At 48.8% G+C, this 101,877-nt stretch overlaps 2 protein-coding genes and 1 long non-coding RNA gene across 4 annotated transcripts; 1 reads left to right on the forward strand and 2 right to left on the reverse strand.

Annotated features, from left to right (window-relative positions):
- Positions 1-42,219: 42,219 nt before the first annotated feature.
- LOC150063898 (uncharacterized) lies at positions 42,220-58,783 on the reverse strand. The gene is made up of 3 exons (XR_016535191.1): positions 56,934-58,783; positions 44,751-45,019; positions 42,220-42,863 (listed from the first exon to the last, which is right to left on the reverse strand). It is a non-coding gene; the product is annotated as an uncharacterized LOC150063898 (long non-coding RNA).
- Positions 58,784-80,042: 21,259 nt separating this feature from the next.
- Positions 80,043-84,053, forward strand: Il17b (interleukin 17B). Its single transcript, XM_090331077.1, has 3 exons — positions 80,043-80,332; positions 82,224-82,513; positions 83,704-84,053. Exons 1-3 carry the CDS (start codon positions 80,312-80,314, stop codon positions 83,933-83,935), a joined length of 543 nt encoding a protein of 180 aa, XP_090187203.1. The 5' UTR covers positions 80,043-80,311; the 3' UTR covers positions 83,936-84,053.
- A 6,238-nt stretch (positions 84,054-90,291) lies between these two features.
- Pcyox1l (prenylcysteine oxidase 1 like) lies at positions 90,292-99,832 on the reverse strand. 2 transcript variants are annotated; one of them, XM_090331244.1, is made up of 6 exons: positions 99,714-99,832; positions 95,222-95,428; positions 94,192-94,366; positions 92,932-93,143; positions 91,676-91,816; positions 90,292-91,240 (listed from the first exon to the last, which is right to left on the reverse strand). In XM_090331244.1, exons 1-6 carry the CDS (start codon positions 99,826-99,828, stop codon positions 90,579-90,581), a joined length of 1,512 nt encoding a protein of 503 aa, XP_090187370.1. In that variant the 5' UTR covers positions 99,829-99,832; the 3' UTR covers positions 90,292-90,578. The 2 variants fall into 2 exon arrangements, with proteins under 2 accessions (XP_090187370.1, XP_090187371.1); XM_090331245.1 differs by lacking the exon at positions 99,714-99,832 and having other exon boundaries at positions 94,192-95,102; positions 95,222-95,269.
- Between the last annotated feature and the right edge of the window lie 2,045 nt (positions 99,833-101,877).

Consider the following 101,877-nt stretch of genomic DNA (forward strand, 5'->3'; position numbering starts at 1 on the left):
ACAGCGCCACTTCCGGTTTTCTAGTGGTTAATTGGAAATAAGTCTCATGTTTTCTGGTTCCTGGGCTGGCTTTGAAATGCAATCTTCAGATCTCAGCCTCCAGATCCAGAGTAGCTAAGAGATCTGGCATGAGTCACACCGTACTGGGCAGCTCTAGCCTTAATGGAAAAAGCTAAGTGAGAGGAATGCTAGGCCCAGAGTTCTCGCCCCAGTACTGACAGGTGCACATACATGAAGAGTTGTCCTAGACAACTACTGAAGACAACGTGGCTCCTGGCAAAAGGATCTCATTTCAGGCGTAGAGCAGGGAAAGGAAACTGAACCTGGAATAGTATTTTAAAATAGTATTTTAAGAATGCTAGACAAATGAACATGCTGAAATAGAAGGTATGTGTTGCTGGGCTTTATTTTTATATTTTAGGGTTTTGCTACTGGAGTGTTGAGCCTCCCTTCACCTCCCAGTGCTGATTGGTGAAGGATAGTACTACAACTGGCTTTAAGACCATTTTTGAACTCAGTTGTCTCTTTAGACTCACCCAGAATGTAAAGAGCAGTCTTAAAGGGGAGGTGTATTCATGTGTGCATGTGTACACAAATGCAAGCAGTGGCGTTTGAACCTGGGTCTGGACATTCTCCTTTACCTTTTCACTGAAGCATTACCACATGAGCTGGAGTTCCACTCCAACTGTTCAATGGGTAATTGGAGACAGGAGTGAGACTTCTCCCTGAGCAGGCTTTGAACCATGATCCTCACACCCACAGTAGCTGGAATTATAGGAGTGGCCATCTGTGCCCAGTTTGACAAAGTAACTTGATGTGCATCTGATTAGTGAATATTTGCTGGCACTTAACCTTACTTTCTAGCCATGAATTCATACTACAAGATGTAAACTGAGTTTTTTTTTTTTTTTTTTTTTTTTTTTTTTTGCCAGTCTTGAGCTTGAGCTCAGGGCCTGAGCACTGTCCTTGGACTTTTTCAAGGCTAGAGCTCTACCACTTGAGCCTCAGCTCCACTTCCGGCTTTTTTGTATGTATGTGGTACCAAGGAATCGAACCCGGGTCTCTGTGCATGCTAGGCAAGCACTTTAACCACTAAGCCAAACTCCCGGCCGTAAACTGAGTTCTGTTTACGAAGTTCCCTTGTACTGGGGCTGGAGGTAGAGATGAAACAAAGAAGTAATACCACAAGGCAATGTTCTAGAGGAAGTCAGGATGTGGGGTAGTGTACTTTACATATACTAATTTACTAGTTTCATGTGTCTACAAGATCATACTGTGTCTTGATCCTTGAGACAGCTGTTCTAAGACGTCTACACATTGTTCACACCAAGTTCAGTTGGGCTTTTTATGAATTTGCCAAGTGACCTATTTGGTCCTCTCCCACTTCATTAAGAGCCCACATTTATGGGCTGGGAATGTGGCCAAGTGGTGGAGTGTTTGCCCAGCATGTATGAAGCCTTGTGTTCCATTCCTCAGTCCCACATACACAAGAAAAATGAAGTGATGCTGTGGTTCAAGTAGTAGGACACTAATCTTTGGCAAAAGAAGCTCAGGGACAGTGCTTAGATCCTGAGTTCAAGCCCCAGGACTGGCCAAAAAAAAAAAAAAATTCCACATTAAGAACTGAGTGCTTGGCTGGGAGTTTGGCCTAGTGGTAGAGTGCTTGCCTGGCATGCACGAAGACCTGGGTTCAATTCCTTGGTGCCTCACATACATAGCAAAAAGCCAGAAGTGGTGCTGAGGCTCAAGTGGTAGAGCTCTAGCCTTGAGAAAGTCCAAGGACAGTGCTCAGGCCCTGAGCTTAAGCCCAACACTGGCAAAAAAACAAAACAAAACTGAGTGCTTCAGTTTCTTCAGTCACTGTGGTCCGTTGAAAATAAGTCCAGGAAGATATGCTCACGTGCTGTAGTGAGCACTGTAATCAAGACGTTTACTGAGCTATCAGCCAGTCTATCTGCTAATAGAAAACTAATAACTGCTTTTGCTTTGTAGCTGTCAAGAACTTTACTGTTGCTTGTGTCTAATAACCAGGAATGGAACATTTAAATATTTTTAAGGGCCAGGAGTTTGGCCTACTGGTTAAAGTGCTTGCCTAGCATGCACAAAGACCCGGGTTCGATTCCTTGGTACCACATACATAGAAAAAAGCTGGAAGTGGTACTGAGGCTCAAGTGGTAGAGCTCTGGCCTTGAGAAAGTCCAAGGACAGTGCTCAGGCCCTGAGCTCAAGCCCAGGACTGGCAAAAAAAATATTTTTGAACCAGGTGCTGGTAACTCATACCCATAACCCTAGCTACTCAGAAAACTTAAGAACTGAGGATCACAGTTCAAAGCCAGCCCCACTAGGAAAGACCCAAAAACTTAACCTCCAGTAAACAGGCAACAGGAGGTAGAGGGTGGCTTAAGTTGGTAGATAAAGCTTAGGGGCAGCACCTAGGCCCTGCGTTCAAGCTCCAGTACTGGCAACACCCCCCCCCACACACACACAATGAGTTATACTACAGGAAACAATTCGATTGTGATTATGAATATTTGCCTTTTGGGAGCATTTTCACACACCCAGATTTGTACCAGTGTATTCAACAGACTTTCTCCCCCTTAATTTTAGAATACAGTGCCTTCTTAGCTTGTCATTTATGGAGCAGAATGTCTTGGGTGGGTGCAAAAATACAGCCTTTTGTCAACATTACCATATTAAGGCTGCAGTGTTAGTGGTTCAGACAAAGAAAATGGTTTAAATAACTGCTGGGAACAATGTGTGTGGGATTCAGGCAGGCGGCCATTTGTCCTCTGCTATTGGACAGGAGCACCCAACTTGATAAAGTGCTGTGTTACATATTTAGGACTGGAAAAAAAAGGGGGGGGGAGAGAAGCAGTCATTATTTTTAGAAACTGTTCTGACAGTTGCTAAGTAAATGTTTTTCATTGCAAAGCTGACTTGCACTGTACAAGCAAATGGCTCTATTAAGTGTAATGTTTTAGGTTTAGTTCAGATTTAGTAAAACTGCACATATATTTGCACAACTCACCATCATCCCCTTGGATGATTTTTTTAATCATTCTCCACTCTGCCTCCTGGAAAGTGGTAACTGTAAGCTCTTCTTCAGTTTGATAGGCTCATATGTGGGGTTTGCTGAATTGAGGTTTATATGTGCGTGTGCACATGCGTGAACCAGTACTGGAGCTTGAATTCAAGGCCTCGGACTTTCACTTAGCCTTTCCACTTGATTTGTATCATTAGAGGCAGCCATACCTCCAGTTCTGGCATGGAAACTGGAGGGTGCCACTGGCACCCAGCTTGGTTTGAGTTTGTTGTAGGCTCTGTTTTAGATGAGGTCTTGGCTGTGTTGCCTAGACTATCCTCAGACCCTTGGGCTCACCTATCCTCTTACCTCACCCTTCTGAGTAGCTAGGCCTACAAGTTCTCATTATGGAGTCCATCTTTTTTCGGCCTGTGTACAAGATTGCAGATTCTATACAATTAGCAATTAAGGAGCATTTACCAGATCTTGGGCAGGCACTGCAGTGCTCCCTTCGAATTCAAAGATGGCGTTTCTTGAGACTGCAACATGGGGTTGATAAAATGCATGTGAAGCCTAGCACCAGTAGCTCATGCCTATAATCCCAGCTACTCAGGAGGTGGAGATCTGGGATCGCAGTTCAAAGTCAGCCCAGGCAAGAAAGTCCCGGAGACTTCAATTAATGACCAGAAAACTGGAAATGGTATTGTGACGCATAGTAGAGTGCCAGCCTTGAACAGAAAAGCTCAGGAACTGCACCCAGGCCCTGAGTTCCAGCCCTGTAACCACCACCAACAACAAGATGTATGTGGTACTAACATATCCTATCGAGACCAGAAAAAGTCCCTATGGGATTGTATCTGGAGAGACAAGAATTCATCAGACCCTGGAGACTTGAGAAACCAGTCTTGGAAGAATGATAGCAGAACACAACTACCTACCTGAGTAGTTTCTTCTGTTCCTTACTTCAGCTAGGAACCAAATGAAGGCCCCCTACCCCATGTTAGAGTAAAATGCACACCAAGAAGTGAAATATAGACCTACTTAGACTAAAAGGCAAAGTCCCAACCTCCTATGTCTCCTAGCTTGTAGCAGTTTTATTAGCCTGAAAGTCACCACTCTCAAGGTCATAGGAACATTAAAATTGATGGTAATTGACCCCGTAGAGAAGATTGGTAACAAGCATAAACCCAATGTTGGGGGGAATATTTTTCCAAGCAGTAGAAATCCTAAGGATGGAAAATTAATGAGTCCGTTTCCTGATCACTGGTAGGGAGCCAGGAAACAAGTTCTCTTCTTCTCCCACCTTGTCCGGCCTCTACAAAGTGTCACCTGAAAAACAGATGAGAGTTCTATATTATAGAGGAAAGTGTTAGGTTTTAAGGGTTCTCATCTGTCCATATTAGATAAATCTGTTTTAATGTCTTCAGGCAACATTTGATTATTTTTTCTTCATTGTTTAAGATCAAACTTGGCCTCATGTTTATGGTGCAAACTGGGTGTGGACAATGTGTAGACGTCTTATAACAGCTGTTTTATGGTCACTGGATCAAGACCCAGTATGATCTTGTAGACACATGAAACTAGTATATGTAAAGCACACTACCCCACATCCTGACTTCCTCTAGAACATTATTTGCATCTTCCCCAATGGCCTTACCCTTTGCCTTGTAGTATTACTTCTCTGTTTCATCTCTACCACCAGCCCCAGTACAAGGCAACTTTTTTTTTTTTGCCAGTCCTGGGCTTGAGCTCAGGGCCTGGGCACTGTCCTTGGACTTTCTCAAGGCTTGAGCTCTACCACTTGAGCCTCAGCACCACTTCCGGCTTTTTTCTACGTATGTGGTACCGAGGAATCGAACTCGGGTCTTCATGCATGCTAGGCAAACACTTTAACCACTAGGCCAAACTCCCGGCCCCAAGGCAACTTTTTGTAAACAGAACTCATCCATCCATCTTGGATTTATAACAAGACATTAGGAAGTAAGAACATTAATTTTAAGTGACAACTGGAGCCACATTTAAATGTTTATCGTCACCTAGGAAAATGTTAAACCTACTAGGGGACCTTTGCTGCTTGCAAAATCTGGAGACATGACACCCTATAGTATTTCTATAGCTATTGGTATGAAAATGTGGATGCATGGAAAAGTAAACAAGACCACCGATGGGATGGGAGTGTGGCCTAGTTGTAGAGTGCTTGCCTAGAATACATGAGGCCTGAGTTCAAGCACCATGACTGATCAAAAATAAAAAGGGAAAAAAGAAAAATTAAAAAAAAAACATCATCACAAGGCCATTTAGCAAGTTAGCAGTTCCAGAGGAAAAGGTCAAAGAGGAGACCATATTATTTATTTTGCCGAGGTACTTAGTGCTAATTACTGCAAGGACTATGCTCTTAAATAATTGCAAAATGACTTTCTCCTTAATTCAAGGCAAGTAGCATGCCATCCATCTATGACAGCTTGTGGAAAGCCTCTCAGGTCAACGCATGAAGAAAAGATGGTGGAGGCTTAGAAGTATTGAATTGTTCTGACTGACTGAGGTATGGGGGGGAGAGGGGAGGCACAGACCACTTCACAATACACCATCAGCCAGAATAAACTGTTCCCCATTTACAAACAAAATCGAGATATTTAGTTGGTTCTAGTGTACACACACACACACACACATTTGTGCATGTACTAGGGTAGGGGAAGTTGGGAGAGTGGCAATCTCCCTGTAACTTCAAGATTCAAGCTTGGTCTTTCAGGAAGTCAGAGCCTGGGGCTGGTATACTCAGATGGCTCTGGTACTGGATCCTCACCTCTTTCTGGACTTATCACGTAAGAAAACAACTCATGCCATCCCTTTTTGTTGCTAGGCAATGTATAAACACAGCAAGAAATAATCCTCCGATCTATTGAGGGTTTAGCAATGTAACTTTTCCATAAATGGCCACCAGCTGTTCACCCTTTTCAGGGCTGTATCTCTCTGTGTTGAGAGCTTAGGAAGAAGGAAGGAAAGAGAATGTCCCTACTAGAACATTTTCCCTTGTGTTTTTGTAGTTTGTGACATGTAGGAGATCTACTGCTGAAGATCAGAATAGTATTAGTTTTCCTTTGGCAGTATTATGCTGTTGATTCATTGGGTTTTTGATCTATTAAAAAAATAAAACAGGTTGTGTGTATATGTGTGTGTGTGTATATGTGTGTGTGTGTGTATGTGTGTGTGTGTAGGTGTGTTTTGGTGCTGGTCCTAGCTCTTGAACTCAGAGCCTGGGTACTGTCCTTGAGTTTTTGTGTACAGGGCAAAGGATCTTCCACTTGAGCCACAGCTCCACTTTGGTTTTTTATGAGTAGTTTATTGGAGATAAGAGTCTCATGAACTTACATACCCAGGCTGAACTGTGATCCTCAGATCTTAGCCTCTTGAGTAGCTAGGGTTCCAGATGTGAGCTGCTGGCGCACAAAGGTTCACGTTCTTGAAGCTATAACTGACTTCTTTCTATTGTAAAATGAACATTATCGACATTTGATCCAGGACTTTTCGTGTCGGCCTGTGCTGGTGGCCCACATCTGTAATCCTAGCTAATCAAGAGGCTGAGATCTGAGGATCATGGTTCAAAGCCAGCTTGGGTACAAAAGTCTGTGAGACTCTTATCTACAGTTAACCACCAGAAAACTGAAAGTGGATCTGTGGCTTAAAGTGGTAGAGCATTTGCCTTGAGCTGAATAGCTCAGGGGCAGTGCCCAGGCCCAGAGTTCAAACCCCACTACTAACAACAACAACAACAAAAAGAGTATGCATTCAGAAGACATGTTGCAGACATGAATATGACACCTTTAATATTTTGTCAATACTGGGAATTGAACGCAGGGCCTGGACACTGTTCCTTGGTTTTTGTGCCTAAGACTAGTACTGCTCTACCACTTGACCCATAGCTCACTTCTGATTTTGGTGGTTAACTGGAGATCAGAGTCCTATAGACTTTCCTCCTTGGGTTGGTTTCAAACCATGATCTTCAGCTCTCAGCCTCCTGAGTAGCTGGAATTGCAGCTGTGAGCCACCGGTACTCAAGCAGATTTTAAAACAAATGTTTTCTTATGCTTGCTTATTGCTCAAAGACTTACCAAAAGACCATGCTATCTAAAAGGCCAAGGACAGAATGAAAACCGATCCTGCATGTCTAAAAGTAAACCTAACATCGAGCCCTCTGTTCCTTCTTTCCCTGTAATCAGTCTCTCAATGTAGGTCTAGATTTTCACTGCTTCCCTAACTTTAGCCCCCCATCATTTGTGAAATCTCAGAAAAGGCTTCTCCTACCTAGGCTCCACTTCCCATGCTCTGGAATGTACCTACCCCCACTTGCTTCTGCTTCAGAGTGAGGCCCGCAGAACCTCATCTCTTGGCTTCTGTCCCAGCCCTGGTTTCCATCCCAACACCCACCTTCCAGCCACACTCCCCGCACTAGGACTGATGGATGATATCCATCCTTCAAACATTTCCCCCTCCACACTAGAAATGCTTTCCATTTTCTCCCGCAGACTGCCTGTGTGTTCAAACCCCAAGTTGAACATTTCTAGGAAGTTTCTCCATGCCCAACAGGTTCAAAGCTCATAATACTATCCTCACCAAGCATGTTCCTGTGTTTGGGATTACACTTCTGCAATTGTTCAGATACAATTCCCCTGTCTCGATCAGTCATGGGGCTTGAACTCAAGGCCTGGATGCTATCTTTGAGCTCTTTTTCTCAAGGCGAGCACTCAACCACTTTGAGCTCCAGACCTACTTCTGGTTTTCTAGTGGTTAATTAGAAATGCGTCTCAAGGACTTTCTTGCCCAGGCTGGCTTTAAACAGTGATCCTCAGATCTTCAGATCTCAGCCTCCGAAATAGCTAAGATTATAGGCATGCAGGAGCCTTGTGCCCAGGTGTTGTTCGCTTTTGATACAGTCTTGTTAGATAGTCCAGGCTGCTCTCAAATTCTGGCTACTTCATACTCCCCCCCAGCCACCATGCATATACTCATCTTGTGATTGTGTGTGTGTGTGTGTGTTTAATGGACATTTTAAAATAGAAACTGGCCCAGGAAGGAGCTACTGACCACCAAAGCCACAAAGAATTTGTAGCACAAAAGTTTCTTCATTCACACTGCTCTTCCACACTATAGAGCAATGTTCACTAGGGTTTAGGCCAGAAAAAAAAGGATAGAAAAATGCTGCTTCTCAGTTCTCCCAAGATAAGGGGTTGGAGCATGTGCACATTTTTTGTTAGTCACCTCTGTCCGATTCAGATCTTTGTCTTCAAAGCCTCTGGTCTACCTGCACATAAAGGATGTTGCAAAATGTATAAACTGACATCTATTTTGGCTGATCTATCATAACTGAGGTGATTGCAACGATTATAGTTGGAGGCTTTCTACAGAGAGTCTTTTTCTGTCCTTCATTAGAATTCAATTTTGAAATTTGTCTTCAGTGATGTCCCAAGAAGGAGGTCAAGAAAGAACATCGTCTGGTGGCTGCCACTCAGGTGATATTATCTTGGGTTGGTACCTTTCTTAACCCTGTGCTCTGTGGGCAGATCTTCTTTTTCTATGTATGTGGCACCAAGGAATTGAACAACTAGGCCAAACTCCTGGCCCTCTTCTTATCACCTGAAAGCATGGGAACTTTTGCTTCCCTTTTGATTCATATGGAGTAGGTTTTTGTTTGGTTGGTTGGTGGTTAGTTGTTTTCTTTCTTTCTTTCTTTCTTTCTTTTTTTTGCCAGTCTTGGGCTTTAGCTCAGGGCTGAGCACTGTCCTTGGACTTTCTCAAGGTTAGAGCTCTACCACTTGAGCCTCAGCACCACTTCCAGCTTTTTTCTATGCATGTGGTACCAAGGAATCGAACCCGGGTCTTCGTGAATGCTAGCCAAGCACTCTACCACTAGGCCAAACTCCCAGCTTTTTTTTGGGGGGGGGAGATGTTTTGTTTTGTGCCAAGACCTTGGCTTGAACTTAACACTACTTTATTTAATGAAGGGGATTTTTTTCAAATTACTATATTATGCATCAATAATATTATTTATTCCTAGTTTAGGACAAATAAATACTCCTGTTATTCATTTTAATTCATGGATGAATGAGCTGTCATTCCTATGAGGCCTTGTGTATATAACATAATTGCATAGAACTGGAAAGAGCTTTACTTATTATGGTGTCTTTAATTCTTTGGATTCAAGAGAATTCTGCAATGTCCTAAATGACAGGTGGAGAACAGCTGCAGGGAAACCCATAAAAAAAAAATCTGCTTTATGTTGAAACCTTGGAGTTTATTAATCCCAACGAATCCAGATGTGGCAAGTACTTTTGTTTGTTTGTTTTGGTGACAGTACGAGGGCTTGAATGCAGGGCCTGGGTACTGTCGCTCAGAGCTGGCACTCTACCACTTACAGCCTCCCTCCACATCTGGATTTTAGCTGGTTAATTGAGGATAAGAGTCTCACAGACTTTCTTGCCTGGGCAAGACTATGGTCCTGAGATCTCAACTTCCTGAGTAGTTAGGATTAAAGGCAGCACCCAGTTAATTACCTTTGACTTTTTATCCCTTTTGCCTTACCTCACCCCTCTTATCTATAGCCACTTTAGGCTATAGTTATAAAGCTATAGGCTATAAATATAGTATTCTCCATGGTCCTGGGCTGGGAGTTATAGGATCTTGTTCCAGAAGTTGGTCCTTTGTTCTGTTTGGCATCTGACTCAGTAGATCCTTCACTGAAGAGATCCCTTTGTGTCTACCATTTTGCCTTACTATATATAGAAAGTCACTTGGAGATCTTTTATGGGAAATCAGTGAACAATCCTACCAGACCCTTCTTGTAGCAGCTTCTTTTCTCCAGGGGTGAGTCCTGAAGAAAGATGGAACACAACAGAGCAAGTGTGCCATCTGCTCGCTGGTGGGATCATAAGAGGGTTTTTTGCTCATGAACCTGGGCTGATCTCAGGCTACTGGCCCCAAGCAAGAGGCTAACACAGTTACCCCTCTCTCCTTTCCCTCTCCAAGTTTGACATTCTGAATCTGATTCCTGACATTTCCTTTTTATTTTTATTTATTAATATTATTTTTTGCCAGTCCTGTGGCTTGAACTCAGGCCTGACACTGTCCTTGGGCTTTTCTCAAGGTTAGTGCTCTACCACTTGAGCCATAACACCATGTCTGGCTTTTTCTGTGTATGTGGTACTGAGTAATTGAACCTGGGTCTTCGTGCATGCTAGGCAAGCACTCTACCACTAGGTCACTCTCCCAGGCCCTCCTTTTTATTTTTATTCTTTTTTTTTTTTTTTTTTTTTTTTTGCCAGTCCTGGGCTTGAGCTCAGGGCCTGAGCACCGTCCTTGGACTTTCTCAAGGCTAGAGCTCTACCACTTGAGGTTCAGCACCACTTCTGGCTTTTTTTCTATGTATGTGGTACCAAGGAATCGAACCCGGGCCTTCAAGCATGCTAGGCAAGCACTTTAACCACTAGGCCAAACTCCCAGCCCCTTTATTTTTATTCTTTATGTTGTATCAGTTGTGGGCTTGAACTGTGGGCCTGGGTGTTGTCCCTAAGCTCTTCAGCTCAAGACTAGAGCTCTAGCCGGGTGAGGTGGTTCTAGCTACTCAGGACGCTGAGATCTGAGGATCAAGGTTCAAAGCCAAAAGGACCTGAGACTCTTATCTCCAGTAGCCTTGAGCTGAAGAGCTCAGGGACAGCTCCCAGGCCTAGTTCAAGCCCCCACAACCCACCAAAAAAAAAAAAAAAGGATTAGATCTCTGCTACATGAAGCCACAGCGCCACTTCTGGTTTTCCAGTTGTTAACTGGAGATAAGACTTCTGTGCCCAGGCTGGCTTTGAACCACAATCCTCAGGTCTCAGCCTCCTGAATAGCTAGATTACAGGCATAAACCACCAGCACTTGGCTTCCTGACATTCTTTGAGCTAAAAATCAGGATTGTTCCATGCCTCCCACTCCTCTGATTCCTCTGGGAGACTCTCTAGACCAAAAGAGAGGGGGGGGGGGGGAGAAGGAAGAGAGGAAGGGAAGAAGGGAGGAAGGGAGGGAGGGAGACTCAAGCCTGAATGATTAACAAATCAATCCAGTGATCTGAAATCTGCTCTTAAAGCATTATCCATGGCTGAGGAGCCTGGGAAAGCTAGCCACCACATTCCCTGCTCCTCCCCAGTGACCAGCTGTACATAAAGACCAGTTTGCTGAAAGCTGACCGAGTCAGCTGGCAGCACCCTTTACAGAACCAAAAGACTCAACCAATCCTCTAAACCACTCTGGAAAATTGCCCAGCGTTGGCTGGCCCCTAATGCACCGCCAGCATCAGCATTTTAGTTCAGGTCATTAACTTTGCTCTTGTATCTGGATCTGCTCTGATTCTTCTTTTCCGACCACATTCATTGGCTCAGGTTTCATGAGGACTCTGCAAGGCGTGTTCCCATTTTTAGTCAAGGTGAAGCCACCATAACAGAGACACTTACAGTGGCAACTTTCTTAAAATTTATTTTATTTCAGTTTTGGTTGGTTGTGGGGCTTGAACTCTAGGCCTGGATGCTGTCCTTGAGTTCTTCAGCTCAAAGCTAATGCTCTACCACTTGAGTGTACCACAGCACCACTTCTGGTTTTCTGGCAGTTGAATTGGAGATAAGAGTCTCATAGATACCCTGGCTGGCTTTGTACCATGATCTTCAGATCTCAGCCTCCGGAGTGGCTAGGATTACAGGCATGGCCTCACGCATTAATCTTTATATGATACTGCTGCGGTGCAATGCAGTGCTCTCAATTGCATGTGGATAGTAGTGGATTCAGTGAACCAGTTACCATACTGAACTTTTTTTCTTTTTTATTGTGTGTGTTTCCGCCAGTCCTAGGGCTCGAACTCAGGGCCTGGGTACTGTGTGCTCAAGTTTGGTCCTCTACTACTTTGATCCACAGCTCCATTTCTGGCTTTTTTTTTTGGTAGTTAACTGGATACAAGAGGCTTTTCTCCCAGGGCTGGCTTTAAACTGTGATTCTCATATCTCAGCTAGGATTATAGGCGCGAGCCTCCATGCCTGGCAGAATGCCTTTTTTTCATTTTTTTAACTTAATAATTTTCCTTTCTTTCCTTCTTTTCTATTTTAAATTTTTATTTATTTATTATGTTAGTTATTTTGTACCAGTACAGGAGCTTGAATTCAGGGCCTGGGTGCTCTTTCTTAGCTTTTTCACTCAAGCCTGGCATTCTGCCACTTGAACCATACCTCCACTTCCAGCTCTTTGGCAGTTAATTGGAGATAAAAACCTCACTGTGCCAGTGGTTCAATTCCTTGGTACCACATACATAGGAAAAGCCGGAACTGGTGCTGTGACCAATACTGGCTTCAAAATATGTTCTTCAGATCTTAGCCTTTTGCATTAGCTATGATTGAGGATGTGAGCCACCTGTGCCCAGCTTTTTTGTTTATGCTTTGTTTTGAGGGAGGGGTTTGAATTTAGGGCCCCATGAATGTATGCAGGCCTCTATATACTATTTCACCCTTGCCTACCTCCAAGACGTTACTTTCTACTCTGGCATTGTTCTTAGGTCTAAACAACTGTGCAAAAAATGTTCACTTTCAGCTACAGATGTAAAGTGCATGTCTAGTGCATGTCTACAACAACAACAAAAAAATCAAAGTCTTCTTTCTTGTTGGGCACTGGTGGCCCATGCCTGTAATCCTAGCTACTCAAGAGGCTAAGATCTGAGAATTACAGTTCAAAGCCATCTAGGGTAGAGACACTTAGCCCAAACTGAAGGTTTGGCTTCAGCAGTAGGGCACTAGATTTTCATGGAAAAATCTAAGCCAAGAGGGTGAGGCCTTGAGTTCAAACCCTTCTACTGCCACCAATAAACACATCTTCATTCTGTTTTCTACTTAGGACCACATTGTGTTTGAAACAGATAACATCATGGATGGGGTTTCAGGTTCCTTGATACAGGGTCTGACAGTGTAGCCCAGGCTACTCTCAATTGTCCAATCTTTCTGCCTCAGCCTTCTGAGTTCTGGGATTACAGGCCTATGTCACCATACCCACAAAAAAAAGTGGCTTTAAATGAAGTTGTGTCTCAGACTGGTGACCCACATTAGAAGGTTAAAGCCTTATCTCTTTTGGTCCTTGATCCAAGTGAGAAAAACAAGCGCTACACTGAGGAAGGCCTGGCTGGCAGGGAAAAGGGATTGAACAAAGCTGTGTTCCAGGTCAGAGCCATCTAGCTGGTTTGCACAGTTTCCTTCTTTTCCAGGCAAGTGGGTGGTAGCCAGGCTGCCTTGTGTGAATCAGAGCAGCTGCCTCTGCCCAACAAGCCATCCCTACCTGCCAGCCCAGGAAGTGCCCGGCGGACCCAGGAAGTACTAGGTTGACCCAGGAAGTACCTGCCCTGCCCCACAACTCTGATAGACAAAGAGCAGCCCACTTGGAGACAGCAGTAGTCTGGGGTTTCTTTGGGGGTGGGGGGAGGAGAGCAAACCCACCTCACAGGATGTTTGAGAAGCCAATGTTTAGAATCCACATAAACAAAAAGGTCCCTGTCAAGCTGGCAGAACGTCAGGGAGGAGAGAGCGTGCCAGGAAGAGATGGATCAAAGGCCAGGGCCCACAAGTGATGTAGAGGGGGGGTTGAGAAGTCTCTGTAGCCCCTGGGGCCAGAGCACAGGCTGAGAAGGGAGAATGGAGAGGGAAAAACGCGAATGGTCTCAGAACCCCACACCTACAGACAGGGAGAATTTGAAGATGCCAGAAAGGAGGAAATAATTTACAGGTGTCCATCCTTTCATCTCTCTCTCTCTCTCTCTTTCTCTCTCTCTCTCTCTCTCTCTCTCTCTCTCTCTCTCTCTCTCTCTCTCTCTCTCTCTCTCTCTCTCTCTCTCTCTCCCCCTCCCTCTCCCTCTCCCCTCCCTCTGTTTCCCCCTTACCCCCTCCCTCTCTTTCTCTCTCTCTCGCCTCTTTCTCTCTCCTTCCCTCTCCCTCTTCCCTTCCTTTCTTCCTTCCAGTCCTGGAGTTTAAATTCAGGGCCTGGGTACTATTTCTGAGTTTTCTGCTCAAGGCTAGCATTCTACCATTTGAACCACAGTTCCACTTACAGCCTTTCCTGGTGTCAAACTGCAATCCTCAGATCTCAGCCTCCTGAGTAGCTAGGGTTACAAGCATGAGTCACCAGTGCTCAGCCTTCTTTTGTTGTTGTTTGTTTTGTTTTTTAATTTGCTAGTGCTAGGGCTTGAATGCCGGGCTGTAGCTGGCTTGCTTGGCTTATGCTCTGTTATTTGAGCAATGCCTCAACTTTTTGCTGATTATTTTGGAGCTCAAATCTCATGGACCTTGCTGCCTAGATCTCAGACTCCCAAGTAGCTAGGATGACAAATTTGAACCATCAGTGCTGGCTCAGGCTGTGTTTTCAAATACTAAGTTTGATGTGTATCTTTGGAAGGTGGCATGTATACTGAGAACAAGGGAACGTGTGGGTGCACCCACAAGCAGATAACACCCTCATTTTCTCCTGGAAGCCAAGGCTGCCAGGTAGAGAGCAGATGTGCCATGGATTCTCTAGGCACGGATGGAGGAGAGTCTATAGAGGAAGAGTCTGTAGCTGAGTTTCATGTATTCCAGGGTGGAGAAAGTCCGGCATCGAGCTTGCCATGTACAAGCCACACCGCTGGTGGACACAGAGGCTCCCTTACTCCAACTTGTCCTCTTGACAGACCTCAACAGCCCGCACCAGGGATGGCTTAGTCCTGCCAAAGCCAGGCTCTCTGAAGCTGTTCCAGGCCCAAGAGCCCTTCCCTAGGGAACAGCTCCTCCCTCCAAGAGAGGGAGGTAGGGAGGGTGGCCCCACCCAGAGGTGATCTGTACCTCCCCCTCCCCCTCTCTGTCTGGGCAACCTCAGCCTCCCTGCTACTCCTCCACTTAAATTGCTCAGAGCAGAGGAGAGCTGGGCACAGTGACTCACACCTGTAATCCTAGCTTCTTTGGAGCATGAGATCTGTGGATTGCAGCTTAAAGCAAACCTGGACAGGAAAGTCTGTTTCCAATTAACCAGCAAAAAAGCAGGAAGGAGGGCTATGAGTATGGTCTAATGGTAGAGAGCTTGCCTAGCATGCACAAAGACCCAAAGTTCAATTCCTCCACACAGAAAAAGCTGGAAGTGGTGCTCTGACTCAGGTGCTAGAGCTCTAGCCTTGGGAAAGCCCAAGGACAGTGCTGAAGTCCAGAGTTCAAGCCCCAGGACAGGCAAAAAAGGAAAAAAGAAAGGAGAAAAGCAGAAGAGTAGAGTTTGTGGCACAGGCCACACATAGCAAAAGCAAGGTGGTGAGAGCCAGGTACCAGGCAGAGTGAATGTGGGCACATTCTGATCTCTGCCATCCTGTCATCACACTCCCAGAGGCAGCAGCACACTGCTGTTTTACAAATACTCCCCCATGTCATGCCAGCCCTTATGGAAACTCTTCTTGGCCCAAAGAAGGGAAGGCCTGCATTCTCTAGCCTGCTGTTGCTCTTCAGAGCTCATCTCCATCTCTGTCCCTCAACTACCATACCTCCTTCTGTGCATCCTCCAATAGTCCAGGCTCCTCTCAGAGTAGTTGGCCAGAATCATCCTTTCCATCTTGGCTGACTTGCTATCTTCTCAGTGAGGCCTTCCCAGACATCCCTATGTAAAGATACAACCTTCATGTCTCATCTTTATTGTCTAGCACATGTACTGTTTGCTTGTTTGTTTAGTACTGGTACTGGGGCTTGAACTCAGGGCTTGGGCTCTGTCTCTTAGGGTTTTTGTTGTTGTTTTGTTTTTTTTGTTCAGTGCTCTACCACTTGAACCCCAGATCCACCTCTGGCTTTTGGGTGATAAACACTCTCAAGGACTTTTTTGGTTGGGGAGGAATCGCAACCCAAGATCCTCAGATCTCCTTCTGAATGGTTAAAATTACAGGCCTGAGTCACTTTTGCCTGATTTTTTTTTTTTTTTTTTTTGCCAGTCCTGGGCTTGAGCTGAGGGCCTGAGCACTGTCCTTGGACTTTCTCAAGGCTAGAGCTCTACCACTTGAGCCTCAGCACCACTTCCGGCTTTTTTCTATGTATGTGGTACCGAGGAATCGAACCCGGGTCTTCATGCATGCTAGGCAAGCACTTTAACCACTAGGCCAAACTCCCGGCCCCTTGCCTGATATTATTATGTTAAAGTAACGATTACTGAGGTTGGGGATATAACTTGGGAAAAGCCCTGGACCCAACCCTTAACATTGCAAAACTAAATATATGAAATACAAGAGCAATCTCAACCCCTGTGTGAACCTCAAAAAGAGGGCAGGTCTCTTGGAGGGTCTGTTTGATTGACAGGGTACCTGGCAAACAGCAAGCCTGCTGTGTCTGTCTCTGAGCACTGGAGAGGGAATGGAGTGATCAGAAGGAAAGCCTAGCTGAGTTCACAGAGTGGTGAGGAGCACTTTAGCTCTTGGAGCAGAAGCAGAAGTGGGGCTATAGCTCAAGTGGTAGAGCTCTAGTTTGAAAAGAAAGAGCTCAGAGCCCAGGCTCTGAGTTTAAGCTGTAGGCTGTATGTACCCTACACACACAGAAACATTTCAAAGGGGACATTGCTAAACTTGTATACAATGTATTCTAATCACCTTCAAATCGCTTTATAAAGGAGGAGCAAATACAAGGAAGCATGTCTGTATGTAGATCATTTCACAAACAGAATAATGAGAGCTTTGTGTCCTCCTTGGGTCAGATTCATTATCAGGCCTTTCATCCAGGACTTTGAACTGCAGCTTACCAAAGTGCTGAGCGAGGAAGCAGCTTAAGTGCACAAAGCAGGCAGCAATTTCAGATTCAATCTGGTTCTTCCAGATGATTAGTCTGAGTCAGCTGACACCCACTCAGGACCCACTGCTGCCTCCCTGGAGGAAGCTGCTGCCGGAAGACGCAAACACGGCCACAAACAGGACACAGCCCAACCAGGGCCCTGGAAAACCGGGCCCTGGAAAAACGGGAGCAGAGGCTCATGTTCACAATCCAAGATACACTGGAAGCTGAGATCTGAGAATCCTGGTTCAAAACCAGCCTGAGCAGACATATGTGAGAGACTTATCTCCGATTACTGAGCAAAAATCTGGAAGAGCTGTGTTCTAGTGATAGAGCTCCAGCTTTGAGTGAAAAAAGTCTATGGAAAATAATGCCTAGGGCTTGAGTTCATACCAGCATAAAACATAAATTAAGTTGGGTATGGTGGCTTATGCCTGTAATCCTAGCTACTCAGGAGGCTGAGATCTGAGGATTGAGGTTCAAAGCCAGCCTGGGCACTAAAGTCCATGAGACTCTTATCTCCAATTAACCACTAGAAAATCAGAAGTGGTATGCTGTGGCTCGAGGGTAGGGAGGTAGCCTTGAGCTGAAGAGCGCAGGGACAGCGCCCAGGCCCAGAGTTCAAGCCCCACGACTGACAAAAAACAAACAAACAAAAACAGTGACATAAAACAAAGGAGGCATTTCTGTCAGCTCCCCTGTCTCATGCTTCCAGCCTCCAGACTTAGGGGATACAGAACATCTTTGTTATTTAAGCCCCTGGTTTGTGGAAGCCACAGCAAACATACAAGTGGATCTGTTTAGCGAAAAATATACTCTTCTGTTTATGTGTCTGGATGTGCATGTGTGTGCACACCAATACTCAGACTTGAATTCAGGGCCTGGGTGTTTGTTCCTTAGCTTTTTTTTGTTCAAGGCTGCCTCTCTATGACTTGAACCACAGTTTCCCCTTTAGCTTTTCACTGGTTAATTTGAGATAAGAGTCTTACGTACTTTTGGCCTTGGCTGGCTTTGAACCGTGATCTTTGGATCTCAGCCTCCTGAGTGGCATGAGCCATTGGGGTCTGGCATATAAACATACTCTTTATAGATAAGGTGTCTGAAGCTAGAGTCATGGTGAGAGTGGGGTGAGGGGGAGAGAACGATGGAGGGACTGAAATGGAATGGAGAAAGTCATGGAGGCGCTGTCTATCTCAGCAGCTCCTGCTCGGCTGTGTATTTTGTCAGCCCTATGTCCACGCTGGACTTCTCCCTATCCCCTACCCCAACTCTTGAAACCCCAGAAAAGGAAGAGCTGAGTGTGTGGTTAGGAGAGAAGCACTGTGAATTTTTTTTTGCTCAAGGAATGGAATGCTATTACACAAAATGTAATAGCAGAGACCCAGGCAAGAAAGGGCAGCCATTATGGAGGGCAAGGGCTGGAATCAGGCACAGCAGGATTCAGACGCTGCTTCCTTGACTAGGCCCTGTGGCCCTGGCAGCCTAGAGCAGCTTAGGGTAGCTCTTGAAATTCTGGCCTCAATTTAGCGCTCTGAAAGGCAAGCACGAGCATCATTGGAACCATGGCTGGGCATAAAAACTGCTTGAGAGGGCCGAGAGCATGGCCTAGTGGTAGAGTGCTTGCCTAGCATGCACCAAGACGGGTTCGATTCCTCAGTACCACATATATAGAAAAAGCCGGAAGTGGTTCTGTGGCTCAAGTGGTAGAGCACTAGCCTTGAGAAAGCCCAAAGATAGTGCCCAGGCCCTGTGTTCAAGCCCTAGGACTGGCCAAAAAAAAAAAAAAATGTTTTTATTAGCCAGGCACTGGTGGCTCACACCTATAATTTAACTATTCAGGAGGCTGAGATCTGAGGATCAGGGTTCAAAGCCAGTCCGGTCACAAAAGTGAGACTTATCTGCAATTCCAGAAAACTGGAAGTGGTGCTGTGGCTGAAAGTGGTAGAATGCTAGCCTTGAGCAGAAGAGCTCAGGAACAGCGCTCAGGCCTAGAGTTCAAGCCCTACAATTTACAAAAAAAAAAAATGTTACTCACTCTCTCCTCATTATGAGATATATATATATATATATATATATATATATATTATTGTTTGGGTGATGTATAGAGGAGTTACAGTTACAGGCAGTGGGTGTATTACTTCTTGAACATAGATACCCTTTCTCATGCGTTTGTCCCCTTTCCCTCCCCCCTATTGTGATTATTTTTTAGTCATTTGTGGAACTTGAACTCAGGGCCTGAACTGTGCTCCTGAGCTCCTGTTAGCTCAAGGCTAGCACTCTACCACTTGAGCCACAGCACCACTTCCAGCTTTCTCTGTTTATGTGGTACTGGGCAATCGAACCTAGAGCTTCATACATGCTGGACAAGCATTTGCCACCAAGCCACATTCCCAGCCTATCATTGTGATATTATTTACAATGTATTCAAATCAATATCACCCCTTCTATTACTTCTGTTAGGAGAATGAATGGAGGAGAAAGAAAAGAATCAGGCCGACTGTCCCAGACAGGACAGGAGAGGACTGTTTATCGAGGCACAGCGAGGGTCCACAAACCTTTCCCAGGGTGTGGAGGCTGTGTCAGGTGGCAGGGTTGGAGTTAGGCTTTTATGGGGACTGAGCAAGGAGACAGAGGTTACTTTAGTTCAGTACAGGAGAGGTGACTGCAGATGTGGGCAGAAAAGTATGCATAGTGATCATTGACTCCCTTATCCCTTATCCAAGGTCTCAAGCTTTTTATGTTCAAATAACTCTAAGCCTTGCCTTGACTATTTGACCTTCTCAGAGTTTAGTTCCCAGCCTGTGGCTCTCCAACCTTTTAACCCTTTCCTGGTCTCACAGCTCAGTCTCAGAGGGATACAGGTTAGGTTGGATTGTCCTGGCTACCTGGGGTTTTGCCTGAGGTCTGTATGTACCTGGCATGATAGAGTGGGGCCAATGCTTCAACTTGACCAATTTTTTTTTCTTTTTCTTTTTTTCTGGTCCAAACACAGTTTATTTCACACAAAGTAATGAATCACAATATGAAAATATGAGCATTTGCGCATCTATTGAGAAAATATTTATGGACAAAAGTACCTTGAAAGAAGTCTCTGGAAAATTTTTTGCAAAATGTTTCAGAAGAGTGCTGTACTTTTTAGCACCATGAGACGTGGAGAATTACAGTGGGGAGTGATACAACACCTGAAATAAAATCTCCACACTACTAGTCAACAATTTATATTTTCCAATTGCTAAAGGGGCATATTTAAAATATAAATAAGTAAAAAGAAACGTTTTCTCTAGTCTTGTGAAGACTAAAAAAATTGCAAAGGATGTTAATTTCGTAAGTTATCATGTTAAGAACACAGGATGGAAACCAGACAGATAATTGGAAAATTACTTACAAATTATCAAGATGTCTTTATCCTCAAAGGGTCATTAGGACATTCATGGTACATATTTCGCTTTAGATACATACTTTCACAAGATGTGCTCTCAACGTCCCCATGGGAGCCCCCGACACCCGTGCCATGGCCCTTTCCAGGTGGCGGTGGGAGGGGCTCCAGGATCTTTTCTTTTTTTTTTTTCTGTGTAAACTAGGCTGATCTTGAACTCAAGATTCTCCTGCCTCAGCCTTCCTAGCGCTAGGATTACAGGTATATACCATTGCACTGCATTCAACTAAAGTTCTTTTGTGGGATGGGGTGGTGATATTAGGTTTAAACATAGGGCTGGGCCGGGAGTTTGGCCTAGTGGTTAAAGTGCTTGCTTGCATGCATGAAGACCCGGGTTTGATTCCTCGGTACCACATACATAGAAAAAGCCAGAAGTGGTGCTGAGGCTCAAGTGGTAGAGCTCTAGCCTTGAGAAAGTCCAAGGACAGTGCTCAGGCCCTGAGCTCAAGCCCAGGACTGGCAAAAAAAATAAAAAATAAAAAAAATAAAGTGCTTGCCTAGCATGCATGAAGACCGGGTTCAATTCCTCGGTACCACATACATAGAAAAAAGGCGGAAATGGTGCTGAGGCTCAAGTGGTAGAGCTCTAGCCTTGAGAAAGTCCAAGGACAGTGCTCAGGCCCTGAGTTCAAGCCCAGGACTGGTAAAAAAAAAATAGGACTTATGCTTGCTCAGCTGGCACTCTACCATTGGAGCCATGTCTCCAGCTCAGCTTAAAAAATTATTTTGGAGATGAATTTTTGTAGACTTTTCTGCCCATTGTGACCTCTAGATCTCACGCTTCTAAATAACTGATTATAGGGATGAGCTCCTGGCACCTTCTTTGACTCACATTTTGTTGCACTGAAAATGCTAGGGGCTGGGGCAGAGCTCAGTAGCATATGTGAGATTCTGATTTAGATCCCTAGCACACATATGTTAGGGGTGGCCTCTGATTTTCAGGCCGTTAAACATTACCAAGGGAGCCACACACTCAGAGGTGGGCGAAGCACCGATATCACCTTCAGACAGCACCATGACCCTTAGCCCTCGCCAAAGATGTAGTGCTTAGAAAACAGCAATGCCGGTGGGATTCTTCCTATAAGCAAAGAGTACATATAAATAAGACGTCTCAAGTGAAAATGCCAATGGTATTTGTGCTCAAACTCAGGGCCTTGTCCTCTTCCTTAGCTTTGCCTTGCTCCTCCCCCTCCTCCTCCTCCTCCTCCTCCTCTTCCTCCTCCTCTTCTTCTTCTTCTTCTTCTTCTTCTTCTTCTTCTTCTTCTTCTTCTTCTTCTTCTTCCTCCTCCTCCTCCCCCTCCCCCTCCTCCCCCTCCTCTTTTTCTTCTTCTTCTTCTCCTTCCTCTTCCTCTTCCTCCTCCTCCTCCTCCTCCTCTTCTTCTTCTTCTTCTTCTTCTTCTTCTTCTTCTTCTTCTTCTTCTCCTTCTCCTTCTTCTTCTCCTTCCTTTGGCTAGTCCTCCACTTGAGCCACAGTGGTGCTTTCCACTTCTGACTTTTTCTTTTTGGGGTCCCGAGGCTTGATCTTGGCATAGGTGCTATCCCTGAGCTCTTCAGATCAAGTCTACTGCCCTATCCTTGAGCCAAGCCCCACTTCCTGTTTTATAGAGGTTAATTGGAGATAAGAGGCGCAGGTTCTTGCTTGAACTTTAATCTTCAGATCTCAGCCTCCTGAGTAGCTAGGATTACAGGCATGAGCCACCTTGCCCGGCTTACTTCTGACTTTTTGCTTAGTTCACTGGAGATAAAAGACTCATGGATTTTTCTGCTCAGGCTGATTTCAAACTGTGATCCTCAGACTTCAGCATCTTGTGTATCTAGGAGAAAAAGTACAAGTCACCATAGCCTGGCTTTACTTGCCAAATTTGAGAATGAAACTATTTTACATAAAAATATGAATTTTTGTTCACACTTGTAATCCTGAGATCTGAGGATCACAGTTCAAAGCCAGCCCAGGCACAGAAGTCTGTAAGACTGTTATCTCCAATTAACTACCAGAAAACCAGAAGTGGTGCTGTGACTGAAAGTGGTAGAGCACTAGTCTTGAGCTGAAGAATTCAGGGACAGCACCCAAGCCCAGAGTTCAAGCCCCACGACTCCCTCCACCACCAAAAAAAAAAAAAAAGAATTTTTGTCTCTATGGGAAATCTGGCAACACCAGGCCTCCTATTGGCCTGTGTGGTAAAATTTGGCTAGAACAGAGAATTCTGTTCCTTTCTTAGTCTTTTGCTCTTCATTCAGAACCCTTTACACTCTAGCCTCTTCCCTCATCGTGTCCTTTCCTTCCACAGGCAGTTAAGTATCTCATTCTTACGTAGTTTAGAAATCAAAGCAAGCGACTAACATTTGTTCTCTATTTGGTGACTTGCACAGGCCACGTGGATATCTCAAAGTTCTGAGAAGGCCTGTTGCTTCTCAAAGCATAATGTCCAGCCTGTGTCTTCCCAGACAGACATGCTGTGGCCTGTGTGTCTTTGGAGCTCATGCCTTCATGTCTTCTCCAAAGCCCAGGGCAAGCCTCAGGTGGCTGCCTGCTTGGCTCCCAGAGACAAAGGGAGGAAGCTGATGAATTGCAATTCCTGAACTTGAGTCAGCTGCTATTCTTGCCCAGGTGTTCCTGCACCAAGCTGGCAGAGGTCAAGAGTCTTAGGTTCCCAGGTAACCAGAATTTCTCCCCTGGGACACTACCCACTGGCCTCAGCCTCTCCCTGGCTGTATGACCTGTTCAGGTGAGGAATTCTGACTCACTCCTGCCATGCCAGCACTCAGAGCAACCAGGGACTTGGCTCATCCTGTCAAGTTCTTTTATATCAGCCGATGGCTTCGCCAGAGCTTCCTGGAGAATTCTCATGCATTGGAGAATGAGTCTGTGCTCAGCCAGTGAGACAGAGAGATGATTGGTTGACTGATTGATTGGTCATGTCTGCCATGGGTAACGCAGAAAGGAGTGGTGAGTTAGGCCTCTGTTTTGAAGTCTAGGCCTACTCTGTGAGCCAGATGCTCTTCATAGGGTTGGTAAAGACCACAAGAAAGAAGTAGGCTGTATAAATGTGGGTATGTGCGTGTTCCCATCCAAAGGCTTGAACCCAGGGTCTGGGTGCTCCTAAGCTTTTGTGCTCTACCTCTGAAACCACAGCTCCACTTTCCAGCTTTCTGGTAATTAGGAGATCACAGTTTTAAGACTTTCCTGCCTGAGCAAGTTTTGAATCTTAATCCTCAGATCTCAGCGTCCTGAGTAGCTAGCATGAACCACTGGCACGTGGCTGGTGGTTGAGGCATGAAAAAGACACATTGTTCAGGCTGCAAGCCTCCATGTGTATTTAGGAGCAGTGTCTCTTGCCAGCTCCATTTCTGGGGCTTGAACTCAGGGCCTGAGCACTGCCCTTGAGCTTTCTCCAGGCTAGGGCTCTACTACTTGAGCCACAGCAACACACTTTTTCTGTGTATATGGTACCAAGGAATTGAACCCGAGGGCTTTGTGCATGCTAGACAAGCACTCTACCACTAGGCCACACTCCTGGCCCCATTTCTGGCTTTTTGCAGGTTAATTGAAGATAAAACATCTCAGACTTTCTTGTCTAGGCTGCTTCAAACTGGGATCCTCAGATCTCGGCCTCCTGAGTAGCTAGGATTCCAGGCATGAGCCACTGGTGCCCAGCTGCTTTTCTGTTTAAAACAAAATTTTCAGACAACCCTTAGCTAATGTGAAATCACCTTAACGATATATGCAAAGATGTGTGTGTGTGTGTGTGTGTGTGTGTGTGTGTGTGTGTGTGTGTGTGTATGTGTGTGTATGTGCCGGTTGGCACTGGGATCATTCTATCACTTGGGTCATGCTTCCAGTTTGGCATTTTGCTGGTCAAATTGGAAATGGGAGTCTTTGGGACTTTCCTGTCTAGTCTGGCTTTGAATCTCAATCCTTCATGCCTTCGTCTCCTGAGTAGCTAGAATTAAAGGCATGAATGGCTTCCCCCCCCCCAGATATTACAGTACCTGACTTATAGAACTGTAATTCCTCTGTACATCACCTTTTTAATAACAAAAACAAAAAAAATTGGAAAGGTATTACAGGTTCTAGTGACCATGAGGTGTTTTGTTTGATTTGGTTTGGGCATTGGGATTTGAACTCAAAAGTTTGTGTCTGATAGCTTGTTTGTTTGGCTGATGCTCTGTCATTTGAGCTTGGCCTTTTATTGGTTGTTTTGGTGTTGGAGTTTCACAGATTTTTCTGTCCAGCCTGGCTTTGAACCATCATTTAATAGATCTCAGTCTCCAGAGTAGCTAAGATTATAGGGATGAGTCACAGCCACCAAACAGGTTATGAATTTTTTCATCAGGATGAATTCATTACTGTTTAAAATTTCGATGTTACAGATGAGAAACTGAGGCAGGCTCTGGGTACTACAAAGGACTCAGAGTTCTTCACCATGATCAGATGGTCTGTGGCTGGGTGTAAGAAACACTGAGGGAGGGGCCGGGAGTTTTGCCTAGTGGTTAAAGTGCTTGCCTAGCATGCATGAAGACCCGGGTTCGATTCCTCGGTACCACATACATAGCAAAAAGCTGGAAGTGGTGCTGAGGCTCAAGTGGTGGAGGTCTATCCTTGAGAAAGTCCAAGGACAGTGCTCAGGCCCTGAGCTCAAGCCCAGGACTGGCAAAAAAAAAAAGAAAAAGAAAAAGAAAAAGAAAGAAGCACTCAGGGAGAAGGAAGTAGCAGCAGGAAATTCCTTCTCAGGTCAATGTCCAAGGCTGCTTATCACTGTGGAGGCTGCCCTTGAGCCTTCCCGGCCTCCTCCCCTTTCTCCAGCCTGTTGACTGCCCTTTTCACCCAGGAAGAAAGCAGCTTAGTGCAATACCAGCCCAGGCCTGGTATTACAAGCCAGCAGTAGCTCTGGCACATAGCAGTGGCAGATTGGCTGGAAAAAGAATGTTTTACTCAGACCATCCGGAAGGGAAAGAGAGCCTGTGGCCAAATGCCCACTTGCCAGGAAAGGACCTTAATCTGCTCCCAGAGGCTGGGCAGAGGGGCTCAGTCTGTATCCCTCAGCCAAAGGCCTTCCTTGAGTTAGAGAGCTGCTGCTAAAGCAAACAAACAAACAAAAAACCAAAAACCCCTCTCTCTCTCCCTTCCCCCCCCCACTTTTTGGGGGTTTTGGTACTGGGGATCAACTCAGGACATTGCACTTGCTAGCAAGCACTTTGCCACTGAGCTACATGGCCACCTGGAGCTGCTGATTTTGATCTCAGAGATTCATTCCTCAGGGCAAGAGAGGACCCAAAGAGTCAAGGCAACCCTGATGTGTTGAGTAAATGGTCACACTGCCATGACACGTCCTTCCCCCTCATCAGTACAGGTTTCCAGATGGCAGCATCTGTCAGCTGGAGCTGACACAGGGTAGTAGAAATTGCCCTGTGACTCTAGCTCCAGATCCAGGAATCCAAGGCTTAGTGACATTTCCTAGGGGGACAGAGGCCAAAGAAGAGTGGCAGGTTGGGTCTTGCAGTCAGATCCCAGGCACTTTTTCCTGACACTGGGTTTTTTTTACATGGGCCAACACCCAGACCTTGCTCTTGCCCACTCCCTATGAATCACTCCTGGCTGTTAGGGCAGGTTCCCAGCTGCTGCTATGGCAGCCTTGGCATTGGCATCTGAGGGCAGCTGTTGTCACAACGCGCCCTATCTCAGATTGCATGTGTCTGAATGGTGGAGTCACTCAAAATGGGTTTGAAGTACAGTCATCCAGCAGTAGTCACAGCTGACTGGTTCTAGGACTCATAGAATATCAAAACCTGGGACGCGTAAGTCCCTTATATAAAATGAGAGAATAGTTGCGTGTGACCTACACACAGACTTCTGCACGGGTCACGCCCTAGGATCCAGCATTGGTTTAGTGGCTCCTCAGGCCAGTCTTTGCTCTCTGGGTTTTGTAAAGTACAGTAGGAAGGCAGGGCTGGGGGTTCACTGTAGGCCACTTCTGCTTTGTTAAGGTCTCCACTGGTTCACTCCCCTGGTTGGTGGAGGGACTCTAATGCTGACTTCCAGAGAGGTCCATACTGGCTTGGCAGCTAGCACAATGCTGCATAGCCCAACCATGGAGTGGCATATGGGGACAGATGACACTAAGGCCCCTCTCTCTGTGCCTTGGGTCAAGAGGCAGCCTGTGAGTCATCAACTGCCCTGTCATCTTGGTGACTCAGGCCCCATCTTTGGCCCCTGCCACCCTGCCTAGTGCAGCTGGTAGCTGCAAATGTATGGAGCATCTTCCTGCATTCAAAGCATCTTAGAAGCTGGGTGTAGTGGTACATGCCTGTAATACCCTGAAGGCAGAGGCCAGATGACTGAGGATTTAAAGTCAATCACAAAACAATAAACACACACACACAAATTTCTGATTGCCTTAATATGCACACAAATCTCCAGCTCACCTATATCCAAGGAGCTGTCTGGACAGTGGTTATTTTATCCTCTGCAGCTTTAGGAACTGGTATGCATGATGAGCTAAGCTCAGGTAGATCTCATTGTGATTAAAGGCTGAAGCTATGGGAAGGCAAGTCTAGGAAAGTGCTTTCGATAAACTGAACGAACATGAAAAAGCATGGGGTAACATTTTTTTGGTTGTGTCATTGGTTGTAAGGCTTGCACTCAGGACCTGGATGCTGTCCCTGAACTCTTTTGCTCGAAGTTAGAGCTCTACCACTTTGGGCCATAGGCCTACTTCCTGTTTGGGGGTGGTTAACTGGAAATAAAGAATCTCACAGACTTCCCTGCCCAGGCTGGCTTTGAACTGTGCTGCTCAGATCTCAGCCTCCTGAGGAGCGAGGCGTACAGACACCGGTGCCAGGCACCTGTTCCTTCCAGGAACAGATTCACAGTTTGATTTTCATGTGTGCATATAATGTACTTTGATAATTTTCATTCACTGTCTCCCTCCTGCTGGTATCAGGCCCTTAACAGAATCTAGTTCCACTCACTTTCATTATTATTATTATTATTATTATTATTATTATTATTGTATAATAACTATGCCTTAGTTTTCAAAGGTGGTGTTTCACTCCAGCAAGCGCCTGTCGCCGGCTGTAAACTGCACAGCTCCCTTTCACAGCGGCTGGGGGGAGGGGAGAGAGGGAGAGGGAAGGCGGCAGGGAAGTCAGAAGACTCCGGGATGTCGCAAGCATCCATCAGGATCCCACCTGACGACAGGACGCAGAAGCCGAGCCCACAGCGAGGGAAGCCAAGTCCACGACGACGGAGCTAGCGCGAGTCTCCTCCGGGAACCTGAAGGTGGGTGGAGCCGGGCTGGTGGAGGGGCCGCAGCCCCTCCCCTGTCGCATCCACCTTCCCCTCCGCGCGGCCCTCACCCCGACAGTCCAAAATGGCGCAAGATCAAAGAAAGGACAGTGGGTAGGACAAAAGTGTAAAGATGGGAAGAGCTGGGGACCAGGCTCGGAGGCTGCCGCAGGATGTTTAGCCCTTCGTTTCATTGGCCAGCGCGCGTCACGTGCCTCGGTCGCAAAGGTGGATGGGAAATGTAGTTTTTATTCTGGGGGGCCATGATTTCAGTTAAATCCCTCTTTGGAAGGAAAGAATGAATAACGAGGGGGCAATTCTTCGGATCTCTTTCTGCTGTAAAAGTTCGTTAAGATTGGGATTCTTAGGCCTCTGTCACTCCAGGGAGGCCTGAGCATGTGCCCGTGATCTAGTATGGGTGGCTGGCTGGGAGGAGTCAGTGAGAGGAGGCGAGGAAGGCTGGAAAGAGCCAACAAAGAAATGGCTTTCACAGGTGGGCAATTTAGGAAATCTCTATCTGAAGGCTGTTTGGATGCACGTAAAAATAGAGGTTAAAAAAAATAGAGGTGAAGTTGTTGCTCATGATGTCAAGAAATGCCCTGGAGTAAACTGCTTGTGCGAGGGGATTCATTCTGCCATTGAGAACCTATGATTTTCTTTGCTGCCAACACACCAGATAGTGCAGCTACAGAGTCCCTCTACTGGACTGCCTTTCTTCCTATTGGTAATATACTTGCCTTGCTTCTGAGGATCTGCCCCCCTTCGCCACCTGTGTACATGGCTCTGATGGCTCTACCTTTGGTTTTCCTCCAGTTGATTAGTTGCATAGACCCAGCTAATCAGAGTCATAGTGATTAATTCTAGGACTGGATTATGTTATCATCCAGGCCAGGAAGATAGCCCTGGGACATTTAGTGAGGTTGCTGGGCTATAAGGAGAAGCAGATCTTTCTCACTGGGGATGGGAAGCAGAGGAAATGCACATGTGGAATTGCTGGTGACTGATATCTTGCAGAAAATGAGGGAACAAGCTAACAGAGAGGACAGAACGATGAAGGAAGAGTGTGATACATTCCCAATGACATTACTCGGCTCTTAGAAGTCAGTCCTTGAATTTTCCAGTGTATGAGTCAACCATTCTTTTCCATTTAAGTCTGTTGAGCTTCAGTTCCATCATTCACAGATGAAAAAGTCCTCAATGAGACACCAGCCAAGAGGCAGATCTGCCTGGAAGGGGAAATAAGGATTTCTATGATTAAGAATGCTGACATGCCAGGTGTCTGTGATGCCTGCTGCTCAGCTTCCTCCTCAGGAGGCCCACAGAGAGCCTAATGCGCCTGCCCATGGCAGTGAGAGCCTGAGCGCATGCTCACTATGCAAGAGAGTCTGCAGTGTAGCCAATCTCCATTTTATCTCTGGGCTGTGCTTCCCAAAGGGAGTGAAAGTTCGTTCATCTCCCCTTCAATCTTGCATGGGAAAGTTTAGGCTTTGCTTAGTAAGGACTCTCAGAAGACTGGGTGCTGGAGGAGCTAGGCTTGTGTTTACAAAGCTTCTACTCTCCTCTATGGAAATACTCGTTATCTAGGTAAGAAGATAACATAAGGAAACTTACTACAAGCTATTGAACAGTAAGGGAATGGGGGAAGAATAAAAACAAGATTATTAATTTGTCTAAATTATGGTATATACATGTTTGAATTACTATGGTTAATCTTCTTTGTACAATTATTACACACTGAACAGACAGGAAACTGAAGCAACCTATATTGGGAGTACAGGGAGGCCAAAGCAAAAGGTGATATAGTCAGAATCTGTTATATCAGTTATACACGCTTACACTTGTAAACAATTCACCTCCTCTATCACCCTCCCCGATTCTCCCCATCCTAAAACAATTTCAACAGGTTCCATTGTATTAAATATATTCACAGACATGCACTACTTCCACCATACTCACTGTTATTTATCCTCTTCATAAGTCACCTCCTGTCCTGCCAGTGCCTGCATCTGAGCCTGTTTTACATTTCAGTAATTTATTTTTCTTTAGTGTATTAATTACATGAAGGAATTTCACTAGATTGAAGTACTCTATATATGTATATGAAAATACAACAATAAAACCCATAGAAATCATTTTAAGAAGGGGGAGGTGGAAGACAAGGCACCAGGCTCTGACTGCAGGGAACAGTTTATTGGACCGGCAAGGCCACACCTAGTGGGCTCAGGCCCCAAAACTGAGTGTTTAGAACAAAGGGCTTGTATCTTTTATATCCCCCTTTCTCTTATCTACTATGTGTTTACATAGGGCTTTATTGGCTAACTTTCAAGGATGCAAACTTTTAGCCAACATGGCCTACGGCTGATTTGCCTGCTGGGCTCAGCCTTCCCTCATGCAGTTGGTTCAGCCCAGCTCCTTTTTATTCCCAGATCATGTGGAGGGGCTGAGGTTGATGGTGTCTGTTGTATGCATATATAAGAATGTCACAATGGGGGCCGGGAGCTTGGCCTAGTGGTAGAGCGCTTGCCTAGCATGAGGAAGACCCAGGTTCAATTCCTCAGTACCACATACATAGAGAAAAGCTGGAAGTGGTGCTGTGGCTCAAGTGGTAGAGCAATAGCCTGGAGAAAAGTCCAAGGATAGTGCTCATGTCCTGAGTTCAAGCCCCATGACTGGCAAAAAAAAAAAAAAAAAAAGTTAAAAAAAATGTCACGGTGAAACTCCTCCTGAACAACAATAAAACCTCATGAAAAGAAAAAGCGTCTACCCTTCTCAGTCTCATTTTTTTTAATGATCCTGTTTCATTTTAAACTTCACCTTCTGCTGGGCACCAGTGGCTCACACTTATAATCCTATCTACTTAGATATATCCTATCTGAGGGTTGAGGTCAAATCCAGCTTGGGCAAGAGAGTTCATGTGACTTATCTCCAATTAATCACCAAAAGGCTGGAAGTGGAACTGTGACTCGTGTGGTGGACTGTTAGCCTTGAATGAAAAAGCTAAAGGACAGTGCCTAGGTCTTGAGTTCAAGCCCCCAGGACCAACACACACACACACACACACACACACACACACACACACAATTTACTTTTGAGATAGGTTTATCTCAAGTCCTTTATTTTTTTGTGACTTGGCCATTTCTTCTCTTAAAAATTATTACTTTATTGTTGTTTTAGAGGTGATATACCACAGGGTTGCCTTTACATATATCAAGTGATAAATACATTTCTTTCCCTTTGTTTAGTATTATCTATTCCCTTATTCCTCTCATTCCCTCCTCAAATCACTCTTGGAAGTGTGCGTGTGGGGGTGGGGTGAGGTGGGGATCACATTTGTCTGAGAGCTGGGATTAGGGGACCTTACTGGGTGGGCCCAGAGCTGAGTGCACTTAGGTTGGCTTCAAGAAGCCTCAGGTCAGTGTGTACACAAAAGGTGTGTGTGAGATAATGGGGAAGCCTACTGCATGTGGTTGTGGGAATATATGGAAGTGTATGTGAGACATCTAAATTCCTGCTTCCTAGAATGATCTAATTTCTAATGGAAAAAAAAAAAAGGTTTTCTAGCACCTATTACTTTTTGAAATAAAATGTACAGATATTGAAAAAACAAAACCCACCCAGGGCAATGTAATTCTTTAGAAAGGGTAATCGAAAGGCCATTAAATAATGGGAAATGAGTAAGGTGTGGACCAAAGTCAGTGAGACTCTTATCTTCCATTAACTACCAGAAAACCGGAGGTGGTGCGGTGGCTCAAGGGGTGGGGCAGTAAGGAGCTCAGGGACAACGCCCAGGCCCAGGGTTCAAGTCCCATGACCACCACCACCACCACCACCACCAAAATCAATGCATATACTACAAAATTAAGGAAAGGAATGGGGGCGCTAGGGGAGATGATCGAAACGCTACCTTAATCAAGACGCCTGGATTTGTAGACTGCATTGTTGAATGGCAGCTCCTTTGAACAACCACCTAAAAACAAGTCTTGTTCTATGAAGTGTATGAAAGTGTGAACGCGTTGGGGGCTGAATGGCTGCCGGTTCGCGGTGCGGGTGGACGGTGGGGAGGGTGGCAGGTGAGCGGGAGCCGTGTGTCGGGGCCTGCAGGGCACCCGTGGGGAGGGCGGCCTGGCCACGGCAGGCCCTGGGGAGGGGGCCGTCCCTGGGACTCAGCGTCGCCCGGGGTGGGGTGGCTCCTTGACCTTCATCTGTCCTCGTCTCCGCTCCCTTCCCTGGCCCGCTGTCACCGCCAGCTGCGGGCGGGCCGAGGCGGCGGGGCGGCGGGGCAGCGTCCGCCGTGCCCGGCCCCAGACCCCGGGGACGGGGCGGGCGGGGCAGGGGTGTGGGCTCGGGGGTCCTCGTCCGCGCGGCCTCACTTTCGGGACGGCCAAGGTCATGGGCGTCCTGGGGCTGGGACGCCGCCCAGGGAGGGGGACGCCGAGGGGAGGGGCCGCGGGGGGGGGGGGAGACACCGCGGGGGAGGGGCCGCCGTGGGGGTGGGGACGCCGCCGGGGGGAGGGTGGACGCCGCGGGGAGGGGGCGCGCTCTGCTGCCCCCTGCCGGGCTCCTTCGGCCCCGCGGCTGCGGTGGGAAGCGCCGCCCCCGCCGGGATGGGTTCTGGGGACGCCGGCCGGGGCCCCAGGCTTCGGGCTCTGCCCCTCTCCCGCGTGCCCCCGCGAGGGGCGAGGCGGCCGGGCGCGCGGCCCGCGGAGCCGCGGGGCCTGGGGTGCCGGACGGTCTGCCGGCATCGTCCCCCCACCCCTCCCGCGTGCCTGCCCCAGCCCATTTCTAGAGGGGAGGGCAGGAGGGCTGCCCCCGAGTGTGCGCACCTCCAGAGCGGCCCACGGGGCGGCCGGGCCCCATCGGCCAGAAGGCCCCAAGTGCCCGCCGGTGGCCACTGCCAACGCCCCGTTTTCCAGATGAGGAGCCCGGATCCAGAGATAAAGTGATCCGATCGAGGCAGAAGGGCTACCGCAAGTGGTGGGGGAGATGAAAAGAGACGAGGGGCAGGGAAGAAGGCGGGGGATTAGACAGGTCGACGGGTCTGAAGCCTCAGCCTCCAGAAATGAGCTCGCACACAGGCCTGGAGCCATCCGCCCGGCTCTGGGACCCTGCACATCTGAATCGTGCACATGTGCACAAAGGGGATGAGACTGGTGCCTGGCAACGGGGGGGGGGCTTATACACAAGAAGGATGAGAAGGCACCCCCCAAACTGCAAAGCTGATGATGACGGGTGAGACCTGGCGTGGCCTGGTCCAGAGCTGAGAGGAGGGTGGAGGAACAGACACACCTGGCCCCCATGCAGGTTTTTCTGGTTTGGGTGGAGGGAAGGATCGTGGTAGGGAGCTGGCACCTCTGCCAGGAGTTCCGGAAGAATCACAGAAAGACCCGATGACTCACTGTCTTCCTCCGCCTCGCCTTTCTCCTCCTCTCCTCCTCCTCTTCTCTCCCAGCTTAATTGCTTTTTTTTCTTTTTGCTGACAAAAGCAGAAAACAGTGCATACTCAACATATAAAGGTTGAACCACCCTAGAAAAGATATATGGTGTTAAAAATTTTCCACAGTTCCTGTCCCGCTGACGATCTTGTATATTTTTTTTCCCTAGATTTTTCTTCTTTTGGGTATGCCAGTCCTGGGGCTTGAACTTTGGGCCTCAGAGCTGTCCCTGATCTTCTTTTTGCTCAAGGCTAGCACTCTTATCACTTGAGTGACAGCACCACTTCTAGCTTTTTTTTTTTTTTTTTTGTAGTTTAGTAGAGATGAAAATCTTTTAGACTTTCTTGCTTAGACTGGCTTGGAACCACCACAATCTTGAGATTTCAGCCTCTTGAATAGCTAGGATTACAAGAGCACTGATGCCCAATCCAGATTTTTCTTTGGATAAAGAAATGTCTACATCTGTGTGTGTGTGTGTGTGTCCACCCTGGGGCTTATATTTAGGGCCTGGGAGCTTTGTTGGCTTTAGGCTAGCATTCTACCATTTAAGCCACAGCTCCAGCTCTACTTCTGGCTTTTTGGTGGTTAACTGGGCTGGCTTTAAGCCATGATCCTCAGATCCCAGCCTCCTAAGTAACTAGAATTATAGGTGTGATCTACTGACTCGAGATATCTATTTCTTTCTTTTGCTTTCTTCTTCTTTTGCCAGTCTTGGAGCTTGGACTCAGGGCCTGAGCACTGTCCTTGGACTTTCTCAAAGGTAGAGCTCTACCACTTGAGCCACAGCACCACTTCTGCCTTTTCTATGTATGTGGTACCAAGAAATTGAACCTGGATCTTTGTGCTAGGTAAACACTACCACTAGGTCAAACTCCTCCCCTGTTGTGGGACTGGAACTCTGGGCCTGGGTGTTGCCCCTGAGCTCTTCAGCTCAAGGCTACCTACCACCCTACCCCTTGAACCACAGCCCCACTTCCTGTTTTCTAGTGGTTAATTGGAGATAAGAGTCTCACACTCTTTAGTACCCAGGTTGGCTTTGAACCACGATCCTCAGATCTCAGCCTCCTGAATAGCGAGGATTACAGGCATGAGCCACCATGCCCGGCTTTTAGATGTCTGTTTCTTAAGAAGAGAAGCCCCAGGCCTGGCGCTGATGGCTCATGCCTGTAATCCTAACTGCACAGGAGGCTGAGATCTGCAGATTGAGGTTTGAAGCCAGTTGGGGCAGGAATATCTTTAAGACTCTTATTTTCAATTAATCACCAAAAAGCAGGAAGTACAGCTGTGGCTCGAACGGTAGAGCATCAGTCCTGTGCAAAAAATGCTAAAGGACAATAGTCCATGCCCTGAGTTCAAGCCACAGTTCTGTCACTGTCTCTCTCTCTTTCTCTCTCTCTCACACACACACATGCACGCGCACGCACGCACGCACGCACACACAGAGAAGTATATTCCCAGAGCCCCAGTGAAAGAAACCTAGGGGAGCTGAAAGTGCACTTCCTCTCACAAGGCCCTCAGAACTGATTGGTGCTCATCCGAGGCCTGTAGGAATGCAGAGACATATTCTCTGCACTGTCTGTCTACAAATAGGCCGGAGTGAGGGATCCCAATGATGACAAACAGCACCAAGATTGCTGAGGGCCAAATCCCAGCCTCAGTGATGACTGGTTGGGTGGCGGGGTAAGTGGGTCTCTGGAGCCTCTTTTTTCCTTCTCTGCAGATGGGAATCAAGATGGCACTCTGCAAGGCGTAGTGTGCTGAGTTTAGCATAATGTCTGGCTCACCCACACACAGTGTCCCACCCCAGGGATCTTACCAGGCATATTATCCTGTTTGGCTGGGAGGCAGAATTAGGTGGAAAGATGAGTCATAGGAATCCCGAAACTCTCCCCAGAGAAGAGAAGTCTTAACATCTAGAGTCACGGATCTGGCTGCACAAGTGTGAGAGGAACCAAGCTTCCTCAAGTTGGAGTACAGTTACCTCGGTGCTGGATGCAGCCAGACCTGCTGCTGAATTTGCTGAGCTTCTCCCATAGGCTCCTCAGTCAGTCTGAGACTGCCTTACCTTTATCCAGCCACTGACATGGAACATGGAGCTTTCCACATCTTTGTGTGTGTGTGGTGTGGAGGGGGGCGCGTTGTGGGAGAGCAAGAGCCAGGGGATTAAACCTAGGGCCTTAAGCATGCAAGGCAAGCTACACTTCCAGCCCTGGAACCGTCGCCTCTGTCTGAAACATCTCCCTTCAAATTTCACTCCTCACCTTCCAAGCCTTTGTCACTCAATCCCTCTAGCCTCAAGACAGGTCTTTGAATCCAGCATTTGCTTAAATAAGTCTGGCCTGGGGAAGGGACTCTCCCTCCTACTTCCCACCCTCCCACAGCAAGTCTGCCCTACATCCTCCTCCCTCTCCCTGTAGTCTCCATCTGCCCCCTACTGGCCACAGCTGCAACAAATGCTTTAAGTTTACTTTGCCTTTTTTTCTTTTGTAGCTATTAGTTTTGAAGACAGAACTCCACATTCTCTAGGCTTGCTTGCTCACAGCTGGCGCACCACCATCTATATCACACCTCCAGTCAGCATTTGTGCTAGTTAATTAGACATACAGACTTTTCTGCTTGAACTGTCTTTGAACCTCTATCCTCTGCATCTCAGCCTCCTGAATAGCTAAAATTACAGGTGTGGGTCATTCATGCCCAGAAATGAGGGCAAAAAAATATGCCCACATTTTATTTCCTGGAATCTGTAAGTTTGACCTAATTGGGAAAAGGGCCTTTGGAGATTTAATTAAGGATCTTGAAATGCAGAGGTTGTTCTGGAGAGTTTTATTTATTTATTTTTGGTTTTTATTTGGTTTGTTTGGGGGCTTGAACTTGTGGTCTGGATGCTGTCCCTGAGCTCTTTTTGCTCAAGACTAGCATTCTAGCACACTTTGAGCTGCAGCTCAAACACTTCCAGTTTTCTGGTGGCTACTCAGAGATAATGAAATAAGGACACCGGGTCTAAGGAACAATGTCTTATTCTCACTGCCTTGCTTGCGTCTTGCTGAGGGGCAGGAGGGCTTTTCACCCAGCTCTAAAAAGCCTAGAAGTGAGAGAGGCCGTTCTTTGAATTGCAGGTGTCATGGTGGTTATCCCAGGAAAGCTTCGCTACAGAGAATACCCACCCTTGATCATTCTCTTTGATTTGCTCAACCCTGACTGCTTCCCTATGTGGGAAGTCTTGCTCACCTCTGAATCTTCCCCTATATGCTTTTCTGCTGGGCTTGGGTTTTTGGGCAGCATTTTGGGCTGCAACATTTGAGACAGGCGATCACTTGCAGTCGCTGATTCTGTAATAAAAATGTCTAATTCAGCCTCTCAAAATGTAGCATCCAGAGGATGAAGAGACAAGGATGAGATGGGTCCCTTAGCCCTCAGCTGGGCCAGGCTGACCTAGTCTGGGCTTACTTTTCCAGCCTCCAGGACTGTGAGAGGACACATCTGTTGTTTTAAGCCACTTTTTTGTGGTCATTTGTTATAGTGGCCACAAGAAGCAAATGCAGATTATAGACCCATGATGTCCGAATGTAAAAGAAATGTAAAATGTGAATGTTGAGAAGTCTTTCTTTTAGAGGCAATCACTTTTACAAGGTTCCTTTGCATTGTTTTTCCAGAAGTTCTTTACATGGATATAAAATAAGAGAGAAACACATTTTACTAGTCTTCTATCTAGTTTAGGAATTACTCTTCCCTCCCTCCCTTCCTTCCCTCCCTCCTTCATTTCTTTCTTTCCTCTCTCTTCCTCTCTTCTTCTCTTTTTTGCCAGTACTGGGATTCAAACTGAATCCTTGAGCTCTCGTTGGAATTTTCCAATTACTAACACACTTTGCCAGTTAAACCGCACTCCTTTTCTAGCTTTTTGCTGGTTAATTGGAAATAAGATTTTTTTTTTCAGTTTTGTCTACCTGGGCTGGCTTTGAACCTTGATCCTCAGATGTCAGCCTGCTGAGTAGCTAGGATTCCAGGTATGAGTAACCAGTGCCCAGTCTGAATGATCTTTTAAGATGTGTATCTGACCGAACCACTCACTACTATCCTTGGGTAAAATTCACTTTCAAGTGGCTGGGAAGCATCCTGGAGGACTTGCATCGAGGCTCTTAGTTCAATCTGACCCCACCCAATGACTCCTATCTTCCTCTGAGCTTCTGCCCCCAGTTCCCTTTGCCTGAAAAGCTCTTTCTTCTATAGGTCTGGAAACTATCCAGACTGTCCATCTGCCTCCCTGGAGGGGCAGAGACCAGGAAAAGGATGACCTGATGGTCAAAGTAGATTGTGGAGGAGTGAGGTTCTTGTCACGGGAGGAATGCAAACAGATTACGCAAGCTCTTGGCCAGAATCTGTGGGATTTGTGCCTTTCCAGGAAGAATGGAGCTCCATGCTGGAGGAGGACTAGATGACTTAGGTCAGAGAGGACATTAATGGAGCTGCAGTTCCACCCCCAGGCCATGCAATTGGCATGTGTGCCGTGCGTGCGAGGTCACTTGGTATCATCACCAGACTCTCCCTAAAGGCGGTAAATCCAGATCTTTCCAGTTCTTGCTGGGTTGGTTTTTAGAGGTGCAAAGTAAAGGCTCAGCAACCATGGGGATCAATCTGATGATGATGATGATGATGACAATACTTTTCATAAGCAGTAATGTTGAAACCTCTTGGGACCTACCCCCCTCTTTTCCCTCTTTCTCCCCCCACTTACTTTTTTTGTGTATGTCAGTCCTGGGACTTGAACTCAGGGTCTGGGCACTGTCCCTTGGCTTTTTCACTCAAGACCAATGCTCTACCACTTGAGTTCAACTCCACTTCTGTTTTTTTTTCTTTACTAGTTAGTTGGAGATTGAATCAAATTATGATTTTCACATTTCAGCCATTTGAATGGTTAGGATTACAGGCGCGAACCACCAGTGCCTGGTTTTCTAGATTTTCCTAACAACCTGATGACAACACTTTTCATTAGTAAAGATGAATGAAGCCAACAAGGAGATGTATTTTGTTTAAACAATTTCTTGGGGGTACTCAGCTTTCCTAGGCAGGTACTCTACCACCTAAACCATGCCCCATTTCTGCTTCAGTTAATTTTTTATTTTGTGTCAAATCTAGGGCTTGAATTCAGGGCCTGGGTGTTATCCCTGAGCTTTTGGTTTAAGCCTAGTACTCTCACACTTTGAGTCACAGCTCTGTTTCTGGCTTTTTGGTAGTTAGAGATAAGAGCCTGTCTGGGCTGGCTTTGAACTGTGATTCTCAGATCACATCTTCCTGAGTAGCTAAGATTATAGGCTTGAGTCACCAGTGCCCAGCGGTACTAGAGTTTGGACTCAAATTTCCTAGCCAGGCACTTTCCCATTTGGACCATGCCCTTTCTTTACTCTCACTAATTTTGAAGTCGGCGTTCATGTTTTTATTTTGAGCCTCAAGATCTCTGCTTCCCCAGTAGCTGGGGATTATAGGTCTGAGCCACCACACTCATACTTAGCCCTAAAAGTGTTGTTTTGAACTTGTAGCCCTCCTATCTCATCCTCCTCCTTGATCATTGAAGGTGCACCACTAAAAATGAAATTTGAAGTACAAATTCCTTCAAGGATGTGTTGGACAGTGGTCACAGATGACATCCATATGAGGAAAACCCTTATGAGCAGGGAAGCTGTGTGCTCAGGGTAGGCCACAAGAGGGCACCCTGTCCCCCTTCTCCTATGACTTGTGGGGCATTCAGATTCCCTTCCCAGGAACAAGGCCTTGGTGTGGGCTTTAGACTGTCCTTATTAACTGGCTGAGCCTATAAAATGTCAGCACCCCCGCTCTGGGAGTGTGGGCTTTGCTGTCCTCACAGCAGGCATTCTCTGGAGTCTGGTACACCCTTGTACCCCCAAAATGCCTGCTGGCAGGCACTGAGGTGAATGACAGTGATGCCTTTGGTGTGTGGGGGGGGTATAACTGCTATTATTCCTGGCCACACCCCCTCTTCATCCTAAGGGCAGGCCAGAGTTGGGCTAATGGCCCGAGGTCCCTAGGGATGTTTATCCACAAGAACTGAATTGACCTCACTCCTTTTAGACTCAGTTTCCCATTTGACCTGGTTAACGACAACTTTGGGACAGAAGGAAATGAGTTACCGTGTTGTTATGCTTAGACGCCTTGCAAAGCCTTGAGACACTGTCCCTCTCCCCACTCTGCCCTGGAGTGCTCCTCAAAACACAGCTGGCAAGGTGGGCACACCTGGAGATGTGTGTGTGTGTGTGTGTGTGTGTGTGTGTGTGTGTGTGTGTGTGGTGTGCTGCATGTCTACTTTAGATCTCAGCCTACTGCCCAGCTAGGATTACAGGCATGAACTGCCCAGCTCTTGGAATTATCTTAGCCAGGGATTCTGGAAGTTTCTTCCCTGGTCTTCTCTTTTCCCCCCGCCTCTATGTTCCATAGCGGGGGAAACACCCCAAAACAAAACAGAAGAGAACACAAAGCAAGGGTCAAACACTTTATTACAGTCACAGGGTAGAGGAGAGTTGGATATTAGCAAAGGGGTGGTTTTTCTTCTCTTCTGGAGAGACAATTAGTCAGATCAAATGGGGGCCAGGGTTACAACACGATGCTTAAAGAACATAAACGTTGGCTTGATTCTATCCCAGGTCCCTAAATCCTTGGCTGTGGGACTTTAGTCTTTGTAGCCTTGGCCATGGCTACCTTGGCTGTGACATGGAGTGCCATGTAGTACCTGCTTCACTTGGTTCTGAGGACAGAGACCATGGTCGCCGCATGTGTAGTACAGTGCAGAAAACAGCCAGTGAGCAGAAGCAACTGTTTACTACCATTAGCACGTTTTTGTCTTCATGGTCAGGCCTCCAGCCTCAGCTGTGTGAGCCAGCAAGGGTCTCATTTCAAAGATACTTTCAAAGTGCCTGAGAGAAGCAGTTGGGGGTACCACGGGAGCCCCCCAGTTTCTAGGAAGTAAGGACTTGAGCTCAAACTGAGCATTCGAGGATCCTGGGGCCATGGCAGGAAGAGTGTAGGGAATGTTCTAGTGTGGCAGCTGGATCTCAACAGAGCTTTGGGCATGTGGTCGCTCTGTACTCCCTACATATACGGAGCCATTCTTTATCTCTCCCTTTCCTTCCTTCCTTCCTTCCTTCCTTCCCTCCCTCCTTCCTTCTTTCCTTCTTTTTTCTTTTTTTCTTCCTTTTTGTAGTTTTTGCCTTTGGCTGAGACGTTGCCAGAGGCCACAGAACTTAAATTCCCTCCTGGCTCTGTCTTTGGCTGTCTGGGTGACCATGGGCCTTAGTAGAGGATGACAGCAGGTTTTGGGAGGAAACATGAACTGTAGGGATTGGGGTGTTACTGGTGGTAAGATGATGTGAAATGAATCAAAATGATCATATGTGTGTGTGTGTGTGTGTGTGTGTGTGTGTGTGTGTGTGTGTGTAGGGGTAGTGGTGGTGGTGTCAGAGAGTTCTTGTAGTGGAAAGAATCACAAAAGGGCATCTCTTCTACCTAGTAAATCTCCCCCCTGCTCTCCCCCCTCACCACTTTCTCTTTCCTGCCCTGGGGCTTGAACTTGGTACCTGAGAAATGTCTCTAAGCTTTAGAGGTTGGTCAAGGCTAGTTCTCTACCATTTGAGCCCCAGCTCCACTTCTGGCTTTTTTTTGCTGGCTAATTGGAGATAAGGCCTTTCCTGCCTGGATTGGCTTCAAATCACAATCTTCAGATCTTAGCCTCCTGAATATCAAGGATTACAAGTGTCAGCCACCAACGCCTGGCAAAACTCCTCATTTTTATGTGACCACATTCCAAACTCAATTCAGATGTACACTTTTTAGTTTATCTGATCTAACAAACTTAAAAAAAATAAGCCCTTGTGTGCATGTACTGGTACCTAGGCCATGTGGGTACAATCCTGTGACCCCCCCATCACAGGCCCGGCAGGGAAGGGTTCGGTGAAGCAGGCCAGCCGGAAGGAAGGCGTAGCCCCACCCCTTCATAGGCTCGGCTGTGCAACTCAGGACAAGTGTCCCAAGAGTGGGAGAGCACTGATGTTCCCACGGAGGGATGTTACGAAAGGGATGCAGTGGAAAGAAAAGCAACTTAAAGGTCAAGAATGTGGTTGGCAAGCCCTCTTACCTCCAGGGGCCGGCCTTCTCCTTGCTCCTCATCCTCCCTGGGAGTGTTGGGAGCAATGCTGGAGTGGGAAGGAGGTGGATCCAGCGGTTAATCCATGACCTCAAGAACAGTATTTCCAGGAATCCCCATCTTAGCATCCAAGGGATTCCTGGGAAAACTGGACCGTGAGGACAAGGTGGGAGAGTGGCCTTCCGTACCAGGCCCGACCATGTAGGTCCCTAGGGACCAGCTGGCATCATCATCATCATCATCATCATCATCATCATCATCACCACCACCACCACCATCATCATCTTCTACATCCAGTCCCAGCCAGAGGCGCTAGCAGGGGACGCCATACTTTGCAAGATGCAGCTCAGTGCTCTGGGAAGACAGACTGGAAATTGGAGAGCCTGGGGAAAGTACCTTCCTAGAGGTCAAGGGTCAGATTGTGACCATCTGGAACCTTCTCTTCTCTCCCCCTCCCCAAGGTCATGTGTGTTCCTGGTCTCTGGCTGGGGGAGTGAATTTAAGTCAAGGGGACAGAGCCAGTTCCCAGGCTCTGCTTGGCAACTTTCCCACTGACAATTGCTATCAAGTTCCTTAACCTCTGAACGTCTGTGGTTCTTGATTGTAAAATGGCGTTGGATAGGACCTTCTAGAGGGACAACATAGAAGAGACTGGGGGTGGAGAAAGGCTGTTCATTGGGTTAATGGGAAAGTCTGAGTCTGCCTTTGCTTTAAGTGACCCAGGGCATAAAAATGAGACCACATGGGATGTATTCTGTTCTCTTCCTGTCCTCCCACCCCGATCCCACAGCAGTGGTAAGAACGTGGCTCTGAATATGGACAGGTCAGTGTTGGCCCTACCTCATCACAATCCACCTGTGACTTTGGGTGAGTTGCTTCATTGAGCCTTAGTTTGCTCCTCTGTTAAATGGGTCAGTATCACTGGGAGGGTAAATAAAACGGGCTCAGCTCAGTAACCCTCTTCTGTTGCTCTGAATCCTCTGGATAGTTTTAGATAAGAACCCAGAGCCAAGGTCAGGACTCAGAAAGGGAAAAACCTGACTCACGGTACAGGACTTTAGTCTCTAGGGCTGAATGAGTTTGTTTTAGGAATTGTCTGATCAGTTGGGTTGTAGCACTGAATCACGAGTAGTGGCATTCAGGACTTAGTGAGAAGTGTTGAAAAGGACTCTGAATGCTGCTAGAATCATGGATGCCATACCAGGTATGGTAGTACCTACCTGTAACCTCAGCACTCAGGAAGCTGAGGCATGAAGGATTACAAATTTGAAGCCAGTGTGGGTTATTTCATACAACACTGTTTCCAAATACAAAACCAAACCCCCAGACCAATGCTTTGATTGATTAGCAGGATCTGTGGAGGGGCTCAGAAGAAGAGAGAAGAGGAACTGGGTGCTGGCCAATCACCTCATGCTCCAGGTAGGCAATCTAGGAATACAAGAGTCAAGATTCACACAGATCCCAAAGCCAGGACTGGTAAACCGGAGCCCAGGAACTTTGGCAGAACTGTAAGCTGGTGATGGTATAGAGTCTTGGTCACCCCACTACCACCACTTACCAGGTCCAGCTGATGACAGACTGCAGAGCAACTTCTCCCTTCCCGAGCTACAGTGCTTCATCTCAGACTCCCAACTGACCAGAGATGCAGCACTGCACCTCAGGCTGGAAGACAGGGGTACAGCGGGGCTCGGCTCGGGTGACCGTGGCAGGCTTGCATTCTTCCTGGGCAGGAGACAGGCCATTGAAGTGGGCTTCAGTTCCTCTCTCCCAAGGGCAGCCCAGAGACCACTGTAGCTACTCCAGCACTGTTTTCTGTCCTCAATCTGCCATCACAGTCCCCTGGGACCAAACTTTTCATTCATAGCTTGAGATAGGATCTCAGAGGCTGCTGGAGATCAAGGTTCAAAGCCAGCCTGGGCACACACTTAGCTGGAGAAGAGTCCAATACTGTCTGAGACAGCCTGTCCACTCCACTCCCTGTGGCTCCCACTGGCCCTGAGTGACAGGGGACCAGGACCATTTCAGGAAGTAGACAAGGAGAGCTGATGTAGCAAAACTCTGAGGACAGTCCCTGCCTTGACTTGGGCAGACACAGCTGGTTCCAGAATCCCTTTCTTCCTCCAGGTTTGGCTTCCAAGGACAGCCAGAGGCATGGATGGCCTGTAGGCCAGAGCACCGACTTCCTTGGGAATTAGGTGACTCAGTGTTTCCCTGCTGGTTCTCCAGAGTTCTGTAGCCTATGGGGACAGCCGTGGCTCACCTTTGTCCTGCCTGTGACTCCTGCTTGTCAGACCTCAGACCCAGGACCTGGCAGGCCACAGTGTTTAGCTCACATGCACCAGCCTTGTTTCCTTTCATGGTATAAACACTGTGATGGTTTTCTCTTTTATAATAACTAATTCTGCTTGTAAAGTTAAAAGGGCGGAGCTTACATTTTAAAATATTATGATTTCATAAAACGTTATATGGGAGATGACATCCCATCCTCATGAATCTTCAGGACAAGTGGAGAGAGGGCAGGGATTCTATCACCTCAGAGGAGGATGGGGAAGGTGAGGCGCCATTCCAGCTCCACAGGGCCTCTGGGGCCACAAGGCCTGACCTCTGCCAGGGCATGGAGGCTCAGGCTGTGCCAACCCTGGGATAAAGAATCCTGGGAAAGGCTGGGAGTTTGGCTTAGTGGTAGAGTGCTTGCCTAGCATGCACGAAGACCCGGGTTTGATTCCTCGGTACCACATACATAGAAAAAAGCTGGAAGTGGTGCTGAGGTTCAAGTGGTAGAGCTCTAGCCTTGAGAAAATCCAAGGACAGTGCTCAGGCCCTGAGTGCAAGCTCCAAGACTGGAGGGAAAAAAAAAAAAAAGACTCCTGGGCGAAGCACAGGAAGTAGGAGGTAACTTGATTCTCTAGGGAAACAGGCTGGATCCAGGCTGTGGCCTTTGGCTTTTGACCCTTACCTGGCTCGAGGCTGCCTAGTCTGTCCCTTTGAATCTAGAACAATCTTGTGAATGGTGAGGGCAGTGAAAGAAGTGCAGTCATTTATTGAACTTTTTAATTTTGAGAATCTCCATACACCCCTAGGCTTCCTGGGCATGGAACTTTCACAAAGGACACAGGGCTGGGATGGCTAACTTAGAAAGGCTGACCCCAGGACAGCATCGCTGGGTGCGGTGCCCACACGTCACCCTCCAGGTTCCCTTGTCCTCAGGGCTTGAGACAAGATCTCATCGCTGCAGTTGGTATGTGTCTAGGGAGAGAGGGCAGGCATGACGCAGCCCTTGCTGAAGTACAGTACAGTCAGGCTGAAGAGGAAGGAAGGCCTGTCTGCTGGAGCCTGGGGAGCTGATCCAAGTAGACACAGACACCCCTGTCCTGGAGGAGGCTAAGAAGGCTTCCTTGGAGGAAGGGGAGGTGGTGGCTGGGCTGGGAGGGATACAAGTACAGGATGGTGGTCCAGAAGTGTTCTTGGGCTCTTGGATCTGGGAACACTTCCTCCTAAGTCTTTTCTATTTGATAACTAGGTTTGTCTCACACAATCCCTCCCCCTCCCCCCCCCCCCCGCAATCCCCTTCAGTGAGAAGGGGGTCTATGGTACCTCTATTTCACTTACCCATGAAAGGCTGCTTCCCGTGTGAGATTCCTGGTCAGAAGATGAGGGAGGCCTTTGCGAGCCCGAGGTCAAGGGTCAGTCAGTGTGGGCTGTTTTTCCTTCTGTTGGAGGAGGTGGTGAAAGTAGGCCCAGTGCAGGCTTTCACCTGGTGGTCATGGTGCTGGCTGTCTGGGCCTGCTCCAAGGAAGAGGGACTGCTTCCCCACGTCTTCAGGAAATGTCCCAGGGCCCAGGAAGGGGGGGGGGAACCCTCTGTCTCCTCAGGAAGCTCTGGGGAGGGAGGCGGGGAAGGAGAGAATAAACAGTGGCTGTCTGGGTTTTCTCTCTTGCCAGGCCCAGGCAGGGAGCCTCCCTGGTTCCTTCCCTTATATGGCTGGGCTGCTCCAGGCTAGGAGCCGGCCATGCTCCCCCCAACGCCACTCAGAGCGCCGGGGCCACCGCTGGCGCTGCCACCCCTGGTATATTCCAGACGTGTACCAGTACGAACTTTCCACTGCTGTGGCCTCTGGCTGTTCTGGGATGGGTTTATGCTGGCCAGGGCTGTGGGACAGGAGCCCTAGAGAGGCGGGGGTCGCCTGGTCCTGACTGCACTCCTGACTCTCACGTGACCTTGACTAAAGCCTGCTCCTTCTCGGGGCCTCCGTATCTCTCTGTTGTCAAGTGAGAGTATAGAGAAGAATGAACCCCCAGCTATGCTATGATGTGGGAACTTTGGCACTGGATTTCCATCAAGGAAAACAGACTAGGAGAAGTTCCGGGATCCAAGCACAACTATCGGCTAAGAAGGAAAGTGAGGTGGGATTTGAACTTAGGGCTGTTTGACATGAAAGTCTGGTTCTGTATAGGCTGAATGCTCAGCTGCGGCTGGTGAAGGTTTGCAGCCATTATCCACACTCTACAAAAGAGATTGCTCTGGAGCCGCTGTCCTGGAAAACCAGAGAGGCCTACTGCCTGTTGACTCAGTTCTTTAAACAATGGTACTAAGGGCAGCGTTCACTCATCTGGGTGCCTGATGTGCAGGCCTTACACAGGCCTGGCACAGACTTGGGGCTCAGGGGAGGGGTGTTGTGAAGTCACAGAATAAACTAGCCTCTGTGGGCACATCTGTGCCCTGGGTATAACCCTCTCCACGTGCAGGCACCGTGTAAGGGTTGAACAAAAGATTACATCAGTGCAGCACTAGTAACTCATATCCAAACCTAGCTACTCAGGAGGCAGAGATCTGAGGATCAGGGTTAGGAGTCAACCCAGGCAAGAAAATCTGTGAGACTCTTCTCTCCAGTTAACCACCAAAAGCCAGAAGTGGAGCTGTGACTTCAGTAGTAGAGTGTCAGCCTTGAGTGAAAAAGTTAAAGGGCAGCATCAAGGCTCTGAGTTCAAGCCACAGTATTGGCGCTCGCGCATGCGCGCGCACGCGCACACAGACACACACACACACACACACGCATCACAGAAGTGGTGCTGTGGCTCAAAATGGTAGAGCACTAGCCTTGAGCAAAAAAGAGCTCAGGGACAGTGCCCAGGTCCTGAGTTCAAGCCTGACAACCTATTTAAAAAAAAAATACCTGGAGAAAGTGACGAAAGGGGAGATGTGGTTCCAAAAGAATTGTACTCATTACTCAATACCTGATTTACGTAACTATAACCCCTCTATATATCAACTCGACCATACCAATTTAAAATAGTAAATGTTATCAGTGGTGCCTGCCACATCATCCTGTGCCAGTGTCTCTGCGCTAACCACTCCCCATCAGCCCAGCTGTGTGGCCTCTGGAGCGGAGGGGTGGAAGCTCTTGGGGTCTAGGATCTGGTTGGAGCTTCAGGCTGGGCCTGGGTCCCCGGCCAGCAGCTGTAACTGTGTGTGGGAGAGGATGTGGAAGGAGGGGGCGGGAGGGGAGGTGGAGGGGATTTTGCTGCTGGGAACAGCTCAGACATGGGCCTCACACAAGCACTAACATCCTGTGTGCTCTTCTGCAGCCCCGGAACCTCCCTGACCCCATCTGTCATCCTGGTATCCTCAGACCTTGGGCCTCTTCCGGGGGGCTGGGCTGTCACCACAGGGAGAGGCCACAGCTGGCCTCTCCGAGGCACAGGCCTGCTTAGTGTCAGGCAGACTGACAAGGAGGCGCCTGCAGCCCTCCTAATGCAATTTATTTAGCCCCGTGTGTGTGACACAGTGCCTAGTGAGTGAGCAGGGGGCTATGCGATGCTGGTGTGCACATTCACACACACGTGCGGGCCACGCAGGGGTCAACAGGTGGGTTGTGTTAGACAGGCCCGGGCCACGGCCCACATTTCCAGAGCTGGATCCCTGTCTGCTTTTTTCCCTTTGCTCACTTTCAAAACTTCCTTTGAGTTCTGCAGACTCCCTTCAGCCACTGCCTGTCCACCTAACTCCCTTTTTTTCCCCCTGGGCCTCAGTTTCCCCATCTGTCTTTGTGTATTTGTGCTTTCCTCCCTGAGCTGGTTTCCAATCCCAATATACTCAAAGATCAGGCTTGCCTTGCCCATGGGTTCCTTATCTAGAGGTGATCCTGTTGGTTTCCCACTGGACATTCGCTGTCCTACAGAGAGGGAGGGTGGAGGAGGCTTGGCTCCTGCCACCTGGGCTACCATTGCTTTTCACCGAATCCCAGGGCCCTCTCGGCCCTGAATTGTCCTTCACTTCACCTGCAGCTTTCCTTTGGCTAGGTCCTCATGGTTCTGTGTTTCCAAGGCTCCAGATTCCCTGAATAGTTGTGAGGTCAGGATGTGGAGTTTATCTGAGGGCCACTCTGAAGGGTAGGGGGTGTGTGGGCAAGATCTGTACCCAGGGCTGCCACCAGCTGCCTGCCTCCTCCTCTGCTCCTGTCTAAGGTTCTTTTTTTTTTTTTGCCAGTCCTAGGGCTTAAACTCAGGGCCTGGGCACTGTCCTTGGATATTTTTTGCTCTACCACTTGAACAACATCACCACTTCTGGCTTTTTCTGTGTATGTGGTAATGAAGAATGGAACCCAGGGCTTTGTGCATGCTAGGAGAGCACTCTACAATTAGGCTATGCTCCCGGCCCCATCTAGGGCTCTTGCTTGTTCTCCCATGCTCGGGTGGGATATCACCAAGCCAATGTCCTTGCCTGAAAGGAACAAAGGTTCCACCCGTCAGAAGCATGGTAGGCTGCCTGTGGCTGAAGTCTTGGCCTCTGAGGCCCCACTTGGGCTGCCCAGGCACTAGGGAATGGAGGAAGGACTGGCTAAACTGCTGCGAGTTTCTGGGCCCCATGGAATCAGTGGTTTGCAGGTGACATCTGCCCAGTGGTGTCAGAAGCAGCTGTGGATCTGAGCTCTGCAGGGCCAATCCAGCTGTGCCCAGAGTCTGGGCTGTGGCCTGCTAGCCTACCACAGAATAAATGTCACCTCATTAGTCCTTGTCAAGTCTTGGCGCCCTGTTCTGATCTTGCTAACTTCCAATAAAGAGCCCAGAAGCAAGTGGGAGTCCCGTTCCAGGCGTGGGGTAAATTCATAGCAAACCAGTACTATTCCATCTTATGATGGGCGCCAGGAAGGGCGGGGCTGGGGGCAGGAAGCACGGAGAAAGGGACTAAAGGGCATAGAAGCGTCTAGAAGAAATGAACATGTTGGCAGTGGAGGACAGCCATGGAGGGCCTCTCCTTGTGTCTCCTCTGTGCGATTTCCCTTGGCTTCTGTTCCCAGGGTGGCCCCCCCCCCCGCCCCCTCCGCCTCCAGCACCCGGTGGAGCTCACCAGCCTCACACGCTCTGGACTTCCTCCCCAGGGAAGGGGCCCCTGGACACTTGGACAAGCTTGGGAATGCAGGAAAAGGAAAAGGAAAATGAAGGGAAGAAAAGATGGCTTTGGGCTTTCTTGGCCTGGAACGCCACATCTGGCCAGCAGTAGCTCAGGTTCTTAGCAGGAGAGTGGGAGGGTTTAGAGAGCAGGTTCTTTGTGGTTCTTCTGACTCTGGCCAAAAATTTGGGAAGAATGTTAATATAGGATCTTGCTGACTTTTTTATCCTGGCTGAACTTGAACCTGGATCCTCCCTTTGTCTACCTCTTGAGGGTCTGGGATTTATAAGGAGGAGGGAATATGTTTAGCCCTACATGTTTTGTTTTTGTTTTTTAAGTGCTGATCCTTAGGGATTGAACCCAGGGCTTGGGTGCTATCCTAGAGCTTTTTCTGCTCAAGGCTAGTGCTCTACCACCTTGAGCTACCGATCCATTTCTGGTTTTTTAGTAGTTAGTTGGGCATTAATGTCTCATGGACTCTTCGACTTTGTCTGGCTTTGAACATGATCCCCAGATTTCAGCCTTCTGGGTAGCTTTGATTATAGGTGTGAGCCACTGATGCCTAGCTGTTTAGTTGTTTCTTTAAATGCAAAAAATCAAATCCCTGTGGGCCGGGAGTTTGGCCTACTGGTAGAGTGCTTGCCTAGCATGCATGAAGACCCAGGTTCAATTCCTTGGTACCATATAGATAGAAAGAGCTGGAAGTGGCGCTGTGGTTCAAGTGGTAGAGCTCTAGCCTTGAGAAAAGCCAAGGGCAGTGCTCAGGCCCTGAGCTCAAGCCCAGGGCTGGCAAAAAAAAAAAAAATCCCAGGTCATCATAAAGGTGTTTGTTGGTTCTGTCTCTGTCTTGTCTGACTGGGAAGAAGAGTGGGTAGAGCACTGTGTCTCTTGAAGGTATGTGTGCTGTGTGATCATACTCAGGCACATAATGTGGGGAGAAGACTGGACATTTTGGTGTCCAGGGACCTCACAGGTAACATCCAAGCCCCAGTGAGAGGCACAGGAGGGTGTCAACACAGAAACCCGAAGTCTTGAGCTTTAGCAGACCTGTATGTTAGTCTCACATCCATTGTTCAGAGGAGCAAACAAGAGGCTTAGAGAGGCAGACTCAAAGAGATGCAGGCAGTTAGAGACCCAGCTGTTACCCAGCAACTGCCCTGACCGCCACTAGTCCCAGAGAGATCATTATCATCAGATAGTTGAGGGGCCCTAGGGGGAAGGTGGGAGAATAGAGAGCCATTAAACTCCCTTGGCTTTGAAGATGGAATAATCGTGACTTCCTTCTCCAAATAGCTTTTGGCCCTTCCAAGAACCAGATGGCGGATGTTTGGAATGTATGCTGTAAACAGTGTTTTCAAAGTGTGTGGGGAGGCAGAGTGCACATTCTCCAATCATCAGAAAGCAGATCTGAGGTGAGCAGTGGCTGGGGAGAGAGGAGAGGTGCCTTTGAAAAGATTTGAGGAGCATGGAGAAGGGAGGAGGAAGAGGGGGAAAGAGATGAGAGGTGCTAAGAAAGAGAGAGCCAAAGGGAAGGGATGTAGGGAGATTGAGCAGGAGAGTAGGGCAGAGAGGGAGGTGGGGGGGGGGGAAGGAGGAGAATGTATGAGCCAGGGAGGGGGCTCTGGGGTGCAGGCGGGACAGCCATCTTGAGATCAGGAGCAAGCCCTTCAGTTTTCTAAAAATAGCTCAGCCTTTCCCCCACAGCAGGGATGAGAGAGGCATGCTTGCCCTTTTATGGTAAGAAATGTTCAGATCCTTCAGGGGAAGCCTACAGTCTGGATACAGCCCAACGATGGGGTCTTGGTAGGACAGAGATGATAGGGTGTGACTTGGTAGGATTTTTCTGGTCTGGTACCTAGCCATCTGTGAAGAAAGGGCTGAGGGTGAGGTGTAGGAGGGAATGCCCAAGGAAATGTTAAGATACTAAAAAAGTGTGTTGTATTAGAGAAGATAGGCTCCTACAGACATCTGGTCTACCAGTCTCCCGGTTTGACCTAATAGGAAACAGATCCGCATGGAAGGAATTGATGGGTTCTCCCCCTTTTTGGGAATTTGAGTTGCCAAGGTAAATTGGTGGTGGGTCTATAGGATGTCAGTAAGGTCCATGGAAAAAGCACTGATTTGGGAGTCAAGAGACCAGGTCTACTTCCAGTTGGCACAGGACTTGTCATGTGGCCTTGAGCCATCTGCTGACCCTTTCTGGTCTTAACTTTCTTGTCAGCTTTTTATCTTCCTGAGACTTTCATCGTTGGAAGGTGGGATGGGACATAGAACATGCACAGTGTACTTTCTTCCCAAGACTGGCCCACTTCTGATGCAATGCCTGGGAGGGCACAGACAGAGAAAATGCCCCCTGAGACCCTCCAGGCAGACTATGGATAGAACCTTGACTTCTCTGGCTAGCTGAACATACTAAGGTCATGAGAACCTCACTAATGATCATGTGGACAGCAGAGCCAGAGCAGGAGCAGAACTTAGGACCCTGTCCCCTAGTCCCAGGTGCTTCTCCCAACTGCAGCAGCCAACACACTACTGACAGCTGGCCCCATGAAGGGATTCTCTGGGCACAGTAGCCAGATGTGTCTTCTTGTTAGGCTGTCATCTTCTGAATGCCTCTAAGGCATGAGGGATCTTGGCTGGCCCCTGACTTTCTTTGTCCTCATGTATATATAATACCATCTCTGATTTTGGCTGGAAAGCTCAAAGGAAGCTCAGGAAGCAGTGATCACTTTGGCAGGATGGATGATCCTGGGCCTATACTTTCTATATCTGGGACATCGGGGCAGCAGCTCTGGTGGGCTTTGTTTCTTTTGTGCTGGTATTAGAGCTTGAAATTCAGGCCCTTGATTTCTTGCTTAGCTTTTTCACTTAGATACTGTCTCACTTGAGCCATGCCTCCTGTCCAACTTTTTGCGGGCTAATTGGAAATAAAGTTTCATAGGCTATTCTGCTTAAGCTGGCTTTGAATCTTGATCTATCAGGTGTCAGCCCTTTTAATATCTAGGTTTAAAGAGTTGAGCCCTTGACACCTGGCTCTGATGGGCTTCAAGGTCCATTTAACTTTGAAAGGACAAGTTCAGGTTTTGAACTGAAAACCAGGACTTTTTTTTTTTTTTTGCCAGTCCTGGGCTTGGGCTCAGGGCCTGAGCACTGTCCTTGGACTTTCTCAAGGCTAGCACTCTACTAATTGAGCCTCAGCACCACTTCCGGCTTTTTGCTATGTATGTGGTACTAAGGAATCGAACCCGGGTTTTTGTGCATGCTAGACAAGCACTCTACCACTAGGCCAAACTCCCGGCCCCAAAACCAGGACTTTTTAAAAAAAGCAACTTCTGGTTCTGGACCTTCTTTCCTTCTTTCCTTCCTTCCTTCCTTCCTTCCTTCCTTCCTTCCTTCCTTCCTTCCTTCCTTCTTTCCTTCCTTTCTTCTTTCCTCTCTCCCTCTCTCTCTCTCCCCTCTCTCTTTCTCTCTCTCTTTCTTCTTCCTTGCTTTCATGCTACCAATGGAGTCACAGCTCTACTTCTGGCTTTTTCTGCAATTAATTAGAGATAAATGTCTCCTGTACTTTTCTGTCCAGAATGGCTTCACACTATGATCCTCAGCTCTCTGCCTCCTGAGAAGCTAGAGTTACTGTGTGAGCCACTGGCTCCATACTTGCTTTCCTTTGGGATCTCCTGTGACACCCTGCTTAGCACTGGGGGAAAGGATGGAAAAGAAAAGAGAAGGGGGGGAGGACATCTTGGTTCTGAATTAGCAGCTTCCTTAGGATGCTACTGGAATTTCCAGGAAGCCTCTCTGGAGCATGTGAATGGGGCTTCCAGAGGCCTTGTCCCCTCCATCTTGCTGCTTAAAGGTCCCCAGGGACCTTGTTCTCACAGTTAGACTCCTGATCTCTGCTTAAGCCTGGGGGCCCTCAGGAAGGGCAGAAGGCAGCAGTGGAGTATAAAAGGAAGTGGGGGGGTCAGTGAGCATGGGGGTGTTAGGGAGTCTCAAGGGGCACTGGGTAGTTAGAGCAGAAATGATATCACATCTGGTTGGAATGTGACACTCAGCCTGGGGGTTTCAGCTTCCTGCTTACCCTGGCAGCCAGGCTGGTGGTGGGAAAGACCTGTGAGGTCTCTGATGCTTGACTCTGCTCTGTGACAGCCCTGTAAGTTTGCATGCCTCTGGTTACAGGAAGCTCACCACTTCCAAATCCTCTCATCTCTCTCTTGGCAAACTATAATCCCAATATCTCACTGACATCTCCCTCTCTGGACTCCCAGCCCTGTCCTCTGGGTTGCAACAGAAGTGCTGGTTTAGCTGCGCCCTTAGTTTAGCACACACTTAGAATCCTAGCTACTCAGGAGGCTTAGATCTGAGGATCATGCTTTAAAGCCAATCTGGGCAGAAAAGTCCAGGAGACTGGAGTTTTGGTTTCTGACTAGCAAAACAATCCTGCAACCCAACCTTCCCCCTTTCAATCTCTAGCCTCACAGGTCTTCAGTTCCAGCCCTGAGGGTTGCCTCATGTTCTCCTTACAGACTCGTCTTTCCCACTCTGTTCCAGGCAAGTGGAGGGGTTTCTCTGGCCCAGCCTGGTGTGTCTGCATCACACACTGGATGGACTGGGCTGTCCCCATGCAGTGACAGCGGCTGGAAAGGTTTACAGGCTTTGCAGGTGTACTGGCTGCAGAGCCAGGGCCGGGTCTCAGTGCTGTTATCTTAGGGCTACATGGGTAGTGAGTCACAAGCCTGTGGCCTGCAGGCTTCGGGAAGGCAGCTCGTGCAGGCCTGGTGTCAAAGCCTCAACTCCAGACCAGTAGCCTTTCTCTGTATGTGTCTATCTATCCTTTTTCCCCAGAAGAGACTGGGGAGATGCTAGTTGGGATCGGTGAGGAGGGTTGCAGAATGCTTATGGTTTGGTGCTCCCTGTAGTTAAGGAGTGACTCTTGGTCTCCGCTGGTGGACTGGGGTGGGACAAGGGCTAATGAGATCCCCAAGAGGACTCTGTCCCCATGGGGCAGAGGTTTGGTTGGGGTCTCCAGTTTCAGCCCTGAGTGGGATTGGGGGTGGGGGACTCTATTATCTCACTGTAGAGACTAATGCTCCATCTAGAAGGCAGCTTCTGGCTTCACACCCACTCCTCCCCAAGTGATCTCATAGGGCAGGTAAAAGGCAGAGCTGCTGTGATTCACACACCTGCTGGGATGAGTCTAGAAGCAGCACTTTTCAGTCCATGGTTCTTGAATCAGCCAGGCTTGGAACAGAGTCAGCTTAGACTTTTATAAACTCTGTGACTTTGGCTGAAGCCTCTCTGAGCCTCTGGACACCCTGAGAGATAATGCTACTTACTTCAGAGTAGTGGGCAAAGAGGTCAGGTGCAGAGGACAGCCTGATTATAAGTTTTGGTGGGAATTGAACCCAGGGCCTCATTCATGCCAAGCAAATACTAAGCTCAACACCAGCCCAAGTATTAGGAGTATTATTATTAATTTCCCTGTCCCAGAGCTTGAACTCAGGGCCTGAGCACTGTCCTTGGGCTTTCTCAAGGCTAGAGCTCTACTGCTTGAACTGCAGCACCACTTCTGGCTATTTTTATGTATATGGTACCAAGGAATTGAACCCAGGTTTTCGTGTGTGCTAGGCAAGCACTTTTACCACTAGGCCAAACTTCTGGCAGACTGAGGATCATTTTTTAAATACACAGAGCAGGGAAGTTTATTCCTATACCCAAAGAAAAGCTAGAACCCAGGAGGTCATCTCTTTTCTGTAGAAAGCTGCCTTTAGTAGTCATAGTTGAGCAGCAATTTTTATTGAGCACTTACTGTAGGTGGTCATTATTCTAGGGTTCCAGGAACTTTCGCTTGTTTAATCCAGACCACTCTTGTCATTCCTACCTTACAGAGCATCTCAGCAATGGCCTTAGGTTCTACAGCTGCCTTGAGGCAAACACAGGATTCAAACCTAGGAAGCTTGTGTCCCACACAGCCCCTGTGCCTTTGTTCTACTCTCTCAGCACTCAGTCCCTCCTTACTCCATTCCCTCATCTGAAGACACAGGGATTTCCCTACCCCGAGAGGAGAGCTCTGAGTCTGCCTCTTGATTCACAAGGGGCTTGGGCCCCATGCTGGTGGCTCATGCCTGGAATTCTAGGTACTCAGGAGGCTGAGATCAGAGGATCACGGTTCAAAGCCAGTCCAAGTAAACAAGACTATGACATCCTTATCTCCAGTGAACCACACCAAAAAGGCCAGAGGTGGAACTGGGGCTCAAGTGGGAGAGTATTAATTCTTGAGTGAAGCTAAGGGACAGCACCCGGGCCATGAGTTCAAACCCCAGGAAAAGAAAAAGAGAGAACGGCCGGGAGTTTGGCCTAGTGGTTAAAGTGCTTGCTTAGCATGCACGAAGACCCGGATTCGATTCCTCGGTACCACATACGTAGCAAAAAGCCAGAAGTGGTGCTGTGGCTCAAGTGGTAGAGCTCTAGCCTTGAGAAAATCCAGGCACAGTGCTCAGGCCCTGAGCCCAAGCCCAGGACTGGCAAAAAAAAAAAAAAAGAAAAAAGAAAAAAGAAAAAGAGAGAATAGGAGCTTAGGTGAGTTGGACCCTCTGGGCCAGAGGCTGCCCTTCCAGACACACTTCAAACTGGAGAAAAGGTTTCGGTTTGGTGACCGTGGCTGTCAAGGAGCTTCTTTTACAAGCAAAGGCAGGATGGGCCCTGCTGCTCTCGAAGTGTGTCGTAGTGAGCTAAGCCCCGTGGGCCTGTTTAGACAGGCTGTTAACGGGCAGCAACTGCTGTGGGCTCTCTCCTCCGAATTCCTGCAGCTCTCAAGGCCCCCCAGGCCCCCTCTGGTTGGCCCAGGGCCACTGTATGTTGGGCTGGGGGAGGCCACACGGCCAGCGTCCAGTCTACCCTGAGGCCTACGTCAGTGCCTGCAGCTCAGGCATTCTGCTGGGGTAGATGCTAGATTTCAAAGGATATGGCAAAACAGCACACACACACACACACACACACACACACACACACACACACACACACACACACAATTTTTTTTTCCCCTCCTTTTTTTTTTTTTGATACTAGGGCTTGAACATAGGGCCAGGGGACTGTCCTTTACCTTTTTGTGCAAAGCTAGTGCTCTACCACTTGAGCCACAGCTCCACTTCTAGCTTTTTTGGCAGATAATTAGAGATAAGAGCCTTACAGACTTTCTTGCTTGGGCTGGCTTTGAACCATGATCCTCAAATCTCAGCCTTCTGAGTAGCTAGGATTACAGGCATGAGCCACAGACACCTGGCTCCCTCTCACGCACATTTGTATTTTCTCTTTCTTTTTCTTTTTCTTTTTTTTTTTTTTTGGCCAGTCCTGGGCTTGAGCTCAGGGCCTGAGCACTGTCCTTGGACTTTCTCAAGGCTAGAGCTCTACCACTTGAGCCTCAGCACCACTTCTGACTTTTTTCTATATCTGTAGTACTGAGGAATCGAACCTGGGTCTTTGTGCATGCTAGGCAAGCACTCTACCACTAGGCCAAACTCCTGGCCCCTCCTTCTTTCTTTTTCTTTTGGCTGGAGATGGAACCAGAGTCTCATGCATGCGAAGCAAGTAATCTCCCACTGAGCTATGTCCCCAGAGCCTTTCCTTATATTATTAGACATATTTGATGTGCACAACATAAAGGAATGTGTCACCTCAATATCTGCCTCAAGCCAGAGGATCATGTCCAGTGAGAATGGTGGTGGCAGTGATACTTGGTTGGGTCACTGATAGAATGTAAAGTCAGCAGGCCATACCCAGGGTCCATGTGCAAACCCCAAAGAACCCAGCCTTTATGTATCAGGAATCTCACCCAGAAGTGGACAGAGCACCTGTTGGACGCAGCTTTTTCACAGTGGGCCTGTCTGAACCATTCAAAGCCTGACTAGAACATTCAGATATGAACTCACTGGCCAGGCCCCGGCTCCCAACCTGGCACTGAGGCCCTCAGAGACATGCGCAGAGAGGCCATGGACCCACCAGGGAATCCCGCCATGGCTCATCGATGGCTCAGAGGATTGGGATTCTCTGTTCCTGTGGCTAACTGTATTAGCTCTTCCCTAATCTGGCTGGGCAAGGCAAGGGCTGATTTTTGCCCAAGGAGTGTCAGTGTGGCTCAGGGACCAGTGACAAACTTGCTGGGACGAGGCAGGCGGAGCGAGAGTGGCAGCCTCTGAACAAGAAGGCTTGATCGAGCCCTGGCCATGCTTCCCCATGGCCTCAGTTTCTCCCATAAGACAAACTTCCTCCTCATCAGGGAAGACTGCTTAGAGCTCGCTACCTGATAAATTACCATGTTTATCACGGGGATCACCGAATCCTGCCTATCCTGACCTCACAGCAATGCTGGGAGAATGAAGTGATCATCAGAATGACTCAGCCCAGTACCTGCTCCTGAAGTTCCTCAAACACACTCTGTCCCCTGGTGCATGGTTTCTCTGGAATTCCAGGGTGGCCAGGAGCAGGGCAGTAGGGAGAAGAATCCGGAGAGGAGACAGCAATTTGGGACAGCCAGCAGATACGTACTAGGTCCAAGCTTAGAGTGAGCTATGTCACTTATACTCCCTTTGCTTCTAGACCCTCACCTGTACAAAGGGAATACACACACACCCAGCTTACAGGGTCTCATGAGGAATTATTTCATAGACATATATATATATTTCATATATAAGGCCCCTCCATAAATCAAAGCAGGAGAATTCTCCTTAGGTCTGGCTCCAGCTCCACCATTCTGTGACCTGGAGCTGTGATTTCTCCCTAGGGTGTCCTTGCTTGTCCGGGAGGGTCCCAGGACTGTGGGAGTTTCGGGGAGCTGGCACAGCTGCCCTCATCCTGATCTGTAGGTGTGTGTACATCACAGAAGTCCACGCATAAGGAGGCACTGTGTAGCCCTTCAGATCACCAGCTAAAGGCCCTTTCTTTCTTAACTCTAACTTGGGGATCGGCCCTGCCTCTCTTCAGCAGCCCCCTTCCTAAACACAGCTGAGAACATGGTGTACAAGAAGGGTGGGGCCTGGCTGTACTGTTATCCACGCCCATGGTGGAGACTTGCAGGTGATTTGTCAGTAGGTCAACAAGCTGGAGACGAACCCCATTCAATGGATTCTAGGGCCTTCTTCTGGGCCATGATGGCTGTCCAGCCTGGCACTGGAGGACTGGGCTCCAGTCTGAGCATGGATATGGCCCCTGATCTCTGATCGTTGGGTTGCACATCAGCCCAATGAGAGGCTGCACCCAGGAAAATCTGGCCCAGCAGCTTCAGCTCCCCCTACCTCTCCCAGCTAGTCTAGATTGTCAAAGCTCAGCCCCGCAAACTCCCAGGCTTTGGGTTTTTGTTCAGGCCTGTGGTGAGAGGGTGGACTCAGCTCCAGGAACTCGTGGGGGGAATTTCCCAGCCTCGCTTTCCCTCAGACTCAGTGGCTCAGAGGCCATATTGTGCGCTGGGCCCACACACAGATGAGGCAACTGGGCCAGAGAGGGAAGGTGCCTACTCTGAGTCACACAGCCAGACAATGTGAGCAGAATTGAGGGGAGTCCAGGTCCCCACGTCCTCCAGGCAGCATGCCTCCCTACTGTCCCCTCACAGAGCCAGCCCCACACACTTCCGGCTCTCCCTCCCTTCCCAGCGTACGTCACAGATGCTCCAGCTTTGGGTCTTGAAATCATTACTTTGAAAACAGTTTTCCAGGACACCCAGGCTCTTGGAGCTGTGAAACCAAGACTTCCTGCCCAGAGCATGGTACGCAGGAAAGCTTGAGAGACAGACCTAGATAAGCCCCAAGGGGAACGTAGCTGGCAGGACATAAACTGTCCACCCCTTCTACCCCACTCACACAGCACCAAGAAGACCCTGAAGCCCACAGCCCCACAGAATTATAATCTTGGCCATTGTTACCCATAGGGAAACTGAGGCCCAGGAAGGAAAGCTGAAGTTACAGAGTGGTTAGCAAGTGAGCAAGGAGGATAAGATTCCCAGATGTGGCCTCCCGTTGAGGGGGCCCCTTTGAGGACCCCATGTCTGAGGCTGGCTCTTACCTTGCCTGGGCCTGGTCCAGGTGTGGTTCCTTAGGGCCTGGCGATGGGGATCAGACTGGGGAATGGTTGGGGGGGGGTGTCACTGCTTCTCAACTAACTCGGCTCAGTCTCTAGCACCCCTCACTGCCACAGGCGTATTTTTAAGCTACTGGTACTGGACCCCCCTCCCTCCAGCCCCTTGCCCATGGCTCCCGGGCATGGAGGCTTCTCTGCCTTTTACCTTATATGAGCTGAAGAGGCAAGTCTGGTGTTGGGGTGAGGCGGGCGCTATGTCCTCCCAGGGCCTCCCATTGGCCAGGCCTCTGGTCACGTGACTGCCTCGCCTTGACCTGCCCCTGATGCTGAATGTTGCTTTTACCCCCTAAGGAAGGAGTGGTTGACAATTTTCATATTTCTTCTAAATTTGGAGATTTCAGACAATGCTGGGAGCCTTGGATCCAGCTGCCAGAGGCCCATGTGGAAGTCATTAAGCTGGAGAAGGGGGGGCGGACGAGGGGGAATAGGAGGAGGGGGAGGGGGGAAAGGAGAGGGGGGGGCAGGCTTCAGAGGGTTGCCAGTTGTTAGCCTGGGAACACAGCAGACTCCCTGGGAGAAAGCTGTGTGTGAGAATTTCCTTCCTCTCCCTGCTTTGCCCCTGGGTCTCAGGACTGGAGTGAGAAGGTTGAGATTTTTCTGGGAATCAGTGAGGAAGAGAAGACCCCAGCCCTGAGCCCTGGTATCCCAGGGGTGATGGGGACAGCAGAGCATGGGAATCTGTGGGGGAAGCAGCTCTCTCCTCCAGCAATCCAGCCACCCTTCTGCTTGTGAGGACAAGGCCCGGGGCCTTGCTCACTAAAGCTGCCCCTGACAGGACGAAGGCTTGAATTCAGGGATGCCTTTTGGGAGACTGTCCCTAAGGAATGACTCCTCTCACCATGGGAATCTTTCTCATTCTGCCTTAGCCACCTTGGCTCTTGTGGATGCTTTAGCATTTTCCATTCCTCAGGACCTTTGCACATGCTGTTCCCATTGCCTAAAGTCCCCTCTTTCCAGATCTAACCAAGTGGCCTTGGCTCTTTCTCTTCTGCTCTTGGTTCACTTCCAGGAACTGTTTCCCTGGCCACCTCAAGATTCCCTGCTTGTTTCCCTCCTAGACTCTTAGTCTCCATGTTTCTTGATGTCTGGCTTTTCACTCAGGATGGAATCTGGGTTCCAGGCTTCCCACAGTGTCTACAAAGAATAGTCAACAAAGATTCCTGAAGGCAGCCACCAGAGTGAGCCCCCCCCCCCCCGCCTCCGAGGGCTCCTCCCAGTGGCTAGCCATGCTCTGTGCCAAGGGCTGTCCTGTCCCTGTGACTCAGGCCTTCCTACAGTAGCCATGCAGTTAGGCTGTGGGTGGCCATTCATGGCCTCACTTGTAGCCCCTTCCCGGAGGACACAGGCGTGGTGCTTCTGCCCTGGTGTGGGCCAAGATCTCCCTACCCCAAGGTGGCCTCAGGCCACCGATGGGGCCATCTGTAGGGGCTTCTAGGAAATGGGGTGCCAATCAGACACCGTCTCTGGCCTTAAGAGCTTCCCAATCGATGGGAAGAACAAAAACCATCTTGTGGCTGGGCGCTGGTGGCTCACGCCTGTAATCCTAGCTACCCAGGAGACTGAGATCTGACGACCACGGTTCAGAGCCAGCTGGAGCACCAAAGTCCCTGAGACTCTTATTTCCAATGAACCACCCCAAAAATCAGAAGCGGTGCTGTGGCTCAAGTGGTAGAGCGCTAGCATTTGAGCTGAAGAGCTCAGGGACCACCCCCAGGCTCAGAGTTCAAGCCCCATGACCAACAAAAACAATAACGACAAGGGAAAAAAAAAAAGCTTGTGCCATACCCCAGCCTTCCAAAAAACATACCCGAGGGGGCCACCTCCTTCACCACTTCCTAGTGGGGAAATCTGGCATGGCCCACGGGTGTCCCCCCTGTCCCTCTGTGACGGGAGAACACCCATGGGCTCCTTGCGTTACTGTCAGGACTGGCTCAGCTCCACCCTTTATGGATGATAGTTGCCTCGGAGGTGGGCTAGCTGTCTTAAGGCCACCTTCGTCCTCTGCAGATTGAGGTGGCTGTGTACTCACCTGCCTGTGAGGAGGCAGTGAGCTCGTGGTTTAGGGTTTAGTCCAGTGCCAGGGTTTAGTCAGAGCAATAGGTTGGTCTCAGTGCTAATCACTATCTATTTATTCATTATTGGGGTGTGTGTGTGTGTGTGTGTGTGTGTGTGCCTTTTCTGGGGCTGGAACTCAGGGCCTGGGTGTGGTCCTGACCGTTTTGGTTCGAGGCTCTAGCAATTGAACTATAGCTCTATTTCTGGCTTTTTGACGGTCTTTTGGAGGCAAGAGTCTCACAGACTTGCTGCTTGGGCTGGTTTTAGCCTGAAATCCTCAAATCTCAGCCTCCCAAGTAGCTGGGATTACAGGTGTGAGGCGCTGGTACTTGGCCTTGTAGTTTTTTGGCGGCAGCATTGGGCTTGAACTCAAGGCCTCCTAATGACCAGGTAGGTATTGTATTACTAGAGCCCTACCTCCAGACCTTTTTGCTTTAGTATCTATCTATCTATCTAGCTATCTATCTGTCTGTCTGTCTGTCTGTCTGTCTGTCTATCTACCTATCTATCTATCCATTGTGTGTGCTGGCACTGGGGCTTGAACTCAGAGCCTTGAGCTCTTGGTGAGCTTTTTTGTTGTTGTTCAAGACTGCTGTTTTATCACTTCCACATCTCCCCTTCCAGCCATTTGCTGGTTAATTGGAGATTTGCATCAGATTTACATCTGATTCCCAGATCTCAGCCTCCTAAGGTGCTGATGCTATCTTTCAGATGGGATTTTTTTTCTTCTGTTTCTCTTTTTTTGCCTAGGGCTAGCCTAGGACCCTGAACCTGCTGTCTAAGCCTTCCTCAGGGCTGGGATAACATGCCCATGCCACCATGCCTGGCCTATTGATTGAGATAGAGTTTCACTAACTTGCCTGGCCTAGCTCCACTCTGCTTCCTGATAGCTGGGGTGGCAGGTGGAAGCCATCTCTCCTGGCCCACAGCAAGCATCATCACAGGTGCTGATGCAGGAGCCTCACATACAGTATAAACTGTACATATCATCCCTCCCTCCCTGGGCGGAGAAAATGAATCCCACCGTGTAGAAAGTCCCAGGTGCAGTGAGAGGTTCTGGGGTAAGCCTCCTCCTCACTCTCCATTTCATCTGACTTTAATACTCCAAGGGGCATAGCTGGTCCAGCAGAACCACTATGGACAGGCCCCTCTGGAGACTGTGAAACCGAAGCCACGCCACTCTATGAGGTTCAAAACTCAGAAACGACCATCTCCCTGTTGGGGGTGGGGGTGGGGGAGGAGAGCCAGTGCTTTCGCCTCCTAGAATACCTCCATATCTATGGTTCTGGCTCCTAGGGGTGCTGAGTCTAGGAGCCTAAGTCCAGCACGGGGGAAAACCACCCCAAAATGAGAAGGTCAATTGTCAACACCAGGGATGGAAGAGACAAGGACTTCAGAGGAGGAGTGTCCCGGTACCAAAACTATTTCCAAAAGAGGCCAGGTGTGGTGGTACATGACTTTCTGATAGCTAGGTCTGTTTGTTCTCAGAAGTGTTGTTGATGGCAGCGCTGGTGCAGGATTGACGTTCCTGGTTGCTGAAGCAGAGGGGATCGTTCCACTCCACCCGGTAGTGTCTCTCTCTCTGTCTCTGTCTCTTTCTCTGTCTATTGATCATGGGCTTGAACTCCAGGCCTGGGCACTGACCTTGAGCTCTTCAGCTCAAGGCTAGTTCTCTACCACTTGAGCCACATGCATATTTTTCTGTCTTGATGAAGAATCTCTGCTACTGAACCCTAGACAGAGAACAAGTTCAAGACCAGCCTAGAAACAGACATACAGTGAGAACTTGTCTCAAAAGAAAAGAAAAGAGAGCAAGGAAGGAAGAAGGAAGGAAGGAAGCAAGGAAGGAAGGAAGGAAGGAAGGAAGAAAGGAAGGAAGGAAGGAAAGAAGGAAGGAAGGAAGGAAGGAAAGAGGGAGAGATGGAGGGAGGGAGGGAGGGAGGGAAAAGAATCACATGAAGCTGGGTATTGGTGGCTCATGCCTAGTTACTTAGGAGCCTGAGGCCTAAGGGATCAGGGTTCAAAGCCAGCCCTGGGAAGGAACTATATGAGACTCATGTCCATTTAACCAGCAAAAAGCAAGAAGTGAAGGTCTGACTCAAGTGGTAGTGCCTCAGCCTTCAACGAAAAAGCTAAAGGAAAAGGCTCAGGTCCTGCATGAAAGCCCTAGCACGCTAACACATCACACACACACACACACACACACACACACACGAATAATCACCATCAAATAGTAGTCACTTCTGTGTTTTCTCTGTCCTGCCCACAGCGCCTCTCAGGCTTTCCCATCTGTAGACCAGGTGTGAAGCAGCCTTGACCATCCTCAGGTGTTGGGGATGAGGGGAGCTGTGTGGGGGAGGCAGACGCCATGGGAGGGGAGGTCATGTTTAGGAGTGTGTCGGAATAGGTGAGTTCTGTTTCCTGTAAGCTGCTCAGTGGAGGGAGGAGAAACTCCATTCAGGCGGGTGAGGGAGGGTGTATCTCCTCTACAGGATCCTTTCTGTAGGATGAGCGTCATTAGTGTAGTTAGAACATTCCAGAAGTTCAAGTTCACAAACACCAGGACAAAGGGGGCTGGTGGATGTCTTGGTAAGGTGGCCAGGGTCTCCATCACTAAAAAAGCACTCGTAGAGGCTGGATGGCAACTGAACAAGTCCTTTCTAGCCCACACTCGACGAACCTCATCTCACCAGCTTGCTCCTGGCCCGTTATTGACTTCATACCAAGTCTATACAAAGGCACCCAGAACAGGACACTGGTGACGCATGCCTGTAACCCCAGCTGCTCAGGAGGCTGAGATTGGAGGATCAGGGTTAGAAGCCAGCTTGCAACCTCGTGAGATTCTTATCTCCAATAAACCACAGAAAAAGTCAGAAGTGGCTCTGTAGCTCAAGGGGTGGAGCTCTAGCCTTGAGCTCCTGGGTCACACTCAGGCCCTGAATGCAAGCCCCAGGACCAGCAAAAAATAAAATAAAAGACACTCAGGCATTTGTGGAGAAGCAACTACGTCTTAGACCGGGACATATCCCCTGAGTTAAAAATTAAGCTCCATGTGTTCTTTTCAGTGAACATAGAACTTCAAGGATGAGAGTTTGAATTTGGGAAGTAAGTTCATTGATGACCATGGATACTTCTGTATCTGGTACTAGAGCTTGTACTTAGGACCTAGCACTCCTAATTTGGCTTTGTCACTCAGGGCTGGCACTCAATGACATCAGCCACATCTCCACTTCTGGCTTTTTGGACATGGTCAATTGGACATGGAAGTCTCATGGAGTCTCCTGCCCTGGTTGGCTTTGAACTGTGATCATCATATTTCATTCTCCTGAGCAGTTAGGATCACAGGCATGAGCCACCAACGCTCTACTTTCTGAAATTCTTCTAATCACTCAGTGATTAAACCATTTTCTTTAAAAAAGAAGGCTGTTTACAAGATATAATTGAGGGAGCATTTTTTTTTTGAAAAGCTTAGTATAGACTTTAATCTGTCTAATCCCATTGAAGTCAGACCATGTGTCTGTGCATGTGTGGAGAAGTGTGTGTAAGTGTGCTTGCAGCCAGGTGCCCTGCTGGAGATTGAGTTTTCACCTTCTTCTCCTGCAGTCTACTGCGCAGGCGTGCCAGAATGAATCTCACTGGAGGTTCTGGAAATGGCAGGGGAGGGTGAGTGCTGCCACTGTCCCAAGAGAAGCAGAGAGCAAACCTTCTCTGTTGCTCACCAGGGAAGAGTGCACATGGAGTTGGAAGTTCTGTGGTGAAGCTCAGTCCTTCCTGATGTTTGTCACCACCTGACACAGATGCGGACAGGAAGTGGGAACTTAAAGGCTGACCTGGGAGAGCCTTGGGGGGTTGGCTGGGAGCTCATTCCTGGTCTGTGGGGAATATTAGCTTCACCCCTGGTGGCCCTTTAGGAACTGAGAACTTGACCTGCACCCCAGGCCATAACTCAGTGGTAGCACTTCCCACTTGGTCATTTAGTTCTAAGAAAATGCATGAACATAGAACCAAATGAGACTGGAACCACTGCCTACTGAGACACTTGAAAGGCCCAGGGCACCCTGGGGTGTCAGACAGAGGGAGTGAGCTACACATCTGATTACCTGATATTCCTAGCGCAGACAGTGGGGATGTTTGACCATCTAGGGCTCATGAGTTACACTCTGAGTGGTGCAAAGAAACACTGCAGTAGCACAGGAGAGTGGGCATGTGACTTTACATGTGTGTCAAAATGCACTGGTGGCAAGAATGCATCAGTTCAACAAAATAGAACAGAGTTTTCTCTGGTCTTCATGATCGAGTTCTGTATTTGATTTTTTTTCTTTTCAATCCATTATTTTCTATTGAGCATGAATTGTGTTTCACTATCAGGAAGAACCCAGCAATTATTACCTTATATAAAGCCCATAGCAAGTCCCCCACCATAGTACACTTTGCGTTAGAACTTAGGAATGCCACATGTGCAAAATGGGACATTAACTGTAGAGTTGAGGTGTGAGGTGTGGTACTACCAGAGCTGATAGCAGGAAACAAACCATTCCTGTTTATTTAAGCAGAATAAGAATTACTACAGGAAACTAGATGCTTACACAGTTAGGAAGACTGGAGAAGTTGGCTCCAAGCAATATCCTGGGAACACGAGAGAATGGCGTGTCTAGGTGATACCTTGTCTGGGCTGAGGGATGCCGAGATAGACGGTAAGGCATTACTGCTGTCTCGTCTCTGAAGATGTTTCTGGAAGATATTGGCGATTCTATCAGGAGACCGAATGTCGAATTCATGCAGTCTAAATGAAACAGAAAGGTGAAGGAAGGTGACCCCTCTCTGCCTTTCAGCTGGAGCAGCACCCCTGCCTCTCTATCCGGGGGTCCCTAGCACTGGTACAGCAGCTCCTAGGTTGTCAGACTTGTGAACATGACAGAGTCAGAGTTCCACCAGCTGCTCTTCTGGGTTTCACTGAGGGGACTTTAAAATGCCTTCAGTTCAGGGCCTTGAGTTTAGCCTAATGGTAGGGCACTTGCCTGGCATGCATGAAGACCTGGGTTCAATTCCTTGGTACCACACACATAGAAAAAGCCAGAAGTGGTGCTAGGGCTCAAGTGGTTCATATCTCAGGACTGGAAAAAAATTTTTTTTCTTCAGTTCAATGAAAAGAAAAAAACCCCACTGTTTATTCATTTTCTCTGCAAAGAATTGGCAAAGCCTTTTCTTTTTTTATTAAATATTTTTATTGTTATTATAAGGTGATGTACAAAAAGGTTACTGTGTCTTAAGTCAAATAATGAGTACATTTCTTTTTGGACAGTGTCCCTTCTTCCTTGGCTCTCTCCCAGTTTTTCCCTCCTATCTCTGCCCATAAGTTGGATAATTTACTTTCACATAGTGTCTACTAAGTTTCATTACTGTATTTTTTTTTGTAGTTTTGTAGATTAAACTTGGGGCTTTGCACTTGCTAAGGAAGAGCTTTACCAGGTAAGCCACGTCTCTAGTCCTTTCCTTTTAGTTTGTTTTTCATACAGGGTCTTGTAATACCTGCCACTGCTGACCTCAAACTGTGATTGTCCTATCTCCACCTCCGAGTATCCAGGATTACAGTTGTGTACCACCATGCCCAACAAACTATGGGACTTGCTGACCTTCCTAACTGTGTGAGCTGATTTCCATACCTGTCTCTTCATATCCTGCTGGCTGTATTTCTCTGGAGGACCCTGACTTTGCACCGTTCACTCAAGGAGAAGAGGGGGGATCTCTGTCAGAGGTTAAGCACTCACTGTTGGAGCTGAGCCCAGGCTTAGAACTATACCTGCCTCCTCTTGACACCACTGCAAGCAACTGACCCTTGACGATGTATCAACCCAAGCTGATGTCAGCCAGCCAAGGCTACTGTGACAAAATGGGCTGGGAAGCTGGGATGGAGGGAAGCATAGTCTCATGGTTCTGTAGGCTGGATATAAAGACCAAGGTGTGCTGGGATTGGTTCTTTCTGAAGCTAAAGAATCTGGGTCAGGTGTTAGTGGGATCTATCGGTAATCCTAGCTACTTTAGGAGCCTGAGATCTGAGGATTGCAGTTCAAAGCCAGCCTGGGCAGATAGTTCAGAAAAAAAAAAAAGCTATAGGAGAAGCACCCAGCCCTGAGTTCAAGACCCAGTACCAGCAAAAAGAAAAAAAAAGATTCTACTCCATTCCTTATACAACTTCTGAGTATTTGCTAATAATCTCTGGCACCCGGTGGCTGGTAGTACCCCATCCCAGCTCTTCCTCCATTTCCACAGCATTCTTACACGGGCTGTCTCCAAGCCCCCGACTCTCCAGATGGTTGTTTCCTAGAAATGAGGTCTCACTGTGTAACAAAGCCTGGCCTCCAACTCAATTACACAGCCCAGGTTCATCTCAAGCTCCTCCTGCTCAGCCTCTCTGGTGCTGGGATTATAGTTGTGTGCTACCATATCAGGTTCTACACTATCCTCTTATAAAGGACAACAATCCTGTAGAAACAGGGGCCCGCTCTATTCTCTAGTGTGACTTCATCCGCAAAAATCTCTATTTCCAAATATGGTCAGATTCTGAGGGGTGAGGATTAGGATCTTGCCATGTGAGTTGGGGGAACACAATTCATCTTTGAACACGAGAGGGGGATTGCTGTGGACGTGCTGCATGTGTGGTAGCTACAATGAACCCCAGGAAAATGGTCTTCCTCCAGGCCCTGGTGAGTCTGGGAAAGGCTGACTTTAGCTTGCAAGACTTAGCAGACTTTAGCTTCCTTCAGCCATGAAGGAACTCAGAACTGGTGACTCACCCCTGTAATCCTAGCTACTCGGGAAGCTGAGATCTGAGAAACCTGTCCAAGTAGGAAAGTCTATGAGATTCTCATCTCCAATTACCAACCAAAAAGCTGGAAGAATAGGTGTGGCTCAAGTAGTAGAACATTAGCCTAGAGCAAATTAGCTTAGCACTCAGGCTGAGTTCAAGTCTTAAGACTGGCACAAGTGTGTGTGCGTGTTTGTGCACATGTGTGTGTGCATGCATGTGCATATGCACACACACATATATTTGTATATATATATATATATATATATATATATATATATATATATATATATACTCACACAGGCACACACACACACAGCCTTTAGCAGGAAAGGGATTCTAGAAACCTGTTGCCCAGAATTCTCAACCTAAATCCAACACCCTGTACCTACCACTATGCCCTGTTTGTTTTTTTTTTAAGAATTTATTAACATTGATTTTTACATCATATTTCAAATGACATGTTTAACAAACAAGTATTCGAGAAGGGAATCTCTATATACAACCACTGGCACTTAGTTTTTTAGAGCATAATCAAAATTAGGCTAAGGGTTTGTATATCACAGATACATACTGATCTATGAAATAAAACATGTCGATAGAGTCATAAGTTTTTATGCCTATGTAGTTGCCCTGGTTGTTTTTAAAATGGCAAAATTCCATGAGTCTGGGGTTCTAGAAAAAAAGCCCTGTCCTCAAAAACCAGAAGATGGGGTGATGCCTTTACTTTGTCCTCAACTTACAGGTAACAACCACCTCCTACCAGACAGACAGCTCTATCAAATACAATTCACTCAACAAACACCACAGTGCTCACAGTTATTGCCAAAACTCTAGCACTTTCTGCTGGGAACTAATAATTTTATAACGATGCCGCACAATGCTCTTCTGGGATCATTTAAAAAAGATTCTTGTCTGCTCTCAACTATGACGAGTTCCTTTCTACCATTACTTATCTTACGTCTCGACCCTCTCATGCACAGATGCAATCCTGACCTAACACCCCTCCCTTGCACCATTAGTGGTTTATTTATCTTTGTGCAGGTGGTGTGGATTCAATAAAAGGAGAGAGTCCTCACTGATGCTTTTTCTGTTTGTTTTGTGCCAGTGCTAGGACTTGAACTCAGGGCCTGAACGCTGTCCCTGAGCTTTTTCACTCAAGGCTGGTGCTCTACCACTTGAGCTATAGCAATGCTTCTGGCTTTTTGGTGGTTCACTGGAGATAAGAGTCTCATAAATGTCCCGGTAGGAGCTGGCTTAGAACCATGATCCTCAGATCTCAGTCTTCTGGGGAGTTACTATTATAGAAGTGAGCCACCAATCAATGCCCTTTTGTTGGAGAGGAATGAATTTGAGCTTTCTTTCCTCTGTCTCTGTCTCCGTCTCTCTGTCTCTGTCTCTCTTTCTCTCTCTGTCATCCTGGGGCTTAAATTCAGGGCCTGGACACTCTCCTTGAGGTTTCTTAAGGCTAGCACTCTACCACATGAGCCACAGCACCACTTCCAGCTTTATCTGTGTATGTGGTACCAAGGAATTGCACCCAGGGCTTTGTGCATGCCAGACAAGCATTCTACTACTAGGCCATACTCCCAGCCCTGAATTCTGGGTTTCTTCATAGTACCCAGCTTAAACATTAAATTCTTGTTCTGGGTTTCACACTGAGCTAGGCCAGGGGCTCTGAAGATTAAGAAGAGCAAGTTCTTCTCCCAGGGGGCAAGCAGGCAGGCAGGTCACACAGAGTCCCTGGGGAGCACAAGGCATGCTGGGAGCTCACTTCCTGCAGGAAGGTCACCATGACTCCATGAGAACAGGGCAGGAAAGGGTGAGAAACTGGCAGGGGCAAAGGCTAACACACAGCTTCAGAACTAGTGGGTTCTGTGGGCCATGGAGTGACATTCCCCACCCCAGCCAGGCTACCACCCTTTCATTTGTTAGGTCATGTGCTAAGGAAGAAAAGGGGAAGCGATCTCTCTCTCTCTCTCTCTCTCTCTCTCTCTCTCTCTCTCTCTCTCTCTCTCTCTCTCTCTCTCTCTCTCTCTGTCTTTCACACACACACACACACACACACACACACACACACACACACAGAGTAAGAAAATCCTTTCACTCAATTGCTGTAGAACAAATTCACATTGGCTCTCAGTGTATGGAAGGAAGGAGGACTGGGCCAACAGAGGGGAGAGGGTTAAGGATTGGACTTACCCATTTTCCTCTGTGCTGTGAAGGTACTCCTTCTCCCCCCTTCCCCTTTCCCCCCTTCCCTTCTCCCTCACAGCCTCTCCCAGCCCCAGCCTGTCTCAGTCTGACATAAATCAGCTTCAGGACTTCCACTGACTCCAAGCCCTTGTAAACCACCCAGGACTGTTAAACAAATCTTATAATTAGAAGCCAGGAGGTTTCCTAAACCGAGTGAATAATGTACCGTTTCCCTATGTTTGTTCACTGGATGCTCAACTCCCTGTTCCATGACCCAGAGGAGCTTCAACCTTGGGTTTCCAAGAAGCCTTAATAAGGTAATGTTTATAAGGTTCTTAACTTTACAACTCTGCTGGAGTACAACTGTGAAACCAGAACAGGCCATAATTCTAAGCGGTGCCCTCCACCCCCATCCCAAGGGAGAGTAAAGTTGTCCCCTCAGATTGTGAACCACAAGCCTCAAGCTTGGAGGAAGGAGGGGGTTCTGGTCCAAGCTCTGATGCTGATGTGCTGTGTGACACTCTGAGTTTCTTTCCCTCTCTGGACTTCTGTTTGCCCATCTGTAAAGCAGAGGAAGTGACGGGTATGGCTCACAGGCCCTCTTCCAACTTCCACTCTGCAGCTGCTTTCCATGTCTACCACTCACTCCTCAGTCCTTGAGCTCAAGCAGAGATTCTTTTCCAATTCTATTTTCTTTCTTTGGTAATAAAATATGAGCTGCATAAATCTCCTCTGGGGATTGGAAAGGCAGACAGATCTGCTTTTTTCTTTTTCTTTTGTCTTTCTTCCTTTTTTTTTTGTTTTTTTTGTGGGTCATGGGGCTTGAACTCAGCCTAGGCGCTGTCCCTGAGCTCTTCAGCTCAAGGCTACTGCCCTACCCTTGAGCCAATCCCCATTTCCCATTTTCTAGACATTAATTGGAAATAAGTGTCTCAGGTCTTTTTGTGCCCAGGCTGGCTTTGAACCTTGAGCCTCAGATCTCAGCCTCCAGAGTAACTAGGATTATAGGTGTGAACCACTGTGCCCAGCTCAGATCTGCCTTTCTCTGCCCCAGTGTTCAACCCCCCCAAAGGCCTCTCTGGTGAGGTAAAATGTATTTAAAAACAGCAACAACAACAACGTGAAAACAGGTAGCGGAGCTGGGCCCTGGTGGCTTGTGCCTTTAGATATAAGGACCACACTTTGGAGCCTAAGCAGAAAAGTCCTTGAGGTATCATCTTTATGATGAACAACAACGACGAATTACAAGACTAGAGAAGTGGTCAGTGGTAGAACCTCAGCCACAAGCAAAAAACAAAAACAACCCCCCCTCAAACCCCAAAACTAAACCAAATCAAAACAACAACAAAAACCAGAGTTAGAGTTCAAGGCCCTGAGTTCAAGTCTCAGTACTGGCACAAAACAGAAACAAATGTCGGTGTATGTGTGGGAGAAATCAAAGATTAGTCGGGGGGGGGAAAAAGTGACAAGTCCTCATGTCTCTGGGAGATAAAATAGGAAACTCATCAGAGGCAAAAGCCAGGGCTGCCCTGTTGGATGAGGTAGCAACACGAAGCCACGCAATATTGTGCTCAAGTTAGAGCTAACAGGGAATTCTGCTCACCTGCTGGCAGAGGAGGGAGTGGGTTTTTCCTCACTGCTCTTGTTTTACAGATGATAAAGGGCCATAGTGTAGATTAGTGATAGAGTTTGTGCCTGACACATGGGGCCCTGGGTTTGATCCCAGTACTGAGAGAGGGAGAGGGAGGGAGGGAGGGAGGGAGAGAGAGAGAGAGAGAGAGAGAGAGAGAGAGAGAGAGAGAGAGAGAGAGAGAGAGAGAGAGAGAGAGAGAGAGAGAGAGAGAATATCACTCCATGGCCCACAGAACCCACTAGTTCTGAAGCTGTGTGCTAGCCTTTGCCCCTGCCAGTTTCTCACCCTTTCTTGCCCTGTTCTCATGGAGTCATGGTGACCTTCCTGCAGGAAGTGAGCTCCCAGCATGCCCTGTGCTCCCCAGGGACTTTATGTGACCTGGAACTGCCTTTCCACCTGCCTGCTTGCCCCCTGGATGATGGAGCTCCTGAGAGAAGGAACTTGCTCTTCTTAATCTTCAGAGCCCCTGGCCTAGCTCAGTGTGAAACCCAGAACAAGAGAGACAGAGAGACAGACAGAGACACACAGAGAGAAACAGAGAGAGACAGAGAAAGGAAGAGACAAAGAGAGAGAGAGGAGAGAATTTGTTCAAAGAAAGCATGTAATGGCACAGGCATTCCAGAACCCATTCTTTGCCTTTATCTGTTATTCACAAACCTCTGACTCTGTTGTGATACTTGTGGTTGTGAGTGTCATGAGGAAGCTTTTATCTCTCTGTTCATAAACGCTTGTGAGGAGCAGAGCTCTCAGCTTGTACAGAACATATGGCCTAGGTGACAGGAATATTTTTGCTTGGCTCTGCCCCTTAGATTGGAGGGGGTGCTGCTTGTTTCCGCAGCATAACTTAGCCTGTCCTGACTGGTGCTGTGTGTGACCTACAGAGTTGTTTCACTCTGTATATTCTTAGACAGTCCATGTGTAGTCCACAGAAAGATGGTACAGGGAAATTTAAGACAACCAATAAAAGAGCAAAGAACAATCGATTGAGTATCATCAAAAAGCCCCAAAGATGCCCCTGTGTGCCGGGAGCTGGCGGTTCGTGCTATATCCTATGTACTCAGGATACTGAGATCTGAGGATCACAGTTTGAAGCCAGCCTGGGCACGATCACATAGACCGCCAGGAAAATCCCGCTATGGAAGACGGAAGGTTTTCATCGTATCTGTGTGGACATCAGAGTTGTGGCTAAATAATCTAAGCACATTGCTGGGGAGAAGGAGGGCAGGGTCAGCCGGACCTGTGCCTTCTCTCTTGAGCTGATTCAGAAAGCATGTCCCCTGGCATGAAGCCATGTTGTGTCCTACACATATCCTCCAAAGCCAACTTGTGTGTGGAGCACACTCAGCCACGCAAACGCTTTCATCGGGCTTGGCTAACCTTTGCTCCGCTGTGGATACTGCCTGGTGCCAGGGTGCCCTCTTCTAACCACTGCCGCTTCTGAGGCTTCTTAACATTTCCTAAGCTGCTACAAACCTTGAAAGAGTGGTGACTTAAAATGGGCCTGAAGGCCTCAGGCCTTCATACTAGCTCTGTGTCCTTCCCCTGTACCATGTGGCCCTGCAGACAACCTCATTCCCCCTTCCTGGGCCACTTTACTTCTCTCTAAAAAAGTCTTCATTCAGGGTCAGGAGTGCTGTGGCCTAGAGGTAGAGTGCTTGCCTAGCATACACAAAGCCCTGGGTTCGATTCCTCAATACCACATATACAGAAAAAGCCAGAAATGGTGCTGTGCCTCAAGTGGTAGAGTGCTAGCCTTAACAAAGCCCCCAAACAGTACCGGGGCCTTGAGTTCAAGCCCCGGGATTGGATAAATATTTCACTCCAGACACTGGCCGTTCATAACTATAATTCCATCTTCTCAGGAGGTTGAGATCTGAGGATTGCAGTTCCAAGTCAACCGGAGCAGGAAAGTCTGTAAGGCTCTTATCTCCAATTACCCAGCAGAAAGCTGCAAGTGGAGCTGTGGTTCCAATGGTAGAGTACCAGCCTTGAGAAAAATGAACCCAGAGATAGTGCCCTGGCCCAGAGTTCAAGCCCCAGGACAAACAAGCAAACGAGCAAACAAACAGGTAATCAACCCTTACTCCTCCTGGCTTGATGGAGAAAGAAATTAAAATCACGGATGTGAAAGGGCTTTGTAAACTATAGAGTACTGTACAGGTATAAGCAGACACTGTACAGGTGGAAGCAGGATGGCTCAGCAATCTCGCAGCTGGGGTCCTCAATGGGACCCCCACGTATCTCCCAGGAACCCCAGGACTCTTCCTAACACCAGAGCAGTGATCAGATCATCTTTCCTGGGAACTTGACTTTTGAAATGGCTGCAGTCCATGCCGGCTGGTTCCTCCCCTTCCCTCACACTATCTATGAGAACTGACCTTCTGATGGAAATTTGGCAGGGCTTCACATTCTGGAGTCACAGTACCTTCCTCCTCATGCCCTCCAGGCTGAGGTCATGTGCTTCCCAGACGACCAAGCAGTTCCCATGGCAGCAGGAGGTGCAGATAGCTGAGAGCCCAGGGGCTCTGCCTGGGTGCCTGAGCTGTGGCCGTGCCTGAAGTAGTAGCCTTGTCCTATCCACTGTCCTCCACGAGAACTAAGCTCATGACTGTTGCCACTGGATCCTATCCCCAGTGTCTACGACAGTCCTGGGCATGCAGTGGGCACGCAATATTCACGTATTAACCTCCTTCAGGAACTCCCAAAGGCTCTCGATTGTTTTCTGTTTGTTGGAGTTGACCTGTATATGCGTGCGTGCGTGCGTGCGTGCGTGCGTGCGTGCGTGTGCGTGTGTGTGTGTGTGTGTGTGTGTGTACTGGACTGGGACTTGAACTCAGGGGTCTAGTGCTGTCCTTTGCCTTTGGTGTTTTACTCAAACCTACTACTCTACCACTTGGGCCACAGCTCCACTTGTGTAATTGGAGAGTGGAGTTTCACTAACTTTTCTGCACTGGTTGGCTTCAAACTCTGATTCTTAGGTCTCAGTCTCTAAGCAGTTAGGATTATAGGCCTGAGTCACCAGTGCCTGACAAAGCCTCCCTACTGTAAGTGGGCAATGCCTTGATGGCCACAGCTCCCACAAGTAGAAGAGCCTGGGCAGGATGCCCTTATCACCACTGGGGAAAGCTTTTCAGGGGCTCCTCCAACACCCCAGATCATAGACACAGTGCTTCAGGGAGGCTGGGGTTGTGATTCACTGTGGCCTTAAGAGCAGATGGGTTTTCTGGGGACCAGGAGGTCAGGAACAGTGCTCCCTGCTCTAGGGTGATACAGTGTGTCTCAGACTTACTCCCTGCTCCCCCCCCCCCACCCAGAGGGGAGTAGTGAGTGGCAGGCAGAGTGGCCTTGAGCCAGAGCTGCTGTGACCATGCTTGGCTCCAGGCGCCCTGCTGGCGTCATTTAACAGACATCAACACCCATTGCAAATTCTCATCATTGCCACCAGCACTTACGCCATGTCCAGGGCTCAGACAGGAGGCCTCAAGCTGTAGAACAGCAAGCCTTTGCCTACCTGGCCTTGCTGGCTTGCACACGCCTCTCCTGGAAGCTGACCAGAGGCATTGACCTTTCCCTTTGCTCTGGAGTTTGAAAAGAACATCCCTTAGGCTGCCTGTCCTCTTGTCCTCTTCTGCTGGACTGTGAGGCCACTTCACACACACACACACACACACACACACACACACACACACACACACAGCAGGACAGCTTTGCAGGGAAAAGTCAGAATTCTGCATCTTATAAATCCAGACGTCCTGTAACTCTGAGCAGATTATAAACATCCCCCGGGACTGAGAAGCGGATGTGCTGGTGGCCCCGAGCCTTGGCTGGCCCTGGGGACAGGCTGTTTACTCCAGGTCTTTGCTGGCTCTCTAGGGCTCCTTCCTGCTCCAGCTCCAGGTGGGTGCAGGCAGGATGACCCCACATGGGACCCCAAGGTAAACTTTTAAGGCTCCAGATACCCACCTCCTTTCATCTTGCAAGCCCCTCAACACAACTACCTCTGGCTAGCCCCCTGACCTCCATGACCTTTCTAAGGTATGTCTCTTCCTCCTGTGGGATGTCTGTTCTATTCCTGGCTTCTAGAACATTCTAGAACTGTATGGACTAAAATGGACCTGTGATACCTGATTGAGCAGTGATAAGAACCACGTGTATAACAACATATCAAGAGTGCCTGCCTTAGGCCACAAAGTATACATGTATGTTGTCACAACCCATCCATCAATGGAGATCCAGAGCCCAGGCAACTTAGCTATTATGTGACCAGGCTGGGACTTGAACTCAGGGCTAGGGCACTCTCCCTTAGCTTTTTCACTCAAGGCTAACACTCTTTTTTTCTTTTCTTTTTTTTGCCTGGGGCTTGATCTCAGGGCCTGGGCACTGTCCATGAGCCTTTCTGTGCTCAAGGCTAGTGCTCTACTACTTGAGCCACAGCACCACTTCTAGCTTTTTCTGTGTATGTGGTACTGAGGAATAGAACCCAGGGCTTCATACATACAGGCAAGCACTCTACCACTAGGCCATATTCCCAGCCAACCTGGCAGTCTTATCACTTGAACCATAGCTCTACTTCTGGCCTTTTTGCTGGTTAATTAGAACTAAGAGACTTATGGACTTTCCTGCCCGGGCTGGCTTTGAACTGTGATCCTTAGTTCTATCTCAGCCTCCTGAGTAGCTGGGATTAGAGGCGTGAGCCACAGGGTGCCTGAATCTAAGACTGAGCTTTGACATACAAAAATCAAAATGCAAAAATGGCACTTTCATTTACAAAAACATACCACGTACCACACACAGGCAAACAGCAAACCAAACCATAAAACAGCTCCAAATGGCAAAATACAAAGTACCATTCTAGTAAAAAGTGGAACGTTGCATCTTCAGAGAGAAATGCCCGGTGTGGATAGGAGACAGGTTTCCAGCAGACACGTATAGAGTTCCTGCATTGGTAGGAATGTTCATGTGTCCCCTTTGTCTGATGGCCAGTGGATGATGAGGGTTCAGAAAACACTAGCTACAGCAGAGAATCACTCTGCAAACCAGAAGTCTGATATGGCACAAGGGCATCTCAGTAAGTCAGAGTCTTGCCTCAGTGCACATATCCTTGACAGCCCTTGGTAGGGTTCTGGCCTTGGCACCCGGCCTGGGCCAAGGGGCCTGATGCTCTGACTGCCCATTCACCAAGATGTTTCCCTTTTTTGAGAACTGAGAGCAAGCTGGCTGGGGTTGTTCCCACCAAAGATGTCCAGGGAGCTTAAAATAGCCCCTCTTGGCTGGGGCCCTGCAGTGAGCCGTGAGGCAGGCATTTGTTCAAATATGGGCCTGGGAGAAGGACTCCCAACCAGAAGGGAGGGTGGGGGGCTCACAGCAGGGGAGCCAGGACCCCTGGGGGGTGCACCCTCTGAGCCACAGCCAGCAGGGTGCTGGCTAGCCTCCTTGGCCTTGTGGGGTCCACTTGGGCAAGGTTTTGAGCAAATCCTTCAGGTCCTCCTTACCCAGCTGGGCCCCACTGAGTAGAGGTGTCTCCATTCCTCTATTGCTTCTAGCCTCTTCTCTACCTCAGAATGCCTTTTCTATCTAACAGGGACACTCAGTAGGATCCCTGCAAGTCCACCTCAGAACTTGTTTAACAATGGTAACTGCTTGCCATTTGTTGCACAAACTTTTGCTAGGCACTGTGTGTGTGTGCATTCCTCTCTCCCTCCCTCCTTCCCTTTTTCTTTTCCTCCCTCCCTCCCTCCCTCCCTTCCTTTCTTTCTTCCTTCCTTCCATCCTCTTTCTTTCTCTTTCGTTTGTTTGTCTGTCTGTCTTCTTTCATGCCCTTCCCTCCCTGTCCCCTCTGTGTGCTCCCTCGTTTTCATATGTGTGTGTGCCACTGCTGAGGTTTGAACTCAGGGTCCTACACTCTTGCTGAGTTTTTTTTTTTACTCAAGGCTCGTGCTTTACCACAGATTTACTTCTGGCTTTTTGCTGGTTAATTGGAAGTAAGCGTCTCTAGGAGTTTATCTGCCTAGGTTGGCTCTGAGTCATGATCCTTAAATCTCAGATCTCAGTCTCCTGAGTAGTGTGAGCTATCCACTCCCAAACTTTTCTTCTTCTTTCCTTCCTTCCTTCCTCTCCTCCCCCCCCTCTCTTGTGGGTTATGGGGCTTAAACTCTGGACCTGGGCACTGTCCCTGAGTTCTTTAGCTCAAGACGAGTGCTCTACTACTTTGAACCATAGCACCATTTCTGGTTTTCTGATTTCCTGCCCAGGCTGGCTTTGAACCATAATCCTCAGAACTCAGCCTCCTGAGTAGCTAAGATTACAGGCATGAGCCACTGGTGCCTAGCTCAACACCTTGTAAATTCTCCCATGTACCTCAGTTTCCCCAATTATTCTTTTAGGGAAAAACTAAGACATCACCACAGGCTATGCACCTGAAGGATTTAGCACTAGGCTATTATTATTATTAATCATTGCTAGCTTCTACTGTGAGAATTATGGTACCCGGGTGTTAAATACAGAGGTAGTCAGAGTAGAGGAGATGGTGCAATCCTTCACTCAGTACACAGAAGCTCCCAGCCCTATCCAGCTGCCATGCCACTCCTGTTCTGACACGGGTGTCCTGGATTCTGGTCCCCAGAAGCAGGCTTGCCCAGAAAGCTCATTCAGCCCACTCACTCTACCACTCACATTCAGTCCCAAGCCCCTTCCACACAGAAGGGGTGGCTGAGGCCCGGCTTTAATGGTTGGCTGCTCTTTGTGACTGTCTGTCTGCTGGCGCCACCTGGTGGTGAGGTTGAGGCCTGTGAGCCCCAGCTATGCTTAAGGCACTGCCCACGTGTTCATCTTCCCTGTCCTCCTGCCCTCTACCCACTACGTGTTGTGTGTAAAGAGTTGAAGGCCCCAGCTTCATTTGTGGATGGGAGCCCCAGGAGTTCTGGCTGTTAGGCCTCTACTCAGGCCTGGCACTGACACCTGGGCTGGGGCTGATGGCCTGCCTGGATTCACAGTCAGGAACAGGACCCTTCAATGGTCTCTTCCGGGATGAAGGAACAGGTCCAGTCCTGGCCTGAGGTGGAATGGGAGTGGAAAAGTGGGTAATAGTCCCCCTCTTTCTGAGGAGATGGGCATAGGCCTGCAGCAGCATGTCTTTGGACACAGGGTAGCAAAGAGCTCACTCAGAATAAAGCCAGTCACACCCTTTCACTCGTTGGAAGGACAGTGATGGAGAGGCTGGGACAGAGGGGCTGGAGGTGGGAGGGCGGGGGCCTCATCACCCGGGAAGGTATTTCCAGCATCTCCCTCCCTCTGGAGTTTCCAAGGACAGAACAGAGCTCTGTGTTGTATTTGACCAAATATGGTGGTATCTCTGAGAGCTCGAGGCCCCGCCAGCTACTCAGTTATGCTGTGGAAATCTGCCCCACACAGATTCATCTTGTGACATCCAGGGTGCCTCTAACCCAGCCTTCCTCCCCTCATCAGTTTCTGTAAATGGCCAAGACTGGCCCTCCGTAAGACACTGCAGGGCAGGCGCTGTGTATACATCCCCCTCCCCCTCCCTCCCCCCTCCCCCGCCTTATCCCCACTTCTGACTTCCTCACCCTCAGCTGGGGCATTTGTGCAAGGTGAGACACCTCAACCAAATTCTGGTACTGGGACTTGAACTCTGGGGCAGGACATTCTCCCTTGGCTTTTTTTTTTTTTTTTTTTTTATCAAGGTTTGTACTCTACCACTTGAGCCACACATCCATGTGCAGCTTTTTGCTGGTTTAATTGGAGATAAGGAGTCTCATGGACTTTTCTGCACAGGCTGGCTCCAAACCCTGATCTTTAAATTTCAATCTCCCAAGTAGCTAGGATTCTAGGCATAAACTATAGATCACTGGCTATTTAAGCACAATTTTTATAACAGCAAAGTATACACTGAATACTTAGTATATGACAGCTATTTAACACGAGTTAAACACTTCTCCCTCCTAGCAGCCTCAGATACTGACGCCAGGATGCTTCCCATTCTAGAGACATGGAAACTGAGGCTCAGAAATATTTCAGGGACTAATGGGCCCAAGCCACTATATTCTTGGTCACAAGTGTCACTTACAAAGAAAGGGAAGGAAAATCACAAGCAGTCACACGGGGCAGGTCCCATGAGTAAAACCTTCCATCTGAGAGGGGACCATGTTGATCCAGGAAGGCCCAGAGGCTGTGGCCATGAACGAAGCCCTGACAGAGCTGCAGCTTGGCTTGCCTGAGGTACAGGCTTCAGAAACACGTTCACAGCCGGCTGGCACTATGCAGAAACTCTCCCAAGATAAACAGCTGTGTGGTAGAGTGCATAGAGTCCTGAATAGATCCAGTCCCAGCCCCCAGCTCCGTCCCAGTTCCAACTCACTGGACAACCCCCCCTCTCCACTCAGGCCTCAGTTTCCCTGCCTATGGACTAGAGGGGTGGGGCCAGTTCTGTTGGCTGTCCCAGGATGGAGCGCTGGAAGGTAGTTCCCTGGGGATCTGGGGTCTATGTCCTGTTCTTGGCCAACACACGCTGAGAAGGTTTTCCCTCCTCGCCAACCGACAGCCCATCCCTCCTCCATCATTACTCCCTTTGCCATCCCCAAATCAAACGAAGCTCATTGTCTTAGCTGGGCCTGTGGGTGCTGGCCGGGCGGCGGGCCGCAGGCCACAGGCCACAGGCGGAGGTGCCACTGGCCAGGGCCCCGCCAGACACACAGGGCATTGTCCCTTGGTCAACAGCCCCTGGGCACCTCAGCCCAGCTCCTGGTTTGCCCTCACACCCCTCACTGCCTGCCGCTGTGCTAGGCCCAGCCAGCTGGGGGCCCAAGGCTCCCAGCTAATGGCAAGCCCACCCGCCTCCGCCCCCCAGCAGCCCCCTGTCGAGCTATAATTGCTGAGTCCCATCCTGTCACAGCCATTCTCTCCACGGCAGCATCTGGGGTTCCAGGCGGGCAGCAGCTGCGGCTTGGTGGGATGGACTGGACGCACAGCTTGGTACGTGGCTCGTCCCCACCCCCACCCCACTCTCTCGAGACTTGAGTTTTTTCTTCCCTTCTTGATTAATGGCCATCTCTGTTTGCCTTGGAAGCTGCAGAAGCCAGCCTGCCTCCGTCCTTTCCTTCAGGGAGAAACGGAGACTGGTCTCAGAGCGTCAGCCATGGCTAGGAGCTCAGGCTTGGCTGGATCTAGACTCAGCCCATCACACTCGGCTCTTTTAGGCCCAGGCATGTGGGGAATTGAGGCAGATGGAAGCCCAGGTTTTTTTTTTTTTTCTTTTTAAATTATAATTATAATAATTATTATTTTTCCAGGCCTGGCTCCTTGGAGCCAGTAGGTTGAATGACCTTGGGCAAGGCCTTTTGACTCAGTTTCCCATATGGAAAGGGAGGGAAGGGGCCTTTGAGTTCACGAATGCCATGTGAGCAGCTTGGATGAGAGAGCCTATTGTTAGATCTTTTCTTGGCACCAGAAAGTAAGACCAAAAAGGAAGAATTTAGCAACTTGAATGTCTGTGGTGGATTTTGTGCCAGGAAATCGCTCTGCAAAGTGGGGCTATGCCAGAACTTGTTTGCTAGGGCCATGACTTGCTGGGTCACCTGGATAACCCCCCATCCCCTTTAAGCTGTGGGGCTACCAGGAAGGTAGGGAGCCTTGCAAAAAGGTAAGACTTACCTAGGAGGTGCTCTGCCCAGCCCAGGTACCTGTGGCCTGTCCCTTCCTCTCTCTTCTGGTTCTTCTACAGGTGGGCCAGGGGCTGATGAGATTCACTGGTGGTAGGGGTGTGTGGATGTGTGCGGGACATGGCAAGCAGAACCTGGCCCAGCTAAGCAGAAGCCACCATTCTTAAGCTCTCCCGCCCCCTGCTCCTCCCCTATAGTTGTTGCTAGCATGGTTTTTCCTCTGGGACTATGGAGCAGGACTGAGGTCCAGGGACTCAGTTCACACTTTGAGGGTTAAGTGTCTGGCATCAGGCAGAAACAAGCTCAGGAGATAAGAGAGTGGATGTAGAGACACAATGATCTCAGTGGGGAATAGATATATAAAAGAACTACAGCAGGCCGCTGGTGGCTCACCTGTAATCCTAGCTACTCAGGAGGGTGAGATCCGAGGATCACGGTTTGAAACCAGCTCAGGCAGGAAAATCCATGAGACCCTTATCTCCAATGAACTACCAGAAAACAGGAAGTGGAGCTGTGGCTTCATTTTAAGCTGTGGCGTAAAGTGGTAGAGTGCGAGCTTTGAGCAGAAAAGCTCAGGGATAACACCCAGGTCCTGAATTCAACCCCCTCCCCTCCATAAATAACCAAAAAGAATCACAAAGGTTGAAGTCAGGAAATGACCAGAGAAAAGACCCATCTCTGAGACAGTGACACTATAGGCCATACATGGCTGTGGGAAGGCCGTCGGGTGAGAGGGGATCTCTGCAGATAGACCTGTGCAAAGACCCTGTAGCAGAAAGAAGTATGGTGAGAGCAAGTGACTGGAAGGAGGCCAGAAAAGTGGGGTCTAAGTGTGAGAGAAAGCAGGGAGGGTCCTGGGGTACCAGGAGAGCCTTGGCAAAAGATGGTGAGCTAGAAGGTGATGTCATCAAATTCACATTTCAAAGGGCTGGTCTTGACCTTGGTGTGCATAGGAGAGCTGGAGCTGGTTTGGAAGGCTAGTTAGGAGACTGTGGAGCTGGAGGGAAGCAAGAATGCACCGCAGATGGAAGAGTAGGTGGGAAAGTTTGCAAACTGAGTGAAGTAGCTGTTACTATGCTCATCACAACCCTGGGGGGGGGGGCAGGCCAGGCTCTAGCAGTGGTACATAGTAAGCTTCCCTCTTTCCTCTCTCTTCCCTGGACCCTGGGCTCAAAGAGACTTGGCTATTCCACCTTCTTCTTCAGGTGCTCCTTTTTGCCATCTCCATTTTCTTGGGGTTGGGCCAGCCCAGGAGCCCCAAAAGCAAGAGGAAGGGACAAGGCCGCCCTGGCTCCCAGGACCCTGGGCCTCACCAAGTGCCACTGGACCTGGTATCTCGGGTGAAGCCTTTCGCCCGCATGGAGGAGTATGAGAGGAATCTTGGCGAGATGGTAGCCCAGCTGAGAAACAGCTCCGAGCTGGCCAAGAGGAAGTGTGAGGTCAACCTACAGCTGTGGCTGTCCAACAAGAGGAGTCTGTCACCCTGGGGCTACAGGTAAGTGGCTGTTCTCCCACCATTCCTGGTGATGAACGTATGGACTGGAATCCTGACTCTGCCTCTGACTACCCAGGAGGCTTTGGGCCAGTGGCCTGTCCTTGTCCAGCCTGGTGCCCATCTGTAAACTGCAGTGGTAGCCATACCAGCTTTGTAGTCTTGCTATAAGAAGATACCTGCGCAGCGTGTCTGCGAGGCCTTCCCATCATGCACTGTGTCCAACCCCTCAGCCTCAGCCCTTCCTTGCTCTAGGTATTGCTGGCTGTTTCATGCCAGATAGGGATCTCCTGAAGGCTGCATCAGATTCACCTAAGGGCTCCACATCCCATCTGGTTACAATCTCCAGGACTCTTGCTGGCCCTCTATCACTTGAGTCACCCCACCAGTCCAGCCTTTTGCTGGTTATTTTGGTGGCCAGCACCCCAAAAAAACAGTGTCTACAGTGTTGACTGGTAAAGGAAAGGCTGACCTTGAAGGGTGCTCACTCCCCACCCAGGCCACAGATTTTTTTTTTTTGCAGTCTTGTAGCTTCCATGCTGGAATCCTAGAATAGCAATGCTGACTAGAACGTTCCCTGGGATAAAGTCAAACAGAGTAGCCATTTACCTCAGGTGGCTACTGTTGGAAGGCATCTAAGGAGACTGCAGAGCTGAGTGGAGGATTTCAATTTAAGCCTGTGCATGGGGCCCGTGGTGACTGCATTGGGCGGCCCAGGAATGTGGCAGTGGAGACAGTCAGTAAAGGCCTTCCAGATTCTAACTTCCCGGCTTTACAAAGGCCACAGATACTGAAGGGATTTTGTGGTAGATTCTAATCCAGGAGGTTGTGTGTGTGTGTGTGTGTGTGTGTGTGTGTGTGTGTGTGTGTGTGTGTGTGTGTGTGTGTGCTGGAACTTGGGGCTTTATTGCTCTTGCTTAGCTTTTTCACTCAAGGCTGGTGCTCTACCACTTGAGCCACACCTCCATTTCCGGCTTTTGGGCATTTAATTGGAGCGTCTCAGTTTCATCTGCAGGTTAAATCTCTCCTGCAGTCTACAGCACAATCTAAGGCGTCCCTCTGGAGGAGGGAGGCGGGGGGAGAAGAAGGGAGGAAGGGGGGAAGGAGGGAGGAGGGGGGAAGGAAGGAGGGGGGGAGGGAGCGCCTGAGGCTTGCCCGCACCCCTCACCCCGAGCTCTCACCCGCCCCTGCAGCATCAACCACGACCCCAGCCGCATCCCCGCGGACCTGCCCGAGGCGCGGTGCCTGTGCCTGGGCTGCGTGAACCCCTTCACCATGCAGGAGGACCGCAGCATGGTGAGCGTGCCGGTGTTCAGCCAGGTGCCCGTGCGCCGCCGCCTCTGCCCGCCCGCGCCGCGCCCCGGGCCCTGCCGCCAGCGCGCCGTCATGGAGACCATCGCCGTGGGCTGCACCTGCATCTTCTGAGCCTGGCGGCCGCCGGGACCGGACCCGACCCGGGTCTGCGGGCCTCGGAGCCTCCGGGCCTCCAGCAGTGCGAGGGAGCGCGCTCTCCACCGCGCCCACCCTACCATAAAACTCTGCTTTCCCTCCTACCTTGGTGGACAGTGGCCTTCTTCCTGGGATGGCGATGAGATCGGGGGGCTGACAGGGAGGACGGGGTCCCCCTCCTCTTGAGACCCCTCCTCCCTCCTGGCTCCCTCGGGTCTCAGGGTCCCCGCAGGTCAGGCTCGGGCGGAACAGAGGGGGGTTTTCCACCGGGGCCAGTAAACCCCTAAGTCTTCACATCTGTGTGTGTGTGTGCGCGCGCGCGTGTGTTCTTGCTTGGATTTGAAGAAACACTCAAAAGCATGGGGCGGTGTCAGCCACCGTTCACCCAGTCCTGTCTCCAAAGGCCTCTGCTTTGCTGCTCTCAAAGTTCTGGAGGGCCAGACTTTCTAGAGGTTTAGATCTGAGTGGGGGTTGATAGTTTCCTTTTTTCTTTTTCTTTTCTGTTCTTTCCTTCCTTCCCTTTTTTCTCTCTTTCTTTATTGTATGTGACAGTACTAGGGCCTGAACTCAGTGCCTTGAGCTCTTCTTCCTTAGCTTTTCTGCTCAAGGTTGGTCTTCTGCCACTTGAGCCACATCTCCACATGTGATATTGGGAGACAAGAGTCTCTTGACTTTACCTATCTGGGCTGGCTTCAAACCTCCATTCTCAGCCTCCTGAATAGCTAGGATTACAAGCACCAGCTGCCAGCATCCAGCAAGTTTTCATTTTTATGGAGTGGTTTCTTTTCTATTCTAACATCTAACAGAGCAGCTTCTGGGGGACCTGCTGTGGCAGGCCTGGGCCCCCGCTGTGGGAAACCACTGGCTTGTATCAAGACACTTTGCAGGGACAGACACGTCCTAAAGCTCATGGCAAGCTCTTACTTTTCAATGCTACTCCATTTCCCCTTTTGGCCCCCAGGAATTCAATCTTCTTCCCTGGGCCCTCTAACTTCACAATAAATTCCCAATCAGCTGTCCTAGGGTCTAAAAATACCCTCCTGCCCCCAAGACAGCTGAAGGGCTCGGGCTATTTTCTGAGGGTGAGCATAGCAGGCGCTTTGTAGTTAACCCCACAGGCTGACAGCCTGAGTACTTACTTGGCTTGAACTTCTAGCCCGCTTATGGCAAATTCAGCACTGAATACTTTTAAGTGTCTAATTCCTAAAAAACAAAACAAAACAAAAAACAACAATGGTTAGGTATGTGCCTGTCTAGGGTTGGTTAGTAGCTTACCTTTTTTGGTATTGTTCTAGAGTGCATACTGATTAGAATTATTCTGGAAGCTTCAGCCTGGTTCCAGACACATGGAAAATAGATTTTATGCTAGCTGGGTGTAAAGCAGGCACCTCTCCCTGGGGCTTGCTCAGATCTTTAAGCCTTATGGATACTAAGCAGTGCTCTACTGCTGAATAACAACCCTAGCCCCATGCTTTCCAGGTCTCAGGCCTGATTCAGGTCCCTGTGGAAGACACAAAATTCCAAGGCCCTTATTTGGGGGAGGGGGGAAAATTGAGCTGTAGGTGGGCTGTCCTAGTCCTGGAGGTGTATGGATGAAGGGACCCCCTTCATAATGTGAGGACCTTTCTTTCTCCCAGAACATCAGAAACCTAGGCATGTTTCAGAAATGTCAGTCAGAACTGGGTGCTAGTGGCTCACACCTGTAATTCTAGCTACTCAGGAGGCTGAGAGCTAAGGATCGCAGTTCCAAGCAAGCCTGGACTGGCTTATCTCCTATTAACCCTTAGAAAACTGGAAGTGGAGCTGTAGATTCAAGTGGTAGAGCCTTGTACAAAAAATGCAGGGACAGGGGCCAGGAGTTTGGCGTAGTGGTTAAAGTGCTTGCCTAGCATGCGTGAAGACCCGGGTTCAATTCCTTGGTACCACATACATAGAAAAAAGCCGGAAGTGGTGCTGAGGCTCAAGTGGTAGAGTTCTAGCCTTGAGAAAGTCCAAGGACAGTGCTCAGGCCCTGAGCTCAAGCCCAGGACTGGCAAAAGAAAAAAAAAAAAAAAAGAAAAAGAAAAAAATGCAGGGACAGCACCCAGGCCCTGAGTTCAAGTCCCACAATGGACAAAAAGAAAGAAAGGTCAGTTATACATGACTGTATGGTATGCAGTTGAGGGTTTGTGAAGTGTCCCTCTAAAAGTAGGGACTCTTCACTTGGGGTCCTTCGATCACAGAATAAGAATATCTACACATGTCACAATCGTAAGAAAAAACTTGATGGAGCTTTTCTGAATAAGAAAGCAAGCAAGAAGACAAGCAGACAAAAACAAACAGATTAGCAGAAAGTAGAGGCACCCTTTAACAGAGTGTGGGTGCTCTCCAAGGGAGAGAGACAGAGACACATACAGCTCCTTGGCTGTGTGTGGTAAAGCAAGGGGTCTGACTTTAAAGTTATGCAAAGATAGGTATTTTATCTTTGCTCTAATTACTCCTGATATTACACATTTTGAGTTTCTGGATGTTTGAGTGCATCCTACCACAAAACAAATGCTTATTCTTGAGGTAAGGAAGGCATTGGATTGTCTCTGTTTGAAGCAAAGTTAATGCTTCTAAATACCAGGCCTCATTTTCCTCAATTTATCCTGCCTCATTTTCCCCTGAATGATGAATGGGTATGTCCTGTACTTGCTTTAGGCTTGTGTTTTAGAGTATGTGGCAGCCATTTGCCAAGCTTCATTTCCCTAGACCATGTTGATGCCTCTTAATGACTACTTTTTTTCTTACTCCCAGCTCACCTGTGAAAGGAGCAGAAGGCATTTAGGGATCTTTTTTTAGTTTTACCACGTGTGTGTGAGAGAGACAGAGAGACAGCATGTGGTACTGAAGGTTGAATTTAGCATCATGCATTCCAGAAAGGTGCTATGCAGCTTGAGCCACAACCCCAGCTATTTTGGCTTTAGCACTAGGATTTTATACAGGAGCCCAACCTGGACTTTGACCCTCCTGTTTGTGTTTCTCCTTTAGCTGGGATGGGAGGTGCATGCCACGACATCCAGCTGTTGTCCAGATGGGGTCTGGCTAACTCTTTGCCTCAAACTGAGATTCTCCCAGTCTTCACCTTCTGAGTAGCAGGGATTACAGATAAGAGCTACTATATCTGGTACTTTTATAATTTTTTTTGTGTGTGTGCTGGTATTAAGATTCAGGATCTGGATGCTTAGTTTTGTTTTTTTTCTCAAGGCTAGCATTATGCCACTTGAGCCACAGCTCTACTTCAGGCTTTTTACTGACTACATGGAGGTAAAAATCTCATACTGCCAGGCTTTGAACCAGGATCCTCAGTCTCCAGAGCAGGTAGGATTAGAAGAATGAGCCACCAGTACCCAGCCTACCTTTATAAATCTGAAACTTAGAAGCTTGGATTTCTGAGCCTGGAATGATCACTGGTCCTTTTCAGTCCCCTGGTTTCAGGGCAGCAGCAGGAAGCTCAGGACTTGGAGAACTGGATCTCCATAGCACTGCAGAGCAGCCTGCAGTTTGAGTTAAAATGGTTTCTTGTTTTCCTTTTGCTAGTGAGAAACAACTACTGCATTGAACAGAGACTTCATCTGCCTTGTTCAGCGTTGTATCGGCTGCACCTAGCAAGCATGCAGTGGAAGGTACAAGGCCTGTGAACAAATGCACAGGCCCCAGAAGGACCCAAAGCTTTGTCCCTACCCCCTACTACACCCTCATGGGTGAGTGAGAGTACTGAATTCCTTCCTCCCCTCTTACCTCCAGTCTTATCCGCCACAGAGTGCTGCCATCTTTCTTAGACCATCAGCTCTAAAAGGCAGAGGTCCTGTGGTACTGGGGTTTGGAGTCAAGCCCTTATACTTGCCAGGCAAGCACCCTTCTACTTGTCTTGCCCCCAGCCCCACTATCCTGCACAATAGCTATGTCAGAGGAGTTTGACTCCTTTCTTGTATGCTTGGCAGATAATATGACTGCAAATGTTCTCCAGTCTCTCAGGAGTCTGTGGGTCCCCAGGAGCTTCTGTTCTGGCCATAGAAAGCTAAGATGGCCCCTAGGATGGAGACTTTAAGTTGACTCTCCACCTCCTTCCTGGAGTCTGTCTTCTCTTGCCCACAAAGAAGGAGCTGGTGAGACCCCACTTTCAGGTTTGGGCTGTGAAAGGCCACGTGAGTATGTTGGTTGATTGTGACATGGAATTCCTTAAGCTTGCCCAGGCATGGACTAAGTCAGTTCCCGGAATGCTTAGGCAAAGAGCCAAGGCTCCAGCTCAGAACTGAGGACCAAGAACCCCTGCCCTGGGCCTATGACATAGAAGGGATGACGGGAGGGGATGGTTATCAAGGGCAAGTTTTCTGGCCCGTCTTTTGGCTCAATACAAATTGTAATGATACCATGACAACCCATGCCACTTCATTTCAAACAAAGATCAGCCGGGAGCCAGTGGCTCACTCCTGTAATACTTCTTAGGAAGTTGAGATCTGAGGATAGTCGTTCCAAACCAGCCTGAGTGGATGAATCTGTGGGATTTTAATCTCTAATTAACAAGCAAAAAGCTGGAGGTGAAGGTGTGGCTCAACTGGTAGAGTGCCAGCTTTGAGCAAAAAAACCCAAGTGAGAGTACAATGCCCTAAGTTCAAGACCCATTACTGCTACAAAAAAATAAAATAAAATAAAATTCCATTGCTGACTACACTGGACTTGGCGGGGGTGAGGGAAGGGGGAGAGGACTTGGCCCCTTTTATAAGAGGTGTAAGTGTGGTGCTTCTCCAAATCCCCTTTCTACTCCTTCCTCTAAGACCACCAAGATGTGTTGGCCAATCCAGTTAGGCTTATCCCGTGTCAGTGATTGGTCTGGGATTCGAGTCCCAAGCCAATCAGCATGAGGCATTTCCCAGGCCACAGGAATTGGTTGAGGGTGGTCCCCTTGGCCTAGGGCCTGGAATTTGGTTCTGTGGCTTCAGGAAGACTTCTCACCTGGGGAGTTAGGACAGCCATCTTCAACTATGAGAAAAGCAACAGCTGGGGACTGCACAGCACTTTGCAGTTGGATTCCTAAGTCATGCAATCAGTAACAGCTTTATCATCTAAAGTACTATGAAGTTTTGGTTTTCTTCTGCTTTGACTAAGAGCCATCTTTCCCATGTGCCAGTCTGGCGACTTCTGTAATGACCAACAGATACATTTCTAAGACTCCATTTCTGTTTTTTTGGTTGGTTGTGGGGCTTGAACTCTGGGCCTGGGCACTGTCCCTGAGATCTTCAGCTTAAGGCTACAGCCCTACCCCTTGAGCCACAGCCCCACTTCCGGTTTGCTGGTGGTTAATTATAGGTGTGAGCCACCACGCCCAGCTAAGGCTCCATTTCTTGCCATGTGCCTGCTATTCTAGCTTCTCGGGAGGCTGAGATCTGAAGAACATGGTTGTAAACCAGTCAGGGCAGAAAAGTTCAATTAACCAGCAAGAATCTGGAAATGGTTCAAGAGGAGAGCACCAGTCTTGGTTGGAAAAACCCAAGTAGGTGCATGAGGCCCTGAGTTTGAGCCCTAGTGCTGACACAAAAACAAAAGAAAAAAGAAGTAAGACTTTGTCTCTTCAATGCCATTGCTAAAGCCCTGACACAAAGAAACAGACTCCCAGTTTGGGAACCCACTGGAAGAGAATTCTGTCCCTCACTGAACTCATTTATTTTAAGGGAAGCTACAGATTTGCACTGTTCTATGAATTCACCAGTCAGCAAGCCATTCCTTACACTGGTCTTTTCTCTCCACCTCTGCAGAGGGAAGGAGCTAGATGACCTCTCGGTTGCTTTTGTCAAATGCTGGGACAGAATCAGCACCATTTGACAGCAGTGTTTTCTCTGGGCCCTGAACCTGAGATATCAAATCTGATTGGGCCCTTTCCCTCTAGATCTGCCCATCAGCCATACCTTCTGGGTGCTGATGGCTTTATTCCTCCATGTATTCCTTTCTGTCTAGTCTAGTGTTTCCCTTTTCCCACTGGTTTCCAGGAAGCTTACAAGTATACTGATGGTGATATGCTGGTTAATGGCTTTTCTTTAGGTCCTAACAGTTATCTCCCCCCATCTGAAGATGTTCATTCTGAACTAGGTACCTCATCTCTAACAAAGACACAGCCACTGGCTGGTCTCAGGGCTAGGTTTTCTGATCCTCCCTTCTATTCTGTAGCTCTCTGGTGGTCGATGTTTCATTGGAGATTGTGCTTCTTGAGAGTAAGTAGTGTAAAATTTCAAAGAAAACTAGAACCAGAGTTTTCTGCCGTACATTTCCTCAGTGATCCTGGTTCCTAGTTAGGAGATCAAGTCAGAAGCAGCTTGGGAAGATGGATTTTTATTTCTCTGTTAAAAAAAAAATAAATAAAATGAACAGATCGGCATGGATTCCTTTCTTTTTCTTTCTCGCTCCCTTAAAAAGCAACTCAAGTGAGAATCCTTCAGACAGGCAAGCAGATAGCAGGCCACCTGTCCTGGAGGGAAAGATGCTCAGTGCACAGAGGTCAGGGGAATGGCTGGTTGGGGAGTGTGGCTTCAGCTCGCCCGGCTGCCGGAGGCGAGGGTCCATCTTCAGTGTGGGGCAGAATCCCCTGGGCTCTCCCTGGAGCTCACAGTTCAGTCTTGACCTTGTGCATTAAGTCCTTCTGGTCAATCTTGTCTACATCCTGGTACCAGCGGTTGTAAGCCAGTAAGGCCACATTTTTGGCTGCCACTGCCATCACCTCCACAGAGCTGGCTGCCCACTCCAGGGCGTTGAGATAGAAGAGTTGATCATGGAGCACAAACTTTGGGAAGCTGCTGCGGGAGCCATAGAGGGGGTGAGCTTGCCATTCCGCTGTCTGGACTGAGTAATAGGAGCGGAAGAGGGTCTTTAGCTGGGTCCGAAAAAGGGGTTCGGGGGACTGGACTCGCCAGACAGCAGCCTCTTGCGGCTGCTTCCGCCGGAAGCTGGCTGAGATGTTGACAGGACAGATGTTGTCCAGAGTGCAGAAGAAATGGGGAAAATCTGTGGTGAGGACATTGGCAAAGGGGAAAAGCTTGGGGTCAGGGAAACCAAAGTAGGAAGAGTTGAGGTAGCCGTGGACCAGGGAGACAACAGTGGGCTGGAAGGAGCCCTGGACATCCTCAATGGGAGGGCTGAAGCCTTGGAAGGTGAGGTTGCTACTGCTGTTGTCCAGGTGCAGGGGTGTGGCGATGACCACAATGTCATAGAAGTCGGATCCATTGCCCATCTCACTCTCATACCGCACCTGGTACAGGGCTTTCCCCTCTGGAATGAGAGCAGAAAAGTCAACTTGTCCCTCGGGCTTCTATCCCTTGACTTCCTCCCTGGGGCCCAGCACTGGGGGTCGATCAGGTGCTGCTGGATGTCCAGAAGGCCGCCCCTGTCTCTATGCTGGTATGGCTGCAGGGCAGGCACTGGACTAGGTGTCAGGAGGCTCAAGTTCTTCTGTTTCTGCTGCTGATTGGCGGGAGGAGCCCGGGCAAAGCTATTAATCATTGGTCAAAGGATCTGAATTCATGCAACTTCAGCTCCTCGCTGACATTTGAATAGGGGCTGCAGCGCCCTCTAGTGTCAGCAGGCCTTCACACTGCTGTTACAAAAATACTGCCATAGAGCAGAGATCAAGGAGAAGCAGGGAAGAGGTAGTAAGCAGGGCTGGCTAGGAATGACATGGCCACCCTTGTGGCTCTGTCCACTCACCAATACTATGCAAGGCCACAGAGGTCACTGTGGCATGAATCACGTTGGCTTTGGTGAGCTTCAGCAAACCGGAACACACCAGCTTGTTGCCCCCTTCCACTGACCACAAGCTGCCTTGGGCCCCAGCTAGAGACATGGCTCCTGGGAAAAGCAAAAAGGTAGCTGGTAGGTTATCAAAACCAGCAGGAAGTGGGGCTGCACTGTTCTCTTGTGCCCAGGCAGGGAGGCCCAGGGGGACACCAAACACACAAATAAATATAAACAAGTCCACAAGGTTACAAATGGCCAAAGCTGCATTAAAGAGCCAGGTCCAAAGGACTGCAGAGCGCATCCTTTTGCTCACAAGACACATACACAGCATGTCCACAGCACAAACATCCAGAGCTGGGGTGCTGGGGTATTGGGAGGTGATGGCTAGAAGATATGTTGTTTCTTTTAGGAGTGATGAAAATGTCCCAAAATTGCAGTAGTTGCATAAATGAATATACTAAAAACCATGGAACCTCGAGATTTATCTTTTTGTGTTGGTCTTGAGACAAGACCTAGATATTATTTCTTAGATATTGAACTCAAGGCTGGGGCCACAGCTCCACTTTCATCTTTTTGGTCATTAGTCAAAGATAGGAATCTCATGTGCTTCTTCTGCCTGTGCTGGCTTTGAACTGTGATCCTCAGCTCTAAGCATGGGAGTAGCTATGATTACAGGAGCCACTGGCACTCAGCCTGAACAGTGCTTTTTAAATGTGATAACGCTATACGGTGTGGATTATATCTCAGCATAAGTGTGCTATGAAGGACATACACAAGACCCTGGGAGAGCGAGCAGGGCAGTCGAGGGTGGGGATGCCAGGCTCTGAAGGCCTGGAAGGAACCAGAGGAGAGCATCTCCTGTCAGTGCACACCCTCTCATTTGTTTAGTAAAAGTGCACTAAATGCCCAGTGTGCTATGAACACTTTTTGGTATGTAGCAGTGGACTTTCTGGGCTGGTGTGAGCAGATGGTGGGCTACACCCAGGCCCCACCCACTGCAGTCATGATCCAGGAAGACAAGGTGAGGCAGAGTTGAACGTCCCGAAACTCAGAAGTTCCAAGCTGCCAACCTGGAATGCGGATGCCAGAATCAAAAGAATGGGGTGACTAAATGCTAAGTAATGTCACGCGCTGGACAGATGTGTTAAATGGTGCTGACCTCAGCTGATCTGGGAGTTCAGGCAGAGAGAGAAAATAAACAGGCAGGGGGAGGGCTGGGCGCTCACCGGCAAAGGCGGGCATCGCTGCTGACTGGCCATAGCTGGCCCGCAGGACGGCAGAGACGACGTCATCAATGAAGCGCTGTGTGACGCCCACCTGGAGCAGGGACTCGGCCACGGAGCGCTGGGTCATGTTGATGAAGGAGGACTCCCCCAGTGAGTAGAGCAGCTCCTCCACACCTGAGAAGGCATAGCCGTGGGCCTGGTACTTGTAGATCCTAGGAGATAGGGGAGCCGCAGTCCTGTGAGCAGCTCTGGGGCAGGCCGCCAGTGTCCCACTAGGGACCTCTTGCACATGGCGGATGTGACAGAGGCTGCTTTCCTTTCCCAGTGGCTGGCTCTGTGATGGTTGTGGGTCTGTCCCCGTATGGACAGCACAGATATGGGGTAGATACTTTGGCATCCCACAAACCTGGCTTCTCATTACCTCTCTGAATTGGTAAATGAGTGGCTCTGGTGGCCTGGGGTCTACTGATGGGTCTTGTTTGGCTAGCTAGTGAAATGGGGCAAACAAGTGAAAAGACAGGAGGCCCTCAAGATATGACTGCAGCTTTCAGTCGGGGGGGGGGAGGGAGACTGAGGCCCTGCCCCCCAAGAGGTCTTTCCTTACGCTGGGGATTCGTTCTAAGCCTGTAATGAATTATGTGCCTTCTCGTTTCCTTCCTTCCTTCCCTCCCATCCTTCCCTCCCTACCCCTCCCTTTGACAGTCCTGAAGCTTGAACTCAGGACTGGGCACTGTCCTTGGGCTTTCTCAAGGCTAGTGCTCTACCACTTGAGCCACAGCACCATGTGTGGCCTTTTTTTTGTGTATGTTGTACTGAGGAATCTAAATCAGGCAAGCACTCTACCATTAGGTCATGATCCAGGCTTCATTTTCTTTTCTTTTTCTTTGCCAGTCTTGGGGCTTGAACTCAGGGCCAGAGTCCTGAGCTTTTGTGCTCAAGGCTAGCACTCTACCACTTAAGCCACAGCTCCATTGCTAGCTTTTTGGTAGTTAATTAGAGAGAAGAGTCTTTCCTGTCCAGGCTGGCTTTGAACTGTGATCCTCAGATCTCAGCCTCCCTGCATGGCTAGCATTATAGATATGAGCTTCCAATGCCAGCTCTCCTCCCTCCCCTTTCAATATCTGTTTATTTTTTCTCAATAGTTGTACAAAGAGGTTCCAAGCCCAGAGGTCATGTTATGAGGACAAGGCGAGGGGCTCTTGTTATGTCAGGGAAGCCAGCTCCTTTCCGCCACCCTCCCGCAGCTCAGCCCGGCCCTACCTCATAAACTTCTCCATGACTTCCTCCACCCACATCTGTAGCCTCAGGAAGCTGATGCCATAGTGCCACCAGAGGCGGAAGAGGTTCAGCAGATACCAGTCGGTCTCCTCCAGCACAAACTGCTCCCCTCCAAAGATGGCACTCCTGCCCACCACTTCACGCCGCTGCCTCAGCCCTGCAGAGACCAGCACCTCTCAGGTCCCCTTCGCAGCCCTCCCAGGACTGCCAGTGCCTGGAGCTTAACATCCAGGTCTTCCGGATGCAACTCAGGCCCCAAGGTCACACGAAAACAGTCACAGCCCATTCCACCTGGCCAGCATGCCACAACTTACAGAGCACTGGACACATAAGCAGGTACTGGCAGTGATGGATTTCCCTTCCCTCCGTCCCACTTATCCTCTCTGCATGGAATCACAGCACAGTGGACTCGAAATCACCCTACATCTGCCTACAAAGCATCTTCCCATTCAGACTGCTGAACCCAGTACCATATCCCAGGGGATGGGCAGAAAAGACGTAAGGCCGTCACAAACACTGCTGGAAAGAATAAGGTTGGATGTATCCTGCAAAACCACTTGCAGGTTCACTTGTGAGAAGAGAAATGCCTGCAGCAAGCAGCATGTGAGTGGTTTTGACAGCTGCTACTGGGTTCGAATCACAGCTCTCTCAGTAGCTGCGTGGTTTTAGCTGAGCTTGTTTCCTTAGGGGTTGGATTCCTCTAGGTCTGCACTCATCTAGGAAGTTACCAGGTACTTCGCAGGCACCTGCTCACAGTGATTAAGAGACAGCCAATTGAAAGGGAAAGAAACTGGCCTGGGAGTCAAAACCTGAGTTCTAATCCCGGCTCTGCAACTAACTCACTGTGTAACCTCAGGCAAGTTCCTTCCCCTCTCTGGTCTCAGCTGCTCCATCTGTAAAATGAGGAGATTGATCTATATGACCACAGAGCCTTGAAGATTGGGGGCAATCTAGTGGCTGCTGCCAGCCTTGGGTCATGGGGCTCTGAAACCCCGGGAACAGAGACACTCACCCAGCAGCTTGACGAAGTCCTGCATGTGTAGACTCAGTGAGTGGAAGGAGGCTGCCCCGCTCTCGTAGTGCTGTTTGTTGACAGAGATGGTAGCCAGGCGGCCACCCACAACCCCTTTCTCGTACACATCGATCTGCACCCGGGGTCCAAAGTGCTGCTGGAGGAAATGGGCTACGGCAGAGCCCCCGATCCCGGCCCCGACCACGGCTGTCAGCATGCCCGGGAGCCAGGGAAGGGGACAGCACACAAGTCAGAGGTGTGTGACATTTTAAAGGGGAATTTCACAGCAGAGCTATGACTAATAAGCAAAGATCAACCTGAAAATGGCCACCTATACCCACCCCCATTTTATAAAGACACTGTGGCAGCAAGATGAGCAGGAAACAATCTCCAAACTCAAGGAGTTTGTAGGAGTCTGAACTCAGGGCACTGAGTTTGCTAGGCAGGTGCTCTATCATTTGAGTCAGGCCTCCACCTCAAGTAATTTTCTTTGTGTGTCATGGGGACTGAAATCAAGGCTTGCACACTGTCCAATTTTGCTCAAGGCTAGTGCTCTCTCACTTTGAGCCACGGCTTTACTTCTGTTTTTTGAGTGGTTAACTGGAGTTAAGTTTTACAGGGACTTTTCTGTCCAGGCTGGCTTCAACTCACAATCCTCAGATATCAGCCGTCCAAGTAGCTAGCATGAGCCACTAGTACCAAGGTAGGCTTACTTTTTTTTTTTGGCCAGTCCTGGGGCTGGAACTCAGGGCCTGGGCACTGTCCTTGGACACTTTCTGCTCAAGGCTAGTGCTCTACCACTTGAGCCACAGTACACTTCCGGCTTTTTCTATGTATATGGTATCAAGGAATTGAATCCATGGCCTTGTGCATGCTAGGCAGGCACTCTACCACTAGGCTACGCTCCCCCCGCAGGCTTAAGTTTTATGGTCATTTATTTTTTGATACAACCTTATAATTTTGTCTAGGCTGGTTTTGAACTCCTGAGCTCAAATAATCCTCCTGCATCGGCCTCTCATAACTACATCTGACAGGAAAGTTTTATTAAAACACAAGCAAACTTCTTATAGTCTAATAGTACCTTTCATGTTATGCAGTTGTCTGCAACAGAGAACAAGCTATTCACTCTCTGATCTTTTACAGAAAACGTCTAAGTCCAACGTACTATGTGACACTTAAATGATTTCTGTGTTTGCCAAGACTAGAATGCATCCTAAGACAGGCTGCTTGTGGCCTTATTGGGTGCCTGATTCCAGTTTGGACTCACAAGTTCTGCGTTAAGGTCTTCCGTGGGCTGGAGTTTGGCCTAGTGGTAGATTGCTTGCTTAGCATGCATGAAGACCCAGGATCGATTCCTTGGTACCACATACACAGACAAAACCAGAAGTGGTGCTGTGGCTCAAGTAGTAGAGCCTAGCCTTGAGAAGGAAGCGTCCAAGGACAGTGGTCAGGCTTTGAGTTCAAGCCCCAGGACTGGCAAAAAACAAAAACAGTTCCCAGCAGAGCTGAGGAGCTAGTAAGAACCGCTGTCTAGATAAGACAGGTGCTAATTGCAAAATTCTGAGAGAAGAGTACACCAGCTACAAAGCTAATGAACTCAACTATCACCAAGCCCAGGGTGTCTACCACACATAGGAAATAGCACTTTCCTGTCATCTGACAGCCTCATAATCCTGTCCATAGAGCATGAGATACATCTGATACTATCTGTTTTTTCTGGACCCACACTGGACCCTGGGACACCAGATATGGTTAAGAAGTGGCAGATACACCCGGTGTCTGGGACCCACTCCAGTAATCCTAGCTACTCAGGAGTCTGAGATCTGAGGTGGAGAGTCTGAAGGCTGCCCAGACAGGTAGAAAAGTCTGTGAGACTCGTTTCTCCAGTTAACCACCAAAAAGGCAGAAGTTGAGTTGTGCCTTCACTTTTTGGCCTTAGGTGAAAAAACTCAGGGATAGAGTCCATGTCCTAAGTTCAAGCCCTAGGGCTAGAGTGCCTGCATGTGCATTTGCTTGCTTGCATGTGTGTGTGTACACATAGCAGACTATTTTGTGAGAATCAAGGGTCTCCCTAACTGGCCTCCTTGCGTCCCTCCCCATACTCCAGCTCCCTATCTGGCCAGCTGTCTGTGGCACCTGCCCTGCTCTTTCTCGCTGAGCCTTGGCCTGAGCTGCTCCTCTTGTCAGGGATGCTCTCTGTGATCTTCACTGACTTCCACCACCACCATTAGGCCAGAAAGGTGTTCCTTACATATTCATTCAAGTATCATGCTCGGCTTAGCCTGGTCTATTCAAACTTAGGTCAACTGATCTGCTTAAGGACTGTGAGGAAATAGGGTTACCATGTTCTCAGATGCTGGCAGGCCATGGAGTTCAGAGTATTTACTGCATGTCGAAAAAATAGGCACCCTTCTTCCTCAGAAAATACAGAGCCACACAAAGAGCACCTTCTTTCTTAACTGCACTGCTCTTCTCTACTACATTTGCAAAGAGAGTATCATTTTCTACAGAGGAACTGGCATTTCAAGAGGCCTTGAAATCACCCCAGGGATACAAGGAAGCCACTGCCATGGTGACCATTGAACACTGATACTCACCCTAATTTAGGGTGAATAACAATAGTGTTCCAGGGCTCAAAGATGATCCAAACAGGGGCTTCTACTTCTGGGGGCCTAGGTAGCCAAATGGGCCTGTACACAAATCCCACTCATGTACAGTTAGCTATGACAATGTGACAAACTACATCAGTAGGGTTTCAGGGAGTCCTGAAGAGGAAGGAATGGTTTCTGCCAGCATCCTAGAGGAAATAACATTTAATCAGACCACCCAGCAGAGAGAACATAGGAGAAAAGTATACATGACAGTACAGGTGGGCCTAAAGTGTCCTTAAAGACACTCTGAGATGTTCAGATTGCATATGAGGAGTCCAGGGATTACGTCAGCCTAGCAGGAAGCTCCTTATGATGCTTCTGGGTGGAGCCTAAACCACTGAGAAGTGGACAGCAGCTCTTGACAGAAGGCTAAAAAAAAAAAAAAAAAAAGAATCTGGGGGGTTTAAGGACAACTTGGCCTTGCATGGTCTAGACTAGACACCATCAGTAAAGGGGTGAGGTCAGCCAGAGAAAGGCAGGCAGCAAGCTCTGCATGTCAATCCAGTTCTGTTACTGAAAACCCTGACCCTTATCCAAAGACTGTGGGCAATATCCTGCCAGTTCCCAGGAAAGCCTTCCTTAAGCTCCTTGGCACAGCCTGTCTGATCCACCATCTCTTTTCTCTCTATCTCTAAGGATTCTCCTGTGAAGTCTCAGTTTCAAGATTATTTCTGATATACTTTAAACTGTCTTACTCCTTTATAGCCTGATGTGGTTTTCTAAGCCAATAAATGTCAGCATTGCATTTGCCTTGACAATTCTGTAGTGATCCCACGAGACATCCCAACGCAGTCCTGCTCTCTGCAGTGCAAGGGGGACAGGCAGCAAGAATTGGAACTTCACCCTTCCACATCAGGAATCCAGCATCTCTGCTTAGGGAAATCTCCCGTGCTAGTGACTTGAAACTTTAAGTTAAAGCTGGAGGCTAGTGGCTAACTCAGGAAGCTGGCATAGGAGGATCATAGTTCAAAGCTAGCCCCTGCAGAAAAGCTGTGAGATTCTTATCTTCAATTACCCAGCTAAAATCTGCAAATGGGGATGTAGCTCAAATGCTAGAGTACCACATTTGAGTGGAAAAGTCAACAACAACCCACTCTCCAGCCCTCACCAAAAAGAAAAAAATTTCAAGTTAAAAATGGTAATTATTAAAGGAGGAAAAGAACAACTGTGAACAAACACAGGATACTAGTCAATGACAGGCACAGTGGTGTCCTGGTGCCTGCAATTTATTTCGGAACGCATCAGAATGTTGGATGGACTCAGGGGTGGCTAGAAAGCCGTGGAGGGGATGTAGGCGGCTGGCACACAAACGACCATTGTAAAATGCTTTCCATTTTGCTGTGTATGTGAAAAATCCCCCGAGAACACATCGGGGAACCCACACAAGGATGTCGAGTCCTCCATTCTGCCATCTCACGAGTCTATCCCTCCAGCAGCCCCAGGCAGCGGCCTGGAAGCGGCTGTCACCCCGGGGGCCCCTGGCGGGCGCACGCGCGCACCTCCTCGGCACTCGGGGCACACTTCTCTGGGGAGGTCTCGCGGCGCCACAGCGCCCACGGCCACCGCGCACGCCGCGGCCGTCCTGTCCTCGGGGCTCCTGGCAAAGAGCCGCGGCCGAAGGACCTTCCGGCGGGCCCGCCATGCGGCCCCCAGGCCGTCCCCGGGGGACTCCGCGTGCCGTGCCACCTGCCCACCCGCGCCTGCCCTCGCGGCCCCGTCCCCGTCCCGGCCCCCGGCCTGTCCCCGTCCCGGATGCTCTCCTCCCCGGCCCCCAGCCCTCCGCGGCGGGCTGCCAACCCCTTCTCCCGCGCAGCTCGCTCCCCCCACACCCATTTCCGCACCGATTTTGCCGGGCGGGGCGTCTCCGCCCTCCGCGGCGGCGGCGAGGAGCGTGGCCAGCGCGGCGAGGAGGAGACGGGGAGCACGCGCCATGGCGGGCGGCGGCCGGGGCAGCATGCGGGGCCCGGCGCTCTCGGGTTGGCGCTCGGCTCCCCGCCCCGCCCCGGCGCCTCGGCGTCCAGTCTCGAAGCTTCTCATTGGCTGAGCAGCCGTCCCTCTCCAGTACGGAGCCCCGTTTATCCACGTCACTCCCCGGGATGGCCCTATCGCCGGCAGCGGCTCCGCCCCGCCCTCCAGACGCGGGCTCCTCATTGGCTGGCCCGTTCTGCAACCGCGCAGGTGTGCGCTCCGGACCTCAGCATCGGCGCCCCGCGGGCCCTGTCGCTTGGGCGCCGTGGGGAATCTCCAAGTCCAGCCTCCAGTCACTTACGAGCTGTGACGTGCCTTCTCTGTGTCTGCTTCCACTTTCATAAACCGGACGGAATATCCCGCTCTGCCTTTTAAAGTCGCCGTGACGACCATCAGAGAGAAAGATGTGAAACAGACTCTGCCAGTGCTGAAAACTGCCCACCAAGCAGGCTGCAGGGGCGGGGGAGGAGACGCTACCCTGCGCACAGGCGGAAATAAATCCACTTACATTCCGCACTGGAGATGATTAAATTTCATTTGCAAATTCAAGACAGCCCCTTAAGTTTTATTTACAAATTACAGGTTTATCCTTGTTTCCATTTATCCTTACCATTAACACTTGGCCGGTATTACAACCTCCGTGTCTCACATTTCCGTACCCCTTATAAAATTTGAAACAAATATCCACTCATGGTCATATTAACTTTGCAATACTTGAATATCAGTCCATAACAATGTCTAAACCCAACGAATGAAGTCCAAATACAAGTTCGAAGAGTACATAAAAAGAATTCTCATAGCAATGAAGTGTGTGTGTGACAAGACATTGAGGAGGTTAATATCTATTGATGCTGGTCCTGGGACCTCAACTCACAGCCTGGGCACTGTCCCTGGGCTTTTTTGCTCAAGGACGGCACTCTACCACTGGAACCACAGTTCCATTACTCGCTTTTTGGTACCTGGTGATAAGATTATCACTTTCCTGCCCAGGTTGGCTTCAAAAATGCAAAACTCAGATCTTAGCCTGAGTAGCTAGGATTACAGTTGGAAGCCAGCAGTGCCCAGCAAGGTCCACTTTTATGATGATTCAAATGCTGGCAGTATCTAGTTCAGCTAAGAGCTCAGGCCCAACATTCAAGTGTCACAGACTATGTCAGCGCATCCTTGGCTTGATAGTTAAGTCCCAGTGGAGAGCAACTCAATATGGAAGGTGAAGCTTTCCGTTAAGTCTGGCACTTCCACTGTGTCCTATTGGCAGGAGACTCAAGAAATGGACATCTGCACTACTGCTCCATGCAAGTGCACAGGAACTCTGGGGTACCACTGGAAAAAACCTAGTGGACCGAGAGCATGACAGTATGAATGGATAAAAGTGTGAAGTTGGGAAAAATACAGGGAGGTTAGACTAAGGTCAAATAGTAGTAATCATTAGTAGAATGGTCCAGAGTCCAGCAGTACAGATGGAGACAACTAAGAATCAAGAAGCAAGACAAGAAAACATGACAATGCATGAGAAATACATAGGAGAGAAACAAGACTCCAGCATGGCATGGAAAGTCCGTATTATACCCACGTGGCTGAGAGACTAAGATCTTAAGGTACTCCCTGCTGCACACTGTGACTCAGCAGTAAACGACAGAGACCATAACTTACCAGTACTCAGTATGAATTAAGACTTAAATTCCCAAACTTAGGCCAGTGGTGAAATCCAGTAGTGTGCAAAGTCCTGGGTTCCAGGCCCAGCAAAACAAATAAACCACACCCGAGCTATGGTTATTTCAATTCCGGTTTTATTAAAGTTACTTTTGAATATTACATTTCATCCTTAAGTTTCCCTTTATGATTCTTCGCTGACCAAATCCGTTGTGATGAACAAAAGCACCAAATATCATCAGTGTTAAGCCAACTGAATTTTGTATGGTCTGAAAGGAAATCAATAAAATATTTGGCAAACACAAGTATTAAAATACCAAATTCTTCCTTACAAATTGTCTGTAAATACAGGTGTGTTTGTTGAAGCTAGTGAAGAACAGGAAC

Source organism: Megascapheus bottae, chromosome 4 (genome assembly GCF_031878675.1).
Source record: "Megascapheus bottae isolate mThoBot1 chromosome 4, mThoBot2.hap1, whole genome shotgun sequence".
NCBI classification, from domain to species: Eukaryota; Metazoa; Chordata; class Mammalia; order Rodentia; family Geomyidae; genus Megascapheus; species Megascapheus bottae.

Excerpts from the sequence above, each read along its gene's own strand:
- Il17b (XM_090331077.1), top strand. The coding sequence starts at position 80,312 with ATGGACTGGACGCACAGCTTG. Across the intron at positions 80,333-82,223 it reads TGGACTGGACGCACAGCTTG|GTGCTCCTTTTTGCCATCTC; the intron begins GTACGTGGCTCG and ends CTTCTTCTTCAG. Across the intron at positions 82,514-83,703 it reads CTGTCACCCTGGGGCTACAG|CATCAACCACGACCCCAGCC; the intron begins GTAAGTGGCTGT and ends CCGCCCCTGCAG.
- Pcyox1l (XM_090331244.1), bottom strand. The coding sequence starts at position 99,828 with ATGCTGCCCCGGCCGCCGCCCGCCATGGCGCGTGCTCCCCGTCTCCTC. Across the intron at positions 95,429-99,713 it reads CGCCCCGCCCGGCAAAATCG|CCGTGGTCGGGGCCGGGATC; the intron begins GTGCGGAAATGG and ends GCATGCTGACAG. Across the intron at positions 94,367-95,221 it reads GGACTTCGTCAAGCTGCTGG|GGCTGAGGCAGCGGCGTGAA; the intron begins GTGAGTGTCTCT and ends TGGTCTCTGCAG.